Here is a 125,159-nt window from a genome sequence, read left to right as displayed (position 1 = left end):
TCCTAGGACCCCAGCTATTCGCAATATATATTAATGATCTAGACAAGGGAACTAGATGTAATATCTCCAAGTTTGCAGATGACACAAAGCTGGGTGGGCGTGTGTGCTGTGAGGAGGATGCCGAGAAACTCCAGTATGATTTGGACAGGTTGGGTGATTGGGCAGATGCATGGCAGATGCAGTATAATGTGGATAAATGCGAGGTTATCCACTTTGGTGGCAAAAACAGTAAGGCAGATTATTATCTGAACGGCAATAGATTGGGAGAAGGGGAAGTGCAGCGAGAACTGGGTGTCCTTGTGCACCAGTCGCTGAAGGTAAGCATGCAGGTGCAGCAGGCGGTTAAGAAGGCAAATGGTATGTTAGCCTTCGTAGCAAGAGGGTTTGAGTACAGGAACAAGGATGTCTTGCTGCAGTTGTACAGGGCCTTGGTGAGACCACATCTTGAGTATTGTGTGCAGTTTTGGTCACCTTATCTGAGGAAGGATGTTCTTGCCATGGAGGGAGTGCAGTGAAGATTCACCAGACTGATACCTGGGATGGCAGGAATGACGTATGAGGAGAGATTGGGTCGATTGGGCTTATACTCGCTGGAGTTTAGAAGAATGAGAGGGGATCTCATTGAAACTTATAAAATTCTAACAGAACTAGACAGACTAAATGCAGGAAGGATGTTCCCGATGGCGGGGGAGTCCAGAACCAGGGGTCACAGTCTAAGGATAAGGGGTAAGCCATTTAGGACAGAGATGAGGAGGAATTTCTTCACCTAGAGAGTGGTGAACCTGTGGAATTCTCTACCACAGAAGGCAGTTGAGGCCAATTCATTAAATATATTCAAGAAGGAGTTAAATATATTTTTTAAGGCTAAAGGGATCAAGGGATATGGGGAGAAGGCAGCGACAGGGTACTGAATTTGAATGATCAGCCATGATCTCATTGAATGGCAGAGCAGGCTCGAGGGGCCGAATGGCCTACTCCTGCTCCTCTCTTCTATGTTTCTATGTTTCGAGCCTGCTCCGCTATTCAGTGAGATCATGGCTGATCTTCTGCCTGAACTCCATTCACCAGCCCTATCACCCTATCCCTTGATGCCCTTACTAGTCAGAAATCTATTGACTTCTGTTTTGAATATACCCAATGACTGAGCCTCCACAGCCCTCTGGGGTAGAGAATTCCAAAGATTCACCACCCTCTGTGTGAAGAAATTTCTTCTCATCTCAGTCCTGAATGGCCTACCCTTTATCCTGAGGCTGTGGCCCCTGGTTCTATACTCACCAGCCAAGGGAAACATTCTCCCAGCATCCACCCTATCAAGCCCTGTAATGATTTTGTATGCTTGAATGAGATCCCCTCTCATTCTTCTGAATTCAAGAGAATACAGGGCTAGTTTACTCAATCCCTTCTCATACGACAGTCCCACCATCCCAGGAATCAATCTCGTGAACCTTTGTTGCACTCCCTCTATGGCAAGTATATCCTTCCTTAGGTAAGGAGGCCAAAATTGTACACAGTACTCCAGGTGTGGTCTCACCAAAGCCCAATATAATTGGAGTAAGACTTCTTTACTCCTGTACACAAATCCTCTTGTAATGAATGCCAGCATCCCATTTGCCTTCCTAATGGCTTGCTGCACCTGCACATTCACTTTCAGTGACTCATATACAAGGACACCCAGGTCCCTTTGAGCATCTACATTCCCCAATTTTTCACCATTTCGGAAATACTCTGCCTTTCTGTTTTTTCTACCAAAGTGGATAACTTCACATTTATCCACATTGTATTCCATCTGCCATGTTCTTGCTCACTCACTGAGCCTGTCGAGATCCCCTTGAAGCCTCTTCTCATCCTCTTCACAACTGACACTGCTACCTAGCTTTGTGTCATCAGTAAATTTGGAAATGTTACATTTATTTCCCTCATCCAAATCATTGATATAGATTGTGAATAGCTGGGGCCCAAGAACCGATCTTTGCGGTACCCCACTAGTCACAGCCTGCCATCCTGAAAAAGATCGTTTATCCCTACTCTTTGTTTTCTGTCTGTTAACCAATTCTCAATCCATGCTAGTATATTACCCCCAGTTCCATGTGCCCTAATTTTGCTCACCAACCTCTTGTGTGGGACCTTATCGAAGGCCTTCTGAAAATCCAGATACACCACATCTACCGGTTCCCCTTTGTCTACTTCACTAGTTACATCCTCAAAGAACTCCAATAGGTTTGTCAAACAGGATTTCCCTTTCATAAATCCATGTTGACTCTGCCCAATCTTACTACAGGAAACTTTGGTTTATCCGGAGGTTATATGTCCGGAATACTCGATCTAACAGCAAAAATCAGGAGCCGTTTTCTATAAGTTTTTTAGTTCTCGTTGCTTTTTTTTTCCCAGTCAGGCACTGCAAGGTCTGTAGCTATAGCAACAGCTTCAGCTAGAGACGCTTGCAGCTGCAGCCGACTGTTTTGAAGCTGTTGCTAAGCAACAGGGTTTGTTGATTCACACGGAGCTTTTCAGTTCCGTATGTTTCAATATTAACGCTGGTATGTCCGGCACTTTTGATGATACGGCACCAGCTCGGTCCCGTCAGTGCCGGATATCAGAAAGTTTCCTGTATTAGTTTCTAAGTGCCCAGTTATTGCATCCTTTATAATAGATTCCAGCATTTTCCCAACTACTGATGTGAGGCTAACAGGTCTGTAGTTCCCCATTTTCCCTCTCCTTTCTTAAATAGCGGGGTTACATTTGCTATCCTCCAATCTGCAGGAACCTTTCCAGAATCTATAGAATTTTGGAAGATGACAACCAATGTGTCCACTATCCCAATGGCCACCTCTTTCAAAACCCTAGGATGTAGGTTATCCGGTCCTTGGGATTTATTGACTTATGGTCCCATTAATTTTGCTAGTACTGTTTTTTTTACTAATAATAATTTCTTTAACACCAGTTATTCAATGATATTAAGTAAGTTACATCATACACCGACAGAAGTCTTTCTGTGCAAAGCACCTAATGTTGAGATCTATGTAATACACACAGTTTTATATGCATTTCAGTCTTGTGCATATTCAATAAAAGGTGTCAAAACATTTCCTCCATTTAGCTAAAGTGCTTTTACTGAACTATTAATAAAAGCATAGTTTTGAATATTCTATGAGAGGGCAAGACGCTGACTGTTTTTTGCACATTGGGGCATGTGTAATGATTATTTTACATTGCAACAACACAAAACTTTGTAAGAGAACACCAGCAACACCTGGGATAGAGTTTTTGTATATTGCACGATGTTTTTCTGGTATATAGTGTAACAAAAAAAGTTCTGAGAAGCGACTTAAATGTGATCTTAACATTCTAAAATAAATATATCGATTTCAGAATTTAGTACAAATGGAACTGTTGCATGTATAAGATTGCCTTAGATATTCTCTTGGGTACAGTAGCCCTTGCTCAGTCCTGTTATTAGTCTGAGCATATTACATTCAGGAGTGTGCCCATACTTTCCAATATCTAATTATGTGATTGCACAACCTAGGGGCATAACAACAGTACCCACTTGTGATCAAAACTGGATGTGTGTCTTTCGCAAAATCGCAAGTGCTTCACCAATCTTTCCAAAGACAATGAAAAAAAACACTTTAGTGAGAGAAGGGCAGATATGATTCACTAAGTTGCTTTATTTTACAGAAGAAAGTGTACATACAAAGTAAAAGTTGTAAACAAATCTTACTTTGATCTACCTAACTACAGAACCCTCCTCGAGAGCAAGAAAAATGCACCACATTATCCCAATGAGCAGGCTCACTTAACATTTCCTGATCAGCCTCCGATTCTGACAACTCTCAGATTGGATGAACAAATTTCTTCTTACTCGGTCTTTTTTTTTAATTTGTTCATGGGATGTGGGTGTCGCTGGCAAGGCCAGCATTTATTGCCCATCCCTAGTTGCCCTTGAGAAGGTCAACTAGCGATGGGCAATAAATGCTGGCTTTGCCAGCAATGCCCACATCCCATGAATGAATAAAAAAAGGCTTCCTTCCCACCTAACTGACTGTTTGCCTAGGTGTTCTATTTTCCTATTCTCTCTAAGAAGTCACGGGTAAATCAGCGTCAAAGCAGTGAGAGGCGTTCAAGGAGGAGATAGTGAGGATTCAGAGCAAATATGTTCCCACAAAGAAAAAGGGTGGGACTCCCAAATCTAGAGTCCCCTGGATGTCAAGGAGCATTTGCTTTTATTCGCTTATGGGATCTGGGCATCGCTGGCAAGGCCAGCATTTATTGCCCATCCTTAGTTACCCTTGAGAAGGTGGTGGTGGGCCGCCTTCTTGAACCGCTGCAGTCCGTGTGGTGAAGGTACTCCCACAGTGCTGTTAGGTAGGGAGTTCCAGAATTTTGACCCAGCGACGATGAAGGAACGGCGATATACTTCTAAGTCAGGATGGTGTGTGACTTGGAGGGGAACTTGGAGGTGATGGTGTTCCCATGCGCCTGCTACCCTTGTCCTTCTAGGTGGAAGAGGTCGTAGGTTTGGGAGGTGCTGCCGAAGAAGCCTTGATGAATTGCTGCATTGTAAATGGTACACACTGCAGCCACGGTATGCTGGTGGTGGAGGGAGTGAATGTTTAAGGTGGTGGATGGGGTGCCAATCAAATGGGTTGCTTTGTCCTGGATGGTGTCAAGCTTCTTGAGTGTTGTTGCAGCTGCACTCATCCAGGCAAGTGGAGAGTATTCCATCACACTCCTTACTTGTGTCTTGTAGATGGTGGAAAGGCTTTGGGGAGTCAGGAGGTGAGACACTCGCTGCAGAATACATAGCCTCTGACCTGCTCCTGTTGCCACAGTATTTATGTGGCTGGTCCAGTTTAGTTTCTGGTCAATGGTGACCCACCAGGATGTTGATGGTGGGGGATTCGGCAATGGTAATGTCATTGAATGTCAAGGGGAGGTGGTTAGACTCTCGCTTGTTGGAGATAGTCATTGCCTGGCACTTCTGTGGCGTGAATGTTACCTGCCACTTATCAGCCCAAGCCTGAACATCATCTAGGTCTTGTTGCATGTGGACATGGACTGCTTCATTATCTGAGGAGTTGTGAATAGTGCTGAACACTGTGCAGTCATCAGCGAACATCCCCATTTCTGACCTTATGTTGGAGGGAATGTCATTGATGAAGCAGCTGAAGATGGTTGGGCCTAGGACACTGCCCTGAGGAACTCCTGCAATGATGTCCTGGGGCTGTGATGATTGACCATCAATCACCACAACCATCTTCCTTTGTGCTAGGTATGACTCCAGCCAGTGGAGCGTTTTCCCCCGATTCCCATTGACTTCAGTTTTACTAGGGCTCCTTGAGGCTACACTTGGTCAAATGCTGCCTTGATGTCAAGGGCAGTCACTCTCACCTCACCTCTGGAATTCAGCTCATTTGTCCATGTTTGGACCAAGGCTGTAATGAAGTCGGGAGCTGAGTGGTCTTGCTGGAACCCAAACTGGGCATCAGTGAGCAGGTTATTGGTGAGTAAGAGCCGCTTGATAGCACTGTCGATGACACCTTCCATCACTTTGCTGATGATTGAGAGTAAACTGATGGGGCAGTAATTGGCCAGATTAGATTTGTCCTGCTTTTTGTGGACAGGACATACCTGGGCAGTTTTCCACATTATCAGATAGATGCCAGTGTTGTAGCTGTACTGGAACAGCCTGGCTAGAGGCACGGCTAGTTCTGGAGCACAGTCTTCAGCACGATAGCTGGGATGTTGTCGGGGCCCATAGCCTTTGCTGTATCCAGTGCGCTCAGCCGTTTCTTGATATCACATGGAGAGAATCGAATTGGCTGAGGACTGGCTTCTGTGGTGGTGGGAAAAAAAAGCTCTTTTTTTGACCAGCGCAGAAACAATGGGCCGAATGGCCTCCTTCTGTGCCGTAAATTTCTATGATTCTAGGAAGTGGAAGGAAGGGCCTCCAGCTGCTTCCCTATTCAGGGATTCACCATTAGGCCTGTCAACCAAATTGACTATAGCCTTTCCTAAGAGTATATTGTCAGCAGATACCTCGTACTACACTCACATGAATAGAAACAGCCCACCTTAATAGGTGTGAATGTTTACTGCAATTTCTAAACTAACTTTCACTGTCTGAAGAACTCTGATTCAGACACTTCATCTGAATCCTAATTTACATTTTCCAGCTTTGATGTTCTGTAAATTTAACCCTTTGGGATCACAGTTAACATTAGCATTTTTAACATAGATTGCACTACGACCCTTCCATGGTAACATAGCCAGAAGTCCCTAAAAATTTCAATATTTCACTAAGCAGCTCTACTGCTCTTCCCAATGTTCTCCACAATAATAGAATAGGATGAGGAGCAGGTTAGGCAAGAAGCTCTGAGAGTGAGGCACCATAGAAGAAGACTGCAGCCCAATATATCTCCCCTATTGGTAGTGATGGATTTATGGTTGTTTAAGGCCACATTTGCATTCTGGTATAGGCAAACGAGCTCTGCAGGAAATTTGAGTGCTAAGTTCCTCTTGGCAAATCAGCGCAAATGCCCATGTAAATTTTGGTGTAATTTTTGCATAAGTATGAACCATGAAATTCTGGTCCATTTGTGTAAAAGCACTTTATGTTGAATTTATGCATGGGATTCATGTGTTATGTAGGGTGGTACATGGGACTTGTGTTATGTCAGGCAGAGCATGGGATTCGTGTGTTATGTAGGGTGGTGCGTGGGATTCATGTGTTATGTAGGGTGGTGCGTGGGATTCATGTGTTATGTAGGGCGGTACATGGGACTTGTGTTATGTCAGGCAGAGCATGGGATTCGTGTGTTATGTAGGGTGGTGCATGGGATTCATGTGTTATGTAGGGCAGTGCGTGGGATTCATGTGTTATGTAGGGCTGTACATGGGGTGCGATGTGTTATGTAGGGCTGTACATGGGATTCATGTGTTATGTAGGGCTGTACATGGGGTGCGATGTGTTATGTAGGGCTGTACATGGGGTGCGATGTGTTATGTAGGGCTGTACATGGGGTGCGATGTGTTATGTAGGGCTGTACATGGGGTGCGATGTGTTATGTAGGGCTGTACATGGGATTCATGTGTTATGTAGGGTGGTGCATGGGATTCATGTGTTATGTAGGGCTGTACATGGGGTGCGATGTGTTATGTAGGGCTGTACATGGGGTGCGATGTGTTATGTAGGGCTGTACATGGGATTCATGTGTTATGTAGGGTGGTGCATGGGATTCATGTGTTATGTAGGGCTGTACATGGGGTGCGATGTGTTATGTTGGGCTGTACATGGGGTGCGATGTGTTATGTTGGGCTGTACATGGGGTGCGATGTGTTATGTAGGGCTGTACATGGGGTGCGATGTGTTATGTAGGGCGGTACATGGGGTGCGATGTGTTATGTTGGGCTGTTCATGGGGTGCGATGTGTTATGTTGGGCTGTACATGGGGGAAAATGCGAGGTTATCCACTTTGGTAGGAAAAATAAAAAGCAAATAATTATTTAAATGGGGAGAGATTACAAAATGCCGCGGTACAGAGGGATCTGGGGGTCCTTGTACATGAATCACAAAAAGTTAACATGCAGGTACAGCAAGTAATCAGGAAGGCAAATGGAGTGTTGGCCTTTATTGCAAGGGGAATGGAGTATAAAAGTAGGGAAGTCCTGTTACAACTGTACAGGGTATTGGTGAGACCACACCTGGAGCATTGCGTACAGTTTTGGTCTCCTTATTTAAGGAAGGATAAACTTGCATTGGAGGCAGTTCAGAGAAGGTTCACCAGGTTAATTCCGGAGATGAAGGTGTTGTCTTATGAAGAAAGGTTGAGCAGGTTGGGCCTATACTCATTGGAGTTTAGAAGAATGAGAGGTGATCTTATTGAAACATATAAGATTCTGAAGGGGCTTGACAGGGTAGTTGCAGAGAGGATGTTTCCCCTCGTGGGGGAATCTAGAACTAGGGGGCATAATTTCAGAATATGGGGGCACCCTTTTAAATCGGAAATGAGGAGGAATTTCTTCTCTCAGAGGGTTGTGAATCTTTGGAATTCTCTACCTCAGAGCTGTAGAGACTGGGTCATTGAATATATTTAAGGTGGAGATAGATTTTTGAATGATAAGGGAGTCCAGGGTTATGGGGAGTGGGCAGGGAAGTGGAGTTGAGGCCAAGATCAGATCAGCCATGATCTTATTGAATGGCGGAGCAGGCTCGAGGGGTCGAATGACCTACTCCTGCTCCTACGTCTTATGTTCTTATGTACATGGGGTGCGATGTGTTATGTAGGGCGGTGCGTGGGATTCATGTGTTATGTAGGGCGGTGCATGAAAAACATTGCAATGTGTTGCATTAAGCACAGCTGGGCTTTCTCTGCTCATTGTAGTTTGACACTTTTTGATGGCCGCTGATGATCAGGTTGTGGGAATGCTGCAGTGCGAGAAAAACTGCTTATATTGAAAGTGATCGGTGCCTGGTCAAGCATCATTACATTGGTAAATCCCTCCTGGTGCAGTGGGTTATGCTGAGTTGCAGGCGGTGTATTGCCCTATGCTCTGCTGCAGTGCATGGGTTGAATTGTGTTCTGTTGCACTGTGTTGTTGTGGTTTGCAATGCATTGTTTTCGCAGCGCATCCTGCTTTGGCTGGCCACGATGCGCAGGATGCAGTGCTCCCTTTCTGCCGCTGCAGCTCCTTGAAATCTTCGTGGTACAGGTGGGCCCTGACGCCGGTTCTGACGTCTCGGTGCTCGGGTCGTACCCAAGGCATCCAGCACGGAGCACTGATATCGGCGACGAGAAACCTCCTCAAACCGGTCCGACCCACCGATATGGAGGCCATTCTGTCAGATAGTAAACGGGTCGCATCAAAGTCTTGGGTGTGACTGGCAGGCACACAATTTACCGAGGGAGGGCTCGGCTTCCTTTACCTTTCACCTGAGGTGAGCTCTGGCAGTCCTCTGGTTTGTGTCGGGGGATGTTCTGGGAATTGGAGCGATTTGGTAAATATCACAAGGTTACTGGGGGGGGAGAGGCTGATTGCGATTAAAATAAATGTGTACAGACCTTGTTTGGAATATGAATGGTGCCTGTTGGTGAAATATAATCTGTGAGCGAGCTTGCGGAGAGAGAAGCCATCACTTTGGAGCCTTTAAAAAGATCGAAATAGCACTTTTTAAAAGAGTTTTAATATTTTTTAACAAGGATTATTAATTTCTTTAAAAAAATTTAAAGCCTGGTTTCTGACGTGTATGGTTAATTCGAGCTCCACTTCTTATCTGTTCCTTTTGAATTATTTTATTTCCTGGTAGGTCTATTTTTTCCCAGTGCGATGTTAAGAGTAATAACCCCGGATCATGAGCCCTGTGCTCACATCAGATGGCCCAAAAATCGGACCGGCTCCGAAAATCCCCAATGGGTCCGCGCATACTAGCAGGTTGAAAATGGGTGTTACCGAGTGGAACTATAATCTTTTAGACTTTTTATTTCTAATGCTGCATATTTGCCTTGAAATCAGCGCTTTTTGAAATGCACTTGCCATAACTCGCCTGAAAAAATTCGGGTGGGTTAAAAAAGACTCTTATTTTCCTTTGTATTGCTGGGTGGTAGTTTGTGATTAAGGAAGACGCTTAGAATGTAAACCTCGTCCTGCACTTCCGCAAACGTAAAAACAGCAGGACCAGAAGAAAGATAAACAGTCAACGGTCTTTGCAATGTTTGTGGTAGGTAGGGAGGCAATTAGAAAGAGCCAGTGAGATCACTTGCTCTTTTTGCCAGGCTGTAAGGCTCAAAGTGAAGCAGACTGGTGTCCAGATTCTTTCAGAGAGGTTTTTGAACAGCTCTGCACTACTTGTGGGCAGCTCAGAAGAAAGATTTTAATGCAAAATGTCACTATTTAAAAATTGATTTTCTAGTAAGCTTATAGAACTTGGGGAGGATGAAAGGTATGTTTTGATATTCATTCTCGGGATGTGGGCGTCGCTGGCAAGGCCGGCATTTATTGCCAATCCCTACTTGCCCTTGAGAAGGTGGTGGTGAGCCGTCGCCTTGAACCGCTGCAGTCCGTGTGGTGAAGGTACTCCCACAGTGCTGGTAGGGAGGGAGTTCCAGGATTTTGACCCAGCAACGATGAAGGAACAACAATAAATATCCAAGTCAGGATGGTGTGTGACTTGGAGGGGAGCTTGCAGTTGATGGTGTTCCCATGCACCTGTTGACCTTGTCCTTCTAAGTGGTGGAGGTTACGGGTTTGGGAGGTGCTGTCGAAGATGCCTTGTGCACTGACTATACTTTCTCTTCCCTGGCCCAAGGCCAGCCTGATCCAGAAGTCGGTATTGATGCACACATGTACTGTTAATCTATCCTCCTGTAAATTACATAGAACTACATAGAATTTAAAGCACAGAAAAGGGACATTCGGCCCAACTGGTTGATGCCAGCATTTATACTCCACGCGAGCCTTCTCCCACCCCTTTCCAGCTAACCCTAATAGCATATCCTTCTAGCCCTTTCTCCCTCATGCGCTTATCTGACTTCCGTGGACATGTACAACATCTACACCAGCATGTCAAAGCTCTTTTTTTAAAACTAACTTAGATAGGTGTAGTGAATATAGACTCAGGACATGTAGTTTAGAGGAGCTCAAAATGTAATGATGAAAATAATTCAAACCACCTCCACCAGCACAGCTTGTACGAACTGGTTCCTGCTGGTCTCCCACACTTCTGCCTGGATTTTCTGATTGGTGATGCATGATACAAGGATATAAAGTGAGTGTAACGGATCAGAAATATGAGTGGAGAACACTTAAATTCACATCCCTGTCCATTTAATGCCCCACTTAATTTTCCGATCAGATTTTCAAATGGTGCGGGAAGTGCCCGTCAGTTTGCCACTTGCAACACTTAAATGAGGCCCTGATGCTGTAATTTGGACATCCACACAATTTCGCAGAGTTTGTGCCTCTGTAACTGTTAAGTCTGTGTGTTCTAGTTATTGTTAATAAGAATCACTGCACACAGACCACAAGAGTAAATTCAACAGGTCTTTACTAGTCGGAGGTCAGGCTGAACTGCCCAATAAATCATTACACAGCACTTATATACCGGTGTGGTCACCACCGGTATTACAGTATACAGCAGCCAAGATAAAGTAGTGCATCTCTTAAAATAGTTCTCTTAAAGGTGGAACGGTTACATACACCACAATCCTCCCTTTTTAGCTTAACAGTATATATTCCCCATTAAACATAACATAATAACATATATACACAACTTCATGTAAAAACAGTTCACAGATTCAGTCTCTGAGGAGGCCTCCTGATCTGAGACGGATAACGCCTTTCAGGGGTCTCTGGTTCTCGTTGCTGGGGTGACTCATCTAGTTGATCCCCTATGGATAGGACATCATCAGGTATATTCACTTCTGAGGTAGATGCTTCAGGTTCACTAACTTCCTCTACGGTTGTCTCTGTCGTAACCATGGGCTCGACCCTTGTTCTCGATCCCACCAGTTGGTCAGCATGACGTCGCATTACATTTTCACCAACATCTACCGTGTACATCAGGGGTCCTTGTCTGGCCCAAATTGTTCCAGATTGCCATTTCTCGTTTTTATAGTCCCTGGCTAACACCGGTTGTCCTATTTCAAAACTCCGAGTGGGCTTGTTATTGATATGCTGGAACTGTTTGTTTTCGACTTCCCTCCGCACATTTGGTTTTAACAAGTCCAACCTGGACCGCAACCTCCTGTTATAGAACATCATGGCAGGACTTTGGTTTGTTGTTGCATGGGTGGCGTTTCGATATGCCAGTAGGAAATTGTCCACCTTGTGTTGCAGTGGAATCTGATCTTCGCTCGTGGCCTTTATTGCCTTTTTGAACGTCTGTACAAACCTCTAGGCCAGCCCATTCATAGCTGGATGATATGGGGCAGAGGTATAATGTTTCACCCCATTCTTCTTCAGGAATTTCTGGAATTCCTCTGACACGAACTGTGGTCCGTTGTCTGAACATATTTGCTCTGGCAATCCATTTCTTGCAAATATCGTTCTTAGCACCGCGATCGTCTTCTCCGAGGTAGTGGTAGTCATTTTAATCACTTCTGGCCATTTAGAATGTGCGTCCACTGCAATTAAAAGCATGGAATCCATGAATGGACCAGCAAAGTCAATATGTACACGTTGCCATGGGGTTGAAGGCCATTCCCATGGATGCAGCGGTGCAATTGGAGGTGCATTTTGGACTTTTTGGCACCCTGAGCAGCTTTTCGTCAGATCCTCTATCTGTTGGTCGATACCCGGCCACCACACATAAGCCCTAGCAAGGCTTTTCATCTTGACTCCCCCCAGATGACCTTCATGTAGTTCTTTTAGAACTCTCTCTCTTAACTTAGGAGGGATAATCACCCTTGTTCCATACATCAATGTTCCCTGACAGATGGACAGCTGTTCTCGTCTTGCTGAGAATGCCGGTAACAGTGGATCACCATGGGCTGGCCATCCCTTTACTGTCAATTCGTAGACCCGGGACAGTGTCGGGTCATTCCTAGTCTCCCTTTCAATATTTGCATTGGTGACAGGTAAACATTCGATGATGGTCGAGTGAAATAACTCCACCGGGTCAACCGTCGGTGCCTCCTCCTCAGTAGGTAGTGGCAGGCGCGACAGCCCATCAGCATTACCATGCTGCTTTGTACCTTTGAATTCTATCTGATATTGATGTGCCCCTAGGAAAAGGGACCATCTCTGGAGCCTCTGTGCTGTCATCACCGAAACACCCTTCTTAGGGTTAAAAATGGATACCAACGGCTGGTGGTCTGTCAGCAGTGTAAACTTCTGGCCCTGCAGGTAATGATTAAACTTCTTTACTCCCCGCACAAGGCTGAGAGCCTCCCTATCTGAGCATAGTTGCGCTCAGCGGAGGTCAATGATCTGGATGCAAATGCGACTGGCCTTTCCAAGCCATTTGGCAACTTGCGTGAGAGTACTGCTCCAATACCATAAGGAGAAGCATCACAAGCTAAACGAATAGGTAGCGTTGGGTTGAAGTGAGCCAACACTTCCTCTGAGGTGATCAATGCCTTGCTTTTGCGAAAGGCCTTCTTACAGTCCTCGCTCCACTTCCATGGTACTTCTTTCTGCAAAAGAGCGTTCAGCGGGTGCAGCACCGTGGATAGATTTGGCAGAAACTTATGGTAATAGTTAATCAACCCTAGGAACGACCTCAACTGGGATACATTTTCCGGAGCGGGAGCCTTCACAACAGCTTCGATCTTGTCAGGTGACTTGTGCAGCCCCTCCTGGTCAATGACATGACCACAGTACGAGATCCGTTTCTGAAAGAACTCACATTTCTGGCGATTAACTCGAAGTCCATATTCCTTCAATCTGGTGAGCACCAGTTTCAAATTTGCAAGGTGTTCCTCATCGTCATCTCCTGTAATCAGGATATCGTCCAAGTAACATTGAGTGCTTGGAATTCCCTGTAATACCTGCTCCATGGCCCTCTGCCAAATTGCTGGAGCCGAAGCCACTCCAAAAACCAGTCTATTATATCGATACAAGCCTCTGTGTGTGTTGATTGTGAGATACTGGCGCGACTCTTCCTCAACTTCCATCTGTAAGTACGCTTGCGCCAGGTCTATCTTGGTGAAGTGTTTCCCGCCAGACAATGAAGCAAAGATATCCTCAATCCGCGGAAGCGGATATTGCCCCGTGTGAAGCACCGGATTAACCGTGATCTTGATGTCTCCACAGATGCGGACCTTCCCCGGTTCCCCTGGCTTGTTACTTGATGAACGCTTCATGACGGGAACAATGGGCGTGGCCCACTCACTCCAGTCCACCTTAGACAGTACTCCTGAACGTTCTAGCCCTTCCAGCTCAGCTTCCACAGCAGGTCGTATTGCATAAGGTACCGGTCTGGCTTTGAAAAATTTTGGGTTTGCATGTTCTGCAATCTTGATTTTTGCCGTAATTCCTCTCAGTGTTCCCAGTCCCTGTTGGAACACCTCTTTAACCTCATCCAATATTTTGGACAATCGTTCAGGTTTGACATCTTTTTTTCCGGAATCTACCGTTATTGCTTTTAGGGAGTGCCAGTCCATATTTATTTTCCTGATCCACTCCCGTCCCAGAAGTGGTGGACCTCCCTCAGGTAGTACATATAAGTCCATTCCTTGGTGTTCTTTGCCCTTGTGTACCACCTTGACTTTTATCTTTCCGATGGGGTATACTCTTTGCCCCGTGTATGTCTGCAATACTATCTCCGTATCCCGTAGGGGAATATGTGTGAATAACCTTTTGTAATCTTGCTTATTCATGACCGTCAACGCCGATCCGGTGTCCAATTCCATCTTCACTTGGACTCCTGCTATCTGAAGTGTGACCCAGATAGTTTGTAGGTCAGCTTCCTTACTCACATTGTGAATTCTCAGACTACCCAGTTCCTTGCTGTTGGAGTCTGAATCCGAATTCTGTTCATCCGAACTCTTCTCAGCCACCTTATGTACCTTTCTGCACTTTTCCTGCGGTGACTTTTTGTTGCTGGTCTTCTTTCCTGACCGGCATACTTTAGCTATGTGACCAAGCTTGCCACATTTTCTACATTCCTGATTTTTAAACCAGCATTGGTTCTGATCGTGTGTTGTCTTTCCACAACGATAACATTTTGCTGTACCCAAAGCCATTTGATCTACGCTGAGTACCGCTGCCTTCAGCTGCATTTCCGCAGTGCCTCTCGCTGCGGCTTCGTGCGATGCTGCAATAGTGACAGCCTTATCAAGTGTAAGATCATTCTCTTCAAGCAGCCGCTTTTGTGTTCCTTCTTTCGACAATCCACACACGAATTTGTCTCTCAGTGCCTCTGTCAGTCTTTCCCCAAACTGACAGTATTTCGCTAGCTTACGCAGTTCAATTAAATACTCCGCGTTGCTTTCCTCTTTCAGTTGAGTTCTCGCATAAAATTTAAATCGTTCCGCTAACATCAGCGGTGTGGGGTTCAAATGATTTCTCAGGACAGCAACAATATTAGCGAAAGCCTGATCCGCCGGTTTAGCTGGTGATAGAAGATGCTTCAATAGCCCGTATGTCTTCGCACCCATTGAGTTTAGTAAGGTTAGTGCTTTATCTTCATCTGATATTTTATTTGCCTTACAATAAATCTCTATGCGTTCTACATACGTGGCCCAATCTTCAACATCGGGATCGAAATCATTGATGTTACCACGCTTAGGCATCCTCGCAATATTCTTGAGAAACAAAAAGAATTTTTTTTTTTTTTTCAAAATGGCGGTTTCCCGCGCTTGTCTTCTTCCCCCGCCTACGAAAATGGCGGCTTCCCGCGTTTGCCTTTCTCCCCCGCTGGCTGTAATGGCGATTGCCGTATTGCTGCGTTCGCCCTCCCCAGCGGTTCTCAAATCGTGCCTCCCAGCCCCTCTTGCAGTCCGGTCCTTTGCCCCGGCTGCGGCTGAGTTCTCCGCGTTTTTTTAAATTTTATCCCGCACCTCGCGGCCTCGGTAGCTGCCCGGCCTTTTTCCCCGGTCGCGGTCGAGCTCTCTCTCGACGCTGTTGCGTCTCCCAGCCCGCTTGCAGCCCAGTCTTTTACCCCGGCTGCGTTTGCATTCACCGCGGCTCCCGTGCCTTACGCTGCCCCAGTCTCAGCGCCTCTGGCCCCGACTTCTGTCCGGCTCTTTTCCCCGGCCGTGGTCGAGTTCTGCGCCCTTATATCCTCCATTTTTCCCTCCCCTACTTCACAGCCAACGTGGCCGACTTGCTGCTCGTCGCTGATCGGCTTACCCACCACCGTGATAGAAGGGATGATCACTGCCTGTTGCTGATGGAAGGCTTCGTGTCAGGATTCTTCCTTGCTCTTCAGACCCGAGTCTTTTCTCAGCAGGATGATGAGGGCGGATGCCTCTGCTCGACGCCCGTTAAACTGCCTTGGATATATCTCTGCCGCAGGGTAAGATCGTCATCGTCGCCACTGTTAAGTCTGTGTGTTCTAGTTATTGTTAATAAGAATCACTGCACACAGACCACAAGAGTAAATTCAACAGGTCTTTACTAGTCGGAGGTCAGGCTGAACTGCCCAATAAATCATTACACAGCACTTATATACCGGTGTGGTCACCACCGGTATTACAGTATACAGCAGCCAAGATAAAGTAGTGCATCTCTTAAAATAGTTCTCTTAAAGGTGGAACGGTTACATACACCACAGTAACGATAAGACATAAACCCACTCGTGAGAGGGTGCAGAGGAGATTTACCAGAATGGTTCTGGGGATGGAGGAATTTTAGCTACAAGGATAGGTTGGAGAAGCTGGATTTGTTTTCATTAGAGCAAAGGAGGTTGAGGGGTGATTTGATAGAGGTGTACAAGATTATGACGGGTTTGGATAGGCTAGACGGGGAAAGGCTGTTCCCACTAGTTGATGGTACAAGGACTAGGGGACACACGTTTAAGGTTTTGGTCAAAAGATACGGGGGATGTGGGGAAAAACATTTTTATGTAGTGAGTGATGAGGACCTGGAACTCGCTGCCGGTGGAAGCGGTGACACTCAATGTTTTCAAGGGGAGACTGGATAGAACATAAGAACATAAAAAATAGGAGCAGGAGTAGGCCAATCGGCCCATCGAGCCTGCTCCGCCATTCAATAAGATCATGGCTGATCTGATCCTAACCTCAAATCTACTTTCACTCTCCATCCCACCCGAACCCATGTGATCTCCCAGGAGAGGCGAAAAACCAGATAAAAAACCCAATGGCCAATTTGGGAGAAAAAATCTGGGAAATTCCTGTCCGACCCATCTAGGCGATCAAAACTTGTCCAGGAGATCACTCTGTCCCTGTATTTCCTGCAGTACTTACCTTCTGTAAGAGGTGATCTCCACCCCAGCCAGGAACAGGCCCAATTTACTCTTGAAGGACTCCTAGCTGGCAGCCTGTTCCCGAGGTCTCCACTAATCCCTATGAATAGAACCATCTCCTGAAATCTAACACAGAATTAGAACACAAGAAGTAGGAGCAGGACCAGGCTACATGGCCCCTGGGCCCGCTCCGCCACCCACAGGGCCATGACCGATCCGAACCTAGCCTCATGTCCGATTTCCTACCCGCTCCCCGTAACCCCTAATTCCCCTTACTTCTAGGAAACTCTCTATTTCTGTTTTAAATTTATTTAATTATGTAGCTTCCACAGCTCTCTGGGGCAGCAAATTCCACAGACCTACCACCCTCTGAGTGAAGAAGTTTCTCCTCATCGCAGTTTTGAAAGAGCAGCCTCTTATTCGAAGATTATGCCCCCTAGTTCTAGTTTCACCCATCATTGGGAACATCCTCACCGCATCCACCCGATCAAGCCCCTTCACAATCTTATATGTTTCAATAAGATCGCCTCTCATTCTTCTGAACTCCAATGAGTAGAGTCCCAATCTGCTCAACCTCTCCTCATATGTCAACCCCCTCATCCCCGGGATTGACCGAGTGAACCTTCTTTGCACTGCCTCGAGAGCAAGTATGTCTTTTCTTAAGTATGGACACCAAAACTGTATGCAGTATTCCAGGTGTGGTCTCACCAATACCTTGTACAACTGCAGCAATACCTCCCTGTTTTTATATTCCATCCCCCTAGCAATAAAAGCCAACATTCCATTGGCCTTCTTGATCACTTGCTGCACCTGCATACTAACCGTTTGAGTTTCGTGCACCAGGACCCCCAGATCCCTTTGTACTACAGTACTTTCCAGTTTCTTGCCATTAAGATAATAACTTGCTCTATGATTTTTCCTGCCAAAGTGCATAACCTCACACTTTCCAGTATTATATTCTCTAGGCACTTGAGAGAAATAAACTTGCAGGGCTACAGGGATAGAGCGGGGGAATGGGACTGACTGGATTGCTCTACAGAGAGCCGGAACGGACTCGATGGGCCGAATGGTTTCCTTCTGTGCCATTATGACGCTATGACTCTATGACTCATATAAAATGGACATCCAAGGTTGCTAAGAGCTATATGCGGCAGTGCATTTAAAGAGTCCTATAAAAAGACTTATGGCTATATTTTCAGGCTGTTTTCCAGCTTTAGTGTGTTTTTTTCCCTCTTTTTTTTTTCCTGAGTACTTAGTTGCTAAGGAGAATTTGTTTTAAGTGCTTTGACCTTCTCTTTTTTTCGGAATGTCCAAACTATTGACACAATGGGTTGTCTTATGGGAATCCCCCTTCACTTATATTTTTTGGAGGAAGAAAAGGAGAAGCAATGGATGGATGCCAGGCAGCCCAGGTTGCATCAGAAGGCAGGCTATGTCCACTCGGCGTTACCCTCACACCTATATTTATAGGTAGAGGCGCATAGCAACCTGGATTTGTCAGAGGAGCACTGCTTTCAGATGCTATGATTCACCAGGGATCCAGTTAAAGAACAGTGTCATCTGCTGCAAGGATACCTGCAGTTAACATGCACCGCTGCTGGGGGTAGTAATGATTCATTGTGCCCTTGTGGCCTCCGCCTTGACTTCTGGCTCCTTCTAGGCATATTGCAGTGTTGTCCTATGGGGACCGGGGGGGGGGGTACCCTGTGTTGGTAAACAGGGCTACTGTTCTCTATCATTTCATGAGCACCAGCTCCACTTCATCTGCTGTCAAACACGGGATTCAAGTGTTACGACATTACATCCCTCGACCAAAGACACAGTTTCCTGTCTTCATATTTATTTGCATCAGACACCGGGTTTCGCAATCCATTTTTGTGACCAAAGCAGCTTTTGCAATTGCCGAAATATATACTAAAAATATTAGAAGCCATTACAAAGTCTTTCAACATTTTGTCCCCATTAAGAGCCACTCACTTTAAGTGACTGCAAAACCATTCATTTTTCCTGCCCTCTCCTTCTCCCAGAAAGTGCTCACCTTCAGGCCCCCAAGTCCCACAGTTCACCCACATTATGTAAATGATGTTGGCGCTGGAAAAACAGTGTCAGCATACTAGATGGCTAGGTGAGTGCTAATTATGCACCGCCCAACTATTCTATTAAAATAAATGCATGAACAATGGTAGGCAAGCCACCCCTGAATTCCCAATATGTATTCCTGGTGAATGGTTTTACAAGTTGCAGAAACTCAATCGTAAAGTTATTTTTCAAAAGCATTTGACAAAATTCTACACAAGTAGACTACTATTTAAGCTTACCGAAGATTCAGGGTAAAACCAGAAGGGACAGAAAAAGAAAGAAAGACTTCCATTTATATAACACCTTTCAAAACCTCAGGATGTCACAATGTGCTTTACAGCCAATGAAGTAATTTTGGAATGTAGTCATGTAAAAGATCTCATGGCATTATTTGAAGAAGAGCTGGGGAGACCTCCCCGGTGTCCTGGCCAATATTTATTCCTCAACCAATCATCACTAAAACAGATTATCTGGTCATTATCTCATTGCTATTTGTGGCAAGTTGGCTGCCACATTTCCTTACATTACAACAGTGACTACACTTGAAAAGCACTTAATATTCTGTAAAGTACTTTGGGATGTCCCGAGGTCATGAAAAGTGCTATATAAATGCAAGTTCTTTTTTTATATATCTGGTTGTTGAAGAGAGATGAGTCTTTACTAGACATCATGGAATTTATATGCACACTGCACTAAAATCATCACGCACTTGGACACATACCTCCCCAACTGAGTAGCTAAGGACTCAGACATACATCACACATCTATGGAACAGTGAGGAGGTGGGAAGTACACTGTCTCCACTGGACAGCTGGTAACTAGGAGATGCATCTCTCACATTAAGATACCCTGAGACTCATAAGCCATCTACTGTGGTGAGGAAGAGGGCAAGAAAGTCCCAAATGAATTTGGATTGCAAGTTGCAGGAACTGAATTACCAAATTATCAATGATGCCCCCTCTGAAGTGACACAATGGTGGGGCTACATTTCCATTCATACAAAGTTACTAAAATGTTTTTAAAAATGTGGCTGCAGTCCCTGACGATGCTGAAGATCCCAGCAGCCTTTCTGCTAATATGAGGGTTTACAAATTGGATGTTTTTCCATGCCACAGTAATGGCTGCTTGGTCTCCCAGTATTGTGTGTACATTCTATTCATTTGTACTTGACAGTTAAACATTTGTCTGATGCCAGTGATGTAAAAGTATGCAGAAGAATATTTCCAAAATTTAAATAACCACAAAAAATGATGTTTGATGTCTGAATGACAGTTTAAAAAAGACTTTGTGTTATATATATATATTTGGTTTTAATTTGGCCCATTATTTCTGTTTATTCTTCCAGGTTTCTAAAGATCCCAGATTTATATCACTTTGTTTGATCCAGTGCTGATGTTTTCTGTCATTCTTAACAAATGTAACACTCAGCCCATGTCACAGTCATTTAGCATGATGTGCTCACGGTGCAGTAAATGAATTATGAAAGCAGCTGGTGGAATTGCAGAGCCTGTTTGACCAGTTTGAGTAACATGATGGTTCATTCACCTGTAAACGGGCTTTCTGTGGGACCTGTTGTCTCTTTGAACTCCTGTGAAATGCATTTTACCAGTTCTAATGGATTGTGCAATGATCAATGTCATGTCTATGTGTCCAGAAATTTCCACTGACAGGTCAAATTGTGTTGGAGAAGAAACCATTCCAGGTTTGCAGTACTGTGTCAAAAGTCAACAAAAGCATGTTGTGTTATGCATGTGTGCTTACAAGCTGAATATAATTAGGGCTGTTAACAGGACTTGGTGCCATGGTGTCTTTTGCAGCTTTTGTTACCGTTTGTGTCAAGGCTGAAAGTGGCAAGGTATTTGAAGTAACCAGAAAAATTAGTCTAAGGGTTGATGGACAGGAGTAATGTGTCAGTAGGCTACAGAATCAGGTTTATTTAAAAATGTTTCTAAAGTGAGAGGAGCATAATGATCTAGTGTTAATGCCATAGAATGGTATATTACAGGTTACTGTCCATCATTCACTGCACTGACTTCCTAAACTCAACAGAGTAAGTTTACTCATGAAACTGCTACCTCTTATTTAAATAACTTGAGAAAAACTGGAAGAATCTGTTTTTTAAGCCGTCAACCAAATTTGTTTGTATTGCAAGTTTGATTATTGTACCAAATAATATCTTCCCAATCTTTCTACTTCTGTGTATTATTTTATCTGTAAATAAATATGGATGCTAGATTTAGCCCATATGCAGTAGTCTAGTGATGTGTATTCTCTGCCTTATGAGGTGACAGGAGGTGGTGAAGGGCATGGCATATATTCACCAGTAAGTGACTTAGCGCAATTCAGAGTTGTTGGTACGATAGCAAAATACTGCGGATGCTGGAAATCCGAAATAACAACAGAAAATGCTGGAAAAACTCAGCAGGCCAAGCAACATCCGTGGAGAGAGAAATGGAGTCAACGTTTCAGGTCGAAACCCTTCGTCAGGACTGAAAAAACACAGGAAATGAAACAGATTAAAAGGCCAGTTTGGGGGCTGGGAAATGGGGATGAAAGAACAAAAGAGAAGTGAAGAGACATTAAGAGGTATTCAAAACGAGAAGAGATGGTGATAGGACTAGTAAAGAGACAAAAGACAGCTCTAGATTAGGTGTGAACAAGGTTGAAGAGCCAAACGGAGATCCCGTCAAAGAGAAGAGCAGAACTTCTTCAAGGTAGGCATTCCTAGAAGAGGTGTGGCAGTGAACCAAACGATACGTACTAGTGTTTGGTTCACTGCCACACCTCTTCTAGGAATGCCTACCTTGAAGAAGTTCTGCTCTTCTCTTCGACGGGATCTCCGTTTGGCTCTTCAACCTTGTTCACACCTAATCTAGAGCCGTCTTTTGTCTCTTTACTAGTCCTATCACCATCTCGTCTCATTTTGAATACCTCTTAATGTCTCTTCACTTATCTTTTGTTCTTTCATCCCCATTTCCCAGCCCCCAAACTGGCCTTTTAATCTGTTTCATTTCCTGTGTTTTTTCAGTCCTGACGAAGGGTTTCGACCTGAAACATTGACCCTATTTCTCTCTCCACGGATGTTGCCTGGCCTGCTGAGTTTTTCCAGCATTTTCTGTTGTTATTTCAGAGTTGTTGGTGTTGGGCTGTGCTCACCCGTACACAGAAGGGAATAACAACGTGGATTTTGGTTCATAAAAGACTTGTAAATTGTTATCAAACCTAAAGATGAGAAAAGGTGATAGGAAAAAGATGAACTGTATCAGTCCCATCCAAAGGTGTCATCTCCTTGATGTCTTTTTTTTTCCCCCAATGTCTACATCTTGTAATTTTTACAGCCACAAATATTAAATCACTCAGCGATTACCCTGCCAATCTGGAAAGTCCCCATTTAGATGACTGTGCACCTTCAAGTGTCAGGCTGATTCAGTAGTGGAAAACGCTTCACCTGTTGGTACATTGAAGTGACTGATTGACTAATGCCTTGGCACGTGTTAGAGTTGCTTCTGGGAGGTAACTTCAACGGAAAAGCATTCAGAAAATCAGAGTGTTATATTTTCAAACACTATGAGCAAATTTAATATTAAAAATATCTCACACATTCAATTGGACAGCAATTAATTGCAGGAATCCTTGCTGATTTTTCCACATCCAGCTCAGAGATGCTGAAGCCAATGTCAGTGCCCCAACCCCTGGCTTGGCTGAGATCATATAATTCAGTGTAGCCTGGAGATCGTGACTCCTCCTAAAGAAATGTGGCTGTCAGATGAGGGTAGTATTGAATCCAGCTGTGATGCCCTGCATAGCCAAGTAGCCTGCTGACCTCCACTGTCTAGCCTCACACGTGAAGAATGCCAACTTTACAAAGTATCTGAGGATGTTCTGGATCTTCAGGGGAGAAGCTGAGAAAATTGAAAGAAAAGGCATTCACAATATGGGGGTAATTTTAACATTTGGCGATAGTGTAAAATGGCCGACATTGAATCAGCCTCCTGTTCCGATATCAGCCAATTTATACTATCACCAGAAGTTAAAATTACCCCTATATTGGGAGGTTTGATGACCCTCATTTTGTTAACTGTACCTTCAGAAAACAGAAATAGAATTAATTTATTTGTTTCACCTAGGATGAGTGCTACAACACCTTGACATTTTTTATTCACTTATTTGATATTATTACACTTCTGTTTTGGCCCCTTCAGTATTTTTATTTGCCTGGATGTTGTAAATGTTTTCTCGATAAAATACAATTAACACAGGTCAGCTTTTTATGGTGAAGTGCTGGGTAAATGTAGGTTTGAGAGAGTCAGTGTTTGAATCCTGAACTGTGCCTTTTATAGAACTTCAGGAGCCTCACTCTAGCTGAGAAACTGTAGATAGCATTCTGATAAAGAACACCGCTTGAAACATTGATTCACCTGTGCTGTGCTGTGCTTCCAGCATTTCCTTTATTTCAGATTTTTAACATTTTCATTTTTTTCTTTATAAAGGAAACCCTGTTGTCTGGAAGTCCGCCACAGATTTCATATTGGTGTCAGCAGTGAGCAAGCAAAGACATGGGCATTTAAGTGGCTTTGAGCTGCAGTTCTTGGTTTTAGCAATGAAGAATTCTCCCCCCAGTGATTTTACATCACTGTGCAGCATAAATGATAACCATTGGACCTTGTATCAGTACAGTCAACTTGTTGAGGGCTCCTGTAATATAAATGCCTGCGGGTTAATCTCAGTGGTACCACAGTGCTAGGATCATTTTAGATAATAATGAACACAATTGGCCCATAATTGTCTGTCAAAATAACGGTGAGGCTAATAGCGTAACTTCAGGCAAGGGCAGATGCACGGTTAAACATGGAAATCCAAAAGTTGCTGTCTGTATCAAGCTGCTCCGTCGTTAGTTTCACAAAAACGGCATCTCACTGTCTGCCTCACCATTGAAATGCATTGAATGGCGTGAAGTTGCGGTATTTGCATGGTAGATACGAACTAAACTCACCACAAAGTGAAGGCTTGTCCATTTCAATCTAATCACCCTTTTAACGATGCGATAAGTGTTAATTACTGCCAAGAAATCTCTCTGGCACTGAAAATTAACTATTACAAGTGTAAAGTCTAATTACTTCAGCTTTTAATTGTTGGGAGATTTAAAAAATTTAAAATTTAAAATATTTTTTAAAAACCTTTCCTTTCTGTCTCTCTTTTTCTCCCTCTCTTAATATAGTCATTCTTCCCTTCTCTTTATTTCTCTTTCTGTACCTGATTTGGCATTGAATTCACCCACTCTAACTTACACATCCTTCTCGATCCTCGATCTGTTAATTTCACAGTCCTTCAATCTAATTGGTTAAGGAGATACACAGTTGCTTGCCCTGTTCACTCAGGCCCCAGATGCCCCATTTCCCACACTGCGCCATCAGCTCGCAATTTCAGCAACTTGCCATGCAAAAATTAAAAAACTTATACATACAAGGGCAAGTCTAATTAACAGCAGACGCTGTTAGATGCCTTGCCACAGCAAATTATGGGCCATTGCATTACAGGGGTTTCAGATTCATGAGGTATCCCCTTCCAATGATTTCCTTGTCTCTGTTTATATCCTATAAACGATTCATTTGAAATCACATTTCCCTCTTAATTTGCATAAATTCCATTTCAGCAACAGGTTTAACCTCCAGGATTGAGCAGACTGGCCTGATGTCAACAGAGGTTACAACATTACTAACAATAGAATTGTAACAGAAATTCAGACTCTAGTCATGACCTTAAGTGCCCAAGGCAACTCACTCATTTTATTTTCTCCAAAATATATGTGTTCCTTTCATTTGTTTATTTTTTGTATTCTAGCCTGGCTTTGCTTTCTAAATGTTAATGAGGTTCTGTATAATGTATTCATATTTAACATGCCACTTGGTCAACCAATGCCTATTTGCTGTAGTAAGTATGGTTCCATTTTTAAACTAATAGAAACCTTATATATCCTGGTCTGGAAAGGAAAATATAGTTAATAGGACCATTATTAAACAAAATAGTGGATTTTTGATGGAGAATATATTACCCATGTCTCCATTGTCCTTTAGTTTGGACTTTGGGGATGTAGTTCTGTTTAATGCACTGTGTATCTTTTTAATTGGAGCTAATTGGGTAAACTAGTCAGCAAGGATATCATTATTACCACTTTGTGCTGCTGACTCTTGTTATTTTAAGCTTTAGGGTGGAAATCAACTGCCCTTGAATATCCTGTTTAAGTGCAATATGTCAACTGCACTTGAATATCTGATTATAACTGAGATCGAGTGTGATAAATATTGGTCACAGTCAAGCTACTGTCCCCACATAGAAAGCAGTAAAAGGCTATTAAACACTAAAAGAAGATCTACAGATATTAAAATATGATCTTTGTTTTTTTTTTGCCAAATTCACTGGAGAATAAAACACCTTCCATTTCAGGCAAGGTTTCTTCAATGATAGACCCACCCTCCAAGAGGTATTATGTTATATTTGGTGGTCAGGTTGGTCATGTTTGGCTGCTCGTGCTTTGGTTAGCATTAACAGTATTCCCTTGGTGCAGCTTATTGTCAATTTTTAAATGTATTTGTTAATAATAGTAAATGTATTCAAATTATGGTTGTATGTTGGCTATGGAGCAACAGAGCAGCCAGGAGTCTGCAGACAAGAGTCTGCAGACAAGTGATAGAGCAGCTCAGCACCTGACCCATTGTTTGATAACTGGTGAAGTGTGATAACTGGTGAAGTGGAGGTGGTGTTGCATGAGGTGTTGCAAAGAGAGTTGCTCTCTGTATTGCTCCTCAGCATTATCGCATAGATCAGCATGTGTGCAAAGAACTGGAGCCAATGGCCTGGATGGCCATTGCTGTCTCTACATGTACCAACCCTGTGTTGCATGTGTCCTTGCAATAGATGGCATAAGTCTGCATTTGGCTATTTGCTTACCCCATCCCTGAGAAGACAGGCCCCCACAGTCTTTGCCAGGCAGGCGTGCCAGGGCTGCAGGAATGGGTTGGTGGCACCTTGACCATAATGAGGGTGGCCAACCAGGCAACACTAGCTTTTGAATTCCCTGCCATGCCCTTGTTCATGCAAACATAATATTCACCTAACTTATGACACCATGGGGGATTGACTGGCATAGCTTCCTTTGGGAAGAGAAGCTTCCATCAGCACAACATCTCCCAAAGTGAGGTAACTTCACCTATCTGCAGATATGGATGTGCCGGTGTCAATGGGAGGGCATAGACCATAATTAAGGGCAACAAGCACAAGGGCTCTTGAAAGCCTAAGAACCAGCAGAAAAAGCCACCCAGAAATGGTCTAAAACACTTCTTGTAGCATATTATGCCCTTTAAATGACCTGCTACCTCAGCTGCCCTCTCCTACCAACTCTTGGTGTCAGGTTTGCTGGACATGGGTTGGATTTAGCATGCTGCACACCGGGAAATGATGTGCATGGCTTCACTGTCCCCTATTGCATGAACTAATGAAGTTCTGCCTACTTTGCGAAGGGATTTCCATCACCCAAACCAGGATTGACTGGGAAATCCACCTGGGCATACAATGGGTGGAAATCAGACAGAGCTAATTTCCTCCGAGTTTCATGATCTGTCACACCCTGTCCGTGTCCATTTTGGGGACATAACCAACATCAAAGTTGGTCATAATAATTGGTGATTTTATTTAAGGATTTCTATTTAGATTTTTTTAGTTGAACTATGAAATACTTACTGGCCACAATAATAATGTAGTTCTCCTGATGAAGGCAGGACATGCTGTTGGGGCAGGATATTTCAAGAGAGGACTCTGCTTGTGTATGGGGCTGTGGAAAATCAGTGAGATAGTTATGAGTGTTGTACCTTCCTTATTGTGTCTCACATGCATTGGCTGTGTCTGTATTATGGAAATACTGGGAGGAATTATTCTAATAGTGTACTGCCATTGTCTGTCTTGTACTGGCCATTGGGTACCTGAGAATTCTTCTGGGATAGTTTTTCAGTAATGTGACCATAAACAGCAGTAAAGTCGCACTGACAAGAATCTTATCCAACTAGTGTACATATCCAAACTATAAAATACACATTGGCAAAAATCAGCAAATGATCTGTCATAATAGCTCCAAACCCTATAAAACTACCTGTTTTAAAAATACAAATCCTGCTTCTGCCATGTGTCTTTGTCTGATTAAAAAATATGAATGTGTTCTATGTATTTAGCATTTTATTTCAAGTGTAGTGTTGGTCAAAAATGTGTTTGCAATCAGCATATGCCATAGTCTGAATTGTTTGCTTGCCCCATTTGAAAATTTCATCTCTGTTCCTTTGCTATTAACAGAAGAAATTTTCAAGGAGTATTTTTTTCCATGTCATCATCATTTGCTTGACCTCAGATGCTGCTGCTTGGAGTGTGAAGCAGCCCTATTTGGTTTATTTAAGGATAGTGAAGGTCAAAATGATTTTCAGACTCAATATAACATCCCCACATCAACAAACCACACATAGCTGACATTTAAGCAAGAGAAGTGTTGCTCACCATAGGTTATGATTAGTATGATTACATAATTATATGTTACTTTGAAGGATTTCAAAAAATGTTAGTTCTATGTAACAATTTTCACCTTTCGTCCACCAGTTTCCACTTCTCCCGTTCTGAAGGCATTCACTTACTGTGGTACTGTTCCAGGGGCTCGAGGCTCCACCTAGCATCTTGTTCAATTGACCATTCTTTATTTGTGAGCCTAGACATTGAGGGTCAGTGGGCTATTCTACCTCGGCAGCATCACAGCCATGCTAAATTCGGTCCTCACCTGATGTCCACAGAAGGGCCCTTCGAGCAGGGGGTTGCTGGCTATGGCTCTGGTCATAGAAACATAGAACATAGAAACATAGATCAGTTTTCTTCTTAACTCAGGGCACTGTGGCCAATTACAGAACTCCTGATTGTGATTAGTTAACAGCACACACCAGGGATTGAACCTGGAATCTACATGGTCTAGTAAGGTGCAGGCTCAGGCTCTTCACTGTCTTAACCAACTGACCCACTGGGGGAGCAATACAGTCTACCTCTCTTAATTCAAAGTCACATCGTTCAACTTATCTAATGATACAAATTTAGAGCACTAAATTCCCACTTTGCTGCTGTTATTTATGTTGCTCAGTTCAAATTATTGGCTAAGTTTTTTAATGCAAAGAACAACTTTGAATTATCAGGCGTAAACTTTAATAACAAAAGAAATTGCAGGGTCCTGGCTATATTTGCTCACCGGTTTTCTCCCCTGATAAGGCATTGACAGTGAATATTGGAAGGCTATTCAACTGTAGGTACATCATGGATGAGCTTGACCATATCCTCATCAGACACCCACGCATGCAGATTTACAGCAGTAACTTCTGGATATTAATCAGGAGCAGGAACCCAGGCGACTTTTACCTCCCTTAATTACGAGGCACTTAGGCCAATTATAGCACCCTCACTGCCATCCCATCTGAGATCAGCCAGCATAGCAGAGGCATGGATTAAACCTAGGAACTTCCTGGTCTATATGGCTTGTCTACTCATTGGATAAACTCACAGAGCCATCTGGAGAGCTCTCGCATGCCACTGGAGAAACGTTGTAGAAGTAAGGAATTTGCATTTTTCATTATTATAAAATGGAGATTTTCTTTTTTGCATTTTGGACAATGGTGGAATAACAAAAGTGAAATTGTTAATCCCTGTAGCCTGTTCCTGTCTCAAATATATTCCGAGGCATTCTGAAGTTCCACTCCAGTGGCATCATTAAGGGGTGGGCAGTGTGACATAGCTGTCGAGACCACTCCACAAGTCAGGCTGACCTAGTCATGTGTGGGGTATGATCAGCTCTCCAGTGGAAATAACTATCTTACTGATGGCCATGACATGTGCTACTTATAACATGTACTTTAACACTTTTTTTTCTCTGATTGGAAATAATCAGTATGTTTGAAATTGTAGTCCAAGAATTTAGATGAAGCTGCTCTGTGGTGTTATTCTGCCAGTAATGCTGGAAATGTGTTTTTTGTAGCTTCTTTAATGGCTTTTCCCTTAATTACTCTCACTGTTAAATCACTCCTTCATGCAAGAATTTTATAAAAGTAGGATTGTGGGCTGCACCCGCTATTCATGATGTCACTGGAGTAGAACTTCGTGACGTCACTGAAGGGGGTGGAGCATTCTATACCAAATATCTTTTCCTAGGCTGTCTCTAACCAGCAGTTTCACAACTTTTAAAGCACATAAATTGATAGTTTACCTAGAAATACCAGTGTCGATGTTTTCATTTGTTTTATTTAGGATCATGTGGCAATTGAGATGACAACACTGACCTTTAACTTACTTTATGTTTTAAACTATTCCGATCTATTTTGTAACTCTTAAATCCCAGTCTCCTGACAGTAGTCACTTGAATAGACGTTTTGCTGAAAATAGTCATCTCAGGTTCTTTATAATTCATTGTAAACGTATGACAAAGTTGCCTTTGTAACAGACTTTCTTTGTTTCTGTGGAGCATATCATCTTCGTCACCATGACAGTGCCAGTATCAGAAAAACCTGATTTGTGTGGCACTGAATCAACTTTGATGTTTATCCAATGTTTAGCAAAAAGTACTGATGCGGCAGACGTTGCTTTTTATTGCAAATGAAGAGCAACCGGATAGCAGCTGTTATCAGTTGTCATGGCTGGTAATGCAGGGAGTGATAATGAACAAACAAGTTTGATATGAACTGACAGTGACAGCCACAGTGAGGTCATGATTTATGTAAATGTATCCGCTCCTGTTTCTTGGCTTAACAAAATATTTTAAACTCAATAAGTACTGAACATCACAGCTATCACTTTGGAAGATAAGTAGCTATTGGGTAGAAAACCTTTTTTCAATTCTGTTTATTTTGCAATAGCAGTGTTTGATCCACTTCATTTCTCACAAGGTTTGGCTGTTCCTCTCCATCTCCATTCTCTTAGTCTTCATGGCGTAATGAAATTTCAAACAGCATTACATGGCAAAAGCCTGCTCGATATGAAATATGCAATTACTGTATGTGAAATACGTGAACAAAAGTTATTATTAGTTGATGTGGTCAAATGATGATTTGGCTTTGTGCATTATTGAACTATTCCAAAGCAAATCCAGCTGTTTGGATCCCTGGCAATCATCAGGCAATCTATTGTTAAAGGCGATTTGTAAAGAGCTGATGATGTAGCAGTAGAAAAACCAAAGCTGGACTATCCAATTACAGTCTAGAGATGTACAGGATACACAAAATGAGGCACTGGATGAGATGGAGCTGAACAACTCTTGAATTGTGTATTCGGATTGATCTCATTTTCCTAAGCCGGTAAACTCAGGATGTGAATGTGGTTTATACTCTAGTTTTTTAAGCTTATTTAATTGTGTTTTCTTCATAAAACAGATTTGCTTTTGAGTTTTAAATGTTTTACCATTGTTGCCAATCTAAGCAAGCCTCATTATAAAGCAAAGCCATTCTAAATTCAATTTGAATTTGAGTGAAGATTTTAGCAATTTGAGATTGTAACTTTTACTAGCAATTGATGTTCCTCATTGGTTAGGAATGACCTCACAATTTATAAAACATGTGCAAATAATAAGGTTCTGAGCAGTCACAATTAGTAGTAAATGAAAAGGTGACATAAATCAGTGATTCAAATTTTATATGAGCATCTTGGTTATCATCAGCTTTTGTAGTATGTATTGTCTTCTGCGACCACCTCAGCCCAGGAATGACTGTACGTTAAGTGGCATTGGTGTTGTTCAAAGGAGCCGTGTTTCTTTATTTTAAGTGTTTGGTGTACAGCATCATTTTGCTAAGTACATTAAAAAAAAATGGAAATAGTTCTACCCTGTAGGTAAAATGACAAAAAATACTTCCCTTTATATCATGTTGAAACATCTCTAAATGTTTACACAATCAATTAGTTTTAAAGTGCAGTGCCTATTTTTATGTGGTAAATGGAGCAACTCCTGTACATCAGAAAAACTGCACAAAGCCATGAGATGAATAACCAGTTCATCTATTTCTGTGTTTGGTGTCATTGGAAGAGGAAGGCATGTTGGCTAAGAGATTAGCAGAGCTCCTGGCTCCTGTGCTTTGAATAGAGTTACGGAATATTAACATCCATAGGCAAATGTGATCTTGGTTTAATGTCAAATCTTCAACATTTCACTGGAGTGTCAGCCTAGATTATGAGCTCAAACCTCAGTATGGTGGTCTATCTCACAATTGTCAAGCCCAGAGCCAAAACTGTAGCAAAATAAGAGACACAATAGTGTTTTGCCTGTCACTATACTATACCCTATTTGGAAATGGCGTCCAACTGCTGGGAATGTGCAGCCATTATTAGCCAGGTCTGTTAACATTCAAGCAATGACCTTAGCAGGTCATCAAGAATGCTGCTCTCTTAATTTTTTATTTTTAGAAATTATAACATTTGTTTATTGGTGTTTTTTTGTTGTTGCACTTATTAAAATGAGGTTTGTCTGTGCTGGGAATGCAATATCCCTGCACATTGGGGACCAGTGTCGGCATGAAGCTTATCCCGGTTAGCTGTATCATGACTCAAAAGTAAAGCAATCTCTCTACTCTGCTCCAACAGCAACCTCAACTTCACAAACAAATCTCCCAAATGCACTGGTGTGAATTTTTAAACTTTTGATGCTAACAATGCTATAACCTAAATAAGACTAGCAATTTAGTGTTGGTTCCTGCTGAATTATGAGGATTTTATAATCTGGTACTCCACAATTTGCTCTGGTTACTTCACCTCCCTTTAAGCTGGTAAATGATATTGGACCACAGTTAAATGGGTGTCAGCAGCTTCCAGCTACCTCGTCCAACTGGCAATTCTTCAAACATGAGCCCAGACAATGAGTGTTGGTGTGTTGTTCAACATAGGAGCATCACAGCCAGGCCTGGTTCTATCCTCACATACGTGCACTTTGCAGCAGAAATCATTGCTCGTGACCATGACCTCTGGCCGATTTCCCCCCCCACCCCCCTTGTTCAGACCAGGGTTACTGATCCAAATTGTAGAACTCCACTGCCACTCAGTCCTATTTGCTGCTTCATACCATAAACTGTTCAAAATGCAATACAGGAACCAAATGAGAACCACTCTAAATCCCTGTGGAGGTTTCCCCATTTTCAACATTTGCCAATCAAAATAATTAGCCCTACTGCTGACATTAAGGCCGCGATTTTCGCCAGCGGCAGCGGGATCGGTGGTTGGCGGGCCCCGGTCCCGCTTCCGACTCCAGCCCGCGCTCTCCAAGTGATTTTACGAGCAGATCACGAAACGTTACTGCCAAACCACACTCAACCTTAGCCTGCTGTGCACTCATCACATCCACATCACTCTGCCTTCCCTACCCTACTCCTGCACATCTTTAGTCACACCAACTCACCTTGCACCTCCACCCATCTACAATATCACTTCCCATCTCACTAGCCATGACTCACACTCACCCTCATCCTACTGCAAGCATACCAACTAACAACACACAAGGGTAGGCACTTGGGTGGTTTAGCCAATGTTCATGTGAAGTTTCTGTTAATGTGTTGTCAAACATTGAAATCTTTATTTTCTACACTTTACCTTATTGGACAGATCTGTGCTCACCTTTGGAAGTGGCTTAGTGAGTTCCAGTGAATGTTGAGACATAACTCTCCCCACCCTCGCAATTGTGATGAGTGTGAAAGCAATGGCTTGGACATGATAGGATGCTTTATGGTGCTCTTCTGGGGTGGTGTCAACCTGGCACATCATGTGGCAGCCAGGGTGTACAGCATCAAGTGAAGTAAGTCTGGCCATGGTGAGGTCATTGCTGACCTCTCGGGCAGCAATGTGCTCGGGTACTGATGCCCTCTGTCCTGTGCAGCATCAGGTGATTGCGGAGAAGGTTGGTATTGTTGTTCGTGATGTTGGTGTGTCTGGTGATGTTGGTATTGGGGCTGATCATGGAGGGATTCAGAGGACCAAGGTGAGATTTTTTGATGGGCACCGATGTTGCTGGAATAGATGGCAGCTGAAGTTGAGATGACAGAAGCGATCTGTCAGTGGTGAGAGAGCTTGCTCCAAGGAGGTGACAGTGGATAGAGAGTTTTCTCCAAATACTTCCAAACTGCATACAGCTCAAAAGTGTCTTCCAACTCCTGAAGGCTCAAGCTTCTGACATTGGAAAGTGACCAGCTGTCAAATGGTAGCTTTCATACCACTTTTGCAGCTGTCACCTATTCACAGCAATGGGGAGACATGGAGAACCCGACCTACTTACCTGACGTGATCTCCGAACGATGTGAACCCCGTTAAAAATGTGGTAAAATAGAGATAGGCTGGCAAAATAGTAGTTAACAAGCATTTAACTATCTTAAATGCCTCCCCCGCTGCTTGGTGTTGGGTCTGTTCTGAAATCGCAGACCCGACACTTTGGAAACTTACATGGAGGTAGGTTCGGAGCGGGTTCCCAACCCACTGTTAATCATTTCAATTTTGACAGCGGACCTATCTCCAAACTCGCACTCTGAGCGCCGGCAAAATCGCGGCCTAAGTTGTTTAAAATGAGGGGCAGGTAAATCAACACATCAGATGGTCAAATTTTCAGCGGAATCATTTTTTAAGCATTTTGGAAGAAGATATTATAGAATTGCAACTTTTTTTATATATAAAAGACCTCATAGGATTTTCATAGACCCTCGAAACATAGGAATACGTAGGAACAGCCACTTGAGCCTGCTCTACCATTTCATTACATCATGACTGATCTGTACCTCAACTCCATTTACCCGCCTTAGTTCCATATCCCTTGGTACCCTTATCTAACAAAAATCTATCGATCTCAGTCTTGAAAGCTCTAATTTTCCCAGCATTCACAGCCTTTTGGGAAGAGAATTCCAGATTTCTGCTACCCTTTGTGTGAAAAAGTGCTTCCTGATTTCCCTCCTAATGGCCTCGCTTTAATTTTAAGATGATGTCCCCTCATTTTGATTTCCTCATCAGAGGAAATAGTTTCTCTGTATCTACCCTATCAAATCTTTTTAACATTTTAAACACCTTGATCAGATCACCCCTCAATCTTCTATATTCAAGGGAGTACAAGCCAAGTTTATGCAACCTATCCTCATAATTTAACCCATTAAGCCCCGGTATAATTCTACACCCAATGACTGGAATTTTAATTTGGAGGTGGTTAAGGAGCAAGGGGCTGCTGGAAAGCGGTTGGGAAACCTGGAGGAACGGATTTCCTGCAGGCCCTCCCGAATTTAACGGCAGGGCCCGATTAGCAATTAGAATCACTGTTTTCTTCCCTCAGCCAGCCAGATGGAGAGGCTGGCTGGCGGGTGGGTAGGCCTGCGACATCATGCCGCAGAGAGGAGGGTGGGAGGGATCTGGTGGTGTGGAATCGGAGGCCGGAGGGGGGCGGTCGGGGGCCGGAGAGGGGATTGGGGGCCAGATGGAGGAGGTCGGAAGGCCGAAGGGGAGGTCGGAAGGCCGGAGGGGGGAATCGGGCTGGAGGGAGGAGATTGGAAGGCCGGAGGGGGGATCGGGATCGGAAGGCTAGAGGAGGGATCAGGGGCCGGAGGAGGCAGGTCGGAAAGCTAGAGGTGGGATCGGGGCCCAGAGAGGGGAGGCCGGAAGACCGGAGTGGGGTTGGGAGCCGGAAGGGAGATGTTGGAAGGCTGGAGGGGGCATCTGGGATCGGAGGTCAGGAAGCCGGAAAGGAGATCGGAGGCCAGAGGGAGGGTCGGGGGCTGGAGGGGGTCCAGGGGCCGAGAATCGAAGGCCAGAGGAGGGGATCAGAGATCGGAGACCTCGTGGTGGGGGATGGGGCAGCAGTCGGAGGCCTCAGCAGGGGGCGAGGTCAGGGGTGAGATCTGAAGGGTTCGGGGGGGGGGGTGGTGGTGGTGGTGGTGTCCAATCGCAGAGGCCTGGGAAACACGCCCGCCCACAGTTAAATTTAAAATGGTGGATCACCATGAGGCATGGAGCCTCATTATAATATTTAAAGTGACAACCTGCCTCCGGGGAGCGGGTTGGCTGCCTGACCCCCATCCCACCTCTGTTAAAACCAGACGTGGGCAGGTTGGAAGTGGGTTGGAGTCAGGATTCAGATTTTTAACTCTTTAACCTCCCACTCGACCCCAACCAACCCTTTTGGGGCGTAAATTCCCCCAATAAGTTCAATCGGTGATTCCTTGAATGAAGTAGGAGATCTCTGTATCCTTACAGCTGATCATATGTAAATTCATGCTAATATGTGTGTTTATTAATACATCAAAATTGCAGGATTTAACTGTGAGGCAGTTCTGAATTTGTTGGAGGGGTGATTTTTTTCTTTTGGAGCCTTGTGTTGCAAAACATATTCCTTGGGCCATAATTTGCTGTCACAATAATGGTGAGGCTAATGGCAGTCGACGTTATTTGTGTACAAATGCCACAGCAACTTCAGGCGAGGGAAGATGCAGTTAAACATGGGAATCCAAAAGTTGCTGTTTGAGTTGCGCCGCTCCGCCGTTAGCTTCTTGAAAATGGCATCGCACTGTCTGCCTCACCGTTGAAACGCGTTGAGCGGCGTGAAGTTCCTGTATTTGCGCGGTGGATACGCACTAATTCTCTGCTGGGATCAGTTGCCTGGGCGCCAGCTGCCCGCCAGTGTCTCGCCCAATTCTTCATGCGTGTGTCTAAGTATCAGCAGGGTGTTTGATTGGAGGGCATCATAGCAAAGCGCCATCCCATTCTCATTCAGTGTCTGCACACCCAAGCAGTTTACCTCGGGTGTCACTGAATATCGATCTGGGCAGGCACTTTGGCTGATTTTATTTCCAAACTGTAGCTCGGGGGCACTGATGATAATGGTGCCATCTGTGCTACCAGCCCAATTAAGATCAGCTAACTCAGCATGAGCTGGGAATGAAAGTTAGAATTATACCACTTATCAGGAAAGACTGGGGCTCCTCTCTCTAGAAAAGAGAAGGCTGAGGGGTGACCTAATTAGAGATCTTTAAAATTGTGAAGAGGTTTAATCGGGTAGACATAGAGAAGATGCTCCCACTTGTGGGGGAGACCAAAACTAGGGGCCATAAATATATGGCAGTCACTAATAAATCCAATAAGGAATATCGGGAGAAACATCTTTACCCAGAGAGTGGTTAGAATGTGAAATATGCTACCACATGGAGTAGTTGAGTCGAATAACATAGATGCATTTAAGAAGAAGCTAGATAAGCACATGAAGGAGTAAGGAATAGAAGGATATGTTGATGGGGTTAGAGGGAGGAGGCTGTGTGGAGCATAAACACGGCATAGACCACTTGGGCCGAATGGTCTGTTTCTGTGCTGTAAATTCTATGCAATTCTATGTTAAGTCTTGTCCATTTCAGTCTAAGTACTCTTTTAACGATGTGATAGGCGTTAATTACTGTTAAACAATCCCACTGACACTGAAAATTAACTATTACAAATGTGGAGTCTCATTCCTTCAGGTTTTAATTGCTATTGGAGATTTAAAAAAAGACAAATTTAAAGTATTTTTTAACTTTTCCTTTCAGCCTCTTTTTCTCTCAATCCAATCTTTCTTTCCCTCTCTATTTCTCTTTCTGCACCCATTGAATTGACTTCACCCACTCTAACTTACACTTCCTTCTCAGTCCTTGCATGGTTAATTTCACAATTGGTCAATCCGATTGGTTAAGGAGATACACAGTTGCTTGCTCTATTTATTCGGGATCCAGATGCCCTGTTTCCCTCGCTGCGATGTTATCAGCTCACTTGCAGTGCAAAATACCATTGCAATTAAACGGGCAAGGTCCAGTCTAACCAACGGCAGATGCTGCTCGTTGTCCTGCTACAGCAAATTATGGCCCCTCATTTAAGATTTTTCATTTTTTTTTAAAAATCTTCCTCCACCACTTTTCCTTCCCTCTTCTCCTTACTTTACTCTTTATTGGGGTAAAATTAAATGGACACTGCACACTCTTGAATAATGGCCACTTGAGTGAGGATCCATGTGTAAATCAGATGGCAAATTTGACCATGGAATACATCACATCTGACCCTGATTCTGACCTCACGTTCTGTATCCCCACACACACTTTCAATGGGCATTGCTGAATAGTGACCAAGAACAGAAATCTTGGTCAATTCCCTGCCCTAGTCCAGAGGTACTAAGGCCAGTTGTAGCATCTCTGCCAAGATCAGTTAACTCAGTACAGATTGGGGATCCAGCCTGGGACCTTGTGCTCTGTATGGCTCAGCCACTCGCTGCCTTTGCCAGCTGAACCATAGAGGGATTTAGTATTTTTCAATTTCCCAACTCGAGTTGAAATTTCCCCTTTAATAATAATGAAGAATGCCTGTTTTTCTCTGTAATTAATGGCCCGAAAACAAAATCATTTTTTCCAGAAACACATGTTGTGAATGCAATTTCATTAGTGGACCATTAAATATTGAGAAAACAGACAATCTCCTGTTCATTGCAAAAAAAGAGGAATTTCATCCACTCCTCCATTTCAAGATGAATAATTTGATTCCCCTGGTCCTGATGAACGGTTACAAGCACTGTCTTTGAATTCTAAAACTGATAGAAAAGGTTATGTGACTACATTTGAATTCAATTTTATCATTAAATGAGGAATTTTGACTCTAGTTGGGGAATTTAAAGTATTAAATGTGTTTCCCCTTATGGCTCAACTGGCTAGGACAGTGAGAAACTGAGTTATGCATGCCAGGCAGGTCCAATGTTAGATCCCCAGCCTGTACTGAGCATATTTAAAGCAAAGCACTTTTGTTTCAAATAAAAATGAAAGAAATACAAGAATGACCTCTTAACAAATGGAATAAAGTGCACCATTTATTGAGCTACTTGACAAATCTAATCCATCCTACTCAATGCCGCAAATTGAGAACAAGGCAGGTTTTCCTGAAATCCAGCAGTAGTACTAAGTGGAATTTAAGACTTTATTTTTATATACACATAAAGAATATTCTAAATGTTTCCTTCTTCTTTGTAGGCCAGTGTAGGAATCTGAACACCACACCTATTAACTATGGCGAGTGATGACAGAGTTGCCATCCTTTCTGATGATGAAGAGGACCAGAAGAGAAAATATATCCTTGCCGAACCTTTCAACACTCTGTCAATAGAAGCAAGGAACGAACCATCTCCTAATCCTATCTATTTAGAAACAGAAGCAACAGAAACAGATGAACAGGACTGGTTGGAGAGACGCTGTATAAAAATAAGTAATGACCTTCTTATTTCCAAGGTGTTTTACTACTTCTTCTACTCTGGGTATGGATCATTATACCCATTGCTACCTGTGTATTACAAACAGCTTGGCATGTTGGCCAGCCAAGGTGGACTTTTGGTGGGGATAAGGTATTTTATAGAATTCTGCAGTGCACCGTTCTGGGGAGTTATAGCAGATCGATTTAGAAAAGGGAAGATTGTTCTTCTCTTTTCAGTTATGTGTTGGATTGTCTTCAACCTTGGAATTGGTTTTGTGAAACCTGCCACCATGAGGTGTGAATCAAGGAATCCAATGCCTACCACATCTCCTTCAAATTTCTCTACTCTTTCAACATTACCCACTGCAGTACCTACAAATCACTCTGCCCAAAACAAGTCCAACAAAAGTCGGATACAGAGGGATATATTAGCAAACCAGCCTTTTGGATATGTGGGAGATCTTGGTTTTTCTTTTCCCTTGGTCAATGCAGAACAAGGCCACGTTTTACAGGAAAGAGCTGCTACAGATGCTGACAATTCAACAGCAACCACAAATCCAAACGGGACATTACATTCCACCACTGCCAGCAGCACATCTGCCACAACAGTACAGCCGGACAAATTGATCACTTTTGACTTGGCAGAAGTTGAAAACATTTTCCTACTAATTTTGTTGGTTGTTATAGTCGGAGAGTTCTTTAGTGCACCAGCAGTCACTATCGTAGACACCGTTACTCTACAATATCTCGGCAAACACAGAGACCGCTACGGATTGCAGCGAATGTGGGGCTCCTTAGGATGGGGCATTACCATGCTGGCAGTTGGCATCTCAATTGACCACACGCACATTGAAGTTTCTATACAAGGTCAAGGCTGTCAAATACCTGATTACAAGAATTACAGAATAACTTTTATTGTTTTTGGGGTTTTGATGTCTATAGCACTGATTGTGTCGACCCAATTCAGATTTGACTACAGTCATTTAAAAACTGAGGAGAATAAAAAAGAAGAAATGATTGAAATTCAGCAAGTGGCTCAGAATTCTTCAGTGGAAGATTCTGGAAACACCAGCAATGCTGAAGATTCCAAGAGCACGGGCTCGAAAACATTTGAATTCACACTGCTACTTAGAATGATTTGCAGTGTGCAGTACGGTTCTGTGCTATTTGTGGCCTGGTTCATGGGCTTTGGTTATGGCTTTGTGTTTACATTCCTCTACTGGCATCTGGAAGACCTGAATGGGACAACTACACTCTTTGGAATCTGCTCGGTCCTAAGCCATATATCGGAACTGACCGCTTACTTCTTTAGTCATAAGCTGATTGAACTGGTGGGTCACATCAGGTAAGCTGTTACATTGGCTTCTCCTTAGCTGACACAGCACACACTTAAAAACACTGCAACAAGATTTACAAGGGAGGCTACAATTTTCCATCTATTTAAAGGCAGTAGTTTCGCACTGAGAAAGGAGTGCCAGGGAAAAGTAAATACCAGATTATTGAGGACTTTATTTGGCTAAGAGCTCTACTGCTACGCAAAGGAAGCATGGTTTTTTTTCAATTGAAATACAAAAAGTACCTAAACTCAAAACAGAAAATTAATGGAGAAAGTGTTTGTTTATATAGGGCTGAAAATACCAGGATCTATTATAACACTTGATTTACCCTCATGTCAGAAAGAACATAGCTCATGGAATTTACAGAACAGAATGAGGCCATTTGGCCCATCATTTGTTGTTCAACTGGAGCTGTCTACTCTAACCCCATTTCTCTGTCTACTCCCTGGATCCTTTAATAGTCCTTTTAAAATGTTACGGGGGGTATTTCAACCCCCAGACATGGGTGAGTTTGGTTTGGGTGGGAGGTTAAAAAACTAAAAATCTGAAACAGGAACCCAACCCGCCTTGAACCCACCCACTTTCGGTTTTAACGGAGGCGGGACGAGGGGCAGATGACCAGTCCGCGCTCAGGAGGCAGGTTGGTCATTTAAATATTTTAAGGCACTGCTTGTGGGCCAGGAAAGAATTATACACATCATTTTGTATATAAAATTATGAGGGGCCTCGATAGAGTGGATAGGAGATTAGCAGAGAGGTCAATAACCAGGGGGCATAGATTTAAAGTAATTGGTAGAAGGATTAGAGTGGAGTTGAGGAGAAATCCTTTCACCCAGAGGAGAGGGTGGTGGGGTCTGGAACTCACTGCCTGAAAGGGTGGTAGAGTCAGAAACCCTCAGCACATTTAAAAAGTATTTGGATATGCACTTGAGGTGCCGTAACCTACAAGGCTACGGACCAAGAGCTGGAAAGTGGGATTAGGCTGGATAGCTCTTTTTCGGCCGGCACAGACATGATGGGCCGAATGGATTCCAATGGTGGCTGTGCCTTCAGCTGCCTAGACACTAAGCTCTGGAATTCCCTCCCTAAACTTCTCCGCCTCTCTTCCTCCTTTAAGATGCTCCTTAAAACCTACCTCCATCTGCCCTAAATTCTCCTTATGTGGCTCGGTGTCAAACTTTGTTTTATAACACTACTGTGAAGTGCCTTGGGACGTTTTACTATATTAAAGGCGCTATATAAATACAAGTTGTTATTGTGAACTTCTGTGATTCTATGAGGAGGAGCCAGGTGTGTTTCCTCCAGGCCCAACAAGCTTACCAGTAAACCCCACCTCCCCCCGCGATCTGTCTGCTCCCCGCCCCACGCGATCGGACCTCCTCCCGCGATCTGCTCCCCCCCGACCACCATTTTCCCACCCTGCCACGATCGGACCCCCCCCCCCACCATGATAGAACCCCCCAATCACAATCTGAACCCCGACCACCACCCTTCCTCCCACAATCCCCCTCACCCACCCCCCCGCTCCCCTGCAACCCGGCCACGAGACAAACCTGCTGTCGGCTCGGCTGTGGCCTTGTGCTGCAGGCTTTCCTGTCTGACGGGCAGCCGAGCGTGTCCATCAGGCTGGCTGTAGATGGGAAACCTACAAGAAAAAATTAGAAGATGTATTGCAATTAAAAACTGCAGGCCGTTCGGGAAACCCGTACTCCCATGTTTCCCGTTCCTAACTTCCACCCCCGCACGGAACGCGCCTCAGAGGTAAGATCAGAATGAAAGGCCTGAATTTTAATGGGGAAGTGGGTTGGGAGAGGGGGGGCTCCAAAGTTAGTCGGGAAACCCAGGAAAACCTCTGTTTCCCACCTGCAGCCAACCAGATTGAGAGGCTGGCTGGCTGCGGACGGGTAGGCCTGTGGCACTAGGCTGCAGAGCGGAGGGAGGGAGGGATCGCATGAGCATGGGGAGGGCTGGAGGAGCTGGGGTGGGGGGGGAACCGGCAACAATATGGGGCCGGGAGCAGCACGGGTGGGGGGGTGGGATTAGGGAACGATCGGCGCCTGGAGGATCAGGGGCTGGGGCGGGGTGTTGGCAAAGATTGGGGTCCAGAGGAGCGGTGGGGGGGGCGGTTTCGGAGGCTGGTGGAGCAGGGGTTCAGAGGAATACTGGGCCAGGAGCAGCAGCAGGGCGGGGAGGCAGACAACATCGTGGGCCGGAGGAGCATGGAGGTGGTGGATGCCTCATTCGGGGGGGGGGGTGTGGGGGGGGGATTGGAGGCCTGAGGGAGGTGGAATTGGAGGCCTGGGAGGGGGATCGGAGGTCTCGTGGGTGAGTCTCCGATCGCAGGCGGTGGGTTAGGTAAGGACGCTGGGTCCAGGATGTAACTGTATGGGCACTTACCTCCTGGATCCAGCAGTTCTCGCCTTACTTTAGCTGGTGGGTTTCATGAGGCCTGCAAAACCCAACCAGCTAAAGTTAAATTCAAAATGGAGGTTAAAGCAGAGGCTTCCAGCCTCAATATAATATTTAAATAGAGGACCCGCCTCCTGGGAGCGGGTTGGTTGCCCGCCCCCCATCCTGTCTCCTTTAAAACTGGAAGTGGGCGAGTTGGAGGCGGGTTCTGGTCGGGATTCAGATTTTTAACACTTTAACTTCCCACACGACCCCAACCCGCCCATTTTGTTAGGTTAAAATTACTCCCATAGTCTCTGGCTCAACACCACTTGTAATAAAGCATTATAGGGCTGATTTTTCTCCCCCTTCAGTGTGACCTATCTTGAACCCAAGTACAATTCATTAATTTAGGCCCAGCATACCCAGGTGTAAGTCCACCCTTTGGCAGAACCTTGTGCCTGGAGGCAGAAATCCAACAGCTGCTGCAGACCTGAGGCCGTGGTAATGGCTCTTGGCTGAGGATCCAAAAGCAGCAGCCAGACCCAAAGAATTAATTGGGTTCCTGGAGAAAAAGGGCACTTAACATTTTGGGTCCTCTCTGGCTTTGCGTCTGCCCCTCTAAGCTCCTCCACTCTGAGGGAGCCAGGCACGGGGCTTAAGTCTTGCCTCTTTTGGGTACCCTTCCAAACGGGGTCCATCCAGCACTGGGATTGGCTCCCACCCCATATCCAAATGATATGAATGGTTGCAGGTGCTCCCTTCCCCCACCAGGGGAACCCATGGCAATTATGAGTCTTTGCCCCCTTTTTTCCGCTGTTTTGTTCCTGGGAAATGAGCATTTTGTAGGAGAAAAGCAGAGGGAAATCAGCTGGATAAAATATGTAAGTAAAAAGAAAGAACTTACATTTATATTGTGCCTTTCACGTCATCAGGACATCCCAAAGTGCATCACAATCAACTTTTGAAGTGTACTCACTGTTGCTTTGTTGGCAAATGCAGCATCAATTTGCACACAGCAAGGTCCCACACATAACAATGAGATAAATGACTCGATAATCTGTTTCGGTGGTGTTGTTTGATGGATAAATGCTGTCTAGCACACTGGGGAAACTCCCCTGCTCTTCGAATAGTGCCATGGGACCTTTTCCATCCACTTGAACAGGCAGATAGGAAGGAGAAATGGGTAACATACATACTCCATGAATGGTGTTGAAATAGCTACGGCTGAAGTTGAAAGAGACGTAGAATCCTTAGTAGATTCAATGCAAAACAGTAGGGCACTAGTCAGAAGAAGTCATGATCAAACTGTACAGTGTTCTGGTCAGACCACAGTGGAGCCAAATCTTGTCATCACTGGATGTCCATATACCCTGTACACAGAGACTTGCCAAGTGTGGCAACACTGGTTGATTTTTGCCTCACTAAAACTAGGAATAGTATCTCCTGTACTGCCATCATAGATGAGTTCAGCTAACTCAAGACAGACTGGCGATCAAATCTGGGTTCTTCCTGATCTGTGATCTGATCGTGAGTTGAAACATTGGGAGGAGTCCTGAATATTCTTAAAGGTGGGTGCTGATTGGCTGTGACTGCTGTTAATCCCACAAAATTGTTTGTTTTTCCTTTGCTTTAGAACTTTCTATTATTCAGCATTAACGCTGTTACTGTAATGTCAGAGAACCACACAAAAAATTAAACCAAAACATTTTGATAAAGAAAATTAAATGCTAAATACCTAGAGGGTTGTGTATTTGAGTAATTTTTAGCATGGTTTTTATCTCATGCCAAACTAGCCCTTGATTGCCAAATTGCCTTGCTAAACACGCGTTGAACAGAAGTCCACAGGTCTTTGATCCAGACCACTGTAAGTGCCAGGATCAGCCTGATGGGAACCTCTGGCACTGAACCCCACCAGATTACCTGGAATCAGAAGTCATTTCCCTCATGTAAATAATACCTGTACTATAGGCACCCATCAGAGCAGGGCCTGTAGAAGCGGTAGAGGCCCACCACTTATATACAAAGCAGCGACCCAGCCGAAATGGAACATTTTAATAGGCCTACAAATCCCCTGGAAAAGGTGGCAATCAGGCTGGAAGCCTGTCCGAGTCTTTCAGAGAGTCCGGGCCGGGACCCCCAGGTGGGCCATCATGTTCCACCTGCCAGGAGACTAGTACACCTTCTTTCACCAGTGTACTGGACGCCTGATGGATCCTAGGCCAAAGCTGAGGAAACTCCCGGCCGCGGAGTCGCCTTCCCTGGTCACACCTCCTCTGACACAGAGGACCATGATTGGGCTGGCCGTAGACAGAATGTAGCAGTGCAGGCCTGGATCCAGTGTATTCAGCTTCACAGGACTCCTGTCACACTCCTGCCCAACTTACAGCGGGAATGTGCTGCAATGCCTGTAGATTTTTGGAGCTGCGCAGTGTTATTAGGCAATAAGCAAATAGGCCCTTTGTCTCAATTTTTAACTATACATATATATATCATAGAATCATAGATTGATACAGTACAGAAAGGGGCCATTTGGCCAACATGCCTGTGCTGGCTCTTTGGTAGAGCTATCCAACTGGTCCCACTCTCCTGCTCTTTCCCCATATCCCTACAAATTTTTTCCCTTCAGGTATTTATCCAGTTCCATTTTGAAAGTTACTATTGAATCTGCGTCCACCACCCTTTCAGGCAGTGCATTCCAGATCAAAACAACGCACTGTGTAAAAAAATGTTTCCCCATGTCGCCTCTAGTTCTTTTGCCAATCACCTTAAATCTGTGTCCTCTGGTTACTGACCCTTCTGCCACTGGAAACAGTTTCTCTTTGTTTACTCTATCAAAACCGTTCATGATTTTGAACACCTCTATTAAATCTCCCCTTAAACTTCTCTGCTCTAAGAAGAACAACCCCAGCTTCTCCAGTCTCGCCACATAGCTGAAGCCCCTCATCCCTGGTTACGTTCTAGTAAATCTCTTCCACACCCTTTCTAAAGCATTGACATCCTTCTTAAAATGTGGTGCCCAGATTTGAGCACAATACTCCAGCTGAGGCCTAACCAGTGTTTTATAAAAGTTTAGCATAACTTCCTTGCTTTTGTACTCTATGCCTCTATTAATAAAGCCAAGGATCCCATATGCTTTTTTAACAGCCTTCACAACTTGTCCTGTCACCTTCAAAGATTTGTGTACGTACACCCCCAGGTCCCTCGGTTCCTGCACCTCCTTTAAAATTGTATCATTTAGTTGATATTGCCTCTTTTCATCCTTCCTACCAAAATGTATCACTTCACACTTCTCTGTTATATTTCATCTGCCATGTGTCCATTTCATCAGTCTGTCTATAGCCTCCTGAAGTCTGTTACTATCCTTCTCATTGTTTACTACATTTCTGAGTTTCGTGCCATCTGCAAACTTTGAAATTGTGCCCTGTATACCTATGTCCAGGTCATTAATATATATCAAAAAGAGCAGTGGTCCTAATACCAACCCCTGGGGAACACCATTGCACACTTCCCTCCAGTCTGAAAAACAACTGTTCACCACTACTCTTTGCTTTCTATCCCTTAGCCAATGTCATATCCACACTGCCACTGTCCTTTTAATCACATGGGCTTTAATTTTGCGAACAAGTCTATTATGTGGTACTTTGTCAAGCGCCTTTTGAAAGTCCATATACACAACATCAACTGCACTACCCTCATCCACCCTCTCCTTTACTTCATCAAAGAATTCAATCAAATTAGTCAAACACAATTTGCCTTTAACAAATCTGAGCTGACTTTCATTTATTAGCCCATAATTTTCCAAATACCAATTAATTTTGTCCGGAAAGATTCCCCACTACTGACGTTAAGCTGACTGGCCTGTAGTTACCAGGTTTATCCCCCTCCCCTTTTTTAAACAGTGGTGTAATTTTGCAATCCTCCAGTCCTCTGGCACCACCCCCATATCCAAGGAGAATTGGAAGATTGTGGCCAGAGCCTTCACAATTTCAACCCTTACTGCCCTCAGTAACTTGGATGCATCCCATCCGGACCGGGTTGAGGACTGCCAAACTTTTAAATACCTATTTATCTCCTATCCAATATCACTAGTGCTTCTTCCTTTACTGGTACATTGGCAGCATCCTCTTTAGTGAAGACAGATGCAAAGCACACTTTCTCATCAAATATATAAAGTACACTTTTTAATTGAATACCGTACATTTTATTGAAAACAAATTATTTAAAATACACTGAACATTTGTATAGCATCTTATCATGTCTCTCAGAAGTTCTGAAATACACTAAATTATTTTGTGACTGTTATGTAGGCAAAAGCAGCAGCCATTTTGAACATGTTAAGATTCCACAAACAGCAATGTTGTTTGAGGGAAGATTGTTGGCCAGGATGCCAGCAAAAATCTGTGGGATCGTTAACGACTGCCTAAAGGGCCTCAGTTTAATGGTTGTTCCAAAGGATAGCCCCTGCAACAACACTGCACAGGAGTATTACCCTAGATTTAATTGTTGAAGTCGAGGAGTGGGGCTTAAACTTGCATCCTTCTGGGAAGAGGGCTACCAACTAAAATGAGCTGCTTTACCTGCTGCTTAATTGTAACCAAAAGAAATGTTAATGCTGTGTCTGTATGTTAATGTGCACAGCTATTTTTGCACAATTTCAAAAGGGTTAAAGTGAACAATTTGGTCAGTTAGTGCCAATGCACAAAACAACTAAATTAGCATGTAATTGGCATGTGTATCACCTCTTTCATTGAAAAAAAATCTTGTTCATACTCCTCAATGTTCGTGCTGGGGAGTGGAACTCTTCCCATTTCAGCTATTCAGTGTCCGCATCAACCACTCTCAATTCAGGTATACCACAGCTGGATACAAAATCAAGCTTCCTTCACTCTGCTCCGAAATCAGCAGAGCACCTCTACTGCACTAGTGTGGCAGTATTTCCCATGCCAGCTATCCTGTAGTCTCTGTGATTGACATTGCCAATTAGTGTCAAATTTAGGGACAGTTTTGTGTTTTGAAGCCATGTCCACTCGGAGCTGGATTGAGACTGTCCAAAGTCATTTTGCATAGGATCCTTGTAACCAGGAGACAGAAGAGTCTGGGCTTGATATGAACCTAAAAGCCAGTGTCTACACCACTGCTCCACCCAATTCCTCTATGTACACCACCTCCCACACAGAGCAGTTTTTCCTTGCAATAATTATCTCATATGCCATTTTACCTGGACAGGCCAGATAAGAGGTCAGCACACCTGTGGCCAAACTCAATTTGGTTTTGATGAAATCTATGTGCTAGTGGCTGCTGCGTATATTTGCCATCACCAGCACTCGGAGGATGGAGGCACCAAGTAAAAATATCTCCCAAAGAAACACTTACTGTCTCTGATGGCACTGGAGTTGTTAATGTAGTGATAGACATAGGCTGCAGTCCTTGTCTATGTGCTGGAAATGAGAGTTCTTAGATTCAGCAGGAGCCAAACACTTACAAGTTTACTGAGAATTCGAGGAACATACTTACAGACAACACCTCGTAACCCACAGCGATGCTTTGCTGTAGATCACACCCAAAGATGTGCAGGTTAGGTTGATTGGCCATGATAAAAATTGACCCTTAGTGTTAGGGGGGATTAAATACGTGGGGTTACGGGGATAGGGCTTTGGTGGGATGGCTGTCGGTGTAGGGACCGGGTGCTAGTTTGGATGATCAGCCATGATCTCGTTGAATGGCGGAGCAGGCTCGAAGGGCCGAATGGCCTACTCCTGCTCCTATCTTCTATGTTTCTATGTTACAGTCGTTGACCTTAACTTTCTAGCTCTCTTCCTTCTGCTTCATCTTCTAACCTCGCATTACAATCTTTTTATATCTTTCTAACTACATTTTTGTATCTTTCTAACTACACTTTGCACCAGCTCGTACCAGTCAATATCAAGAAGCTCTAGGCTCTCTAAACTTCTGTCATCCGTAGTCCGAAGACCGAGCAGGAGTTTCTGGTGTTTAGGTTAAGCAAAGCATGGGATGTACCGATTGTAGCTACACTACAGATAAGTTCATCTCTGAGCATGCATGAATTTTTAGAAGGTTTGGATCTAAATGTACTCAATGTATTGTTTAACCTGGAGATCAGGCTGTTCGTGATCGCTATGAAGACTGCCACTGTCAGCAAAGTTCTGCATGACTTTAATCTACATATAGATTGGGCTAACCAAATTAGTAACAATACTGTGGAAGAGGAATTCCTAGAGTGTATACGGGATGGTTTCCTGGACTAATATGTCGAGGAACCAACTAGAGATCAGGCCATCTTAGACTGGGTATTATGTAATGAGAAAGGATTAATTAGCAATCTTGTGTGAGGCCCCTTGGGGAGGAGCGATCATGATATGATAGAATTCTTCATTAAGATGGAGAGTGAAGTAGTTGACTCAGACTAGGGTCCTGAAATTAAATAAAGGAAACTACGATGGTATGAGGCACGAGTTGGCTAGGATGGATTGGGGAACGTTACTTAAAGGGTTGATGGTGGATAGGCAATGGCAAACAGTTAAAGATTGCATGGATGAACTACACAATTTGTTCATCCCTGTTTGGTATAAAAATAAAACAAAAAAGGTGACTCAACCGTGGCTAACAAGGGAAATTAGGGATAGCATAAGGTGCAAGGAGAGGACATATAATTTGGCCAGAAAAAGCAGTAAACCTAAGGATTGGGAGCAGCTTAGGATTCAACAAAGGAGGACAAAGGGATTAATTGAGAGGGGGGAAAATAGAGTATGAGAGTAAACTTTCAGGGAACATAAAAATTGACTGTAAAAGCTTCTATAGATATGTGAAGAGAAAAAGATTGGTGAAGTCAAGCGTAGGTCCCTTGCAGTCAGAATCAGGGGAATTTATAACGGGGAACAAAGAAATGGTAGACCAATTAATTACATACTTTGGTTCTGTCTTCACAAAGGAGGACACAAGTAACCCCCCAGAGATGTCAGGGAACATAGGGTCTAATGAGAGGGAGGAATTGAATGAAATCAGTATTTGTAGGGAAATGATGTTAGGGAAATTGACGGGATTGAAGGCCAATAAATCCCCAGGGCCTGATAATCTACATCCTAGGGTACTTAAGGAAGTGGCCCTAGAAATAGTAGATGGATTGCTGGTCATCTTCCAAAATTCTATAGACTCTGGAACAGTTCCCATGGATTGGAGGATAGCTAATGTAACCCCACTATTTAAAAAGGGTGGTAGAGAGAAAACGGGGAATTATAGATCGGTAAGCCTGACATCGGTAGTGAGGTAAATGCTAGAGTCCATTATAAAAGATGAAATAGCAGAGCACTTGGAAAACTGTGATGGGATTGGACAAAGTCAACATGGATTTACAAAAGGTAAATCATGCTTGACTAATCTACTGGAATTTTTTGAGGATGTAACTGATAGAATAGATAAGGGAGAACCAGTGGATGTGGTGTATTTGGACTTTCAGAAGGCTTTTGATAAGGTCCCGCATAAGAGATTAGTGTGCAAAGTTAAAGCACATAGGATTGGGGGTAAGTACTGTCTTGGATAGAGAACTTGTTGGCAGACAGGAAGCAAAGAGTTGGAATAAATGGGTCTTTTTCCAAGTGGCAGGCAGTGACTATTGGGGTACCGCAGGGATCGGTCCTAGGACCCCAGCTATTCACATTATATATTAATGATCTAGACGAGGGAACTAGATGTAATATCTCCAAGTTTGCAGATGACACAAAGCTGGGTGGGCGTGTGTGCTGTGAGGAGGATGCAGAGAAACTCCAGTATAATTTGGACAGGTTGGATGATTGGGCAGATGCATGGCAAATGCAGTATAATGTGGATAAATGTGAGGTTATCCACTTCGGTGGCAAAAACAGGAAGACAGAATATTATCTGAACGGCAATAGATTGGGAAAAGGGGAAGTACAACGAGACCTGGGTGTCATTGTGCACCAGTCGCTGAAGGTAAGCATGCAGATGCAGCAGGTGGTTAAGAAGGCAAATGGTATGTTGGCCTTCATAGCGAGAGGATTCGAGTACAGGAGCAAGGATGTCTTGCTGCAGTTGTACAGGGCCTTGGTGAGACCACACCTTGAGTATTGTGTGCAGTTTTGGTCGCCTTATCTGAGGAAGGATGTTCATGCTATGGAGAGAGTGCAGCGAAGATTCACCAGACTGACACCTGGGATGGCAGGAATGACGTATGAGGAGAGATTGGGTCAATTAGGCTTATATTCGCTAGAGTTTAGAAGAATGAGAGGGGATCTCATTGAAACTTATAAAATTCTAACAGGACTAGACAGACTAGATGCAGGAAGGATGTTCCCGATGGTGGGGGAGTCCAGAACCAGGGGTCACAGTCTAAGGATAAGGGGTAAGCCATTTAGGACTGAGATGAGGAGGAATTTCTTCACCCAGAGAGTGGTGAACCTGTGGACTTCCCTGCCACAAAGGGCAGTTGAGGCCAATTCATTAAATATATTGAAGAAGGAGTTGGATATATTTCTTGAGGCTAAAGGGATCAAGGGATATGGGGAGAAAGCAGGGACAGGGTACTGAATTTGGATGATCAGCCATGATCTCATTAAATGGCGGAGCGGGCTCGAGGGGCCGAATGGCCTACTCCTGCTCCTATCTTCTATGTTTTTATGTTTAGCCTTATGGGTTAATAGAAAATGGATTCCTCACTTTCTATCGATCCCTTCACAGTTTTATCCTCTTACTATTTCAGGCAACCTTATGAATAGGATGCCAATTGCACTTTTAAAAATGTTTATTCCAGTTCAGCTGATGGAAACTTTTTATTGCTTTTGATCAAAGAAATGCAGCTTCTGCATGACATGAAACAAAAATATAGCACTTTATTTACAGACACTTTGAATCAGTGCCCAGAATGCAAAAGGTTCAAGTCAAGTTGTTTAGTATAGCTAAGCTTGATTTTCTACTTTTTCCATCTCCTCAAACAGACTCAGGTTAGTGTTTAACCTAATATAGCAAATGTGTTGTGCTTTCCATTAAAACATGAAACCTATCTGTAAAGCTTTTTTTTAAATCAACAGTTAAGCATAAATTTATACATCAACCCTGGGTATGATCTAGGATTCTGACTTGTTGACCTAACGTATAAAATATCTAAGTTAATCTATGTCAGTAAATAAACTTTGCGTCATGATATTTGTAGAATTGTACAGTTTTGTCTGGAGCTGCCTCCATTTGATAGCCTTTCATTTATTTCCTGTCAATGTCTAGATCATTTTAATAACATTTCTTCTGTTGCGTCTGTCAATTTTCTTCATTTTCATTAGTGAAGTGTTTTATCCTTTGCAATCAGTTATTTTATATTTTCATTATTCGCCAATCATATTATGCAAATCCTTGTTCCCATTTCAATTTTATCCCCATTACATTCCACCAAAAAATTCTAACCAATCACATATACCAGCAGCCTGCCATGATACAAACACTATGACAGTTTCTAACCCTCAAAACATTTAGCATGCATCAGACATTAAAAAAAATTACAAAGATATCACAAACCTTCCCATGAACATGGCTGCAACAACTTTCAACCCTTCCTGCAAAAGCATCATGTCACACAACTCTAGGCCTCTATGTGCTGGACTCCATGTACATCCTCCTGCATATTTCATAACTCCCATGTAGTCCCATGTTCATAGGCCCAATGTAAAGGTAAAACATCATTGTTCTGTAGCCACTCTATGGTGAGGGTCCAGTGGCTCTTTCTTTGTGATTGTTGTTTTGAGGTATGTTTGGTGAGGAGAAAAAGAAAAAGTGATGAATTAAGAGGAAAGAGAGATAGCGAGCATAGGAGAATTAAAAGGGGACGAACAGGAGAGAGAAAGAAAGAGACAGAAGTGAATAAAAGTAAGGAGAAAAGGGGAAAACTAAAAGTCAGGACTTAGTGGGCTCATATATATATAAAAAATATATCCTTCGACTTACTACAAGCAATAGCACAGGAGATTGATTAGTCTTTTAGAATTTCACAAGCATTAGGGCTCAACACACTTAGATTATTTTCAAAGAATCTCTTTCTCTATGCTTAACTCTGCTTCTATTTGTGTCCCAGGGTACTGTACATTGGCCTGGCCTGTAATACAGCTCGTTATTTGTATATCTCTTATGTGGAAAATGCATGGTACGTACTCCCCATGGAGGTGTTGCAAGGTAAGGATAAGGACAAGCAAATTTTGAAACTTTAACATATGGCAAAAGAAAATTGTAGTGATTGTTCCCAGAAATATCAACACAAAAACTATTAATTCAAATGGATCCTCCACTTGCTATCTATAAGATGAGGAACTGAGTAGAAAGAGGTAAATTGAGCCTTTATCCTTGCAATCGCTGCGTTAAAAATATTCTCCTCATCTCGCCTCTTGTGGATTGAATATTTTTCATATGCTTTTTTTTTTTTTACAGTGAGTAGGTCTGGAATGCACTACCTGAAAGGGTGGTGGAAGGAGATTCAATTATAACGTTCATTGAGGAATTGGATAAATATTTGAAGGGGAAAAATTTACAGGGCTATGGGGAAAGAGCAGGGGATTGGGACTAATTGGATAGCTCTTTCAAAGAGCCGGCACAGGCAGGATTGACCAAATGGCCTCCTTCTGTGCTGATTCATTCTATGATTCTTTGCATAAAGTCAAGAACAGATCTTGGACAAGCTTTAAGCATTACAAAAAGAGATGTAATTAATTGCACTGAATTTCTTTTGTCTTGAGTTTCTTGATGCCTTAGTAAAAAAATGATGCATTTTCTTTTAAATGTGCAAAGTAGTGCATGTCTACTGAACTATAAATTTCCACATTATTATGTAAATATTGTATATTCCAAATAAAATATTAAATCAGATGTTGAAAAGATTTTTGTTTGTATGCAGGCATTACCCATGCAGCAGTATGGGCTGCATGCATCTCCTATCTCAGTGCAGCTGTACCTCCTGCATTAAGGACTTCTACCCAAGGAATTCTACAAGGGCTCCATCTGGGTTTGGGCCGAGGATGCGGTGCCATGGTGGGAGGAGTAATGGTAAATGCCTTTGGTAAGTAAAGACATGATGGCTTTTTTCCATATTTCCTGTACTGGCATATCAATGATTGATAAAAAGCTGCTCATTATTTATCTAGCAGCAGCAGGTTTTTATCCTCATTATCTTGATTTCAAGCTGTGTTGAACATTAGTGAATTTGACATGCTTCAGCTAATTTAGGGGGAGGCATCTCATTTACTGTAATAAAAATTTAAAGCTACATTCTCTCACAAATAGAGAGTTTAATATATGTAACGTTCAGAGCACTTACTAGTTATCTTGGAAAAACCATTGCTCTTTTACGTTCTGTTTCACTGTACCAGGGGCAGCAGGGTGGCATAGTGGTTAGCACTGTTGCCTCACAGCGCCAGGAACCCGGGTTCGAATCTGACCTCGGGTGACTGTGTGGAGTTTGCACATTCTCCCTGTGCTTGCGTGGGTTTCCTCCCGGGTGCTCCGGTTTCCTCCCACAGTCCAAAGATGTGCAGGTTAGGTTGATTGGCTATGATAAATTGACTCTTAGTGTTAGGGGGATTAAATACATGGGGTTACGGGGATCGGGTGGGATATGTGTCGGTGCAGGCTCGATGGGCCGAATGGCCTCTATCTGCACTGTGGGGTTTCTGTGATTCTGTGATATTAACATCCAGTGCCTGCTAAATTGTCTTTTCTGGTCTTCTAAAAATTCTCTTCTGTTTTCTGCATGCCGTTCATTTGGCTTTTGGAGACTTTAAATGTTGATATTGTAGAATAAAACAGCTGGCTTTCAGGACGATCTGGGTAGATCATTAATGTTTCAATCTTTAAGGGAATACACCTTTTCACTTTCTTTTAATGGCCACATCCAGTCAGCAGTTGCCCAGCTGATCAGAACGAGGGTAGAGGGCGACACGAGGCTGTTGCCATACCCATTCCGTGGCATTGACTATTAAAGCGCGGATACTCCATGCCACCAGACCACAATCCATTTTAAACAAGAAAACAAAAATGACCAGAATCACTGGGTAAATGTACTGACTGGTACAGTACTGAGCCATATGGACAAGGAAAACCCCAGGCTCAATCAGTCCCCTGTTTATGCTCAGTTAGCTGGTCTCAGCCAGGGCAGTTTTTGGAGTGTTGTGATCAGCTTCAATGTCCACTGGGTTGCAGGTTATGATTTCATAGAAACATTTGGCCCATTGTGCCTGTGCCGGCTCTTTGAAAGAGCAATCCATGTAGTCGAACTCCGTGCTCTTTCCCCATAGCCCTCTGAATTTTTCTTTATCAAGTATATATCCAATTCCCTTTTGAAAGTCATATTGGCCCTGAAATTGCGGTCAATAGTGTAACTAAGGAGTATGCCGCCAACCTCCAAAAGAAATTCTCACTTACCTGGTGCAAGGCCCCCGCCCCCTTCAAAAACTTGTGTTGTTTCGCTGCGGAGTTGTGCGCAGCATAGTGGCCCACGGATCCCAGGGGCGCACCGTGTGTGTAAGCGTACCTGGGATCACGTGGGGCGGTGCACCAATCAGGAAACCGAAATCTCCAATGCCCATTCATGATTTTTTAAGTCTCACTCACTCCAGTTATATTAATAAATGTCAGTTTCTCACTCACCCCAGTTACAGTATATTAATAAATAAATCAGTCTCTCATTCACCCCAGTTTAATGCTTAATTTTACTGGGGCAAAGTAAATATCCTGCTTGTGTGTCTAGGTTTCTTGTGTGCAAAAGTTTCACTGCCGGGAAATTGCATTTCATTAATAGTTTGTTAAATTGGTTCAAATCATGAAAGCCTCAGAGAATAGTCAGCTAAGTCTTCGGCATTTCCAACAGTTAACCGAAAACATTAGATACTTGTTCTTTTCCTTTTTTCCTGTGGGTGAAAGGGGCATCTTTTAGTTAGGCGGATATAGATATTTATTTTGAAGATTTTTTTAAATCAATAACTGGTGTATATTTCAAGCTGCTGCATATCCCCCCTCCCCTTACGTGGTGCAAACAGGCTCCTGCGCCTGCTTGCAGCAGCTGTAAAATTTTCCTGTGTAATTGCTGGGCAGTTGGTGGGCAATTAGCCCAACTCTGCGCCAGCAGTAAGGATTTGACAGTCGCATTGGATGATCTGTCAAGTCGGAATTTGACAGATTGCAGGTTCGGGATCCCGAACTTGCGGTCAATTTCAAAGGCGGTATAACGGTGCACTCTGAGAGTATGCTGTCATACCGACCACAAATTCTGTCCCAATGAATCTGCTTCCACCACCCTTTCATGCAGTGCATTCCAGATAATTATCCAACAACCCCTGCAGGAATATATATGTACATGAACACCAAGTGAGAATGACATCATATTCAGCCTTGACAGCTTTACATAGTCTAGTAGCATACTGATGACACTTACTGTCCAGTCTCACACATGAGAAATGCTCACTGGGGAATGGTACCAGAGGAGCACTGGAAACATACATGGCAGAAGTCACCACATTGATGAAAGAAGCACAGAGCTGAACAGCATAACTACTTGTATTTATAGCCTTCCATATTGGTAACCTTTGCTGTTCTTATTAAAACTGCCAAGGTGAGTTCAATTTATGCTTTTCCATCCACTTCCATTGCAATACACAGTACAACAGTTTTCAAACTGGAGCAAAGAAAGTGATGTTATCCTGAAGGGGTTCTGTCCCATTTTACACTTCTGTAATCATGAAATAATCAAAACTGTGCTGGATTGTTGAATAAACTGCAGGCCCCAAAGCAATGTTTTTAAACGGTCCTGTGGAGCTTGATCTATTGAAACTAGGCTGAATTTGGCGCTTGTTCCTTTTGAAACGAGCTGTTTTCTACATGGTGCGTGAGTGACCTGCTTTTACATTAGGCGTGTATCTATAAATTGGCACAAAGCCAGTGTTAAGGGGAGGTGAAGTTTTATATCAGATTTCCATACACACCAACCTACAAAGCTTAGAAAAGCTGACAAACTGCATCAGAAAAGTCGACACCTCCCCAAAAAGGCTGACCACTCAAAGAAATGTATAAATGAAAAACAACCCTGAATAAAGGTCTATGACCAAGGCCGAGGTGATTGAATAAGTTAACTCCTTTTCATTATACAGTATTGGATTTTAAGTTTTTTATTAGTATTTTGGGATCACATTGCACAAATTCAGTGTTTTTTTCTGTGAAAACTAAACTCAAGCACTTCATGGCATTTCATGACTTCAGCTGCAACTATACCCAATATTTCCACAGTTGTATTATAGCGTGGGGAACACTAAATACATAAAAGTGCAATTTTTGCAGTGGTGGATTTAAAATATTTGAAAGGTGACGTATGGTGTGGAGCATTCTCCCCACAAAACTTAGATTTATTTTCCAGCATTTTGAAATCTTCTGTGAGATCAGCACTTGAAGGTATAATGTGTGTGTGTGTGTGTGTGTGTGTGTGTATATTGTTATAGGTCACAATTGACTTTTGATTTTCGCACTATCAGATGGTAATATTCGGTGGGGTTGAAAAAGCATGGGGTGGGGGCGTGGTCGGGTGTATCCTTGTATAAGTGCCAAGATACGCCCACCCCAGATCTTTATCACCGACCTTGTCAAAGATTGTAAGATTATGAGGGGGAGGTCTGCTGTTTTAACGGAAATGGTGAGTGCCCACACCATAGGGATGCATCCAAGGCACCTGCTGTTGGAGAGAGACCAGGATCTCAGTGAAACTTGCCAGTTCTAGAGGTGTGCCGCCCAGCTTGTGATCAATCCTTTCTTGGATTTATCTCAAAACTCGAAAGTAAGGATGAGCTGTCAGTGACAGCACATTGATCATGAAGAGACAGCAATTGTTTTGCCTCCGATTCCCCATTTATAAGGTTCCCAATCTCACTTCTGCCGCAGGTAGATGCCAAGCAGAGTCTGGGCAATTTCTTGCAGGGGAGGAAAATATTGAAGGGCAAAATACACTGGGCAACTCCTTACAGCAGTTACAGAGCAGTGTCAACAGAGCCTGGGTGCCAGGTGTTGGAGTGAATTATTAAGATGAACAGTTAGCGGATGTCACTTGCAGAAATGGAACTGTGGTTAACCTACTGCTGAAATACATGCACCATGTGTACAGACTGCAAACCTACTAATAAAATAAACATAACATAAGAACATAAGATGTAGGAGCAGGAGTAGGTCATTTGGCCCCTCGAGCCTGCTCCGCCATTCAATAAGATCATGGCTGATTTGATCTTGGCCTCAACTCCACTTCCCTGCCCGCTCCCCATAACCCTTGACTCCCTTAGCGTTCAAAAATCTGTCTATCGCCATCTTAAATATATTCAATGACCCAGCCTCCACAGCTCTCCGGGGAAGAGAATTCCAAAGATTCACGACCCTCTGAGAGAAGAAATTCCTCCTCATTTCCGATTTAAAAGTGTTTCCCCTTATTCTGAAATTATGCTCCCTAGTTCTAGATTCCCCCACGAGGGGAAACATCCTCTCTGCATCTACCCTGTCAAGCCCCTTCAGAATCTTATGTTTCAATAAGATCCCCTCTTATCCTTCTAAACTCCAATGAGTATAGGCCCAACCTTTCTTCATAAGACAACCCCTTCATCTCCGGAATCAACCTTGTGAACCTTCTCTGAACTGCCTCCAATGCAAGTATATCCTTTCTTAAATAAGGAGACCAAAACTGTACGCAGTACTCCAGGTGTAGTCTCGCCAATGCCCTGTACAGTTGTAACAGGATTTCCCTACTTTTATACTCCATTCCCTTTGCAATAAAGGCCAACATTCCATTTGCCTTCCTAATTACTTGCTGTACCTGCATGCTAACATTTTGTGATTCATGTACAAGGACCCCCAGATCCCTCTGTATCTCAGCATTTTTTAATCTCTCCCCAATTAAATAATAATTTGCTTTTTTATTTTTCCGACCAAAGTGGATAACCTTGCATTTTCCCACATTAAACTCCATCTGCCAGATTTTTGCCCACTCACTTAGCCTATCTATATCCCTTTGGAGGTTATCTACGTCCTCCACACAATTTGCTTTCCCACCTATCTTTGTATCATCAGCAAATTTGGCTACATTACACTCAGTCCCTTCATCCAAGTCATTAATATAGATTGTAAATAGTTGAGGCCCCAGCACTGATCCCTGCGGCACCCCACTAGCTACAGTTTGCCAACCTGAAAGTGACCCATTTATCCCGACTATGTTTTCTGTTAGTTAGCCAATCCTCTATCCATGCTAATATATTACCCCCAACCCCGTGAGCTTTTAACTTGTGCAGTAACTTTTTATGTGGCACCTTATCGAAAGCCTTCTGGAAATCCAAATATACGACATCTGCTGGTTCCCCTTTATCCACCCTACTCGTTACATCCTCAAAGAATTCCAGCAAATTTGTCAAACATGATTTCCCTTTCATAAAACCATGCTGACTCTGCTTGACTATATTATGATTTTCTAAATGTCCTGCTACCACTTCCTTAATGATAGACTCCAGCATTTTCCCAATGACCAGATGTTAGGCTAACTGGTCGATAGTTGCTTGCTTTCTGTCTCCCTCCTTTCTTAAATAGGGGCATTACATTTGCGGTTTTCCAGTCCGCTGAGACCTCGCCAGAATCCAGGGAATTTTGGTAGATTACAATCAATGCATCCACTATCTCTGCAGCCACCTCTTTTAAGACTCTAGGATGCAGGCCATCGGGTCCAGGGGACTTGTCTACCTTTAGTCCCTGTACTAGTTTGCCTAGTACTTTCTCTCTAGTGATAGTGATTGTTTTAAGTTTCCCCCCCCTCACCCCAATAGCCCCTTGCTTATCCATTATTGGGATGCATTTAGTGTCTTCTACAGTGAAGACCGATACAAAATATTTGTTCAAAGTCTCCACCATTTCCCTGTTTCCCATTATTAATTCCCCAGACTCATCCTCTAGGGGACCAACATTTACTTTAGCTACTCTCTTCCTTTTTATATACCTGTAGAAGCTCTTGCTGTCTGTTTTTATATTTCTTGCTAGCTTACTCTCATAAGCTACCTTCTCTCTATCATTTTTTTAGTCATCCTTTGCTGGTTTAAAAAAAAATTCCAATCCTCTGGCCTTTCACTATTCTTCGCAACAGTGTATGCTTTTGTTTTCAATTTGATACCATCCTTTACTTCGTTAGTTAGCCACGTATGGTTCATCCTTCTCTTAGCGTCTTTCCTTCTCACTGGAATATATCTTTGCTGAGAGTTATGAAATATCTCCTTAAATGTTTGCCACTGCTTTTCTACAATCTTACCCTGCAATATATTTTCCCTATCCACTTTAACCAAGTCTACCTTCATACCTGTGTAATTACCTTTGTTTAAGTTCAGGACACTAGTTTGAGACCTAGCTTTCTCACCCTCAAACTGAATTTGAAATTCTACCATGCTATGATCACTCTTCCCAAGAGGATCCTTCACTTCAAGATCACTAATTAATCCAGCCTTGTTACACATTACCAGTTCTAAAATAGTCTTCTCCCTGGTTGGTTCCACAACATATTGTTCCAAGAAACCATCCTGTATATACTCTAAGAACTCTTCCTTAAGTCTATCTTTGCCAATTTGCTTTGTCCAATCAATATGAAGATTAAAATCTCCCGTGATTATAGTCGTACGTTTCTTACAAGCCTCTATTATTTCTTGATTTATACTCTGTCCTACAGTGTGGCTACTGTTTGGGGGCCTGTAGACCACTCCCACCAGTGACTTCTGTTCTTACATATTCATCAAATGGGTTTGTACTTGGCTTTAAAAAACATGTTCAGGGAAATGATGGTTGACCTGGAGAGGGGGAGAAAAATAAATGATCAAAATGGTGGTCAGCCCAACTGATGAGGATGTTTGAAATAAAAACAGAAAAAGCTGGAAATACTCAGCATCTGTGGAGAACTAGAAAAAGTTGGAGATGTACCAGATTTTAAGCAAGTGCAGGGGCAGGGAAAGGGGGGAGGGGAGGAGGATGTTTGTTGTGTCCTGTTTTGCAAGTGGTGGGTATTGTGAATAGTAGCAGATGGCAAGCTACCATGTTAAAATCACTATTGAACTTACATGGCGTTGTACTGTGTGATTTGAATTGCAGTAACATCAGATTTTATTTCACTGCCTATTGCCACGCCTTTCACTGCAGTTATCTGCTGTAGATTTTAAATTGCTAGTGATTAATAAGTGAACTGAGCATGATTGTAGAGTAAAATTGTACAATATGGATTTCAGGTGCTGCACAAACATTCCGTGGGATTGGAATGGCCTCTCTCGTGATTCTCCTACTTTTTGCCTTGATCCAGTGGCTGGCTGTGCCTGATGAAGATGAAGGTATTGATCAGTATCACCTCTATCAGTAGTGATAAAGTAGGAACAGAACCAGTGTCAGTTAGTATTGCAAACACTGAGACATTTCAATATTGCTCATTCTATTATTGTATCGTTTTCTCGGTGTTCTTCAAGGAATCATGCTAATCCTGACTAACTTTCCATTGAAATGCTATTGCATAATATAATATGTGTTTAAAACATATTTTTCCTTTAGTTCCTTTCCACCATGTACCCTTCCCAGTGAAACTGAAAAGTGTGTGGTCTCCTTCTAGGACTCTGCTAAAGGCTCCCTGTAAGCAGCTACTAGGAGATGGTTTTATTTCCCTCTCCCTTCCTTCCCAATCCACTACTTTCTAGAGGTATGCAGGTAAAAACAATGGCCTGCAAATTCATGGGCCCCCAACTTCTGGCATATATGTGGCAGAGTGGAACTCCCCACCCTCGCCCGAAGCTGCAGACGCCATCCCAAATTCCAGGGATGGAGTTATTTGCATAGTTGAGGAAGGCCACAGAGCCTGTAAGGATGCATCAGCGTCACCTGCCCCAGCCTCAGCTGAACCACACTTGTAAGGCAAATGTCCAAATGGGTCAAAGAAAAGTTTTTTGTTTTTTTTAAAAAGTCTTTCAGCTCCCACTGGAGCCACTCTGGCTGGCGAAGGTAATCAATCCCCTCCGGCATTGATTACCTTACTCCTAATGAAGGTTTGGGGCCTTTAGAAGTCCTCAAAGGGACTCATGCTAACTCTCTACTGAGTTCTGCTGAGGTTTTGCAGATTAATAAGAAAGGAATTAGCCTGGGAACTCACCCTAACATAGAGGGATGGGGTAAGATCTGCCTGCAGCCCCCCCACCCCCGACCAGAATTTAAATGTCCAGTCCAAATGAGCGGAATCTCGGCAGAGTCGTGATCTGGCCCATATTCCGTTACCCCCCCTCCCCAGATGTAAATGCAGCTTACACCCCCTCCAGGCACAGGAATTTGGGAGCCAATGTCTTTATACAGTATACTGCAGTTAAAAGAAAAACACCGTCAAATAGTACCAGGTCTGTTTCATAATTCAGAAGTCTCATATTTACAGTGGTTAAACACTAATATTGCCGCGAGGTGTTGGAGTGAACTATTAAGATGAACAGTTAGCGGATGTCACTTGCAGCAATGGAACTGTGGTTAACCTACTGCTGAAATACACGCACCATGTGTACAGACTGCAAACCTACTAATAAAATGTTCTTATACACTTCACCAAATGGGTTTGTACTTGGCTTTAAAAACATGTACTTAACCACAGTAGTCAACTTGAATGTATGACAAGGAGAGAGGTTTTTGAACAAAGCGTTTAACTATTACATATTACATAGAATCTACAGCACAGGAACAGACCTTTTGGTCCAACTGGTCTATGCCAGTGTTTATACTCAACCAAATCTCCTCCCACTCGAATGACCTCTTTCCACTCTGTCCCCATATCCCTCCATTCCCTAGTGTGTACATCAAGCCTCCCCTTAAATGCATCAATAGTATCTACTTCAACCATTCCATGTGTAAAGAAATTCCTCCTAAATTCTTTATTTGATCCGTAAGTGGCTATCTTATATTAAAAGAATATTGTATTAAATTTAATTATTTACTTCACAGTTGATGTACTCCTATACAATGTTGCTCATAAGTGAAAAATGATGAGTTTCTGCTCCATCTTATTGTATTCAATAAATACACAGTGTTAAATATTCTATTTGATAAAATGGGTGTATTTGTGGAGCCTTTTTATTTTGTCTCTTTTTGACCATTTAGAAAAGAAGATGCTGGCAGAACGGATTCCAGTTCCATCTAGCCCTGTTCCCATAGCAACCATTGATCTTGTACAACACCACTCAGATCGTATGATGACCCACCTTGAAACTAAACTTCCTCTGAAAAAGACCAAGTACCAGGAGGAGCAGGAAGATGTTACCAAGCCAGCCTGGGCCATCAGTTCATCACCTTGGGTCACTATTGCGTTTGCCCTTTATCAAATTATGGAGATGGTGAAGTTAGCGAAGTCAAATGCCACTATTGAGCACCAAGTGCTACAGGTTAATTGACACTTTTATATTGCAAATCTCACGCTGTTCATATATATGGCTATACATTATGATTTTATGGTCTTATGATTTTCTAGTTTACGTTTTGCTGAATTTGAGTCAAAACATTGAATGAAATTAGCTGTGAGAAAATGTGCTCTGTCAAAAATAAAACCGTGGTTTCAATCAGCAAACATTGGGTTTAGTTAGCAGCAAGTAATACTTTAATTGTGACTGTCCTCATAAAGTATAATGCTAGAGGTTGGCAGGCATCATTCGCTGCCTCCTCGGTACCTCTTCCAAACTTCATTCGCCCATTTCTACATGGCGCTGGCAACTGAAGGTGTGCTCGATGATGATGGAAAGAAAATAAACTGCTGCCTGCTTCAAACCGGGCTCTGGGTATCGTATCTTAACTGCAGCATTTGGACATTGACATTTCTGCAGTTTATTCAGTTGAACCCTCGGATAAAAAGCTTTACAATAGTAAGTTTATAAATGTACATGTGCACCCCATGGTTCTTTGTGCTTTAGGTTTCCTGAACTTTGGTTGTGCCATGTACTTTGTTTGGATGGGGTGGTGGGGGAGGGGGTGCGATTCTAAAGAGTGAGCATTATTCCAAGTGAAAAAGGAGGATCCTGCCAGAAATTTAGATTATTTACTTGAAGTTATATTCATCACATTTTGCTAAACTTAGGGGGCGATTTTCCCACTGTAGGCGAGATGGAGGCTTCTTTCAGTTTGGGTGGGTTTGAAACTCGCCTCCACTGGCAGGTTTCAAAAATTTGCGATTTTCCCATGATTGGCCACTTGATTTCAGAGGTGTGGGATGCCCTTGCTCAATTAGTGTTTTGGGACTGAAACTCGCCTCTGTTGACAGCACTTTTCCAGTCTGATTTTATGGCTTCTTGCTCCCTTGGCTCATTCCACAGCATTTCTGCATCTTCTGCACCACCTCCGACATCTTTTGAGAAACCACTATGTCCAATTCCAAGGCAAGGGCCTACCCAAGGCTCTCGGATGAGGCGCTGCAAATGTTGTTTGAGGGGGTGACAACTAGCAGGGAGGTGCTCTTCCACTCATCTCGGAGGAAGAGGCCTGCCAAAGAAACCAAGGCTGTGTGGGTACAGCTGGCAAGGGATATAACCTCCAGATCTGTGTGCAGATTGGGAGACTGTTTCTGTGTATTGATGAAGTGCCATCCCTGTTGGAAAGCATTAAAATGATTTGAAGCCAAAATGTTGGCGTTATGCGATCTGTTCTTTCGCTTTAGGCAGCTCCACATTGCGGGCACAGCCACACTTGCATTGTCAGGTTGGTGGCCTGAGTGAAAGGAGGCCAGAGAGTCATGTCCATTGTTAATGATGTCCTAGGATGGAGCCAAGGACATGTGCCAACTTGGGCAACCTATGCAAATCTGGCCATGAGAAGTTCATCCCTTGCATCCCGGGCAGCAAGCATGTGCTCGCATGCTGCCGCTTCTGCTGGTCGATACACCAGCGCTCTGACCTCCTCCTGCTGCTCCTCCTCCAGATCCTCCTCATCATCATCTGAGGTCCATGCAGAAAGAAAACGAATGATTCCCATGCTGCTTGTAGATGCCTCCTTTGGGGAAGCGTTCATTGCAAGCGGGGAGGTCTTCCAAGGAGGCCCCACAGTTTATGGAGTCAAGCTGCAGCACCTCCGACTTCGGAAGGCCTTTTAAAAGTGCTCAGAAACCTTTTAAAGCCAAGGTCTGGCACCTGCAAGTAATCCTTGCTGCAATAAACGATGTCTTGTTAGACCTGCAGCAGTGAGGCCACCCACGAGTCAACCCGCTAGGTTTAGCTGGCGTGGATTAGGAGGTGCGTGGATCACGCTGAAATGCTGGAAAAATCACGAGGGCCTCTCAAAATAGGCTTAGAGAGGTCCTTAATGAGCATTTAAGGATCTTTAATAACGCAATGGCCAGCTGGAGGCGGGAGCTTTTCCCGACCTCCAAAACCGGCACTGGCAAAATCCCGCGGAGGCGGGTTCCGAACCCGACCATCGATTCTGATTTTCCCGCCTCCAAACCTGCCTCCTCCGACGTCAGAAAATTGCCCCTTTAGACTCCAACCATCATCAGTGGACCCTTTGTAGGGGATGAAGGAGTCATGGCTCATCTCCTAATGAGGCAAATGCATGTTTTAATTTTTCTTCGCTCGGGACAGGAGCTGAGTTATGATGTGACTTCTTTTGCTTCCACCCCTCCCCACAGCAAGGAAAGTATCCACCTTTGAGCACCAGCAGGAATCACTTCTCAAAACAGTTGGGATTTGATTTGATTTTGCAGCAGAAATGTTAACATCTCGACCTAAGCTCCCCACCTCCCACTGCTGATTTTTGATGGATCTGGGCTGGGTGGAGGTGGAAAGCAACACACTTCCCTGCGCCCTCATCTCTTTGCCTTTTTACGGCAGTTGTTTTTGTTGGGGGAAACTGCACCCAGCCATGTGTTAGTAGGTTTTGCGGTAAATACATGCAAATGAAGCTCCGGCGCAAGCAGTCAGAGATCAGTGGCTGGTTTGCCAGGGCATGGCTCAAAGAGGGGCTGTGCAAGCATTCTCCGAGCCCGAGAGTGAAATGAAAAACTCTTAGGCGAAATATATATATTTTTAAACCAGGCAGCTGCTTGGCTGTCTCTCTTTCCCAACGTGGCAGGCCCCGAGGCCTTCAGCTGTGAATCTCTGTCTCAAACTGCTGCAACTCCCTTACACAAACCAGGAACCTGTATGTAACTGACCCTTGAGATGGTAATACGTCCCACCAGCAATGTGATCCAACCAAGAGGGAGGTGGAAAGCCTGAGGTCTAACATAGAATTAGCATCTGAGGCCTGCTCATTGACTGGAATTAATGCCCAAAGTATTTTTCATCATTATGTGGAATGCAGCTTTAAATTCTACTAATACCTGTTTCACTTCATAGTGTTAGGTGTGACAGATGTAAATGTATTGGTCTGGTGAAAAGGACAAGATAAGGAATAATCACGAGGGGAAAATGCAGTGAGAACTGTAATATACATATGAACCATTTTTAATGATATGTGTTGTATGTGGACAAATATGCATTTTGGGGAATTAAAAAGTGTTATAACAAATCCAGAAGGGATTTTACACTTTGTACCAATGTAAAATTCCTCTCTCCTTTTTAGCTGATGTGACTAGGGAGTATCTTTAAAACCCCCTGACCTGAATTCCTTGATAAATTTGCATGGGAGTAGTCATAACAATTCATCATTTAATTACAGAGCCAACAGAAACATCATCTCCATGACTCACTAAAAAGCCAAACATTATAACAATACACACTCAGCCGCTATGTGGCAATACAACCCTCATGCCACATTCCGTTCCATGGTAGAGGACGTGGCTATGGCAGTACTGCCATAAAGCCCCTAAATCTAGAGACTGGTAGCCATAGTGGGAGACTTTCCATGAGGGAGATATTCAAGTGTAATGACACAAATTTCATATTATGGAGGGGTGTGAAATTTGTTATCGGACAAATCAAGGATATCAAACATTAGTTATGCCAACATTTTTAAAAATACACTAATCCCATTAACTCTGGAAAAAGTCCTTAGTAAATACATCCTCTTACATTTATCTGGATCTAGAAATCATCAGCTATGCTTTAAATGTGTGTTTTTATGTTCATTGTAGGAGGCAAACGATTGCCCAGTATCTCCAGACACTTGGCCAGGTGGGGTCCCTCCACAGCTTGAACCATCATCCACCTTCAGCAAGCAAACAAAGGCAGAAGTCCCAGTCACTACATCTGATCTGGATCAGGTCAGCACAAACTCCACACAAGCCACTGAGAATGGATTCAACCAGTCAGAGTTGCCGAGGAACTTTATACCCCTGCCAGGAAATGGAAACCTGAATGCCAATCCAGCCTCACCTCACCAAACCAGCACTACTCAACCAAGTCAGAAAGACATTTCTTCTTGATCAAATTTAAGGATTACAAAGCACTTGAAAGTGTTGGAAAAAATGTATTCATAGTTTTCCATGATGGACTTTAAAAAAAAAAATAAGCACAGGAAAGTTTTTGAGAAATATAGTAGTTCCACAACATGCCCACATCACCAAATAGACACTAATGGCTAATAGTGTATATTTCAGAACTGGCGAGGTTCTGTGGTGGTTTCTAGTGTATTTAGAGCATCAACAACAGAGTTTAAGTGCCTGTTCAATGTCTGTCCATCCAAAACACTCACAATTTGCATCAATTCTTAAAACCATGCATTGAAAGTGTTAAAAATTTAGCTAAATTAATTAATTCTGCAAGAAGTTAGCATTGTACTTTCAAACTGAGGTGACATTACAATGCACCAAAATAATCCAACCAGGAAACAGTTCACATGACTGAAGTGCGAGCAGTTTTGTTAGTGCAGTCAGTTCAGAATTATCATTTAAAACATCTGGGGCCTAGATAAATTACTTGTTATATTGGATTTGGAACATCAGACAGGATAACCACAGATGTCTGTTGTGGCTGGTGTGTTTGTCAAAATTAGCCTGGAGCATCTTTTGAGTAATTCATTATCAGAGGTGCTCACTGTAGGAAGCCATCTTCTTTCAATGAGTTTTTGTTGCAGGTATGATGTATGTTCTAACATGAATAATGAGGGTAAGAATTAAATAAGAAAGCTCAACTTTAGGTTAGTGATGGTCTGATGTTCAAGTAGCCAAGATTTACACCAGGGTTCCAGCAATGGCCCAGTTTTCATGCTTCTAAATTTCTTCTGTGCAATTCTAGATGCAGAGTTCCCAATTTCCTGTGCTTAAACAATGTTGTGAGGCAAGTTTCCTCCTACCTCTAGTGACGTGCTTGGTTTGGGGATTTTCTCAGGCAATTAATGAAGAGTTCTCGGTGTATTTTAGTAGAGATATTTGTATTTTTTGAAGGTTATCAGAAGGGTACATGAAAGGCAGCATATTGTGGCTTTTATTTAAATTGTTTTAGCAAGCTGGCTGAAACTAAACCATCAAACCTAAGCTGCTTCTCTCACCCTAGAAGGTAAAACAGTACATCAGATCCAATTAACTGTGGAGAACGAAAAAAAGTTATCTATTCATAAACAGTCCACAGGTTATTCATCAACACACACACACCATACTTCCAAATTTGCATATTATCTTTGCTTATGATAGCTAAAAGTGTAAACTTTAATTTGTCACAATGTCTTGATGTATACTTTTACAGTAAAAACTCAGCAATATTTTCTGTGTATTGCTGAAGGTCAGGCTATATTTATTTTAAAATGCAAAACATAACTCTGGAGTATCTATGCATACAACACTCCTGAATCATTTAAAAAGCTACTTAAAGCGTTACATTGCTGATTCAGCCTGACAAAATAGAATACAGAATTTGAATTGCAAGAGTTCTATTGAAGTTTTCTACTTTGAAATAAATGAGGCACCTAAAAATGAACGATATAGTTAATCCTAGTTTGTAAAATGATTGAGACCGCCTATTAGAGGAGCAACAGGTCAGAATCCAAGTGGGGGGGGCGTTAGTGAAAGAAAGGTAATTGGACTACAATGGAGCTCAAGCAGCGCACTCATTTCTTGATAGCAGGCAGTCAAGCCCACCAAGAGACCTCTCACGAGGGGATTAATGGCAGTTGTGGGAAGCCTAACTGATTTTTTTTTTAAAACAAGGTTTATTTTTAAATTTAACAATTTTATCTTGGTCCTGTCTGAAGCCTCCTTCCGGTCAATAATGGACTTCAAAGCACTGCAGATTGGGTCAGTCACCATGAATTTACAGCAATGAGGATTAACCCATTTTTGTTCAGATGTGGGGTGCTTCATTTGTGTTGTCTGTACAATAGTTAGTGCCTTCAATGTATTACAATACCCTGTATGTACAAAATATATTGATTTGTAGTGGGCTCTTGGGTCTTGAGATTTTTAGGTTGTTTCAGTGGAGATGCAAACCATGTTACTGAATTGTACAGTAATTTAGTGCTGAAAGAACTATGATTACATGTTAAATTGATAATTTTATTAAAATGCTGTACAAAAATGGATTTGATTGCATTTTACAAAGCACATTTAAATGACTGTCATTTTTAACTAAAAATACAAAATTACAAGGAATTTGGAAAAAGTGTTCTGAAGCACAAATAAGTGAAAACCCAACCCAATCAGCTCATTATATCAAGATGAAACCAATCTAAAACAGTGAACAATTACACCAAGACAAGAGAAGATGGGGCATCAACTCTTAAATCTTCTTCTTAGGCAGTCCCTCGGAACCGAGGATGACTTGCTTCCACATTAAAAATGAGTTCTCAGGTGACTGATGAGTCCAATGCGGGACCTACAGTCTCTGTCACAGGTGGGGCAGACGGTGGCTGAAGGGTGAATAAGATTGCATTGATATATAATAATTTAAAAAAATCCTTGCGTTGATAATGCTGGACCAGCCCATTGAAATCAATGGGCAATGCTGTATTGGTATTACCCTTCTCCGTCCCTCCACAGGAGGGAGCTGTTACCTCAAACCTTTTGCAAGAATGCCTGCTCTTCTTGCTCACTCCAGAGGTGGCGCTGTAAACCTTGTTCGGCAGTTTTACAGCAAGCACAGCTAAATTGACCACCATTTCATCTGAATATACCATGAGCAGTCCATGGAAGATTCACTAGTACATTAAATTGTATTTTGGGTAATAGGAATAATGGTTTTATACATGGAAAACAGTTATTAACAAGGCAAATTTTATCATTAATAATCTGTGCTTTTTACATAAACTTCATTCTCCAGCAGCCTTACATAAATTAAACCCGTATAATCATTACGATACATTCCTGAAAGTCAGATACTTAAGACGACTGTGGCACAATTAAATGTACTTTTATGTAGGCAAGGGTAACTTGCCCTCCAAATTTTGATTCCCTCCCTTCTCAAGTGATGTCAATAATGTTTTCACTTTAACGAACATCACTAGGCTCACTAACTTGATTCTTAATTTGAAACCAGAGGAAAAAGTAGTCCCGTGCTTGTAATAAATAATACTATTTGGGAGTAAAATCCCAATTTGAATTTCACTTGAGAAAAACTAGGGGAAGCAGGAAGAGAGTGGACTGAAATCTAAACTCAAAATATGTTTGAGGGAACCCAATAAGGAGGAAAATATTCATTTTTTTCACATCATGGAATGAATAATGGGGTTTCAAATTTCAATATTTATATCATAACAGATTCAGGAGTGAAATCTTGGGCTTTTATTTCACAAGATGAAAACTGCGAGGTGAAAGCAGGAACTTTCCAAAGTGAAAACAAAATGGGCAAATTGTCAGCAGGGTACCTACTCCAAACTGACTGACTGTAATTTGAACTGCAACTTTTTTAATTGATATTTTGAACAGTATTTGCTGAAGTTCTAGGTGAGATTCCAGTTCTTTTTTGTGCATGTATCTTGATTCTTTTGAAATAAACAAAACTTCCATACTGAAAAATGAGATTTATTGCATTGTATTAATTGTCAGTTTCACCAAATATTCTTAACAGAAAGGGGCCTTTAACTCTCTCTTCTCCCCCCCCCCCCTCACAAAAATCAAATGCTGCTTCAATCTGTACCCACAATTCCCCACTGCAGGCTTCCAGTCAACACAAGGCGAGGAGCTTGTCCACAGGGAGGGAATCAACATTTGGAAGGCCATAAAAGTACATTTAAAGAATGTAATCCTTTCCTAATTTAATTTTCAGAGTTAATTTAGTAGAATTTGTTACTTTGATCTTGTAAAGCTCTCTTTTTAGTCCAATTTTATTCAGAGCATTGCTACCTAGAACATATCCTATCCCAGATTGTTTTTCCCTATAAATCTGCAAATAAAAACAATTATTTTTTACCTGAGTCAAATGTAGAATAAAAAAAAACATTACTGTTTAACTGAAATCAGTCTCATTAAAATGTTAAATGATTAATAATGTCACATTTTTCTAATCTCTGCTTTCACAATTAAAAATGTTTATCCTAGACAAGGAAACAATATTTATATTGCAATGGTGTGTTTCCCCTTAAATCAAACATCACAATGAACCTAACCTGCAGTTTCCACCTCTATTACACTACTTGCTTTCTGTATTTGTCATGTGGAGCTGTTTGTTACACGAACTGAGGACAGGATGGTCTGAACTGCTGATTATAACCAACCCATCAATGCAGCCCTGCAATTAACTGGCTGGGTGTTGGGAGCAAGAACAGATACTATACCTAGTTTTTCCTCATCTTCCATGCTCAAAGACAGAGGTTCTTACTATAGGGAAGCACACAAACTGCCCTCCTAGACAGTGTAAAGGGAAGACTACAATCTCGGACTTGAATCTGCAGCCATCTGGCTCAAAGATTGTCTTCTATATGCTTGTGGTGTAGATGGCCTACCATCAACTTTTCATTGTCTCACCTTCAACCAAAAGTCTTTCAGAGATAATTAACTTGGTTACATTAAATAACGTATTGGAATAATGTGTAGCTAAAGACTACATAAGCTGCCCTGAATTGGATTCTCCAAGACATTATAATTCATTTATGCCCTTTTAGCAAACCATCTAAAGAATAGCCCATTGCTCTTTCAATGGGGCTGGAGATCTAGGTCTTCCATTTCTGTAGCTGCTTTGATCTTGATGGATTACAGATCCCCAGATCACATTGGACTATTTCAGAAGGAATGGAACAAAAATTACAGGCACTTGTGCATACAAAAATGTGTAAACTTGGTAGAGGGCTGGAATTTCTGTTCCCCAAATTACTGGCCCAGCCACTCTAACAAAGTAACTACTCACTAGGACTATACTCATTTAGTGCAAACTTTGTTTTTTTTAAAGTACAAACTCAATTTGTTCTTCTATGCATTCACTGAGCAGCACAATTCACTGGTTTCTTGGCCTTTTTTTGTGTATCCAAGTGAGAGAGATATTGGGGCCAGCAATGACATTTCTAGCATTGTTGCATTAGTCAATTCCTATTCATAAATGACAGTTCAGAATAATCAGTGAGATGCGAGTGAAGCAAGATTAAATTACTATCTCATCAACTTCATGCTCTTCATCTGCAGCCATCACTTCCCCATTCTCCAATACTAAACCATTATTCGCCTCTGTGACGAAGAGTTGGGCTTCCAAAAAAGAGCCTCCAATTCCATACTGTTGCTCATAGTTCTGCACTTCCTCAGGTGTAAGATGAGAAGCTCCTAGAATGAAGTCTGCAAGTCTGCAAATTAGAATGAGAAAATGAACAGAAATGTGCACTGACCTCATAGATGCAACAACAGAATGCTACATTCCTGAACCAGAGGGCTGTGAATTTGAACTCAGCTTTCATGCTTTGGTGAAACAGCAGAATACTACTACTTCTTCTTCAGGGAGAGGAAGCAAAGCAGGTAACAGGTATCCAGTTTCCCCACATCCCCAGTGAATTACAGATCAACACTAGCAATTGCTGTGGTGAATTCTGTGGCACAACTGGCCTTACCCTACAAGATGGTTGTATGGGAGGTGTTGGGGGACAAACATAGAAAATAGGAGCAGGAGTCGGCCATTCGGCCCCTCAAGCCTGTTCCGCCATTTAATGAGATAATGGCTGATCATCCAAATTCAGTACCATGTCCCTGCTTTCTCCCCATATCCCTTGATCCCTTTAGCCTTAAGAAATATATCTAACTCCTTCTTGAATATATTTAATAAGTTGGCTTCAACTGCCTTCTGTGGTAGAGAATTCCACAGGTTCACCACTCTCTGGGTGAAGAAATTCCTCCTCATCTCAGTCCTAAATGGCTTACCCCTTATCCTTAGACTGTGACCCCTGGTTCTGGACTCCCCGGCCATCGGGAACAACCTTCCTGCATCTAGTCTGTCCAGTCCTGTTAGAATTTTATAAGTTTCAATGAGGCATGAAAATATATAAACAAACAAAAATGACCTGCAACATTTTGCAAGGTTTGTGTGTAGTAATTTGTTAGTACCAGTCTTGCAGCAGATGCAGTCCACATACTAATAGTTCTGGTTTTACAAATTATTTTCCCTAGAAAAAAAAAATCAGTGTTCCATTCACACGGAAATTACATGACATGCCAGTTAATTATCTTCACAAGTTTCAAATGAATAGATCGCTTTTAGAATGGTACTGGGATTTGTATTTAAATTCATGATGTGCAGTGGATGTTAGTGTCCAGGGGCAAGAACAGTAAATGTGCAAGCCTCAGCAAATATCTGCCTGTTCTGGATATGCAAATATTTTCATAATTACTGCAGAGTTTAAAAAAAAGTAATTTAAAAGGAAAGGATTACTGGACCAGAAGACTACTTAACCAGGTTTAAAATCTTTGTTTCAGATATTGTAGTGAAAGAACAAACCTGCATTTACTATGACAAATCTGCCTTTTGTCCTCAGGACATCCCAAAGTGCTTCACAGATAAACAATTAGTTTTGAAGTGCACCCACTGTTTTGTAGGTAAATGCAGCAGCTGACGTGTGCATAGTAAGATCCCACAAACAGCAATTACATGAATGACCAGTTGGTCTGTTTTTGGCAGTGTTGGTGAGGGATAAATGCTGGCAAGGAGGAGAACTCAATGCTTCTGTGATAAAATGCCATGGGATCTTCTACGTCCACTTGAACAGGCAGACAGGACCTCAGTTTAACACTCACCAGACAACGCAGCACTCCCTCCCTCAGCAACTAGAAAAATAGGATTTTTCCTTTTAATACCACTTTATTTTTGCTCTCGCTTCTTTTCTCCCCTCCTCTGCTGAATGCATTAACTCCTTGGCGAGTTAATTTCACTGGTACCAAGCACCCTTCAGTACCTCAGCCATTCTTCATGTATGAGCCTCAACAATGAAAGTTGATGAACTATTGACACACAAGGGGCATCACAGCAGAGCCCAATCCTGTCCTCAATAGATATACATACACACACAAACTTTCCGGCAGATTACTGGATAGTAACTGGGAATGAGAACCCTTCCCGACATTCCCCTCCCCAACAAAGGCGTACTGAGGCCAACTGTAGCATGCCTGCAGATCAGTTAAGCAGCACAGAGCAGATCAGACTTGAGGTTTATTAGTCTGTATAGGTTAGCTATTCACTAGATAAATTTATCAGCAGGGGAACTCTTATAATCTTACGCACAGCCTGTGCATGCGAATGCCCATCTGACCGTACACAAAAATGGATAACTAAGTGTGGTAAACCACTGTTGTTCACTTCACTGTTGTTCACTCTTGCCCATTGTTGTACCTGTCTGTGCATGCCTCAGCTGGCTCCGCCCCTGGCTCCACGCATATGCCCTGGTATAAAGGCGGCTGCTCTGCAGTCCCCCAGGCATTCAGGACCGGTCGACCACTAGAGGCATGCCTTCGTTCTTTAGCTAATAAAAGCCTGTTTGTTACTCACTTAACTTCCAGTCTTTCGCAGTAATTGATAGCGCATCAATTTTAATAGCTAAATTTTTTCCGATGGAGCAAATCCTCAAACCAGCACGCCTGGAACTAGACCCTCAAGAGGCGGATGCATCTACCAAGTTCGCACACTGGCTGCGATGCTTTGAACTTTTCCTAGAAGCCTCTGTTGATTCTGTTCAAAACGATGGCGACAAACTAAAAATTCTGACCTCCAAGGTGAACCACCAAGCTTATTCGCTCATCCAAGATGCGACTACCTATGAGGGTGCCCTCGACCTTCTTAAAGAACAGTACACACGCCCGGTAAATGAAGTTTACGCCAGACACCTCCTGGGGTCCCGCAAACAGCAACCCGGGGAATCGATGGAGGTATACCTACGGGCGCTGGAGGTGCTCAGCCGGGCCTGCAAATGTAAAGAGGTGTCGGCCGCGGTGTACACGGAGGAACTTGTCCGGGACGCCTTCGTCGCGGGCCTCAGGTCCAACTACACCCGGCAGAGACTGTTAGAGCAGGGCGAACTCGACCTGAAGGCGGCCACGGCCCTCGCACTTTCGCTAGACGTGGCCCAACGGAATATGGACGCCTACTCACCTGACCGCACGGCCGCATCGTGGATGGCGCGAGCGCCGCCATCCTGGGACACGGTAGGACCGCCACCTGGCACCACGCCACCCCCGCCAACGGCCCAACTTCTGCAGCGATGTCCCGGGGCCCGAAGTGTTACTTCTGTGGCCAAGCCAAACACCCCAGAGCGCGCTGCCCGGCGAAAAACGCTACCTGCTCTGGTTGTGGGAAGGGCACTACGCCAGCGTCTGCAAGGCTAAACCTACCCCAAACTCCAGCAGTGCCGCGTGTGGGCCGAGTGGGCCGCCATCTTGGACGCCTCCAGCCACGTGTGGATCATGGGCGCCGCCATCTTGGATGCCCTCGACCATGTGTGATCCGTTCCGCCCGCCATTTTTGCAACGGGCCCCCGACTCACCCACCGCCTCACCTGATGACTACAGCGACGCGCCTGACCCTACGCTGGCCTCCGTTACACTGGACCAGTCTAGACCTCACCAACTAGCAGGTCCATGATGGACATAAAGGTAAACAGCCGCGCCACGACCTGTCTTTTCGACTGCGGGAGCACAGAGAGCTTTATCCACCCCGACACAGTGCGGTGTTACTCTCTCCCGGTCCTGCCAGCGCGCCACCGGGTCTCTATGGCCTCCAAGTCCCATTCAGCGGACGTCAGCGGCTACTGCATGGTGACCCTTTCGGTGAGGGGCACAGAGTACAGAAACTTTAAACTGCTTGTCCTACCCGATCTCTGCGCTGCCGTTCTACTGGGGTTGGATTTTCAGTGCCACCTTAAGAGTGTCACGATGGCGTACGGTGGACCCCTTCCCCCACTCACAGTCTGCAACCAGCAGTTTTCAAATTGCCCGCCGTGCACCTTTTGCAGCCTCTCCACGCTTAAAGTCACCCCCCCCCCCCCCGTTGTTCGCCAACCTCGCCCCAGACTGTAAGCCAATCGCCACCAAAAGCAGGCGATACAGCGCTGGTGACAGAGTTTTTATTAAATCTGAGGTGGAGCGGCTCCTGAAGGAGGGGATTATCGAAGCTAGCACCAGCCCCTGGCAAGCCCAGGTTGTAGTCGTCAAGACCGGCGAGAAGCAGCGCCTGGTCACTGACTACAGCCAAACAATAAATCGATATACCCAACTGGATGCATACCCCCTCCCCCGCATATCTGATATGGTCAATCAGATCGCGCAATACCGCGTATTCTCCACTATTGACCTTAAGTCAGCATATCACCAACTCCCTATCCGCTATGAGGACCGCCAGTATACTGCCTTCGAGGCAAACGGCCGCCTCTACCACTTCCTTCGGGTCCCCTTCGGCGTCACCAACGGGGTCTCCGTTTTCCAAAGGGAGATGGACCGGATGGTCGACCAAAATGCGTTGCAGGCCACTTTTCCCTACCTGGACAATGTGACCATCTGCGGCCATGACCTGCAGGACCATGACGCCAACCTCGACAAATTCCTCCGCACTGCCCAACTCCTAAACCTTACGTATAACAAGGAGAAGTGCATATTCCGCACGAACCGCCTCGCTATCCTTGGCTGTGTTGTGGAACACGGAGTCATCGGCCCCGACCCCGACCGCATGCGTCCTCTTATGGACCGTCCCCTGCCCCACTGCCTCAAGGCCCTGAAGAGATGCCTGGGGTTTTTCTCCGACTACGCCCAGTGGGTCCCTAATTATGCGGACAAAGCCCGTCCACTTATCAAGTCCACCTCTTTTCCCCTGGCGGCAGAGGCCGGCTTAGCCTTCCACCGTATCAAAGAGGACATCGCTAAAGCCACCATGCATGCGGTGGACGAGTCCATCCCCTTCCAGGTGGAGAGCGATGCGTCCGACTTTGCCCTGGCCGCTACCCTTAACCAGGCGGGAAGGCCCGTGGCCTTCTTTTCACGAACCCTCCAAGGCTCCGAAATCAGACACTCCTCTGTCGAAAAGGAGGCCCAGGCCATTGTGGAAGCTGTGAGACATTGGAGGCATTACCTGGCCGGAAAACGATTCACCCTACTCACTGACCAGCGTTCAGTTGCTTTTATGTTTAATAACAAGCAGAGGGGCAAAATCAAAAATGATAAGATTTTGAGGTGGAGAATTGAACTTTCCACCTACAATTACGATATCTTGTACCGGCCTGGGAAACTCAATGAGCCCCCGGATGCTCTATCGCGTGGCACCTGCGCCAACGCGCAGGTTGATAGACTGTGGGCCCTCCACAATGACCTCTGCCACCCGGGGGTCACCAGGTTCTTCCATTTTATCAAGGCCCACAACCTGCCTTACTCCATTGAGGAGGTCAGGACCATGACCAGGAACTGCCAAGTCTGCACTGAGTGCAAACCGCACTTTTATAGACCAGACAGGGCTCACCTGATAAAAGCCACTCGCCCCTTCGAGCGCCTGAGCGTTGATTTTAAAGGGCCTCTCCCCTCCTCCGACCGCAATGTGTACTTCCTCAACATTATTGACGAATACTCGCGCTTCCCGTTCACCATCCCCTGCCTGGACATGACCAGTGCCACGGTCATTAAATGTCTGAACGACCTCTTCACCCTGTTCGGTTTCCCCAGCTATATCCATAGCGACCGGGGTTCATCGTTTATGAGCGACGAACTCCGCCAGTACCTGCTCGCTAGGGGTATTGCCACAAGCAGGACCACCAGTTACAACCCCCGGGGGAACGGACAGGTGGAAAGAGAGAATGCGACAGTTTGGAAGGCCGCCCTGCTAGCCTTAAAGTCTAGGGGCCTTCCGACCTCCCGCTGGCAGGATGTGCTCCCCGATGCACTTCACTCTATTCGGTCACTGCTCTGCACTGCCACTAACTCCACCCCTCACGAGAAAATGTTTGTCTTCCCAAGGAAGTCCACATCGGGGACATCGCTACCGCCATGGCTGACGTCCCCAGGGCCGGTCCTACTGAGAAGACACGTGAGGACCCATAAAACGGACCCCCTGGTCGAGAGGGTCGACCTCCTCCACGCCAACCCCCAGTACGCTTACATTGCGTACCCGGACGGGCGGGAAGACACAGTCTCCATATGAGACCTCGCACCCTCGGGGGCCCCTGAAACCAACATCACCGCTACCCACAATGTACCGGCGGCAACGGACCCATACCTAACCCCTGTAGACGGCACGCCGTGGCCCCGTGACCCGCCATTGATCACCAACCAACCCAACACCCAGGAGGACGACACGCCAGTGCGCCGGCCCACGCGGGACTCGGCGTCGGAAGCTGCACCACCTCTGCCGTCGCCACGACGATCACGACGGCATACAAGACCCCCAGAAAGACTCAATTATACGAACTTTTAATACACTTCACCCCGTCGGACTCATTTTAAGCAAGGGGTGAATGTGGTAAACCACTGTTGTTCACTTCACTGTTGTTCACTTCACTGTTGTTCACTCTTGCCCATTGTTGTACCTGTCTGTGCATGCCTCAGCTGGCTCCGCCCCTGGCTCCACCCATATGCCCTGGTATAAAGGCGGCTGCTCTGCAGTCCCCCAGGCATTCAGGACCGGTCGGCCACTAGAGGCATGCCTTCGTTCTTTAGCTAATAAAAGCCTGTTTGTTACTCACTTAACTTCCAGTCTTTCGCAGTAATTGATAGCGCATCACTAAGGAGATTGAGCACTTTGTATAGGGGCAACGATACAGTACTACCTACCTTTTGGGAGAACTGATTTTTGATACTATTTCCCATGCAGGAAAATCCTGACCCTTGCAGTATCTGCACAGCTCCTCAAGGGCTTTTATAGTCTCCATTTCAGTTTGTTCCCTGTACTCATCCTCCGTGATGAAATGAACCCGTGGCTTTTTAATGAATTGTTTAATTTTTCTGTAATTAAAAAAAAAAACATTTTAACAATGAGAAGCAAAATCCTTCTGCTTCAAGTGATGGTAATGTACAGGAGGAGTACGTATTTTGTAATGATTGAATTCCTATAAACTGATTCAGTGTCTGAGTGGTTTCTTCGAATAAGCTACCTCCTTACCCCCTTACAATTTTGTTTTGAATATTCCCGGATATACTGTAGCTCTACCCTTCTCTACAGTTCTGATACCAGTGGTAATGTGCAATTCTGGTGCTGGCTAGTTTGTCAATAGGTCAGTAAGCTCTACTTCCTTCACCCACTTTTCCCAACAGAATTTTTGCCCAGGATCCTGGCTAAGTACTCGTACAAATAGGTTAGAGTTTCAGCTTTAAGATTCAAATCTAGTGGCACAGAGCTTCGGATCTAGCTCATAATGTTATTGCACTGCTGTCACACTTATTTAGCTACAAGGAATGCAGATACATTTTTGTAAAAGAAACTTCATTTTGGAGCAGAAGTTTAAATTACTTTTTAAAAACAGGAAATTTAGTTGCGATTTTACTGGGATGTTGAATCAGCTAAATATTCAACTTTTATGTACAAGTGACGTTTTGACATAACCTGTAAATACATAGAAACATAGAAGATAGGAGCAGGAGTAGGCCATTCAGCCCTTCGAGCCTGCTCCGCCATTCAATGAGATCATGGCTGATCATCCAAACTCAGTACCGTGTCACTGCCTTCTCCCCATACCCCTTGATCCCTTTAGCCTCAAGAAACATATCCAACTCTTTCTTGAATATATTTAATGAACTGGCCTCCACCGCCCTCTGTGGCAGAGAATTCCACAGGTTCACCACTCTCTGGGTGAAGAAATTCCTCCTCATTTCTGTCCTAAATGGCTTACCCCTTATCCTTTGACTATGACCCCTGGTTCTGGACTCCCCGGCCATCAGCAACATCCTTTCTGCATCTAGTCTGTCCAGACCTGACAGAATTTTACTAATTGTTTACTCGAACCATATATTCTTTTCCAGTCTTGCACTATTCATTGGCAGTGGGGATATACAAGGATCTTTCAGAGTTGGAGAGAAGGTTCTGTGCATCATAACCACTTCTGCATTCGTTAAGATTGTGCAGAATTAGCAAACACTTTTACACCAGATGTGAAGAGTACAGAGATGTGAAGCTTCAGGCAGAAGTACTCGGCATATACACAGCAGCAGAGGCTTACTGGTGATACTACCAGCTTCCTAACTGGTCACCAAGGCCATCACTCAAATCTACCTGACCGCTGGGATGTTTCATTATTTCTTGGCCTGGCTTCCTGTTTGAAACATCTAAAATTCTTATGGGGCTTGACAGGGTTAATGCTGAGAAAACGTTTCCCCTGGCTGTGGAGTCTAGAACAAGGGGTCACAGTCTTAGAATAAGGGGTCGGCCATTTAGGACTGAGATGTTGAGAAATTTCTTCACTCAAAGAGTTGTGAATCTTTGGAATTCTCTATCCCAGAGAGCTGTGGATGCTCAGTCATTGAGTATTTTCAAGACAGAGGTCAATAAATTTTTGGGAACGAAGGGAACTGGGGATAGTGTGGGAAGGTGAAGTTGAGGTCGATGATCAGCCATGATCTTATTGAATGGCGGAGCAGGCTCAAAGGGCCAAATGGCCTACTCCTGCTCCTATTTCTTATGTTCTTATGTTGCACATTGAGGCAGGAAGCCTTGGCACTATCAATTTCTCCCCATTACAAGTTTGCCTTCTAATTGTGGAATAACATTGTGGTGATAACAGAAAAGGATGCTACCCAGCCAGCTTCACCTTCTGGGTTGCATGAGGATACAGGAAGCAAGTACTAATAAGTAACAGCTGCAGTTTCTTTGGGGAAGGGAAGGGGAGAGCAGGAAACAAAATCATTAGCATGCTTAACAACTAGATATCAGCAAAATATCCATTTTATTCACATTATGCAGATATTTTTAGATTTGTGCTTTGTTTTTAAAGCATCCTAATAAAAAAATGCTTTATAGTGAAGTTACTCTAGTGCATGAACTTTTTTTCCCCATTTTAATTGGGAAAGGGGCAAAAATCCTTTAGAACAAAATGGGCTAAGACAAAGCGTCACCTACTGAAGACCAACTGAGGTGACCCAAGGGTCCCCATGGACACACCGAACTGACCATTTAAAGAGCACACATTTAATATAATCAGCTGGAGATTGTAACAAGTAATAACTTTCTTAGAGCAGCAGGACACTGGGTGGCGATGCAGATCAAGTGGGTGGGTTCAAGACAGCAGTAAAGACAAATAATAAAGATAAATAAGGTGAATCTGATTCATCCTAAACAGCATACAATGTGCCCGGCTACAGTGACTGTTATAACCAATTTCTACTGCATGAGTCGGAGGTACACTACTACGGTCCTCCAACATGCCGATCTTTGACACGAATATCAGTTTAAATCTGTCTGTAAGCGACATGAGCTTCAAGATTAAATACTCACAGGATGCCCCAGAACTGTTTACTTGCCATAAAACACTGTACGTGTTAAATATACTTTATGGGTAATCCTTTCTACCCTTCAGTCTTGACCGCACGACAGCACCATCTACAGGAAATCCTTATCCAGACTGCCTCAAATGTAAATTGAATTTATCACTCTAAACTGTGTGCTTGTACTGGAAGTCCTATGAAATCCACTTTACTGCCTGAAGCATTCAAAATAATTTGGACAGTACAAAAATTAAACCAAATTATGGCAGTTCAGTGGTGCAGCATGAACACATCTGTGCAGAGCAGAGTTAGACCTCAGTTTGCACTTAATGACCACCACACATCAAGTTCCTGACTTCAAAAGGGAGTAAAAACTGTTGAAAAATGCACCTCATGTTTCCTCCTACTGACAGCTTACAAAGCAGCACAGGTGGAACCTGAAAGCAGATGTTTCCTGCCCTCTTGGTCATTATATAACACGGGAGTCCGAAAACAAGAAGCAGCTGAAAAACTAAAAGTGGCAACACATAAATAATATGATGTCTGCATGGTTTATGAAATATTTTCTATTGGAACCCTAACACAGAGCCAGAGTTCATAGCCGAGATTGCTCACATCACTGCATTCACCAGTTTAAGTTTCATGGCTTTGTGCATAGAGTTAATGGGGAATTACAGCAGGGAAAGAAGCCATTCAGTCCAATGTAACTGTGCCTGCCCCAATGCTAGCTCTTCAGCTGCAGGTATCTACTCTTAATCCCATTTCCCTGATTGAGCAAATGCCAAGCACAATTCCCCACAGAAAGAGAGGGTTAGTCGAAGCGACTGTCAACTCCAATCTGCTCTTGTACACCTCCCAAAGGCAGCAGCTAAAGATCTTAAAGCAGAGTTGCCCCAACCCTCCCCAACTGTAGATAGCGGTCAGAGAGACAACTGAAGGAAATAAGAGGGAAAAAGTGATTTGATATCTGTGGGAAAATTCACGTTGCCGCATTGTGAGCCAAGTAGACCACAATGTCATAGGTATGATTCATTGTCTGTGCCGAGTTAGCTGATCTCATCTGGGCATCCTGAATGGAGAATACAGAACAGAACAAAATTCCCAAAACACAGGTAAACATCCCAGAGTCCCATACAAGTCAAATTAATAGACCAGAATTTGCTGTCAAAATAACGGTGAGGTGAATGGCGCTTGCCGTTAGTTATGGGTAAATGGTACAGCAACTTCAGGCGAGGAGGTGTGCGGTTATCCAAAAGTTACTGTCCGAGTTGCGCCGCTCCACCATTAGCTTCGTGAAAACAGCATCTTGCCCTCAACCTCCCCTTTGGAACTTGCTGTATTTCCCCATTAAACTCACCACAGAAAGTTAAATCTTCTCATTACAGGCACAAGTACCCTTTTAATGATGTGATAAGTGTTATTTACTGCCAAGCAACACTTCTGGCACTGAAAATTAATTATTACAAGTGTGGCGTCTCATTCCTTCAGGTTTTGAATTTTTCGGGGAGATTTTAAAAATTTCAAATTTAGCATTTAACTTTTTTTTCTTACTTTTCCTGTCTCTTTTTTCTCTAACTCCTAATCCAATTTTTCTTTCCCTCTCTTTATTTATCTTTTTGTACCAGTTTTGACATTGAATTCATCCCCTTTAATTCACCCTCCTCGTCAGTCCTTCCTCTGTTTATTTCTCAGTCCTTTAATCTCATTGGTTAAGGAGATAAGACTTTTTGTCCCATTATTTACCAAGGTCCCAGATGCCCTAATTCCCTCGCTGCGCAGTTATCAGCTCACACTTTCAGCAAATTTGTGGGCAAATTTGTTTGGAGCTGAAGCGTACAGGAACAAGTCTAACAGCCAGCAGACTTTATCACAAGAGGGCTGGAATACAAAGGGAACCAAGTTAGGTTACAGCAGTACAGAGCTCTGGTTGGAGCCCGTCTGGACGACTACATTCAGTTTTGGGCACCACACCTCAGGAAGGATATGGCCTTGGCCTTGGAAGGGGTGCAGCGCAGATTCACCAGAATTGTATGCCCTTAAATATAGAAGATTAAACTGTGATCCAATTGAAGTGTTTAAGAGGATTAAAGGATTCGATAGGGCAGATAGACAGAAACTATTTCCTCTTGTGGGAGAATCCACAAGGGGTCATAACAAAATTAGACATAGGCTGTTCAGGGGTGATGACAGAAAGCACTTCTTCACACAAAGGGTAGTGGAAATCTGGGACTCTCTCCCCCAAAAAACTGTTGAGGCTCGGGGGGTCAATTGAAAACTTCAAAACTGAGATTGATAGATTTCTGTTAGGCAAGGGTGTTACGGGTTACGGAACCAAGGCGGGTAGATGGAGTTATCAGCCATAATCTAACCGAATGTTAGATACCCTACCACAGCAAATTCTGGCCCATTATTTTTTTTTAAATTCAATCACTGTAAAACTGTGGCCCTGATTTGAATCTATTATTTTTCTTCAGATCACATAAACCTTCTCACCATTTACAAAAGATTTCTGTGGAGGATCAGCACAATTTTTAAGAATACCACTGCCATTTAGGAATACATAGACTGCAGCCGCAAAATAGCAGTGCAACAGGATCTCTTGTTCAGTTTAAATTAGGATGAATTAAAAATTATATATATTTGTGCCCGTTCATCGTTAATTAGGTGGGTGGGACATGCATTTGGGCATGTGAAATGTGCCCAGAAATGGTAACTTTTTGCTCTGAATAAAGACATGAGCAATTGGAAAATCTCACATTGTTGATATAGAGGTAAGGTTTTTGGACAAGCAAAAATGAAAATGGAGAAATGCTTCAGGGTGGAGGAGGAGAAATGCTTCAGGGTGAGGAGGTGAAATGTTTCAGGGTGAGGAGGTGAAATGTTTCAGGGTGAGGAAGTGAAATGTTTCAGGGTGAGGAAGTGAAATGTTTCAGGGTGAGGAGGGAAGCTAGAGTCGATGGTGACCTTGTCAGTTGCCAGTTAAAGTTAGTCATACGTCTAGTCATCGTTGAATTGACCTCTCACCTGGTGAATACTATGTACATGGTTTTGCTTATAATCACCTGAGCTTAAAGTCAATGATTTTAGGTGCTTGCTTGTAATAAGTACATGAATTGAGTACAGTTTGTTTTCTGGTAATTACTTGTAACCTCGTGCTGATTTTTGTAAAAGAAATTTCACAGATTCATTGGGTTTTGTGTTGTTTGTTCCACGGGTCTGAACTCTATAAACTGTCAGACAATCAGAACCTCTTACAGATAACTGGAGGTATTTATGGAATATTTAAAAAAACTAAATTTATAAAACATTTGTTTCAATGTTTTCACTGCTTTAAATGAGGTTTGATTTGATCATTAGAAACTTACATTGGGGTGCATTTACACCACAAGTTTAGCATCAGTACAAACTTGGTATATTGTAAATCTGGAGTTATAGCCTGATCTGACTCTAGGGCAAAGTAGAATGAGATGCCCTCCTGCCTGGTATCACATCGGACTTTGGTTTTGGTTTTAGGATGCATTTACACTATGACTATAGGAGATTTCTCAGATGTGGTGATTGGTGTTCCACGGAGGTCTGTGTTCAGGCTGCTCTTATTTATGATAGAGATAAACCACCTGGACTTAGAAACTGAGGAAACAAGAACATTTACTGATAAACCAAACTGGGGGAGGAGGGGGGAAATGAAGGTATATGGCAAGTTGTGACAAAGATTGTGAAAGACTGCAGGGTGGGCAGATAGGTGACTAATGTAGTTAAATCTGAAGTCTTACATTTTGGAAGTAAGAGTAGGGGAAAGAAATATATCCTAAATGGAATAAAAGAGCAGAAGGACCTTGATATACAGGTCATTAGAGGAGCAGGCAAGCAGATAAGGTCATATAAAGACAATGAAATCCTTAGTTTTGAATCTAAAGGCATAGAATGCAAAATCATAGAGATAGTTTACAACTATCGGGCCTTGGGCTGCAGTTTTTGGCATCCTATTAAAAAGGAGGGATCCAAAGGCAATGGAAACAGTACAGCAAAGATTCACTAGGATGTTAATCGTGGATGACAGGTTACAATAATGAAGAAATACTCAAGAGGTTAGGACTTTATTCACTAGAGCAGAGAAAGTTAGAGGTCTTCATTATTGTGAAGGGTTATTATAATGAAAATAGTGACAGATTATTTCCAATGGTCAGTGAGGCAGTTACAAGAGGGCACAAATTTAAGATAACCATGAAAAGAATGTTGAGGAGATTAGAAAAAAAATGCCTTACACAGAAGATGGTTAGACTATGGAGTGCTCAGCCACAAACTACTGTTGAAGCAAAGTCCATATATTGTTCAGACTGTTTCTTGAAAATCAGGATTATCGGGCAGCGAGATTAGACTAGGTGCCTCATGTGCATAAAAACAATGTTGATCCAAATGCCCCGTTTCGATGCTTTAACATTTGATGGTAATGTGTTCATTTTCAAAGGGTGTTTAATTTGTTTTTAAAGTCATGATGGGAAATCGATGTTTTGGAAACAGCAGCTGGTGCAAAGAAAACGCATACAAGAAAAATTCAAAGCCTCTTTACCACTCTAAAAAAAAAATGACCCGCAGTAACTAGCGGGATTTATCTCCAATATGGATTAGATCATTTCAGCTGATTAAAAATTAAAACTTAGTGCACTTGTATGGGGCATAAATCTATGTACATTTTGTGTCTGTAAGAACATAAGTTTGTAGAAATGTATGAATATAGAGTACTGCAACAAAAGTAACTGATGTAGAACCTTAGTGAGGATAGCATCAGGCTTGGTCAACTTGCATGCCAGCACTCACTGACAAGGCTCACACATGAATAATGGCCACTTGAGCGAGATACTGGAGGGGAACTTCCACCTGTGCAATCATTTCCCAGTGAGCGTGTCAATGGCTTCAGGAGAGGGAGAGAGGGAAGTAAATTGTAGGAGGGGAAAAATGAGAGATTTTTTTTTTTTTTTTTTTTTTTTTTTTTAAGTGAATCATATGAACGCACCACTCACTTTGTAACCAAAAATAAATAAAATTCATACAATTAAATAAAATTCTAACATTTTATACTGTATGTGTGTTCAAAGTATAATACACGGTAGAAACCAGTTGATGTTTCTACCTGTAGAACTAAATATTTGCACCTTTTCATTTGTGCATTAAAGGCAAACCACTGAGTACATAAGTCATTAAAATAAATACTAACCTGTAAATGTAGCAGATGAAATTAACTGGGTGGTGAAGGTTGCTTGTACAGAACAGAATGATTATGACAGTATAAGCATACTGACTGAATGTAACACCACGGTATATCAATACTAACGCTACCAACTGTAGGCTCCACGTAAGCAGATTTATACTGCGTTCATTTGACAATGGCCCATGCCTATAGCAAATAACATAACTAAGGCAACCAACCACAAAAAGGTAACCTGTTTAGGGGGGGAAAAAAAAAATTAGAAGCTGAAAAACTTCTCTCTAATTAATTTTAGACTTCATATCTGATACAAATACATTAAAAAGTCACCATTAGTACAGTAAGGGAATTAATAGAAAAGGATCTTTGATAATCAAAAATATAGTCCTGCTTACCAAATAAGTATTTCCGATATTGGGATAGGTTTAAAACACTTAAATAAATCAGGAAAAGTGAGACTGAACAACTTCCAATCAACAGCAACAAGAATGTCCTCGTCTACAAAAGAGCAATAACATTATATTATATTATATAAATGACATTAAATAGAAAAGAATAGCTGATGTGTTCTTGCGTCCATTCCTGTATCTCCTCACACATTCTTCTCTATCTCTATCCCATACACAATACACAGCAGAGATCAAGTCAATTTCAAGATTAGAAATAAGCAATGGGCTTATGGCATATTACCATATTTACAGTTAATACTCGTTGTAGAAGTGTGGAAAAATGATCTACTCATAAGGAATTCCGAACCAGTTTTCCCAATATTGGAATGTTGTTGATTTAATAGGACAAGTCACTCTCATCTTGTATCGCCATCTTCAGATTCTCCTCCTTGTTGTCTTCAAGATCCTCCTGATTGCCATGCACCTCTAGAATTCCACCCTTTATGCCTCTGAAATCTGCCTTCTTGGTTTTTATAAGAAATATCTTTCCTCCCCACATCTCTTAAAATTCTCAACACTTTAACCAGCAGATCCCTGCAAAAACTAAACTCACCAAAGGAACACTTTTTTAAAAATTAAAAGCAAACCTGTTGTACCAATAGAAAAATATGGCAGAGACCAATGGTGTACATAAAATAAACTACCCAGCTCAGTTACAGTAACTCCTGTCTAGTTCCAAATTGCAGATACTTTGAATATGGTCTCTGATGCGTATTATGTAAATTTTGCTTGAATAAACCATTACTTCCTTAAAATTGTGACTGAAATGTATTAAGAGGTTATCAGTCTCTATTTGCAAAAACAAGGATGTGCAGGTGAAATCTCCGCCTGACCTCCTTCAGCAAGTTATAAGCACTTTCTTCCCGCTGACTGATGACATTTTAATTTCATGAAGACAGCAGATGATCAAACAGCACCACTGGTACGGTGTTTGACAGGAAAATATTTGCATACAAAACATTCTGAGCTCAAGTCAAAACCCCAAAAGGAAAATACTTTCTGGTTGAATGATGAAATTAACTGACGCACTGTACAATATGTTTGTTTTTCATGAAGCTTGTTTTGATTCTTTAGAGAGTTTGTGAATTTTTGCTTTCCCTTCTTGGCTTTAGGTGGAGTGGCCTGTATGAAATTAGTGATTGCAGAGTGACGTACTAGAGATATCTGAAGTCAGGAACAATTCAGGTAAAAGTTAATTTAAAATCACAAGGGGAAAAAGTAAGTTCCAATCTAAACATCTTCAGCTAAAGAGAGCACCAATAGAATGGGATAAGTTTAGGAAAAAAGTAATTACTCTGATTCTGACAGTTTTTAATTTAAAAAAACAAATTTATGGAGAATGCTAACATGTCACAACGCTGGTTATGAAATATCTTTTGTTTATACCTCCTGCATGGTCTGGGTAGTCCAGAGATATTTAAAAAATCCTTCACTCTTGTGATCACATAAAAATGTAATTTGTTTGTGTAGCAGTGAGATGGGGCACATTGTTGTTCCTGTGCTATTCCGTTAGTCTCACACGTGAGGACATGCAGCAAAACTCAGCTATCCACAATACACCCCCCATTTCAATGCACCTACAGACGATTTTACTTCCCTTTTTTAAAAACTTAAAACAGGTAGCATGTGTGCTGATTATGGGGGGGGGGGGGTGGAGGGAGGCGGTGGTCCAGAACAAGGCGGCATAACCTTAAAATTAGAGCTAGGCCGTTCAGGGGTGATGTCAGGAAACACTCCTTCACACAAAGGGTAGTGGAAATCTGGGACACTCTGCCCCCAAAATGCTGTTGCGGCTAGGTCAATGGAAAAATTTCAAAACTGACAGACAGGTTTTTGATAGGCAAGGATATTAAGAGTTATGGAACCAAGGCGGGCAGATGGAGTTAAGATACAGATTAGCCTTGATATAACTGAATGGTGGAACAGGCTCGAGGGGCTGAATGGGCTACTCCTGTTCCTATGATTATGACCAACTGAAGTGCGCACAAAACTGGATCAAAATGCTCAGTAATTTTTTAGAACATCTAATCCAAGACCATCTCCGACCTTGTTTCACTCACCAACTCTACCCCCCCCCCCCACCACACTACCCTCTGCATCCATCCCTGGAAAAATAACTTTCCGTCAAGTCATTTACAACTGCAGTTTCAAATTTCCAAATGACTAGCCTTTGTCCCTCCATTCACCAGTTACTTCTGCAGACGTCGATTTGCTCAACCATTCACTCAATCCACCTTTGATACCCTTGTCCCCAGCGTAATCTTTACTCTCGCCCATCCTGGCTGTTTACCCAGGATGAGAGAAGGAAAAGCCTTTCTACGAGCTTATAGTATACAGTTCTTATAAATACAAAGATTTTTAAAAAAACAGGACTGTGGGAAAGAGAGAATGCTGTTTCTGCGAAAAGGGAGAGAGAGAGAGAGAGAAAGAGAAAAAAAGAGAAAAAAGAGACACACACAGAGAGAGATCTTGTTGGAAGAAGAGATGGGGAATGGAAAGGAAGACAGACCTGACTGCAGGGAGATATAGGGGCGGAGTATTAAAGAAAAAGGGACAAATAAACTGACACTTGCATGGGGAGAGAGAAAGATCCTGGTATTTTTAGGATCTTCCCCCCACCCCTCCATGTGCTTATGCTGGCGAGTTAACAAGCGAATGGCTGCACCATGGTGCATGGCTGAGCAGAGGACTGTTGACTGCGTGCATGTTGGGTGTCCAAGGACATGCGTTCGCACAAGGCTTTAGGCCAGGTTGACGCTTTAGGTGACTCTGCAAAAGCCTGAGGATCTTGCCCAATGTATCCAAGCAAGAAAAGCTGCTATAGGAGCTGGTCATCAAGGTCACCAGTAGGCTGTGCTTCCAGTACAAGCAACAGGGCCTGACCCTACACCAATCTGATGAGCTTTGTGTGCACCTCCTCCTCAGGGGCACGGTGGGCATAGATACCACTGACCACCTCCACCCCCCACCTTCTCCAAAGCATGCCATGCAAGGAATTTGTTATTTGCTGGGGTGCAGACAAGACAGAGATACAGATAGACACCCTGTAGTGAGAGTGGGATTTTACCTGTATATATTTTTTTTTCTTCGAGTCACCATGTTCTTCAGTCAGAGGATGGTAGGGCCACAGCATGCAGATTGGTACATGACCAGGTCATGTGTGGTGGTGCAGAAACTGTTTGCGTGCAGAAGTTTCAGTGCAAATGTCGAACAGGCGAGAGAGATGCTATGGTTTTGAGCTGAGCAGCAATGCCCTGACACAGTGTTACCTGGAAAGTCAGGGGGTTGATCACAAGACAAGCACAGGAGAAGGTGTTTGTGTTACAGAGTTGAAGACAGAGATACAGTCTAAGGAAAGGAAAGAAAAGAGAGAGGAGGAAAGATTGGAAGAAAACAAGAGAGGCAGACAACAAATCATCAATCGATAGATTTTTGGGCACTAAGGGAATCAAAATCTATCCCTACTAAAGGAGAGAATAGAAGAACATCGAGAAACAAAAAGTATAATAATGAATAGTCAGCATGGATTTCAAAAGGGAAAGTCTTGCTTGACCAACCTTATTGAATTTTTTGAAGAGGTAACAGAGAGTGTAGACAATGGTAATGCAGTAGATGTAATTTATCTAGATTTTCAAAAGGCCTTCGATAAGGTACCCCATAATAGACTAATGAATAAGGTCAGAGAATGCAGAGTCAGGGGACAAGTAGCAGAATGGATTGTTAGCTGGCTTCAAGACAGAAAGCAGAGGGTAGGAGTAAAAGGTAGCTATTCACAGTGGCAGAAGGTGTTCCACAAGGATCAGTGCTGGGACAACTGCTGTTCACATTTACATTAACAATTTAGACTTTGGAATCAAAAACACAATTTCTAAATTTGCAGATGATACCAAATTGGGGGGAATAGTCAATACTGAGGAGGACTGCAACAAATTACAGGAGGACATTAATAAACTTGCAGAATGGGCATATAATTGGCAAATGAAGTTCAACACAGATAAATGTGAGGTATTGCATTTTGGTCGGAAGAATAGGGAGGTCACTTATCACTTGCAAGGTGCGAGTCTAGGTGAGGTAGTGGAACAAAGGGATCTCGGAGTACAAATACACAAATCACTAAAAGTTGCGCCACAGGTTAGCAAGGCCATAAAAAAAGCAAACCAAGCACTAAGGTTTATTTCTAGAGGGATAGAATTGAAAAGTAGGGAAGTTATGCTAAACCTGTATTGAACCTTGGTCAGACCACACTTGGAGTACTGTGTACAGTTCTGGTCGCCATATTATAAAAAGGATATAGAGGCACTGGAGAGGGTGCAGAGAAGATTTACAAGGATGATACCAGAAATACGGGGGTATACATATCAGGAAAGGATGAACAGGCTGGGTCTCTTTTCTCTTGAAAAAAGGCTGAGAGGTGACCTAATAGAGGTCTTTAAAATTATGAAAAGGTTTTGATAGAGTGGATAGAGAGAGAATGTTTCCACTTGTGGGGAAGAGAATAACTAGAGGCCATTAATATAAGATAGTAACCAAGAAATCAAATAGGGAATTCAGAAGAAACTTCTTTACGCAAAGAGTGGTGAGAATGTGGAACTCGCTACCACAGGGAGTGGTTGAAGCAAAAAGTATAGATGCATTTAAGGGGAGGCTAGTCAAGCATATGAGGGAGAAGGGAATAGAGGGTTATGCTGATAGATTTAGATGAGGAAAGATGGGAGGAGGCTCGAGTGTAGCATAAACGCCGGCATGGACTGGTTGGGCCGAATGGCCTGTTTCTGTGCCGTATATCTTATGTAATCCTATGTAGGTAAGGAGATATGGGGATAGGGCAGGAAAGTGGAGTTATTGAATGGCAGAGCAGGCTTGAGTGGCCGAATGGCCTACTCCTGCTCCTATTTCTTATGTTCTCATGGTGAGAAAATTAGAGAGACCGTGACACCAAGGGAGATCAACTGATGTGATTTAAACATTTTAACCGTCTATATCTGAAGATGTAGTACCTAAAAATAAAAACATTTCTTACTTGCATCAGCCTTCTACAAACCAAGAGGATAAGGACCAATGTCGCAAAGATTCCCAATGTAAATCCAGCAGAGTAATAAAATAGCTCACTTCTGCAAGAGAAGGGAGATCACTTGTGGTCATCATGGAAAAGAAAGATACACATGTGCAATAATTTGTGAAACAATTTATATCATAATAAATTATTTTATTCAGACCACCTGACCACATAAGCATTTACTCCAATTGTTCAGTACACACAGTAACTAAATATTTGTAGCCATGGAAATGCACAATATACTGCAAAAGAAAATAATTAGCAGGCTAGATGACAGTGAGCATCAATGGGGCAAAATAAATTCTTAGTTCTTTAAAAATGCAACAGCGATTTGTTTTGAGCTTCCTATTCACTCATTTTTTTATGATTTACAAAACATAATAAATGTATCATTTTTGGTCTGGCCCTTAGCTGGATCTTATTTAGGTTAGAATATGGATTAGAATAATTTAAAGCTAATTAATCCATTAAACTGTGTAGGCCTTGGTTTTACATGAAGATTACATGTATACGTGGTAGTCAATTTGTGTACAATACCTGCTAATGGATCTTGCATAAAGGAACAGGATAATTCCAGCCACAAACAGAAAAATCAGTTTTGGCTCAAATGCTGTAATAAATACATATTATATTAGGTTCCAATTGTTTAACTTTTCACTGTTGAACATCTTCCTCGAAACTTTAGTGCACCTGACTCCAGCACTCACTTTTTGTGGATCTAGCACAGTATTTTTTCCTTAAAAGTTGCATTAACCTTTTTCCCTTGTAAAGCACTCTGAGACACTCTTCTACAAGAGGAGGCGAGAAAAAATTGAGGGGGCTGGACGAGATCTGAAGAGATAGCCAAATGGGCGAACGCGGGTACAAACCCAATCATTGGAGCACCAGTGCATTGCTCAGTCATTGTTGTCCAGACATTGACTTTATTTGTTCAATCATACCAAGTTATATATGGAAACAAAACTGAAAAGAATTCACAGAAAAGAATTTGTGTTTGTTGTAGAACAATCCACATTGTATACTAAAACAAAAGCAAGATGCTGCGGATGCTGGAAATCTCAAATAAAAACAGAAAATGCTGGAAATACTCAGCAGGTCGGGCAGCATCTGTGGAGAGAGAAACAGAGTTAACGTTTCAGGTCGAGGATCTTTCACCAGCTCGGTTTCTTTCTCCACAGATACTGCCCGACCTGCTGAGTGTTTCCGGCATTTTCTGGTTTTATTCTACATTGTAGACCAGTTGCTTGTGTGGTCAAAATTTAAATCCAGGATTGGTGCATTTGGTTAAGTTTTCCCATTTAAAATATACATTTCCCTCACATCAATTTTCTAATTCACACAAATGTGATCAATTCCTTGACATTCTCATCAGTGTGGATTTGCAGTCTTGAATAAAGCACTCCGTACATTTGATCATAGTTCTAACCAAATCACCTTCATCATGGTTCTTAAATCTTGATACAACATTTCTCACTAGTACATTGCTGATAGCATTTAAAAACAATAAAATAAACATTCTACTTTACTCTAAACATTTCTATGTAATCTTTACTTTCTGTGCAGTATAACTGTATGAATGCAGTCTGCATACAGTAACTGTATTGTAGCTCAGCACTTTAGTCCTAAAAGTTGGCCCTGAATTTCCGATCGGAGGCTTCCTGCGGGCGGATGCCTCCAATCGGAAAAAAAATCTACGAACCTACCTACTGGTTCCATAGATCCCGAGGCTTGCGATCCTGGGCCTCTCCTCTTCAAAATGCGCAGAGGCCCAGGTATCCCAGGGGCGCATGCGGTTCACAAGCGCCCCTGGGATCACGTGGGCCAGGCGAACCAATGGAAGAAGGGAATCCCCCTTCATACTTTTGACAGTTCTGTACACACGGAACTGTCAAAAGTATGAATGGGGATCACATTTAAAAACACACTAAAACATTAAATACATTTTTTTTAAATTACATGTTTAAAATTAATTAAAATGCCATTTAATTAAATATTATAAACAAAAATATAATTTTTTGAAAAAAATTTAATGTTTTTACGGGGCTAAAAATAAACTTACCTTTTTTAAGAGTGTTTTTAATTTATAAATTAGTGATCACATTTTATTTTTCTATTTTTTAAAACTCTTATGCTGGTAAAAGCAGGACGTACGCCTGCTTTTACCAGGCGGAAGAATTTGACAGGCTTTCAGCAGGCAGAAGTTGTGCAAAAAACGCAACTCTCCACCCGCGGAGGCCCTTTTCTTGTGCAGGCGAATGATTTGTCAAGAGAATTCTTGACAGATTGGAAGTGCCGGGTTTCAGTGTATGCGCTTCGCATGCCTGAAATCCGCACTTGCGCGGCCCCTACGGGTATGTACACACCTCGTACCCACCCGTGGGGGTCGGAAAATCCGGCCCAATATGACTGTCTTCCTAAGTATTGCAGCCAATGTGAAACCTGGGAACAAACTGCAAAATTCTGCAAGTGTCTAAAATTACAGCAAACATTAATTTTTGCTAACAGCTTTGTGTCTGAGTCAAAGAACAAAGAAGTGAATAACTTTTTCCGAAGAACTTAAGGAAAGTTCAATGACAATAAAGGCCACTCTAAGCAACACCCCTAATGTAAACTCTGGCTACATGAATACTGGCCCCGAATTTGCGGTCGGAGGAGTACCTCCGGAGTACGCCTCTGGCCCGATAAAAAAATCTGCACTTACCTTCAGGTGCCCGGGCTTCAGAGTCTTCGGGTCCTGGGGCTCCAGGCGTACACCTGTATAAAGGCCCATGGATCCCAGGGACGCAGACGGTTCGGAAGCATCCCTGGGATCGCGTGGGCCAGGTCCTCCAATCAGAAAGGAGGATTCCTAATATGCTTATGGGGATTCCACTTACGAATGAAATCCCCATAAGCATATGAAGAATCCCCAAATATTTAAATAATTTATACAACTGGAATAAATAAATGCTCACATTTTAAAATGTAATTAAAAGTCCCTTCAATAAAGCATATACAATAAAATTTAAATTTTTTGAAAAGTAATTTTAAACATTTTAATCTGGGCCAAAATTTACATAAACGAATTTTAAATGTTGTGCATGATTTTTAATTTAAGATTTATATTAACCCTTATGCTGGTGAAAGCAGGTCCTATGCCTGCTTTTACCAGGCATAAAGGTTTTGTGGGCAGTAGTTGGGCAAATAGCCCAACTCTGCGCCAGCGAAAGTTATTTCTGGGTCGAGGTGAACCTTAACAGATTGCAAGTTCCGGGTTTTCGCGCAAGTACACCGCAGCGCATGCGGAAACCTGGAACTTGCAAGGCCTTTCTAATGGCTTATGGCGGTGTATGCTGTGCGTACGTCGTCATCGAGAGCACAAAATCCGGGCCATTATACATAAAAATGCTCCTCAGAATAGATCACCATAGAATGTACCCGCAAGCAAACAGAAACTTCACTGAGGCAGGAAGAATTTTGTATGCCATCATATGCATCCAGTTTTATGATGCGGTATATGTGTAACAGTAGATGCAGTGGCATCTTAAGTAATATCACCCTTTAAAACAGATGCTTTGCTCTATAGTTTTGTATGTTTTTTCTTTTATAAACATTGTAACAGCAATGTAAAGAAGAGATTCTACAAATAGAGCATGGTGTGTGTGTGTGGAGGGGGCGCGAGGGGGTATCTTCCATGGGAGAAAAGTGTCTGCTTACTATTCACTTTTACAACGGACGTAGGATATATGGAGAGGAGAGGTTCTCGGTAGGGGTAGGGACAAAGATGACAAGTTAACAGTAAAAATGTTCAGAGCTATAACGACTACCAAATTCAATGCAACAGCAAAAAATGGGCAACTATGCAGTCTTAATCATGGATATAGTTTTAAACAAAGTAACATCACATGTAACTTTGAATGGTTAAGTAGCAAGTAATCTTCAAAACTCACGTTGTTTTGTTACAGTGACGGTGTACTCCATAACCGACTTCATTGGTTTTACTTTGAAACAGGTTTTGTAATCATAACGTTCAACACTTATGTTGAATTCAGAAGCTGGTGCTTTTGATGATGATATTATTTGATAGTAAAAGCGTACAATAAAGTCTATCACAGTTTCAGGTTCATTAAAAACATTTTCTTCTGAAGGATAAGTAAGCTCCAATAACCCAGAACTGTTTATTTGTACCTGTAAAGAAAAAAAATTAGCTGTAAAATCATACCTTGATTTTTTGAAACACCTCTGTTAGGTTGAACAACCTTTCCAAAGCCAAACTACTTAGTAACTCTATCACAGTACAGAATGAAAATAATCAAATACCTGTATAACCAAGTCCGTTTTGTGCGTGTGAAGATAAACAAACAAAAGACTGTAGTGATTAACCACTTCCAGCATTGACTTTTCAGAATTAGATTTCACAAGGCATCTTTTCAGTCATTTTCATGGAGACCAAAATCTCAGTTGTCTCTAATTTCAGCGGAAAAGTAAATGTTGCTTTTTATTCATTTCTATGTTTGAATCAAAATTAGCAAACGGAGAAAGAACGATTCAACTTGCACTTATATAGTACTTTTCACATCCTTAGGATGTCCCAAAGCACTTCACAGCCAATGATGCCCTTTTGAAGTGCAGTTGCTGCTGTTATGTAGGAAAACGGGGCGCCCAATGTGTGCACAGCATGGTCTCACAGCAATGGTACACAACTAGTTAATCGGTTTTGATTTTGATGGTGCTGGTTAAGGATAAATGTTGGCCAATAGAATTCACCTTCTCTTCTTTGAATAGTGCCCATGGGTAGGTGCCAACGGTTAAGATTTAACTACTTCATAAAAAATGAACATATGTAATAAACTGGCTAAGGGAAGCATTAAAGGCAGATAGTGCAGAAGGAAAAATTGGTTGAATAACTAAGGTAGTAGGTGATTGAGTGGTAGTAGATTTTACAAATGGCCAGATAATCTTTTCCAGTCACATACTTTCCCACATTCCAAATTCAGTCAACTTCAGTATTCCACCAGTTCACATGAATCCTCTGCCTTTCAATTTGAGAATCTCAAATTCAAGGAAGACAGGATTTAGCCATGCAGAGAATGGATATATCTGAAATTCTACTAGCATATTTTATGGGTTATGTTAGATGCTGCACAAATTAATTCATGTATTATTTTGTACTAATGCTGCCTTTGTATCAACCAGTAGATCAGCAGGTGTGAAACAAAAAAACCCAATTCAAATGGAAAATGAGCTGCTATTTAGTGTACTGAGAACATCTTTTTGACCCAACTTTAGTCATAAATACACTGAGATAAGAAGTGCAACTGTACAGCCCACTGAGAAACAGTATACATTCTTGAAACATTAAAGATAGGAGCAGGAGTAGGCCATTCGGCCCTTCGAGCCTGCTCCACCATTCAATGAGATCATGGCTGATCATCCAAATTCAGTACCCTGTCCCTGCCTTCTCCCCATATCCCTTGATCCCTTTAGCCTCAAGAAATATATCCAACTCTTTCTTGAATATATTTAATGAACTGGCCTCCACCGCCCTCTGTGGCAGAGAATTCCACAGGTTCACCACTCTCTGGGTGAAGAAATTCCTCCTCATTTCTGTCCTAAATGGCTTACCCCTTATCCTTAGACTATGACCCCTGGTTCTGGACTCCCCGGCCATCCGAAACATCCTTCCTGCATCTAGTCTGTCCAGATCTGACAGAATTTTATAGGTTTCGACGAGATCCCCTCTCAATCTTCTAAACTCCAGTGAGTATAAGCCCAATCGACACAATCTCTCCTCATACATCATTCCAAAAAAAAAAGTTTTGCACCAAGCTCAACACTGAAGTAAAGAGACGAGGGACTTTGCATCAAGTTTTCACAGGTAGTCTTTGTACACTGTACCATTCCAAATGTTGTAATAGTTGCACTGATTACAAGGTAGAAACTGATAAGGAAGACCATTTAGCATATCCTAGCTTATCCATCCAGAGAGTAGCTACAATACACTATTAAAACATCCAGCTATTCTTAAATGGTTCCAGGGTTTTTTGCCTCAAGTACCCTACCTGAAAGTCCATTCTATGTGTTCATCAGTGTGTGAAGAATCTCCCAATACAAGTTCTAAATGTGCCTTTCAATAGCTTGAACCTGTGTATCTTGTACCATTGTCCCCATTATTTTTTTAAAAATATACAAGAAACTTTCGATTAACCCGCCCCTAAATAACCGGAACGCTCTATCCACCAGCAAAATTCAGGAGTCGGTTCAGATAACTTTTATTACTTTTTTTAACTCCATTTGTTGCTGTGCAAGGGTGTAGCTGAAGCTGTTGCTAAGCTACAGAGACGCTTGCAACTTGTGCCGATTGTTTTGAAGCTGTTGCCGTCCGTGCCGGATACCAGAAAGTTTCCTGTACATTTATGAGGTCCACTCTCGGAAACCTAATTTACAGGCTGAAAAATCCATGCTTACCAATCTTGCATCATAATTCAGTCATCAGAAACTAAGGCCGCGAATTTAATGGAGGAGGCGGGATGGTGGCGGGAGTGCTGGTTTCCGGTTTCTGGTCCCACTCCCAGCTGCAGCTGCTCTGTAAATGTGATTTTCCCTTGATTGGCCTTGTTAAGTCCGCCCTGCAGGTTTCCCAGCCAATTAACAGGAAGCGGGTCTGATGACATCATTTGATGACGTGTCATCAGCTGGTTTCCTTAAAGGGACCACGTCCACATGGAGTTTGACGGTTGTTCTGTCAGTGTTTGACAGCATTGAGGTGCTACAAACACTGACAATCACTGTACAAAGGTGAACGTTTGCACCCAGGCTCTCCAATGACTCCCTCCATATGTTTATGGAGGGAGCCACAGCAGGGAGGTTCTCTTCCCTTCCAAGGGTGGAAGAGACCTCCCCAGGACACCAGGCTAAAGGGATCAAGGGATATGGGGAAAAAGCAGGGACAGGGTACTGAGTTTGGATGATCAGCCATGATCTCATTGAATGGCGGAGCAGGCTCGAGGGGCCGAATGGCCTACTCTTGCTCCTATCTTCTATGTTTCTATGTATCTTACTGTGCACCGCCACCCAACCCTCTCTATCTACTTTATCACATCCCCATCTGACTAGCCAGCCCTCACACTCATCCTACTGCAAGCATACCAACTAACAAGACACAAGGGCAGGCACTTGAGAGGTTTAGCCAATGTCCATGTGAAGTTTCTGGTAATGTGTTGTCATACAGTGAAATCTCTTTTTCCAAAAGTAACCCTTATTGGACAGATCTGAGCGCATCTTGATAAGTGTCTTACCGAGTTCCAGTGATTGTTCAGTCAAAACTACCCCCCTCCCCCCACTATAGTGATGAGTGTGCATGGAATGGCTTGGACATTAAAGGGATGCTTCACGGTGCTGGTGTGGGATGGTGCCAACCTGGCGCATCATGTGGCAGCCAGGGTTTACAGCATCAAGTGAAGTAAATCTGGCCATGGTGATGCCATCGCTGGCCTCCCGGGCAGCAATGTTGTCAGGAGCTGATGCCCTGTGCAGCATCAGGTGATGGCGGAAAAGGTTGGTGATGTTGGTGTGCTTGGTGATGTTGGTGTTGGAGCTGATCGTGGAAGGGTTCGGAGGACCACGGTCCGATTGTTTCAATGGCTCCGATGTTGCTGCAATAGATGGCAACTGCAGGTGAGATGACAAAAGCGATCTGTCACTGGTGAGGGAGGTTCTCCAAATGAGGTGGCACTGGACATACAGTTGGATCTAAAAACTTGTAAGCTAAAGAAATCTCTATATGTAACCAACATTTTCTGTGCTCTGAAACTCACCATCTGCAACATGGCATCCTTTACACCACTTCTGCAGCTGTCAGCTTTTCACAAACATCAGAGCAGACTTAAAACACACCAGGTTGAGCTGGCGTGTTCCCTGAACAGCGGGTAACCCATGGGGGAGAACGTGAAGTTAGAAGAAGTAAGCCTCAAAATAGTCTTAAATTGGCTTTTAACAAGCCATTTTGAATCCCCTGCCGCTTGGTGTCTGGTCAGTTCTCCGCTGACAGACCAGACACCTGGGAGACTCGCGTGGAGGCGGTTTGACAGCAGGTTTATACCCACTGTCAATCTTTGCTATTTTGACAGCGGACCCGCCTCCAAACCTGCCCCCTGAGCACTATTAAATTCGCGGCCTAAGGGTCAGTTTTGTGATTTTTCTTGACCCCACCTCCAGGACTTGAATATCTCCACTGTGTCTTCAGCACCAGAAATGAACAAAGTACTACCACAACAGTATACCCGCTTAAGCAAAACCAACTTATATTGGGGTAGAGTTTCTGCTTTGGCCGCAATCGGGGTCCTGGGTGCAAATTGTGGCCAAAATTGCACTCGTTTTGAGAAGTGTTTTCCCCCCCTCAAGTTTCTGCTCAAACTCATTTGCATATCACTGAATGTAATGTGTCATGAACCAGCACAGCGTTTTAGAACATACATTTCCCCCCAAAATTTTGCTTTAAAAATGTTCCTTGAGATATTTAAGAGTGGTACAGTTTGATTAATACAGCTGAAAACTGGTTTATCACAAAAAATAAGCATTCTAAATCAGTGTCTAGTCCACCACCTGTGCGTAACCCGATTTTAAATCACTGAAAATGACTTTTAGAAACTATACAGAACCATTTTCTAGTTATATTGGTGTAATCAGTTTCTTAGTAAATTAGTAAAAAATTATATCCTAAAGTTTTTAAAACGTGCCTATTAGTGTCCCTGTGCCCAAAAGAACCAGCTTAATTTTAAGAGCCTCCACAAAGGCCTGAAAAAAGGCACAATTAGCAAAAACTCACCATGGTGATTAATTCGATCTAGGTTGTGGCCAGTTTTGTGAGCGGGGCCGGCTTCTAAATGATGGTTTTTAAATTAGCGCAATAGATCACAGAAACTCTATTTGCGCTGGACGTAATTTGCGCTTAAAATGCTGCGATCTTTTGTGCTGGTTTGGCCGATTTCGGGCAAATTGCGCTGAAAAAGAGAGAAATGCAGCAGCCAATTTGCAGACAGCAGGGTCCCACAAACAGCAATGAGATAATGACCAGATAATCAGTTTTAGGGATGTTAGTTAAGGGATAAATATTGGTCAGGACACCGGGAGAACTCCCCTGCTCTTCTTTGAATAGTGGGATCTTTTACTTCCACCTGTGAGGGTAGATAGGGCCTCAGTTTAACATCTCATCCGTAACACAACACGCCAGACAGCGCAGCACTCCCTCAGTACTGTGTAGAAGTGGCAGTCTACATTATGTGGACAGGTCTCTGGAGTGGAGCTTGAACCCATAACCTTCTCACTCAGAGGCTGACACCTTGGCTGCTATAAAAAGTTTTCAGCAACAGTTGGCTATTGCCTATTATATCATCTTCTATTGCTGAGAACGTCAGAGTCTTGTTTTAGAAGTGCAGTCACTGTCTCCCAACTGCCTATCTATCTATCTGCCTGTCTCTGTATTTCGGCTGAATCCACAGAAACAATTAATTTTGAAAACCACGTGAACAAAAGATGCTAAAATGGGAGTTGCCTTTTCCCTTACCTCAAGATGAAATGAGCACGGAGTTCTTCTGTAATGTAAGGCTTATGAGAATCATATTCTGTATCTTACCTTGACTGCTGACCAACAATCCATTAATACATGATTTTGAGAGTATTCGTAACAAAAGAGCTCCATTTTGTTTACAAGGTACACCTCTCCTTCATGTAACATTTCTGCAATAAAACAAATTACAAATGTTACAAATTAGAACTTTAAGCGCCACATAATTTCAGTGCTCCTTTTTGAAAATTAAAGATTGAAATGTTGTGACACAATATTTATCTTTTTTCTAAAATAAAAGGCCTATAAATTCTAATTTCACAGGATAACATCACTGAAGATGATTTCCCAGATTAAATTTATGATGGTGAAGATCCTTGACTACCTTTCTAGTATTATTCAAATGAGTAATACAATTAAGAGTTTTTTCTTAAAACACATTTTTTGGAATTGCAATAGATTTCTAAATACTGTACGCTTAATAGTATCTCCCAATTATCTCATTATTGTATTTTATAGGACCATTTACATTGTTTCCCAGTTAAGGGACAGGTATGCAAATTGATCGATGAGAACACTCCCCTATATTTATATTATTATACATTACCTCCACTTTCCGTAGGCCCATTGAAGACCAATTTGGAAAATGAAGATCTGGTCTTCTGCGCATGCATGAAAATAAGAACAATTTGATTCTTCAATTAAAATTTTAAAGAACTTGTATTTATGTCATACCTACATCACATCTCAGAGAATGTCCTTAAGCCCTTCACATCTAATTAAGCACTTTCCAGGTGCAGTTGCTATTGTTATGTAGGCAAATGCATTTGCCAGTTTGCGCACACACAAAGCAACAAGATCAATGCTCAGTTGACCCGTTTTCAATTGTGCTGGTTGAAGGAGAAATGTTGGCCTGGGCATCAGGAAAATTTCCTGCTCTTATTTAAATGGCACCACAGACATTTTACATCCACCTGAACCACCAGCATAGGCAAATGGGATCTCAGTTTAACATCTCATCTCTAGAATGGCACATCCAACAATGCAGCACTCAGTGAACTGATGTCTAGATTATATGCTCAAATCCTGGGGTGAGGCTTGAACCCACAATCTTCTAACTCAAAAGCAAGAGTGCTACCAACTAAGCAAAGTTGACACTATACTTGGCATCATTTCTACCATTCAATTTTTAACCAGGATCATCCCAACAGGCAAGAGAAATCTGAACCTCCTTTCTCCTACAAAGCACCTCCTACAAGCTCCCTGCACCCAACCTGATTCCTGAGTTGAAGGGGTTGTCTTATGATGAAAGGTTGAGCAGGTTGAGCCTATACTCATTGGAGTTTAGAAGAATGAGAGGTGATCTTAAATGAAACATATAAGATTCTGAGGGGGCTTGACAGGGTAAATGCTGAGAGGATGTTTCCCCTCGTGGGGGAATCTAGAACTAGGAGGCACAGTTTCAGGATAAGGGGTCGCCCATTTAAAACATAGATGAGGAGGAACTTCTTCTCTCAGAGGGTCGTGAATCTTTGGAATTCTCTACCCCAGAGAGCTGCGGAGGCGGAGTCAGTGAATATATTCAAGGTGGAGATAGACAGATTTTTGAATAACAGGGGAGTCGAGGGTTATGGGGAGCGGGCAGGAAAGTGGAGTTGAGGCCAAGATCAGATCAGCCGACTGGCCTGCTCCTGCTCCTATTTCTTATGTTCTTATGTTCTAACCATCCTCAAAGTCCTAGCCTGGTTTCATCGGCCACCCCATTGCTCCCTCAAGCTGAACCCAACAATGCATTATATCAGCTAGCCAGATTGGGATTTTCTACACTTTTGAGGGGACTAAATATATAAAAGGAGTCATTTTGCAAAGCTCTGCTTCAGGCATGGAGCCTCACTGAATGGAAACACAGGTTAGAGACAGGGCTATAACAGTATAAGGCTGATTCTAAGGGCTGGACTCCTGTCTAGTGAGGATCCACATTGGGAGCTTCACCTCACAAAATTATCCCCATCAAGAGACATTTAAAATAGGATTTAATTTCTCCTACCTCTAGATTATATTCTACAAATATCCCATATTTTTCTGCTAAATATAAATCTGCTAAGAGTCTTAAAGGTACTTTAAGCTACATTTTGAAACTAGCAAAATGATTATTTTCTGTGTATTTGTTTTAAAAGGCATGAATAATTTTAACAAATTGAAATATATCATTACATTTTTGTGAAGTTTGTGCTCAAAGTGGGTGATGTTATGGCTGCAAAATGAACATTTTCCACTTGAGTCAGCGACAAGCACTCTCAGGTCAAGTATGGCATGGCTAAATGTACAATCTAGTATACTGTATTCGCTGCTCACGATGCGGTCTCCTCTACATTGGGGAGACCAAATGCAGATTGGGTGATTGCTTTGCGGAACACCTCCGTTCAGTCTGTAAGGGTGACCCCGAGCTTCCGGTCGCCTGTCACTTTAATTCTCCACTCCACTCCGACCTCTCCGTCCTCGGCCTCGGCCTCTTACACTGTTCCAATGAAGCTCAACATAAGCTCGAGGAACAGCACCTCATCTTTCGATTAGGCACTTTACATCCTTCTGGACTCAACACTGAGTTCAACAATTTCAGACCATAACGTCTGCCCCTATCTTGTTTTTCTCTCTCTCGCAGGGCAGCTGTTGATGATTCTGCCATCGCCATTTACACTTCATCTAGAGCCATCTTTTGTTTCTTAACTTGTCCCATTACCATCTCCTTCTGCCTGCACCATCATCCCTTTTGTCTCTTAATCTCTCCTGCCTTCCATCCCATCACAGGCCTTCCCTTTTGTTCTTTCCTCCCCTCTTTCCCTGCCCCTACACTTGCTTAAAAACCTGTTCCATCTCCAACTTTTTCCAGTTCTGACGAAGTGTCATTGGCCCGAAACATTAACTCTGTTTCTCTCTCCACAGATGCTGCCTGACCTGCATTTTCTGTTTTTATTATAAATGTACAATAATGCTCCCACTACCCAATGCGCCGCAGCCCCAACCTCAGAAGAACAGCTCCACTGTACCAGTGTGATATTTGTTTTTCCAATTTTCCCATACCAACCATCCTGTGGCATCTTTGAGCAAGAATGACAACTTTGTGCTGAATTAGGGGCAGTTTTTCTGTTGGCCCATGCCCATTAAATTGACACTGCCCAAATTCCTTTAATTTAGGACCCTTAAAGCCAACAGACAATGTTTTTTAAGTCTTCTCCACTCCTGAATGCATTGCTACAATACAGTTCCACAGGCACCATTTGCCCTGTGGTTATGCCCCAACTAGCCATTATTCCTATGGAGTCCAACAGTGTGTGTTGGCAGGTTCTTGGAGAGCAGGGATAGCGCAGTCAGGCCGAATCCTGCCCTCACTCAAAGTCCACATGCATTTTCCAGCACATGCAAGTCAGTAGCTATCGGACTCCAGAAAAGTGAGCATTGTAGCATGCTGTGCAACTGGCAGTTTATTTTCCCAGTTTCATACACTGGCAGTGCCACAGCAGATTGCCAGGTCAAACAAGTACAAATTCAAAGCTGTGAAGCCACAAACAATTAGCAATGTAAGTTGTTGGCAAAAAGAAAACCATTTTTTTCTTTCAGATTCAGAAAATGCAGTCTTCCAACTTTTGGTTAGGAAGAGGATACCCCCCTTCATGGAAAAGCAGAAACAAATCACCCCAAATTCCTCCGCTGCACCGGCTAGATATGTAAAGATACCTGTCTACCTAGCTTTGCAGTACCAGTCCAAATAGAGAAGACAGTGTAAAATACAAATAAACAGAGAAAATTATGATTTCCAAAAAGAGTCACTGGAAGCTGCCAGAATAAAAGGGAAAGGAAAAGGCCTATACAGCTGGTTAAATTCCCATTCCCTGCACCTATTACTGCTTTCAAAATGACTTTCCAATAATTATCTGAAAATCAAGACTGACCGCGGACACATTATATACAGATGATCAAAGACTTGAGAATTATTTTCCTAAAACATTAATAATCTCTAAAGACACTTCATCCTCACGAACCTGGCCAAACGAAGTTATATGAACATGAAATACACACATGGCTTGTATGGACAGGTTCTGTGTTTGGTGAGGAGACAAACTGCTGCCCTCCCGAGACCAGGGCACCCGGAAATACCGTGTCCATGATCTGGATGTAGTTGGCTGCGGACAGTCCTCCCAGACTGTGTGGCTCCTCCCGGCCAGGATTCACCTCGTTACAGTCTTCTGGTTTTTGTTAAATTTGGGCTGGGACCAAGAAGCCGGCGGAGGGCGGTTCTACTCCCGTGAGAACTGAATACTAGCCAAAGGACAGAGAGGGTTTTCCTTGTGGTGCGGCTTTTTATTCGGTGCTTTATAATGAAAAGGCGGTCGGGTGAAATACCTGAGGGGACTCCGGCTGCTCCGTCCGCGACAGCCTGCACTTGGACCACAGAAGCGCAGAGTAAGGCGGCCAAGGCGCTGCCGAGCCGCTGCTGCATTTCGCCACACGTTTCCTGAGCACTGCCCCGGCTGGCCGAGGTAAAGCCGGAGAGAGCGGCTCCCTCCGGGCAAGTTACAGGGCTCCTGCCCGCAAGGCCGAGGGTTCCTCTCCTACCTCTTCTTTCTTTCCTTCCCTCCTCCCACCACTCTCCTCTCCTCTCCCACTCCCTCTATCTTCTTACCTTCTGCTTTACTCCCTTCACCCACTTTCGTTTTCTCCCCGCCTCTCAGGCGCCGCATGCGCTTTTTGCTGTATTTGAAAATCCCAGAGTCCCCACAAACCGCCAAGCGGCAACGCTGTCAACACGTCAGGTGCAGAAATATTGCGATCAAAATACTGACTCACCCTCTACACTCGGCTTGCCATTCCTCCAGGATTTCCAGTATATTGCTTGCACAACCCAGGAGAAAAATCATTCAAACAAAATTGTGTTTTTTTCATTTTCTTTGAACCTTCACTAATTATTAAAATACTGGAGATAGGGGGGGTGGTTGTGGGTAGATTTGGGGGGTGGGGGTGGTGGTTGTGGGTAGATTTGGGGGGTGGGGGTGGTGGTTGTGGGTAGATTTGGGGGGGTGGGGGTGGTGGTTGTGGGTAGATTTTGGTGGTGGTTGTGGGTAGATTGGGGGGGGGGTTGTGGGTAGATTTGGGGGGGGGGTGGTGGTTGTGGGTAGATTTGGGGGGGGGGTGGTGGTTGTGGGTAGATTTGGGGGGGGTGGTGGTGGTTGTGGGTAGATTTGGGGGGGGGTGGTGGTTGTGGGTAGATTTGGGGGGGGGGTGGTTGTGGGTAGATTTGGGGGGGGTGGTGGTGGTTGTGGGTAGATTTGGGGGGGTGGTGGTTGTGGGTAGATTTGGGGGGGGGTGGTTGTGGGTAGATTTGTGCTGGTTGTGGGTAGATTTGTGGGGGGGTGGTGGTTGTGGGTAGATTTGTGGGGTGGGGGGGTGGTGGTTGTGGGTAGATTTGTGGGGTGGGGGGGGTGGTGGTTGTGGGTAGATTTGGGGGGGGTGGTGGTTGTGGGTAGATTTGGGGGGGTGGTGGTTGTGGGTAGATTTGGGGGGTGGGTGGTTGTGGGTAGATTTGGGGGGGTGGTGGTTGTGGGTAGATTTGGGGGGGGGTGGTGGTTGTGGGTAGATTTGGGGGGGGTGGTGGTTGTGGGTAGATTTGGGGGGGGGTGGTGGTTGTGGGTAGATTTGGGGGGGTGGTGGTTGTGGGTAGATTTGGGGGGGGTGGTTGTGGGTAGATTTGGGGGGGTGGTGGTGGCTGTGGGTGGATTGGGGGGGTGGTGGTGGCTGTGGGTGGATTGGGGGGGTGGTGGTGGCTGTGGGTGGATTGGGGGGGTGGTGGTGGCTGTGGGTGGATTGGGGGGGTGGTGGTGGCTGTGGGTGGATGGGGGGGTGTTGGTGGCTGTGGGTGGATTGGGGGGTGGTGGTGGCTGTGGGTGGATTGGGGGGGTGGTGGTGGCTGTGGGTGGATTGGGGGGGTGGTGGTGGCTGTGGGTGGATGGGGGGGTGTTGGTGGCTGTGGGTGGATTGGGGGGTGGTGGTGGCTGTGGGTGGATTGGGGGGGGTGGTGGTTGCGGGTGGATTGGGGGGGCGGGGGTGGTTGCGGGTGGATTGGGGGGGCGGGGGTGGTTGCGGGTGGATTGGGGGGGCGGGGGTGGTTGCGGGTGGATTGGGGGGGCGGGGGTGGTTGCGGGTGGATTGGGGGGGCGGGGGTGGATTGGGGGGGCGGGGTGGTTGCGGGTGGATTGGGGGGGCGGGGGTGGTTGCGGGTGGATTGGGGGGGGCGGGGGTGGTTGCGGGTGGATTGGGGGGGGCGGGGGTGGTTGCTGGTGGATTGGGGGTGCGGGGGTGGTTGTGGGTGGATTGCGGGGGCAGGGGTGGTTGCGGGTAGATTGGGGTGGCGGGGGTGGTTGCCGGTGTATTGGGGTGGGCTGGTGTGCTTACGGGTTGATTGGGGCGGGCGGGGGTAGATTGGTGCGGCGGGGGTGGCTGCGGGTGGATTGGGGGGGCGGGGGTGGTTGCGGGTGGATTGGAGGGGGCGGGGGTGGTTGCGGGTGGATTGGGGGGGGCGGGGGTGGATTGGGGGGGTGGTTGCGGGTGGATTGGGGGGGCGGGGGTGGTTGCGGGTGAGTGGTGGTGGTTGCGGGTGGGTGGTGGTGGTTGTTGGGGGGGTGGTGGATTGGGGGGGTGGGGGTGGTTGTGGGTGGATTGGGGGGGTGGTGGTAGTTGTGGGGGGGTGGTGGTGGTTGTGGGTGGATTGGGGGGGTGGTGGTGGTTGTGGGTGGATTGGGGGGTGGTGGTGGTTGTGGGTGGATTGGGGGGTGGTGGTTGTGGGTGGATTGGGGGGGCGGTGGTGGTTGTGGGTGGATTGGGGGGGTGGTTGTGGGTGGATTCGGGGGGTGGGGGTGGTTGCGGGTGGATTGGGGGGGGCGGGGGTGGTTGCGGGTGGAAAACAATTAGCAATGCATCAACTCAAGCTCTCTTAGACACCTTTCTGGATAACATATACACTCACAATAAAGAAGGCGTAAACCGGGCAGTTAGTAAACTAAACAATATTTTTGATAATTTGGCAACAAATGCAAACTTGAAAGCTCGCAAGAACAAACCCAAAACAAAAAACTATGAAAAATGGTTTGACCATGATTGCCATAACATGAGGAAAAAACTTAGAAAACTATCAAACCAAAAACACAGACATCCAGAAAACGAGGAATTACGCCTTACTTATTGTCAGACGCTAACACAATACAGAAACACACTCAGGACCAAAAAAGAGCAATTTATTAAGAATACACTCAGCTCCATGGAGGAATCCATTGAGTCGAATTGTTTCTGGGACAACTTGAAAACACTACACAAAAAACAACACGACGATTTGTCCATTCAAAATGGGGACACATGGGTAAACCACTTTGAAAAATTATACCAGAAAAACACACTAGGACCAGAGCAACACCAAATACGCAAAAAACTTGAAAAGCTTGAAATGGCCATAAAAGATAACCAAAACCCGCTAGACGCCATAATAACAGAAAAAGAACTTCTTGAAAAACTCAAGGACCTGCGACCAGGAAAAGCTTGCGGGACAGACGGCATACTAAACGAGATGATTAAACACGCAGACGACAAACTGAAACTGGCTATCCTAAAACTCTTCAACTTGGTTCTGAGTGTCGGTTATTTCCCTGACATCTGGAACAAAGGACTCATAACACCCATATACAAAAGTGGGGACAAAATCGACCCAAACAACTATCGAGGCATCTGTGTAAACAGTAACCTGGGGAAGGTATTCTGTAGCATCATAAACAAAAGACTTATAAACTTCCTTGAAGAGCACAATGTCTTGAGTAAAAGCCAAATTGGATTCCTGCCAAACTATAGAACATCCGATCATATCTTCACCCTACAGACCCTAATTGACAAACACGTTCACCATAACAAAAGCAAAATCTACGCATGCTTTGTAGATTTCCAGAAGGCTTTCGACTCCATCTGGCATGACGGTTTATTCCTGAAACTTATCGAAAGCGGGGTAGGAGGTAAAACATATGATGTAATTAAATCAATGTATACAAACAATAAATGTGCAGTTAAAATTGGAGACAAACAAACAAAATACTTCCCACAGGGGCGGGGGGTGACGCAGGGCTCGCCAATCTCACCGACACTCTTTAATATTTACATTAATGGATTGGCAAAACTACTTGAACAATCTACAGCACCCGGCCTCACCCTATATGAATCCAAGGTTAAATTCCTCCTCTATGCCGACGACCTGGTTCTGCTGTCACCAACTAAGGAGGGTCTACAGCAGAACCTGGACCTGCTGGAGTCGTACTGCCAGACTTGGGCCCTGACAATAAATCCCCAAAAAACCAAAGTCCTTGTGTTCCAGCAAAGATCCAAACAACATGGACCCACAATAAATTTCACAGTAGGAACAACCAAAATTGAACAAACCACTCACTACACATACTTGGGCTTAAAAATCAGTTCTACGGGAAACTTCAAACTGGCTGTGAATGAACTGAAAGAGAAAGCAAGAAGGGCTTTCTATGCCATCAAAAAATCAATCCAAATAGAAATCCCAATTATCATTTGGCTCAAAATTTTCAAATCAGTAATTGAACCAATTGCACTCTATGGCAGTGAGGTCTGGGGACCACTAACACAACAAGATTTTGCAAAATGGGACAAACACCCAATTGAGATCCTACATGCGGAATTCTGTAAAAGTATCCTCCGGACTCAAAGGAAAACAGTAAACAACGCATGCAGGGCGGAACTAGGCCAATACCCATTAATAATCACTATCCAAAAAAGAGCCACCAAATTTTGGAATCACCTACAAATGAGCAACCCCCAATGCTATCACTACGACGCCCTGAAATGCCAAGAGCTGACCATAAAGAAGAATACCCTCAGTCAACTAGTCCTGGGACTCAATAAAGTAACTAATAACAATACTAACAATAACCAGCCCCAGGACAGTGACAGGGTAACACAAAGAATTCGACCCAACACAATCGTCGCTAAGCAAAAGGAAAAATATCTGTCATATTGGGCAGAAACAACAAAAACCCAAAGCAAACTCAATTGCTACTTGGCCCTAAACAGACAATACAACATAGCTGATTACCTGACCATGGTAAAGGATAACAAACTGAGAAGAACCTTGACAAGGTACAGACTTAGCGAACATAGCCTAGCGATCGAAAAAGGCAGACCAGGCTGCCAAGAGAAGACAGGATATGCTCTCACTGCAGTCAGGGAGTAGTTGAGACAGAGATGCACTTCCTCACAGCCTGTGGAAAATATCAGGGCATCAGAGAGAATTTCTATCAAAAATTCTCACAAATATGCCCTGAATTCAGAAATCTGACTGACAACCAAAAACTCCCATTCCTACTGGGGGAGGAGAGAAGCTGTGTAACACTGGCGGCACACTATGTTACAGCTTGCCATGAACAGAGGGACAACCAGTAAACTAAGACAAGAGTATATATAAACAAGGCGAAAATATATTTATAAACTCAGGGATATACCTGTTTATACACTGTATGAATGGAACCGCGTTTATGTGTTCAACCATAAATGTATTTTGATGCTTTGGCAACATAAGATGTACCTTATCATGCCAATAAAGCGATTTGTATTGTATTGGATTGGATTGGGGGGGCGGGGGTGGTTGCGGGTGGATTGGAGGGGGCGGGGGTGGTTGCGGGTGGATTGGGGGGGCGGGGGTGGTTGCGGGTGGATTGGGGGGGCGGGGGTGGTTGCGGGGGGGGGTGGTGGTGGTTGTTGGGGGGGGTGGTGGATTGGGGGGGTGGGGGGTGGTTGTGGGTGGATTGGGGGGGTGGTTGTGGGGGGGGTGGTGGTGGTTGTGGGTGGATTGGGGGGGGTGGTGGTTGTGGGTGGATTGGGGGGTGGTGGTTGTGGGTGGATTGGGGGGGTGGTGGTGGTTGTGGGTGGATTGGGGGGGGTGGTTGTGGGTGGATTGGGGGGGTGGGGGTGGTTGTGGGTGGATTGGGGGTGGTGGTGGTTGTGGGTGGATTGGGGGGGTGGTGGTGGCTGTGGGTGGATTGGGGGGCTGGTGGTGGTTGTGGGTGGATTGGGGGGGTGGTGGTGGTTGTGGGTGGATTGGGGGGGTGGTGGTTGTGAGTGGATTGGGGGGGTGGTGGTTGTGGGTGGATTGGGGGGGTGGTGGTTGTGGGTGGATTGGGGGGGTGGTGGTTGTGGGTGGATTGGGGGGGTGGTGGTTGTGGGTGGATTGGGGGGGTTGTGGGTGGATTGGGGGGGTGGTGGTTGTGGGTGGATTGGGGGGGGTGGTGGTTGTGGGTGGATTGGGGGGGTGGTGGTGGTTGTGGGTGGATTGGGGGGCTGGTGGTGGTTGTGGGTGGATTGGGGGGGTGGTGGTGGTTGTGGGTGGATTGGGGGGGTGGTGGTTGTGGGTGGATTGGGGGGGTGGTGGTTGTGGGTGGATTGGGGGGGGTGGTGGTGGTTGTGGGTGGATTGGGGGGGTGGTGGTTGTGAGTGGATTGGGGGGGTGGTGGTTGTGGGTGGATTGGGGGGGTGGTGGTTGTGGGTGGATTGGGGGGGGTGGTGGTTGTGGGTGGATTGGGGGGGTGGTGGTTGTGGGTGGATTGGGGGGGTGGTGGTTGTGGGTGGATTGGGGGGTGGTGGTTGTGAGTGGATTGGGGGGGGTGGAGGGTGGATTGGGGGGGTGGTGGGTGGATTGGGGGGGTGGTGGGTGGATTGGGGGGCGGGGGTGGCTTGGGGGGCGGGGGTGGTTGTGGGTGGATTGGGGGGTGGGGTGGATAGGGGGGTGGTTGTGGGTGGATTGGGGGGGTGGGGTTGGTTGCGGGTGGATTGGGGGGGTGGTTGCGGGTGGATTGGGGGGGCGGGGGGTGGTTGCGGGTGGATTGGGGGGGCGGGGGTGGTTGCGGGTGGATTGGGGGGGCGGGGGTGGTTGCGGGTGGATTGGGGGGGCGGGGGTGGTTGCGGGTGGATTGGGGGGGGCGGGGGTGGTTGCGGGTGGATTGGGGGGGCGGGGGTGGTTGCGGGTGGATTGGGGGGGCGGGGGTGGTTGCGGGTGGATTGGTGGGGGTGGTTCGGGTGGATTGAGGGGGTGGGGGTGGTTGCGAGTGGATTGGTGGGGGGGGGTGGGGGTGGTTGCGGGTGGATTGGGGGGGTGGGGGTGGTTGCGGGTGCATTGGGGGGGTGGGCGTGGTTGCGGGTGGATTGGGGGGGTGGTGGTGGATTGGGGGGTGGTGGTGGTTGCGGGTGGATTGGGGGGTGCTGGTGGTTGTGGGTGGATTGGGGGGTGGTGGTTGTTGTGAGTGGATTGGGGATGGCGGGTGGTGGTGGATTGGGGATGGGGGTGGTGGTGGTTGTGAGTGGATTGGGGATGGGGGGTGGTGGTTGTGAGTGAATTGGTGATGGGGGGGTGGTGGTTGTGGGTGGATTGGGGGTGGTGGTGGTTGTGGGTGGATTGGGGATGGGGGGTGGTTGTTGGGTTGGTGGTTGTGGGTGGATTGGGGATGGGGGGTGGTGGTTGTGGGTGGATGGGGGGTGGTGGTGGATGGGGGGGTGGTTGTGGGTGGATTGGGGATGGGGGGTGGTGGTTGTGGGTGGATGGGGGGTGGTGGTGGATGGGGGGGTGGTTGTGGGTGGATTGGGGATGGGGGGTGGTGGTGGTTGTGGGTGGATTGGGGATGGGGGGGTGGTGGTTGTGGGTGGATTGGGGATGGGGGGTGGTTGTTGGGTTGGTGGTTGTGGGTGGATGGGGGTGGTGGTGGTTGTGGGTGGATTGGGGTGGTGGTGGTTGTGGGTGGATTGGGGTGGTGGTGGTTGTGTGTGGATTGGGGGGGTGGTGGTGGTTGTGGGTGGATTGGGGGGGTGGTTGTGGGTGGATTGGGGGGGTGGTTGTGGGTGGATGGGGGGGGTGGTGGTGGTTGTGGGAGGATTTGGTGGTTGTGGGTGGATTGGGGGGGTGGTTGTGGGTGGATTGGGTGGATGGTTATGGGGGGGTGGTTGTGGGTGGATGGGGTGGTTGCGGGTGGATTGGGGGGGCGGGGGTGGTTGCGGGTGGATTGGGGGGGGCGGGGGTGGTTGCGGGTGGATTGGGGGGGCGGTGGTGGTTGCGGGTGGATTGGGGGGGGCGGTGATGGGGGGGGCGGGGGTGGTTGCGGGTGGATTGAGGGGGCGGGGGTGGTTGCGGGAGGATTGGGGGGGCGGGGGTGGTTGCGGGTGGATTGGGGGGGCGGGGGTGGTTGCGGGTGGATTGGGGGGGCGGGGGTGGTTGCGGGTGGATTGGGGGGGCGGGGTGGTTGCGGGTGGATTGGGGGGGCGGGGGTGGTTGCGGGTGGATTGGGGGGGCGGGGGTGGTTGCGGTTGGATTGGGGGGGCGGGGGTGGTTGCGGGTGGATTGGGGGGGCGGGGGTGGTTGCGGGTAGATTGGGGGGGCGGGGGGTGGTTGCAGGTGGATTGGGGGGGCGGGGGTGGTTACGGGTGGATTGGGGGGGGCGGGAGTGGTTGCGGGTGGATTGAGGGGGCGGGGGTGGTTGCGGGAGGATTGGGGGGGCGGGGGTGGTTGCGGGTGGATTGGGGGGGCGGGGGTGGTTGCGGGTGGATTGGGGGGGCGGGGGTGGTTGCGGGTGGATTGGGGGGGCGGGGTGGTTGCGGGTGGATTGGGGGGGCGGGGGTGGTTGCGGGTGGATTGGGGGGGCGGGGGTGGTTGCGGGTGGATTGGGGGGGCGGGGGTGGTTGCGGGTGGATTGGGGGGGCAGGGGTGGTTGCGGGTAGATTGGGGGGGCGGGGGTGGTTGCAGGTGGATTGGGGGGGCGTGGGTGGTTACGGGTGGATTGGGGGGGCGGGAGTAGATTGGGGGGGCGGGAGTGGTTGCGGGTGGACTGGGGGGGCGGGGGTGGTTGCGGGTGGATTGGAGGGGGCGGGGGTGGTTGCGGGTGGATTGGGGGGGCGGGGGTGGTTGCGGGTGGGTGGTGGTGGTTGCGGGGTGGTTGGTGGTGGTTGTTGGGGGGGGTGGTGGATTGGGGGGGTGGTGGTGGTTGTGGGTGGATTAGGGGGGGGGTGGTTGTGGGTGGATTGGGGGGGTGGTGGTAGTTGTGGGTGGATTAGGGGGGGGTGGTTGTGGGTGGATTAGGGGGGGGGTGGTTGTGGGTGGATTGGGGGGGTGGTGGTGGTTGTGGGTGGATTAGGGGGGGGTGGTTGTGGGTGGATTGGGGGGGTGGTGGTAGTTGTGGGGGGGGTGGTGGTGGTTGTGGGTGGATTGGGGGGGTGGTGGTAGTTGTGGGGGGGGTGGTGGTGGTTGTGGGTGGATTGGGGGGGTGGTGGTTGTGGGTGGATTGGGGGGGGGTGGTTGTGGGTGGATTGGGGGGGTGGTGGTGGTTGTGGGTGGATTGGGGGGGCGGGGGTGGTTGCGGGTGGATTGGGGGGGCGGGGGTGGTTGCGGGTGGATTGGGGGGGCGGGGGGTGGTTGCGGGTGGATTGGGGGGGCGGGGGTGGATTGGGGGGGGCGGGGTGGTTGCGGGTGGATTGGGGGGGCGGGGGTGGTTGCGGGTGGATTGGAGGGGGCGGGGGTGGTTGCGGGTGGATTGGGGGGGCGGGGGTGGTTGCGGGTGGATTGGGGGGGCGGGGGTGGTTGCGGGTGGATTGGAGGGGGCGGGGGTGGTTGCGGGTGGATTGGGGGGGCGGGGGTGGTTGCGGGTGGATTGGGGGGGCGGGGGTGGTTGCGGGGGGGGTGGTGGTGGTTGTTGGGGGGGTGGTGGATTGGGGGGGTGGTGGTGGTGGTGGGTGGATTGGGGGGTGGTGGTTGTGGGTGGATTGGGGTGGTGGTGGTTGTGGGTGGATTGGGGGGTGGTGGTTGTGGGTGGATTGGGGGGGTGGTGGTGGATGTGGGTGGATTGGGGGAGTGGTGGTGGATGTGGGTGGATTGGGGGGGTGGTGGTGGATGTGGGTGGATTGGGGGAGTGGTGGTGGATGTGGGTGGATTGGGGGAGTGGTGGTGGATGTGGGTGGATTGGGGGAGTGGTGGTGGATGTGGGTGGATTGGGGGAGTGGTGGTGGTTGTGGGTGGATTGGGGGGGTGGTGGTGGATGTGGGTGGATTGGGGGAGTGGTGGTGGATGTGGGTGGATTGGGGGAGTGGTGGTGGATGTGGGTGGATTGGGGGAGTGGTGGTGGTTGTGGGTGGATTGGGGGGGTGGTGGTGGTTGTGGGTGGATTGGGGGAGTGGTGGTGGTTGTGGGTGGATTGGGGGAGTGGTGGTGGATGTGGGTGGATTGGGGGAGTGGTGGTGGATGTGGGTGGATTGGGGGGGTGGTGGTGGTTGTGGGTGGATTGGGGGAGTGGTGGTGGATGTGGGTGGATTGGGGGGGTGGTGGTGGTTGTGGGTGGATTGGGGGAGTGGTGGTGGATGTGGGTGGATTGGGGGGGTGGTGGTGGTTGTGGGTGGATTGGGGGAGTGGTGGTGGATGTGGGTGGATTGGGGGAGTGGTGGTGGATGTGGGTGGATTGGGGGGTGGTGGTGGGTGTGGGTGGATTGGGGGAGTGGTGGTGGTTGTGGGTAGTGGTGGTGGTTGTGGGGGGGTGGGGGTGGTTGTGGGTGGATTGGGGGAGTGGTGGTGGATGTGGGTGGATTGGGGGAGTGGTGGTGGATGTGGGTGGATTGGGGGAGTGGTGGTGGGTGTGGGTGGATTGGGGGGTGGTGGTGGGTGTGGGTGGATTGGGGGGGTGGTGGGTTGGGGGGTGATGGGTTGGGGGGGTGGTGGATTGGGGGGGGTGGTGGTGGTGGTTGTGGGTGGATTGGGGGGGTGGTGGGTTGGGGGGGTGATGGGTTGGGGGGGTGGTGGATTGGGGGGGGTGGTGGCTGTGGGTGGATTGGGGGGGTGGTGGTGGCTGTGGGTGGATTGAGGGGGGTGGTGGATTGGGGGGGTGGTGGCTGTGGGTGGATTGGGGGGGTGGTGGTGGCGGTTGTGGGTGGATTGGGGGGGTGGTGGTGGCGGCTGTGGGTGGATTGGGGGGGTGGTGGCTGTGGGTGGATTGGGGTGGTGGTGGTGGCGGCTGTGGGTGAATTGGGGGGGTGGTGGTGGCGGCTGTGGGTGGATTGGGGGGGTGGTGGTGGCGGCTGTGGGTGGATTGGGGGGGTGGTGGTGGCGGCTGTGGGTGGATTGGGGGGGTGGTGGTGGCGGCTGTGGGTCGATTGGGGGGGTGGTGGCGGCTGTGGGTGGATTTGGGGGGTGGTGGTTGTGGGTGGATTGGGGGGGTGGTGGTTGTAGGTGGATTGGGGGGGTGGTTGTGGGTGGATTGGGGGGTGGGTGGATTGGGGGGTGGGGGTGGTTGTGGGTGGATTGGGGATGGGGGGAGGTGGTTGTGGGTGGATTGGGCATGGGGGGAGGTGGTTGTGGGTGGATTGGGGATGGGGGGAGGTGGTTGTGGGTGGATTGGGGATGGGGGAGGTGGTTGTGGGTGGATTGGGAATGGGGGGAGGTGGTTGTGGGTGGATTGGGGATGGGGGAGGTGGTTGTGGGTGGATTGGGGATGGGGGAGGTGGTTGTGGGTGGATTGGGGATGGGGGGAGGTGGTTGTGGGTGGATTGGGGATGGGGGGAGGTGGCTGTGGGTGGATTGGGATGGGGGAGGTGGCTGTGGGTGGATTGGGGATGGGGGAGGTGGCTGTGGGTGGATTGGGGATGAGGGGAGGTGGTTGTGGGTGGATTGGGGATGGGGGGAGGTGGTTGTGGGTGGATTGGGGATGGGGGGAGGTGGTTGTGGGTGGATTGGGAATGGGGGGAGGTGGTTGTGGGTGGATTGGGAATGGGGGGTGGTGGTTGTGGGTGGATTGGGGATGGGGGTGGCGGTTGTGGGTGGATTGGGGATGGGGGTGGTGGTTATGGGTGGATTGGGGATGGGGTGGTGGTTGTGGGTGGATTGGGGATGGGGGTGGTGGTTGTGGGTGGATTGGGGATGGGGGTGGTGGTTGTGGGTGGATTGGGGTTGGGGGTGGTGGTTGTGGGTGGATTGGGGATGGGGGTGGTGGTTATGGGTGGATTGGGGATGGGGTGGTGGTTGTGGGTGGATTGGGGATGGGGGTGGTGGTTGTGGGTGGATTGGGGATGGGGGTGGTGGTTGTGGGTGGATTGGGGATGGGGGTGGTGGTTGTGGGTGGATTGGGGATGGGGGTGGTGGTTGTGGGTGGATTGGGGTTGGGGGTGGTGGTTGTGGGTGGATTGGGGATGGGGGTGGTGGTTGTGGGTGGATTGGGGATGGGGGTGGTGGTTGTGGGTGGATTGGGGATGGGGGTGGTGGTTGTGGGTGGATTGGGGATGGGGGTGGTGGTTGTGGGTGGATTGGGGATGGGGTGGTGGTTGTGGGTGGATTGGGGTTGGGGGTGGTGGTTGTGGGTGGATTGGGGATGGGGTGTTGGTTGTGGGTGGATTGGGGATGGGGGGGTTGTGGGTGGGTGGATTGGGGATGGGGGGGTTGTGGGTGGGTGGATTGGGGATGGGGGGGTTGTGGGTGGGTGGATTGGGGATGGGGGTGGTGGTTGTGGGTGGATTGGGGATGGTGGTGGTTGTGGGTGGATTGGGGTGGGTGGTTGTGGGTGGATTGGGGGTGGTGGTGGTTGTGGGTGGATTGGGGGGTGGTGGTTGTGGGTGGATTGGGGGTGGTGGTGGTTGTGGGTGGATTGGGGGGTGGTGGTTGTGGGTGGATTGGGGGTGGTGGTGGTTGTGGGTGGATTGGGGGGTGGTGGTGGTTGTGGGTGGATTGGGGGGTGGTTGTGGTTGTGGGTGGATTGGGGGGTGGTGGTGGTTGTGGGTGGATTGGGGATCCAGACATCAGGGACCCAAAATAAATTTCACACTAGGAACAACCAAAATTGAACAAACCACTAACTACACATACTTGGGCTTAAAAATCAGTTCTACGGGAAATTTCAAACTGGCTGTGAATGAACTGAAAGAGAAAGCAAGAAGGGCTTTCTATGCCATTAAAAAATCAATCCAAATAGAAATCCCAATTAGCATTTGGCTTAAAATTTTCAAATCAGTAATTGAACCAATTGCACTCTATGGCAGTGAGGTGTGGGGACCGCTAACACAACAAGAATTTGCAAAATGGGACAAACACACAATTGAGATCCTACCTGCCGAATTCTGTAAAAGTATCCTCCGGACTCAAAGGAAAACCGTAAACAATGCATGCAGGGCAGAACTAGGCCAATATCCATTAATAATCACTATCCAAAAAAGAGCCACCAAATTTTGGAAACACCTAGAAATGAGCAACCCCCAATGCTATCATTACGAAGCCCTGAAATGCCAAGAAAGGACCATAAAGAAGAATACCCTCAGTCAACTAGTCCTGGGACTCAGTGAAGCAACTACTAACACTACTAACAATAACCAGCCCCAGGACAGTGACAGCGTAACACAAAGAATTCGGCCCAACACAATCGTCGCTAAGCAAAAGGAAAAATATCTGTCATATTGGGCAGAAACAACAAAAACCCAAAGCAAACTCAATTGCTACTTGGCCCTAAACAGACAATACAACATGGCTGATTACCTGACCATGGTAAAGGATAGCAAACTGAGAAAAACTTTGACAATGTACAGACTTAGTGAACATAGCCTGGCGATCGAAAAAGGTAGACACAGACAGACCCGACTACCAAGAGAGGACAGGATATGCTCTCACTGCAGTCAGGGAGTGGTGGAGACAGACATGCACTTCCTCACAGCTTGTAGAAAATATCAGGGCATAAGGGAGAATTTCTACCCAAAATTCACAAAAATATGCCCGGAATTCAGAAATTTGAATGACGACCAAAAACCCCCATACCTACTAGGGGAAGAGAGAAATTGCGTAACACTAACGGCACACTATGTTACAGCTTGCCATAAACAGAGGGACAACCACTAAATATAAGAAAAGAGTATATATAAATTATATGAAAGTATATTTATACACTCAGGGATATATCTGTTTATACACTGTATGGATAGATCTGTATTTTTGTGAACAAACATGAATGTTTTCCGATGCTTTGGCAACATAAGATGTAACTTGTCATGCCAATAAAGCGATTTGAATTGAATTGAATTGAATTGGTGGTGGTTGTGGGTGGATTGGGGGGGTGGTGGTGGTTGTGGGTGGATTGGGGGGGTGGTTGTGGGTAGATTGGGGTGGGTGGTTGTGGGTAGATTGGGGTGGGTGGATTGGGGGGGGTGGTGGTTGTGGATGGATGGGGGGGGTGGTGGTGGTTGTGGGTGGATTGGGGGGTGGGGGTGGTGGTTGTGGGTGGATTGGGGGGGTGGTGGTTGTGGGTGGATTGGGGGGGTGATGGTTGTGGGTGGATTGGGGGGGTGGTTGTGGGTGGATTGGGGGGGTGGTTGTGGGTGGATTGGGGGTGGGTGGATTGGGGGGTGGCTGTGGTTGTGTGTGGATCGGGGTGTGGGGGTGGGGGTGGTTGTGTGTGGATCGGGGGGTGGGGGTGGTTGTGTGTGGATCGGGGGGTGGGGGTGGTTGTGTGTGGATCGGGGGGTGGGGGTGGTTGTGGGTGGATCGGGGGGCGGGGGTGGTCGTGGGTGGATCGGGGGGCGGGGGTGGATCGGGGGGCGGGGGTGGTCGTGGGTGGATCGGGGGTGGTCGTGGGTGGATCGGGGGCGGGGGTGGTCGTGGGTGGATCGGGGGGCGGGGGTGGTCGTGGGTGGATCGGGGGGTGGTCGTGGGTGGATCGGGGGGCGGGGGTGGTCGTGGGTGGATCGGGGGGCGGGGTGGTCGTGGGTGGATCGGGGGGCGGGGGTGGTCGTGGGTGGATCGGGGGGCGGGGGTGGTCGTGGGTGGATCGGCGGGCGGGGGTGGTCGTGGGTGGATCGGGGATGGGCGGTGGTGGTCGTGGGTGGATCGGGGATGGGCGGTGGTGGTCGTGGGTGGATCGGGGATGGGCGGTGGTGGTCGTGGGTGGATCGGGGATGGGCGGTGGTGGTCGTGGGTGGATCGGGGATGGGCGGTGGTGGTCGTGGGTGGATCGGGGATGGGCGGTGGTGGTCGTGGGTGGATCGGGGATGGGCGGTGGTGGTCGTGGGTGGATCGGGGATGGGCGGTGGTGGTCGTGGGTGGATCGGGGATGGGCGGTGGTGGTCGTGGGTGGATCGGGGATGGGCGGTGGTGGTCGTGGGTGGATCGGGGATGGGCGGTGGTGGTCGTGGGTGGATCGGGGATGGGCGGTGGTGGTCGTGGGTGGATCGGGGATGGGCGGTGGTGGTCGTGGGTGGATCGGGGATGGGCGGTGGTGGTCGTGGGTGGATCGGGGATGGGCGGTGGTGGTCGTGGGTGGATCGGGGATGGGCGGTGGTGGTCGTGGGTGGATCGGGGATGGGCGGTGGTGGTCGTGGGTGGATCGGGGATGGGCGGTGGTGGTCGTGGGTGGATCGGGGATGGGCGGTGGTGGTCGTGGGTGGATCGGGGATGGGCGGTGGTGGTCGTGGGTGGATCGGGGATGGGCGGTGGTGGTCGTGGGTGGATCGGGGATGGGCGGTGGTGGTCGTGGGTGGATCGGGGATGGGCGGTGGTGGTCGTGGCTGGATCGGGGATGGGCGGTGGTGGTCGTGGCTGGATCGGGGATGGGCGGTGGTGGTCGTGCGTGGATCGGGGATGGGCGGTGGTGGTCGTGGCTGGATCGGGGATGGGCGGTGGTGGTCGTGGCTGGATCGGGGATGGGCGGTGGTGGTCGTGGGTGGATCAGGGATGGGCGGTGGTGGTCGGGGATGGGCGGTGGTGGTCGTGGCTGGATCGGGGATGGGTGGTGGTGGTCGTGGCTGGATCGGGGATGGGCGGTGGTGGTCGTGGCTGGATCGGGGATGGGCGGTGGTGGTCGTGGCTGGATCGGGGATGGGCGGTGGTGGTCGTGGCTGGATCGGGGATGGGCGGTGGTGGTCGTGGCTGGATCGGGGATGGGCGGTGGTGGTGGTTGTGGCTGGATCGGGGATGGGCGGTGGTGGTGGTTGTGGCTGGATTGGGGGGGTGGTGGTTGTGGCTGGATTGGGGGGTGGTGGTTGTGGTTGGATTGGGGATGGGGGGGTTGTGGCTGGATTGGGGATGGGGGGGTGGTGGTTGTGGGTGGATTGTGGATGGGGGGGTGGTGGTTGTGGGTGGATTGTGGATGGGCGGGGTGGTGGTTGTGGGTGGATGGGGGGGTGGTGGTTGTGGGTGGATGGGGGGCTGGTGGTTGTGGGGGGGTGGGTGGATGGGGGGGTGGTGGTTGTGGGTGGATGGGGGGGTGGGTGGTGGTTGTGGGTGGATGGGGGGGTGGGTCGATGGGGGGGTGGGTGGATGGGGGGCTGGTGCTGATGGGGGGGTGGGTGGATGGGGGGTGGTGGGTGGGTTTGGGGGTGGATGGTGGTGGTACTGCTGTGGCAGTTCATTTAAAACGTGTGAAAATCTCCCAGGCTGCGAGCAGCAACACTCGGGGGAACCATGCCCCATTCCAGGAGACCCCCAGGCAATCCGGGACAGTTGGTATTGTGGGATTTCTCTCTGCCCCAAAGCAGATGGAGACGAGCGTGTACTGGTTCCAAGCGATCTTTAAGTTAGACATGTAAGGCCTGCTTTTTACAAGGTAAGTGGTGAATTAGTTAAAATTAAAACTTTTTTCCACAGGTTTATTATTTTTAAATACTTTAAAGAAAGGTAAGTTTACTTTTAGCCCCGTTAGAAAATAAAATTATTTTTTTCAAAAATTTAAATTATGGTTTAAAATAGTTATTTAATGTAATTTATATAGAAGATAGGAGCAGGAGTAGGCCATTCGGCCCTTCGAGCCTGCTCCGCCATTCAATGAGATCATGGCTGATCATCCAAATTCAGTACCCTGTCCCAGCCTTCTCCCCATATCCCTTGATCCCTTTAGCCTTAAGAAATATATCCAACTCTTTCTTGAATATATTTAATGAACTGACCTCCACCGCCCTCTGTGGTAGAGAATTCCACAGGTTCACCACTCTCTGGGTGAAGAAATTCCTCCTCATTTCAGTCCTAAATGGCTTACCCCTTATCCTTAGACTATGACCCCTGGTTCTGGACTCCCCAGCCATCAGAAACATCCTTCCTGCATGGAGCCTGTCCAGGCCTGACAGAATTTTATAGGTTTCGATGAGATCCCCTCTCAATCTTCTAAACTCCAGTGAGTATAAGCCCAATCAACACAATCTCTCTTCATACGTCATTCCTGCCATCCCAGGTATCAGCCTGGTGAATCTTCGCTGAACTCCTTCCATGGCAAGAACGTCCTTCCTCAGGTAAGGCGACCAAAACTGCACACAATACTCAAGGTGCGGTCTCACCAAGGCCCTGTACAACTGTAGCAAGACATCCTTGTTCCTGTACTCGAACCCTCTTGCTACGAAGGCCAACATACCATTTGTCGCCTTACCCGCCTGTTCCACCTGCATGCTTACCTTCAGCGACTGGTGCACAAGAACACCCAGGTCGCTTTGCACTTCCCCTTCTCCCAATCTATTGCCATTCAAATAATAATCTGCCTTCCTGTTTTTGCCACCAAAGTGGATAACCTCACATTTATCCACATGATTGGGCAGAAACATGGCAAATGCACTATCACCCAACCTGTCCAAATCGTACTGGAGTTTCACGACATCCTCCTCACAGCTTACCCTCCCACCCAGCTTGGTGTCATCTGCAAATTTGGAGATATTACATCCAATTCCCTCGTCCAGATCATTAATATATATTGTGAACAGCTGGGGTCCTAGGACCGATCCTTGCGGTACCCCACTAGTCACTACCTGCCACTCGGAAAACGACCCGTTTATTCCAGCTCTTTGCTTTCTGTCCGCCAACCAGTTCTCTATCCAAGTCAATACCTTGCCCCCAATCCCATGTGCCTTACTTTTGCACGCTAATCTCTTATGCGGGACCTTATCGAAAGCCTTCTGAAAGTCCAAATACATCACATCCACTGGTTCTCCCTTATCTATTTTACCAGTTACATCCTCAAAAAATTCCAGTAGATTAGTCAAGCATGATTTACCTTTTGTAAATCCATGTTGACTTTTTCCGATCCTGTCACTGCTTTCCAAGTGCCCTGCTATTACGTCTTTTATAATAGACTCTAGCATTTTCCCCACTACCGATGTCAGGCTTACCGGTCTATAATTCCCCGCTTTTTCTCTACCACCTTTTTTGAATAGTGGGGTAACATTAGTTACCCTCCAATCCATGGGTACTGTTCCAGAGTCTATCGAGTTCTGGAAGATGACCAGCAATGCATCTACTATTTCCAGGGCCACTTCCTTAAGTACCCTGGGATGTAGATTATCAGGCCCTGGGGATTTATCGGCCTTCAGTCCCATCAATTTTCCTAACACCATTTCCCTACAAATACTGATTTCTTTCAGTTCCACCCTTTCATCAGACCCTATGTTCCCCGGCATCTCTGGGAGGTTATTTGTGTCCTCCTTTGTGAAGACAGAACCAAAGTATGAATTTAGTTGGTCTGCCATTTCTTTGTTTCCCATTATAAATTCCCCTGATTCTGACTGCAAGGGACCTACGCTTGACTTCACCAATCTTTTTCTCTTCACATATCTATAAAAGCTTTTACAGTCAGTTTTTATGTTCCCTGATAGCTTACTCTCATACTCTATTTTCCCTTTCTTAATTAATCCCTTTGTCCTCCTTTGTTGAATCCTAAACTGCTCCCAATCCTCAGGATTATTGCTTTTTCTGGCCAATTTATATGTCCTCTCCTTGGATCTTATGCTGTCCCTGATTTCCCTTGTTAGCCATGGTTGAGTCACCTTTTTTGTTTTATTTTTATGCCAAACTGGGATGAACAAATTCTGTAGCTCATCCATTCGGTCTTTGAATGTTTGCCATTGCCTATCCACCGTCAACCCTTTGAGTGCCATTCCCCAATCAATCCTACCCAACTCGCTCCTCAGACCATCGTAGTTTCCTTTATTTAAATTGAGGACCCTAGTTTCTGAGTCAACTACTTCATTCTCCATCTTAATGAAGAATTTGATCATATTATGATCGCTCCGATCCAAGGGGCCTTGTACAACAAGATTGCTAATTAATCCTTTCTCGTTACATAATACCCAGTCTAAGATGGCCTGATCTCTGGTTGGTTCCTCGACATATTGGTCCAGGAAACCATCCCGTAAACACTCCAGGAATTCCTCCTCCACAGTATTGTTACTGATTTGGTTGGCCCAATCTATATGTAGTTTAAAGTCACCCATGATGACTGCTGCGCCCTTATTGCACGCTTCTTTAATTTCCCTTTTAATGCCATCCCCAACCTCCGCCTTACTGTTGGGAGGTCTATATACCACTCCCACTAATGTTTTTTTCTCCTTAGTATTTCTCAATTCTACCTATACAGATTCCACATCATCAGAGCTAATATCCTTCATTACAATTGTATTAATCCCTTCTTTAACCAATAATGCTACCCCACCTCCCTTTCCTTTTTGCCTATCTTTCCTGAATATCGAATACCCCTGGATGTTGAGTTCCCAGTCTTGGCCATCCTTGAGCCACGTTTCCGTAATCCCAACCAAATCATATTCGTTTACCTCTATTTGCGCAGCCAATTCATCCACCTTATTACAAATGCTCCTCGCATTAAGACACAAAGCCTTCAGGCTTGTTTTTTTAACGCTCTTAGACCTATTAGAATTATTATTTACTGTGGTCACATTTGATTTAAACCGTTGATTTCTCTGACTACCACTTTTGTTTTTCTCCTTCCTATCTTTTGCTTTTATCCCTGTTTCCCTTTCCTCTGTCTCCCTGCTCAGGTTCCCAACCCCCTGCCATTTTAGTTTAAACCCCCCCGAACAGTGCTAGCAAACCTCCCCGCAAGGATATTTGTCCCGTTCTGGTTCAGGTGCAACCCGTCCGACTTGTACAAGTCCCACCTTCCCCAGAAGCAGGCCCAGTTTATTTAAAAAATCTGATTTTTAAAAAATGTATTTGAAGATTTAGTGATGTTTTGGGGCTTATAGTATTTAATAGGTTTGACAGGTCTTCCTGTCAAACTTATGAATGGGCTTTTCCCTGCTACCATTGGCTCTCCATGGCCCACGTGATCCCAGGGGACGCTTCGAACTAACTGCGCCCCTGGGATACA

At 45.2% G+C, this 125,159-nt stretch overlaps 2 protein-coding genes across 4 annotated transcripts; one reads left to right on the top strand and one right to left on the bottom strand.

Moving 5' to 3' along the window:
- Window positions 1-8,624: 8,624 nt before the first annotated feature.
- On the top strand, window positions 8,625-67,354 carry mfsd6b (major facilitator superfamily domain containing 6b). Its single transcript, XM_085985862.1, has 7 exons — window positions 8,625-8,938; window positions 37,993-39,554; window positions 52,031-52,128; window positions 52,844-53,005; window positions 60,219-60,317; window positions 62,110-62,390; window positions 66,065-67,354. The coding sequence occupies exons 2-7, from the start codon at window positions 38,029-38,031 to the stop codon at window positions 66,353-66,355; spliced, it is 2,457 nt and encodes an 818-aa protein (XP_085841988.1). The 5' UTR covers window positions 8,625-8,938; window positions 37,993-38,028; the 3' UTR covers window positions 66,356-67,354.
- A 1,051-nt stretch (window positions 67,355-68,405) lies between these two features.
- Window positions 68,406-105,770, bottom strand: LOC147120234 (nuclear envelope integral membrane protein 1a-like). Of its 3 annotated transcripts, none has more exons than XM_085985865.1 (9): window positions 105,653-105,770; window positions 101,041-101,144; window positions 95,357-95,594; window positions 91,965-92,037; window positions 91,392-91,482; window positions 86,318-86,420; window positions 85,932-86,157; window positions 78,074-78,244; window positions 68,406-71,631 (listed from the first exon to the last, which is right to left on the bottom strand). In XM_085985865.1, the coding sequence occupies exons 1-9, from the start codon at window positions 105,708-105,710 to the stop codon at window positions 71,436-71,438; spliced, it is 1,260 nt and encodes a 419-aa protein (XP_085841991.1). In that variant the 5' UTR covers window positions 105,711-105,770; the 3' UTR covers window positions 68,406-71,435. The 3 variants fall into 3 exon arrangements, with proteins under 3 accessions (XP_085841991.1, XP_085841990.1, XP_085841989.1); XM_085985864.1 differs by having other exon boundaries at window positions 105,373-105,740; XM_085985863.1 differs by lacking the exon at window positions 105,653-105,770 and adding an exon at window positions 105,012-105,435.
- Window positions 105,771-125,159: the final 19,389 nt, after the last annotated feature.

This window comes from Somniosus microcephalus, chromosome 4 (assembly GCF_052327205.1).
Source record: "Somniosus microcephalus isolate GS21.2 chromosome 4, FLI_Smic_1.0, whole genome shotgun sequence".
NCBI lineage: Eukaryota > Metazoa > Chordata > Chondrichthyes > Squaliformes > Somniosidae > Somniosus > Somniosus microcephalus.
This window is presented reverse-complemented; position numbering and strand designations above follow the sequence as displayed.

Bases quoted from the DNA above. Each gene is read 5' to 3' on its own strand.
- mfsd6b (XM_085985862.1), top strand. From the start codon at position 38,029: ATGGCGAGTGATGACAGAGTTGCCATCCTTTCTGATGATGAAGAGGAC. The intron at 52,129-52,843 runs GTAAGGATAAGG...GTTTGTATGCAG, and splicing joins CCCCATGGAGGTGTTGCAAG to GCATTACCCATGCAGCAGTA. The intron at 60,318-62,109 runs GTATTGATCAGT...TTGACCATTTAG, and splicing joins TGTGCCTGATGAAGATGAAG to AAAAGAAGATGCTGGCAGAA.
- LOC147120234 (XM_085985863.1), bottom strand. From the start codon at position 105,135: ATGGACACGGTATTTCCGGGTGCCCTGGTCTCGGGAGGGCAGCAGTTT. The intron at 95,595-101,040 runs GTAAGATACAGA...TTTTCTTTACAG, and splicing joins ATTGTTGGTCAGCAGTCAAG to GTACAAATAAACAGTTCTGG. The intron at 78,245-85,931 runs GTTAGTATTTAT...TTTTAATTACAG, and splicing joins TTCATCTGCTACATTTACAG to AAAAATTAAACAATTCATTA.